Genomic DNA, 144,179 nt, shown 5'->3' with positions numbered 1-144,179 from the left:
GACTGAAAAACTAATAGCTTATATTTATAACACCCTACTAAACAACGAGGTACCACCGACCGAACCATATAGATACAAATGGGAAAATGAAATAGGTCATCCTATCACGAAAGATATGTGGGACGAAAGTTTACAACAAATACATCAATGTTCATTAAATGCCAGACATACTTTAATACAATTCAAGGTCTTACATAGACTACACTTCTCTAAAATAAAACTAAATAGAATCTTCCCACAAATCTCTCCTATTTGTGATAAATGTCTACATTTAGAGGCTAATTTAACACATACGTTTGCAAACTGTATAAAACTTAAACATTTCTGGACTGATATTTTTGAAATAACTTCAGAAGTTATTAATACAAAACTGGACCCAGACACAAAATTAATAATACTTGGAATATCAGAACAAAGCTTAACACTCACAACAAACCAAAGAAATTTCCTCAACTACAGTATAATAACCGGAAAAAAATTAATATTAAAATTTTGGAAAGGCCCTACAACCCCCACAATTAAAATGTGGATTACGGAAATGTCGGAGACCCTATACTTAGAAAGAATTAGACTTGTCTTAATGGACAAACAAGATCTTTTCCATAAAATGTGAGCTCCATTCATTAACTATCTGAAGGGATAGATTGGCACAGCACGAGGACCCAACTGAAACTTGAACTCAGGAATAGATGAAAAGCTATACTTTATAACCTACGAACCTATCTCCATTGATGTATTACAGGTAACCCATTCCACCTCCCTTGTTTTTCTGTTGTGTTTTTTTTTGCTTTCTTTTTTATTTGTAACTTTCTACCCTCTCTTTTTCCCTCTTTCTATAAAAAATAAAAACACTAGAAGCAGAAATTATTGATAATGGAAAATTTTAATAATGTATGACTGATGTATATGAAAAGTTTTTTTACTATAATATGTAACTACATTTTATAATATGTCTACTTCTAATAAATTTAAAAAAAAAAAAAAAAAAAAAAAAAAAGATTGGTCCATTAACATACCACCATCTATGTAAAAAAAAAAAGCCCTGTCTCGGGTATCTAGTAAATATTTCCCCCCTCACCTTAAATCTGTGGTTCTACTTGATTTCGAAACTCTGGGTAAAAATACTCTGCATTCACCTGGGTCAATGCCCCTAATAATGTCCATATAATATTATAATCATGTCCATATAACATCCACTTTCAATTACCTTGCACCTTTAGCAGAGCAAAACAGTCCAAACGTTTTTCAGTACATTTGGGGGGGGGGGGGGGGGGGGGGGGTATGATCGCAGAACTTAATTTTAAGGTTTTAATCTGCCAACACATCAGCAGGGTTAGTTTTTTTGTGTCTATCTTCGGTTTAAACCAGCATCTGCAGTTCCTTCTTACACAAATATCATATCCATTTACATCTGAAGAAAGGTCTCGACCTGAAACGTCGCCCATTCCTTTTCTTCAAAGATGCTGCCTCACCTACTGAGTTGCTCCAGCATTTTGTGTCTACCATCCATTTACTTCTGTTCTGTACTGCACGTGATACCATGTAGACCTTTAGTGCCATCTAGAGGTGCACACATTCAAAATGTTTATCCCTTTGAAAAATATGAATTTTACTTTAGAAGCATGGCCATGTTTCTAATGTAAAATTTATATTTTTCAAAGGGATAACCATTTTGAATGTGTGCACCTCTAGATGGCACTAAAGGTTTATGCAGTATCACATGCAGTACAGAACAGAAGTAAATGGATAAGAAAGAACTGCAGATGCTGGAAAATCGAAGGTAGACAAAAATGCTGGAGAAACTCAGCGGGTGCAGCAGCATCTATGGAGCGAAGGAAATAGGCAACTTCTTAATACATTTGGGATATGACAAATTGATTAGCATATCTATCTATATACTTTTAAAACTCTGAGTGGGTGTGTGTGTGTCATTTAGCATGCGAAACGTATCTCGTCGAAAACCATATACCGAAACAGGAAAATGTTTACTTATTTCAGTAGAGATTTTCTTTGTGAATTTAGAAATCCACTTCTCTGTACATTTGGCACATTATTTTCCTGACTTTTAAATTAAAATTGTTGACCAATATGACCGCTGCCCATCTGCTGATGTTACAATAACAGTGAAATCTTTACATCTTCTGGTAGAAATTTTCCTTATGATTTCAAAAATCCAATCCTCTATTGATTTGGTCAATTATTTCCCAAGATATTTACTAAAATTTATAACCAAACTGACATTAAAAAAAATATTAAGGTTGCCCAGCTGCTGACCTCACAATGCCTTTGCACCTGGCCCAACTGCCTCCTGGCCCCGCCTGGGGCTCTCCCTCTCCCCCCTTCCCTCTCCCCCCTTCCCTCTCCCCCCTTCCCTCTCCCCCCTTCCCTCCCCCCCCTTCCCTCTCCCCCCTTCCCTCTCCCCCCTTCCCTCTCCCCCCGTCCCTCTCCCCCTTCCCTCTCCCCCTTCCCTCTCCCCCTTCCCTCTCCCCCTTCCCTCTCCCCCTTCCCTCTCCCCCTTCCCTCTCCCCCTTCCCTCTCCCCCTTCCCTCTCCCCCTTCCCTCTCCCCCTTCCCTCTCCCCCTTCCCTCTCCCCCTTCCCTCTCCCCCTTCCCTCTCCCCCTTCCCTCTCCCCCTTCCCTCCCCCCTTCCCTCCCCCTTCCCTCTCCCCCTTCCCTCTCCCCCTTCCCTCTCCCCCTTCCCTCTCCCCCTTCCCTCTCCCCCTTCCCTCTCCCCCTTCCCTCTCCCCCTTCCCTCTCCCCCGTCCCTCTGCAACCCCTGTCCCTTCTCCCCCTTCCCTCTCCCCCGGTCCCCTCCCCCCTCCGCTCCCCCGTCTCTTCGCCCCCTGCTCCTCTCCCCCTGCGCCTCGCCCCCCCCCTCTCTCGCTCCCCCGCCTCTCTCTCGCCCCCCCCCCGCGCTCGCGCCCCCCCGCCTCTCTTCATCTTCCCCCCCTCTCTCTCGTCCCCTCCTCTCTCTCTGCCCCTCCCCCCCCTCTCTCTCCCCCCGCTCTCTTCCCCCCCTCTCCGCCCCCCCCTCTCTCCCCCCCCCCTCTCTCTCCCCCCATCTCTCCTCCCCCCTCTCTCTCGTCCCCCCATCTCGTCTCGCCCCCCGCTCTCTCTCCCCCCTCGCTCTCTCCCCCCCTCTCTCTCTCTCACCCCCCTCGCTCTCTCTCCTCCCCCTCTCTCTCTCCTCCCCCCTTCTCTCTCTCCCCCACTCTCTCTCTCTCCCCCCCCCTCTCTCCCTCCTCCCTCGCCTCCCCCCTCTCTCTCTCTCTCCCCCCTCTCTCTCTCTCCCCCCCCTCTCTCTCTCTCCCCCCCCCTCTCTCCTCTCCCCCCCTCTCTCTCTCTCCCCTCCTCCCCTCCTCTCTCTCTCTCCCCCCTCTCTCTCTCTCTCCCCCCCCTCTCTCTCTCTCCCCCCCCTCTCTCTCTCTCTCCCCCCCCCTCTCTCTCTCTCCCCCCCCTCTCTCTCTCCCCCCCCCCTCTCTCTCCCCCCCCTCTCTCTCCCCCTCCTCCTCTCTCCCCCCCCCCCTCTCTCCCTCCCCCCCTTCTCCCTCCCTCTCCCTCTCTCTCCCTCTCTCTCTCCCTCTCTCTACCTTCCCCCCCCCTCTCCCCCCCCCCTTCCCTCTTCCTCCCCCCCCCCTTCTCTCTCTCTCCCCCCACTCTCTCTCCTCTCTCTCCCCTTCTCTCTCTCTCCCCCTCCTCTCTCATCCCTCTCTCGCCCTCTCTCTCTCTCTCTCTCTCTCCCCCCCTATCTCCCTCCCTCTCTCTCTCTCTCTCTCTCTCTCTCTCTCTCTCTCTCTCCCCCCTTCCTCTCACCCACCCCCCTGCCCTCCCCCGCCCTCCTTCCCCTAAACCCCCTTCCCTCCACCCCATCCTCTCCAGCATTTTTGTGTACCGTGGAACTTTACTTGTTTGTTGCTTGTAAAACAAGGGAAAATTCACTCAATTTGACCAATTAAATAAACATTTTGAACCATTATTTGAAATGTATTGCTAAAGATTACTCTTTGAAGAATTTTACCGAAGTACAGAATCAATGTGGGAAGTCAAAGGAAAGAGAAGTTTGTTCATCAGTTGAGTAAAGAAAGCATGGAAATTGCTCATTTTATTCTATTGTTGTGTTAACAGTGAATCTCTAAAATTTACACTTTCTGTTTGTAGGGTTTTATTTAAAAATGAAGATAGAAACTGGGAAGAAATAGAATGCAAAATGCGTTCTGAAAGTGAAATTCCTATCCTGAAAACTTCAAATAAGGTGGGAAAGGTGATAACCCATAACATTTTTTAGATTGATAATTGCTAACTTGATAGCTTCTATCTTTTCTATAAGTCAATATTACAGCCGCTAAGTTAATTTTAAATCAAGAAAGGGAGGTAGAAATTTAAATTAAACTACAGTAACTTTGTAATAGACAGAAAACATGGAAACAGGACATTAGGTCCACCACCTTCCTGTTTATCAGTGGACACATCTATATTAATCCTATTTTCCAATATTCATGATTGTTAATTAGTTTTGAAGCCTTGTGGGTTTACCAATTATTCATGTGTAGTGGCCTGCAGATGAAGTTCTAATCATCTACCTGAAGGAATGAAGTGCTGAACAGTACTTAAGGAGGAAAGGATTAAAAGTTTTGTTTTTAAGTTGGGATGCAGTATGAATGCATTTTGAGTAGAATCTGGTGCTGCTTTGCATATGATCTCTTAACAATAACCTATTCTCTCAATGTCAACAATAAATGACATACTAATAAGTGAGCATGAGTTGACCATTTGTTCCACTTGAATCTCCTCCACCATTTAATAAGACCATGATCTTTACATCTGCTTTGAAAATATTTAAAAGTTTCTGATTCCATTGTCATTTGAGGAATAAGGTCCAGAAGACTTGTGACCCTCAGTAAAAATTTCATTGGCAAATGTCTCTCGGCTTCAGTGATCCAGGTTAAGCTCTGATCTCTGGTGCTGTCTGTGTGGAGTTTGTACATTCTTCCTGTGACTGGATATTTCCTCTCATATCCAAGGATAGGTTAGTCAGAAGGCTAATAGGCTACAGTTGCTGTTGCCTACTCCTGTATGTGGGTGTGTGAGAATTGAGGGGTATTAATAGGTCAATGTGAAGATTAAATTACAGAGAAACACTTCTGGGAATGGGACTGACAATAGACAATAGGTACAGGAGTGGGCCATTCGAGCCAGCACCGCCATTCAATGTGATCATGGCTGATCATCCCCAATCAGTACCCCGTTCCTGCCTTCTCCCCATATCCCCTGACTCCACTATTTTTAAGAGCCCTATCTAGCTCTCTCTTGAAAGTATCCAGAGAACCAGCTTCCACCACCCTCTGAGGCAGAGAATTCCACAGATTCACAACTCTCTGAGAAAAAGTGTTTCCTCGTCTCTGTTCTAAATGGTTTACCCCTTATTCTTAAACTGTGGCATCTGGTTCTGGACTCCCACAACATCGGGAACATGTTTCCTGCCTCTAGTGTGTCCAAACCCTTAATAATCTTATATGCTTCAATAAGATGCCCTCTCATCCTTCTAAACTCCAGTATACAAGCCCAGCCGCTCCATTCTCTCAACATATGACAGTCCCGCCATCCTGGGAATTTACCTTGTAAACCTACGCTGTACTCCCTCAATAGCAAGAATGTCCTTCCTCAAATTAGGGGACCAAAACTGCACACAATACTCCAGGTGTGGTCTCACTAGGGCCCTGCACAACTGCAGAAGGACCTCTTGTCTCCTATACTCAACTCCACTTGTTATAAAGGCCAACATGCCATTCGCTTTCTTCACTGCCTGTTGTACCTGCATGCTTACTTTCATTGACTGATGAACAAGGACCCCCGGATCCCGTTGTACTTCCCCATTTCCCAACTTGACACCATTTATATAGTAATCTGCCTTCCTGTTTTTGCTACCAAAGTGGATAACCTCACATTTATCCACATTAAACTGCATCTGCCATGCATCTGCCCACTCACCCAACCTGTCCAAGTCACCCTGCATTCTCATAACATCCTCCTCACAGTTTACACTGCCACCCAGCTTTGTGTCATCTGCAAATTTGCTAAAGTTACTTTGAATCCCTTCATCTAAATCATTGATGTATATTGTAAATAGCTGCGGTCACAGCACTGAGCCTTGCGGTACCCCACTAGTCACTGCCTGCCATTCTGAAAGGGACCCGTTAAAGGACTGATCTGATTACTATGAGACTGATCTGATTACTATGAGAATGGCATAGATTTAATGGGCCAAATGGCTGGGCTCGTCTGTTGTACGAGAAACAATAAGAAGTTCGCATTGAATGGACCAGGCTGTTTACTTAAATGTCAGCACTTTTTCTCCACTTCCCACTTCATGTTGTAATGGCAACACAAAGCTTTACTGAACTCTCTAATTAGTGCAATTACAATATCGTGATTCTTAAAGGTACTTTAATGTTACTGTTAATATCTTGTTATTTATAAGATGTGTTAATTAGGTTGTCATTCCAAGGCCCATCTCGTTACCCAGAACTAAATCCATAAGTGCTCCCTTTCACTTTTGAACAGAAATGTACCAATCAATGGAATACTCCTGAACACTTACAAAATTATAACCGCCTTATGACTATTAATATCCAGTAGATGATAAGATCATTGAAGACTCCCATAATCACTACTCTGTTGTTCTTGTATCTCTCTGTAATTTGAATGCAAATTTGCTCTTTGCTATGACATTTGAAGAAGTATTACAAAATTTTAGGGAAGGTGCACGGATCATTTAAAAAAAATGTCTTTGGGTATTATAGACAATGCTCTAAGTAGTTATAGAGCCATATAGCATGGAAACGGGCCCCTCAGCCCAACTAATCCATGCTGACCAAGATGCCCCATCTAAACTAGTCCCATGTGGCTGTGTTTGGCCCGTTTCTCTCTAAACCTTTTTTATCCATGTGACTAGCCAAGTGTCTTTTAAATACTGTAATTGGACCTGCCTTAATTACCTGCTCTGGCAGTTCATTCCATATACCCACCACCCTCTGCGTGAAAAGGTTGCCTCTTGGGTTCACCTCTCATATCCAACCTATGTCCTTGATTCCTCTACCTTGGGTAAATGACACTGTACATACACCCTATCTATTCCACTCATGATATTATACACCTGCATCGGATCACGTCTCAGACTCCTATGCTACTAGGAATAAAATCCTAACCTGCCCAACCCCTCCCTGCAGCTCAGGCCCACTAGTCCTGGCAACATCCTTGTAAATCTTCTCTGCACTCTTCTCAGCTTACTGAAAACCTTCTTAAAGCAGGGTGACCAAAAAGGAACATGAAATTCCAAATTTTTCCTCCTCAATGTCTTGTACAACTGTAACATAACGTCACGATTTCTATACTCAATGCCCTGACTGATGAAGCCTAATGTACCAAATTATTTTCTTACCACCCCATCTATCTGTTGCACCATTTTCAGGGAATGATGTACCTGAGCTCCCAGATCCCTCTGATCTACAAACCTCGCTGAGAAGATCCTGTCATGGTTTAACTTCCCAAAATGCATCACTTTGCATGTACCTACATTAAACTCCATTAGCTATTCCTTGGCCCACATGTCTAACTGATATAGTTTTAGAAAATTATTTTTACTCTGTACAATACCACCTACTCTACTGTCATCTACAAGTTTACTAAACATGTCTTGTACATTTTTATCCAAGTCATTGACATAAACATAAACTGCAAACACAGCATCGATTCCCTGAGGCACACCACAAATCACAGTGCTCCAGTCCGAAAAACACCTTCCACACCAGCCTCTGCTTCCTTTTACTAAGCCAATTCTGTATCCAGTCAGAATGCTCTCCCATGAGTCCTATGCAATTCCAGAGCTGCCTGCCATGTGGAACCTCATCAAAGGCCTTGTTAAAGTCCATAAAGACAATGTATATGGACTTGCCCTTGTCAACCTTCTTGGTTACTACTTTTAAAAACAATCACATTTGTGAGACACGATTTCCCATGTACAAAAATCCCATGTATAAAATCATGCTGGCCCCTGTTTATCGAAATGAATCTATATCTTATCCCTCAGAATCCTCTCCATAATTTACAGATTTTAGGCTCGATGCTCTATAGTTCCCAGGCTTATCCTTTTAACTCTTCTTAAATAGAGGCACAACAATAGCCATCCTCCAGCCATCTGTCACCTCACCTGTGTCTATCGATGATTCGTACGTATCTGCCAATTTCTTCTGTAGCTTCCCACAATGTCGTCTGATATATCTGATCAGTCCCAGGAGATATATCTACCTTCATATGTCTTGGGACATCCAGCTCCTCCTTGATCATAATATAAACTGTCTTGAAAACATCTTCAGTATCTGTCCTAAGTTCCCAAGTCTTCACGTCTTTCTCCAAGGTAAAAATAGAAATACTCGTTAAGGACCTTGCCAATCTCCTGCGGCTCCACTGGTTTCTGAGGAGCCCTATTCTCTCCTAGTTACCCTCTTCATATTAATGTATTTAGTAAATATCTTTGTATTCTCCGCATTCTTATCTGCCAGAGCTATCTCTTGCCCCCATCTGCACTCCTGATTTCCTCCTTAAGTATGCATCTCCCCCTAACCTCCTCCAGGACTTTTCTTCACACTGGGGATGGACAAGACAACATTTTGAGTCGGGATCCTTCATCAGACTTTTCAGAAGGTCTTCAGAAGGTTCCTGACCTTAAACCATTACCTTCCACAGATGCTTCCTAGTATTCGTTGAATTGGACCACTTTATTGTTTAAACCTCCACATCCTATAAAGAACAAATAGCCTGTGGCGGCACCTGATAGCAACCCAAGGTCACGATGAATCATCCGCTCTAGAGGGAGGCGTCTGAGTAGTTATTTAAGACCGGGCAAAGCCCGTATCAGGTGAGGAGTAGGGAGCTGTATTGCAGAAAAATAAACACGTCTAGTGCACACAACTTGTGTCCGACTAGTTTTTGGCTGGACTCCTGCCAGTCCCCGCCACAAGCCTGTCATTAAAGCAGTAATTCCTAGCTTAGTACTGTTTGTACTGTTAAGGTATCTTATCTTGCCTTATAAAGTCTGAAAGTGATTCTTATTTCTGAATCGGATACTGCAGATTTTCTATTCACCAATAATGAGCCCAAGATAATCTTAAATTATAATTTCATGATTCCTGTTTGTCTCTCTCAAGTATAAAGTGTTTGCAATCTTTTCCAAAATTATGTTGTAATTGATCTTGCAATTTTTCAGCAAGAAGTATCTTGTAAATATTAAAATATTTAATTTATTCCATTTGATTTTGAAAACTGGTCTTAACCCATAATTTCATTTTTCCACAAAGGAGATTTCACTGATCTTGCAGGAGTTAAAGAGGATAGAGAAACAACTCCAAGGTAAGCAGCACTTTCGTTTTAAATGTTTGCAATCCCACGATAATTCTGCCAACTATTAATTATGGTCAATCTTTGGCCCAACATAATATAATTCAATCATTTCTAAATTAGCTGTTTGGGTTCCCCTGGTCCAAGATCGCAGGCTAACCAACCTTCAGAAAGGTTAATAAAGCATTACCATTGGGATGTTGCAAGTTTCCTTGCTGATAAGGCTTGCATGGGAGATAACATTTATTGAAACCGACAGAATTAAAACAGCCAAAGTATATTACAGTTATTCTATAACAAACATGTTTCTGTTTTGTTTTTAATCTCTCCTGTATAATTTGAGTTTGCACACAATTGAACTGACTGTTTATCTTTAAAATTACTGCAAATAAGTAAAACCTCTTAAAACCTTTTCTTCCCTTCAGTTCTCCCAGGTATTTTGCAAGCAGTTTGTACTTGGACATGTGATTAGCCTATAAAATAAATAATTCATTTTATTCATTCTCAACTTAAGAGTTTTTTTAATACTTTAAGTGGGTAGATTTTAGAGAATCTTGGCAATTTGATACAAAACTAAAAATGGAGTGCGTTGAATAGCAATCCTCTCCAAAAATAACTAACATTGTATGAAATAATAATTGAGAAGTCTGACAATTTTATTATTATAATTGAAATCGTACCTCTCTAACAGTTCCTATATATTTTTTATTTTAGCCATCAATGTGATGATTGATCCAGATGGTGCACTGGATTCAGCATGTGGTTTGAAAATACCATGTTCCAGTTTGCCTGGGCAGCCCAAACAGAAGAGTAGTCCAACACGCCATTCTCGTATCTCCACCTCCAACTCTGACTACAGCAACCATTTAAGCCAGTATAAACAGAATGGAGGAGATAAAGATGATTCTTTGCATGAGTAGCATTGTCTCGTAGTCTCTTTAAAGTGGCAAACTATATACCAACAGACCACATTATTGATTTGGCCTGTATTGATGAGAACATTTGCTTGCCATTTAATTATCTAGCCTCAAGGTGTTTTCTTGCTTTCCGTGGTTCTTTTGTCACCACGTTACTCTTGCTAGAGCTGTAAGCTTTGCATCCATCCAGTAATGGAACATTACGGTAGGAGTTGAAGGGGGGGAGGGGAAGGGGGGGAGGGGGGGGGGGGGGGGGGGGTTAGATGAGATGGGGAAAGGACACAGTGGTGTGCAGTGAAATGTGAATCACATTGACAGATTCATGAGTCATCTTCAAAATGAAATGGAGAAGCAAATTGGCATTATTACTGAAACTGGAATAAAAGTACAATGTAAAATGGGTTAATTTATAGGCAATACAAGCCAAGAATATTGGAAAAAACATTAGTACCAAACTGCTTAGGTATGTTGGTCAGTTGAAGCACATGTTGAATCAAGGACTAATGTTTTTGTTATTTATGTGTGTTTAACATGTAAACCACAGATTCTGCATAAGATATTCCTTAACTGTATAAAGTAGAAAACATATTCACCGATTATTGTAATATGACAAAAATCTGTGCTTTACGCTCTGGTCAGAAGTAGGTCATGTTGTAAAGTCCTGTTGATTGCACCATTGTTACCTTACATTTTTGCACTATTGGCAACAACGTGAGCTGCAGGATGGGAGTATTGCATTGATGGGATTTCATTTTTGTTTCTTGTCTTAGTCCATCACATTTAAACAAAACTACAAACCAGCAAAAAGAACAAATGGTGCATTAACTTTATAGAATTTAAGTGGAAGGATTACGTGATTTGGTTCTTAAGAGAAATTGAATGTTTTCAGTTCTGTGGTAGTAAAGTGATTAATTGATCAAGATAAGTGCTCATAATCAATGGCTCCTATGGAAATCTGTTAGCTAACAGGTGATATTACATTAGTGTGAATAGTATAGATCATTTTTTAAACAAACCTTTGAATAAGGCAGGCACAGACAGCACACATTCACATATCTGGTATACTTTTGTTTCCACACCAAGAGCAACGATTCCTCGCAAACATCTCCTTTAATGTTGTTGAGCATTCTCCAGACTATTTTTTGGCAGAGGCTAACAAAATTTTAAATGATCAATTCAGAACATTCTAGCAGTGCAGCATGGGTAGAAAGGAAATCGTACTGAGATCCTACTGGAGTACTCAGCTTTATTCTATATTTGACTCTACTGTACCAGATCTGAGTGTTTACGGCTCACTCGGCATATGTTCCGCTTACCACCAATGATCTCCCTCTTTCCAACAAGATTTGTTTGTAACAATAACTATTTTCCGTCCATCTGACAAAAAATCATTTTGGAAAATTTCTCACTTTGTTCCCAAGTAGAAATAACTTGGTACTACTTTATTTGTTTCCAAATGGTTGTAAAGTCATAATGCAGAATGTTTTGTTATTCAGCTTTATTTTGAAATTACATTTGGAGAGGCCATAAAATGCATGCAATGAAAAATGGAAACCATTTGATACAAATAGAATAAGTATTTCTGAGAATGCATTTAAGATATTAAGATATCGTTTGGGACATGGTGGAGAGATATCTATAAAATCTTCCCTCGGAACATTTGCTCTGGGTATCATAGGCCTGTGTGGTATTCTCCACCACTTGTGTTATTTATATTCCCCAGCATTATCAACGGTGAAATCCATTCATTTTTAAGGGAAACTAATTTTAACCTAATTGATGTTTAATCACAGAACATATAACCATTTAGTTAAGTCTTGACTAGATCAACTTAATGTTTGTGTTTTGGTAAGTGAACACTTGTAGTTTCTTACTGCCTACCTGAATCAAGTATTTATTGTGCTCATGAAATATTCATAACACAATTTAGGCCTTAAACTAATATTACTGTGTCTTTGCCACCTGGAAGCAAAAGTATAGTCACTCCTCTCCCTTTTACTTTTAAGAACAAAGCTGGAATTGAACCTGACAGCTATGTATCAAATTTGCATCACACTCTCTAAGTTGCTTTTAAGCTGTACAGTAAATGACACAGGTGGGCTGTATCTATCAATTTTGCTTGTCTTGAGTGGTGATAGCTCTCTGGTACAAGTTAACCTACAAAAATGTAGATCAGCCGCCTTAGAAATATATTGTGTCCCTATCATTCATCCCTTGCTTCATTACTCTTTGCCACACAGACTGCTTTTTCTGCATTACTGACTTCATGGTTTAACTTTGGAGGAAAAGGAGTGCTGCATTACCAAGCATCATCTGTGTAGTGATTCAAAAGAGAGACTTTGGGGAGAGGGAAGAGAGCAAGGACAATAGTTTGTTTCACATATGATCATATCATTTGTAAGTGTGAATAATCCAAAGATATTTTTAAATTGTGGTATCTTCATTTCAGTTTTTACTTTTGTATATTAACATTATCAAAATAATGGTAAAAGGAATAACTCTGCCTATTTTGTTATTGACAAGTGAATTGCCTTTGCTTTTGTATATAAACAAGATGCATTTCTGACATATCTTCAGTTCATTGTTAATATGGATTCTACTGGGCTATGCAATGGTCCAAGTTATCCCACTAACTGACAATTTTCTCTGGAATAGTTATTGAAAACAGATGAATAAACTAAGCAATAGTTAACATATGTTATTGCGAAATGTTTGCATTGAAACATTTACAAGTTTCTGTTCAAGTATCCCATTGTATTATAAAGTGCCTGTGCAGGTGTGAATATGACATTTAAGTTTTATTTACTTTTCACCACAATTTTGATACACTGAATTATCAGGGCATTCTCACTAATTTGTGATGTGAATTCAACTCTAATATTAAGCCAAATTTATTTTTGGTAATTTGAAATGGGAAATTTATTAGATTGGCAATGTAGAATTGCTCCAAACTAACTTTTGAACATTGGGTGGTTTGGGTCTAATTTTGTTTTCCCCCTCTAAACTGTGAGATGACCAAATATTGCCTGTATTTTCTTTCTCTCTTTTCCCACTCTCCACCTGGCAGGTATTTATTACAACAGCATCAGAACAATTTTACCCCATGGATGGAAATGTGATTAACAGTTGTACTATGCTTTACAAGTAAATAGCAATGGAGTGAATTTTCCAATTTCTAAATATGCTAGCTAACCACTTCACTTTATTGTGTTGGTTTTATGTGTTTACACATTTGTGTTATAACTTGTAATATCTTTGTTTTACAGTTACATGGTTTTCTCCTGATTTTGTATGAACTCTTGTTATCTCTATTTATTTTTATTTGGTTATATATGTTCATTTGTATTTTTACATTTCTATTGTTTCAAATAAAAGTTTCCCCCTCCGATCTTTGCCACAGAATATATGTTAGAAAACTAAAAGACCTGTGAAGAGTTGGTTTAAATCTGAGACATGTTAGGAGTGATCAAATTCACTCCATCCTCATATTCTTGGATGTAAGTGGGAAGCACTGAAGAGAGCAGAGGTTCACTGGTGCGTCGATATTTATGCAGGCTGATATGGACATTGCACTATCCAGCATATGATGGATCAAGCCCATCACCCCTAGTCACCACCATCTCAAATAATGGGAGCAATAAAATGAGAACACACAAAATTGCAGATGCTACAATGTTGAGCAAAAAGATAAACTGCTAGAGGAACGGAGATGGGCTGCATTAGTAAAAGCAGTGTCTGCAGTAGGGCCCTGACCCAAGATGTTTCTGTCCATTTCCGTCCACAGCTGCTGCCTCACCTGCTGATTTCCTCCAGCAGTTTGTATTTAGCTCAAAAAAAGGCAAGCTTCTCACACAGTGGCTGTATGGAACAAGTCTGAGGAAGAGGCAGAGGCCGATACAATTACAATGTCTCGAAGGCATTTGGACAGGTACTTGGATAGGAAAGGAGTAGAGGGACATGGACTCAATGCAGGGAAATGAGATTACCAAAGATGGGCGTCGTGGGGCCAGATGGACAAATTGTGCTGTACAACTCTAGACTCAAATGGAAAGGGTGACGAATTGTGTTACACCTTCCTCACCACACCCCCCCCCCCCCCGCTGCTTCCTGTAGCTGCACCTGAGAGGCATCCTACAATGCAAGGCCAGCTCTAAGGAACGAGACTACATGCAGACTGTCAAAATGTTTTTATTGCTTTTAATTGTCTCTCATAGATCTAAAAAATCATCAAATAACTGAATAATCAAAAGACGAATAATCAACAGGACTTATGTTTGGGAGGTGAGTGTGAAGAGTGGAGCAGTAGATTGGCAGGGGGAGGGGGAGAGAATCTATCTGGCCCCACTCTTCAACTCATCTACAGTGGAGCAGAGCATCTTTAGTGGAGCAGAGCATATGGCTAAATGCAGTGATATCTGAATAGATCTCATCCTTAGTTTTTATAAATGGGCACATGCAGTAATTTGAAATACACATGAATGGCCAATTCCTAACATTTCCTGACTGATCAGCCAGGTATTATTTGTTTCAATTGTTAAGTGGTGTTGTTTTGGTTGGACTTGGGGGGTTTGAGATGTACCTAATGATGCCAATCCATTAATTAATTCCTCTCTTCTAGTCTCCGGGTTGCTCAGTTCCCAGTGATAGCCACAGGTGTATTGAAAATCTCAAATCAGATTGAAGGCATTATCCGTGTGGAGTAAAAAGTGAATCAGAATCTGAATGTTTTATTGTCATTGCATGTGTCACATACAATGAGATTACTGTGTCTCTCCATTTAAAAGAACTTCAAACATTCACATACTCATACTTTTTACACTCCCTCCATCCCCAAACCCACCCATGGATTCACATTTACATAAATTAACACTCTTCCACCCCCCCTCCTTCCCCATAACCCGCTCCTGAGACAGAGTTCAGTTCCAAGATTGCTGATGGGTAAAAGCTGTTCTTGAGTCTGGCAGTGCGTGACTTTAGCGACCTGTACCTTTTTCCTGAGGGCAGCAGTGTGAAAAGGTGGTGACAAGGATGTGTAATGTCTTTCACGATATTACAGGTCCTGCTGCGGCACCTGGAGTGGTAAATGTCCTCCAGAGGGGGCAGGGGGAGTCCAATGATACCCTGGGCAGTTTTTATCACCCTCTGGAGAGCTGCTCTGTCACCTGCTGAACAGTTCCCAAACCAGGCAGTTATGCAGTAAGTCAGTATGCTTTCTACTGAACAGCAGTAGAAAGACTCCAGCAGTTTAGCAGACAGATGGGCCTTCCTCAGTGTTCTGAGGAACTAAAGTCTCTGATGCGCCTTTTTTACAACTACAGCAGAGTTCACAGACCATTTAAGATCCTCACTGATATTGATCCCCAGAAATTTAAAACTAGGCACCCTCTCCACCTCCTCGCCCCCTGTCTCCAGTGGCTCCGCTCTATGTCACCTGAAATCAGTTATGATCTCCTTTGTCTTTTTAGTGTTTCTGCTTTCTATAGGCGACCTCGTTCCCATTTGAGATGAGCCCCACCACGGTTGTATCGTCCGCAAATTTTATGATCCTATTTGCGGGGTGATGGGGCAAGCAGTCGTGTGTTTATAGGGCGTAGAGGAGCGGACTGAGCACACAGCCCTGCGGTGCTCCTGTGCTGAGGGTCGGGGATGTCGAGGTGTAGGGTCCAAGTCTCACCGTCTGTGGGCGTTCACTGAGAAAGTCCAATATCCACCGACACAGTTGACTGCTGAGGCCAAGGTCTAGCATTTTTGTGATCAGCTTGCTGGGTATGATTGTATTAAAAGCTGAGCTGTAATCAGCAAAAAGCATCCTGACATATGACCCCTTCTCCTCTAGGTGTTGTAGTGCAGCATGGAGGACAGTGTTTATGGCATCCTCTGTAGATCTATTAGCCCTATATGCATACTGGTGTGGGTCGAGTGAGGGGGGGAGAGATAATTTAAGGTGACCTAGGACCAGCCTTTCAAAGCACTTGGAGACTACAGATGTAAGAGCAACGGGCCTGTAGTCATTGAGGGAGTTGATGTTTGTCTGCTTGGGCACCGGGATGATAGTGGTGGTTTTCAGGCACGCTGGCACGGAGGAGTGTGCTAGGGAAAGGTTAAAAATGTCTGTGAATACCCCAGCGAGCTGGTGAGCACAGTCCCGGAGCACCCTGCCTGGGATCTCATCCGGGCCAGCAGCCTTACTAGCATTAACAGTTCTCAGGGCCCGCTTTACCTCCTCTAACTGGAGGGTAAGTGGCTGGTCAGCAGGGTCCAGTTGGAGAGAGGTTCTTTCATTCGGATCTCTCTCGAAACGGGCAAAAAAGTGGTAGAGCTCCTCTGCCAGCGATGTATTTGCAGCTGTCGGTGGGTCCCTGCTGCCCCTGAGGTTTGTTAGGTGATGTATTCCCTGCCACATGCGTGCTGTATCCCTGGAGGTGAAATGGTCCTCGATCTTCTCCTTGTAGGACATTTTAGCTGATTTAATGCCCCGCTTAAGGTTGTGTCTGGCAGCGCTGTACAGTTCTTTGTTGCCAGATTTGTGGGCCAAGTCCCGCTCCTTCAGAAGACGCTGGACCTCCGTAGTCATCCATGGTTTCCTGTTCGGAAAGACACGGATGCACTTGTTGATGGTGACACATTCCACACAACATCTGATGTAGAAGAGTACTGCTGCGGCGTACTCTTCTAGGTCCTGGTTATAAAATAGACTCCAGTCTGTGCTCTGAAAGCAGTCCTGCAGTTGTAAGGTTGCATCCTCTGGCCAAGTTTTAATGATCCTGGTAGTGGGTTTCTGCTTTCTACTGATGGGGATGTAGGCTGGGATTAACAACAATGACTGGTGGTCTGACTGTCCAAGGGGGGGGGAGGGGTAAGGTTCTGTGACCTTTAGGAATGTTAGAATAAACACAGTCGTGTGTTTTCCCCTCGAGTTGGGCATTTAACATGTTGCCCAAACCGTTGCACAAACGCAGTACTTTCTTTAAGTTGGTGTGATTAAAGTCACCAGCCACGATAAAAACCCCATCAGGATTTGAGTTCTGTTGTTTGTTGATCGCATTTAGCAGGTAGCCCAGTGCTACATTAGCTTTAGCCTCCGGAGCTAAGTACACGGCTGTAATAAAAACCACAGAAAACTCTTGGGAGATGGTAGGGTCTGCATTTAACTACCATCATTTCTAGGTCTGGTGAGCAATGTCTCTCAGTAACAGTAGCATCCGTAGTCCAGTTATTGTTCGTAAAAACAACCTGGCCCCCCCCCCCCCCGCATTGTTTACCTGAGGCTTCGGTTCTGTCGCTGCGGTGAGTAGCCCGGCCTGCTAGCTTGATAGCAGCATCAGGTACTCCAGGATGGAGCCAGGTCTCACTGATTATCAGAACACAACTATCCTGGATAGCTGATTGTGATGATAAACAGAGTCTTAGTTCGTCCATCTTAACCATATAACAATTACAGCACGGAAACAGGCTATCTCGGCCCTACAAGTCCGTGCCGAACAACTTTTTTCCCTTAGTCCCACCTGCCTGCACTCATACCATAACCCTCCATTCCCCGCAGCCACCACTTCCACTGGAAGCTCATTCCACACCGCTACCACTCTCTGAGTAAAGAAGTTCCCCCTCATGTTACCCCTAAACTTCTGTCCCTTAATTCTGAAGTCATGTCCTCTTGTTTGAATCTTCCCTATTCTCAAAGGGAAAAGCTTGATCACATCAACTCTGTCTATCCCTCTCATCATTTTAAAGACCTCTATCAAGTCCCCCCTTAACCTTCTGCTCTCCAGTGAATAAAGACCTAACTTATTCAACCTATCTCTGTAACTTAGTTGTTGAAACCCAGGCAACATTCTAGTAAATCTCCTCTGTACTCTCTCTATTTTGTTGACATCCTTCCTATAATTGGGCGACCAAAATTGTACACCATACTCCAGATTTGGTCTCACCAATGCCTTGTACAATTTTAACATTACATCCCAGCTTCTATACTCAATGCTCTGATTTATAAAGGCTAGCATACCAAAAGCTTTCTTTACCACCCTATCTATATGAGATTCCACCTTCAAGGAACTATGCACGGTTATTCCCAGATCCCTCTGTTCAACTGTATTCTTCAATTCCCTACCATTTATCATGTACGTCCTATTTTGATTTGTCCTGCCAAGGTGTAACACCTCACATTTATCAGCATTAAACTCCATCTGCCATCTTTCAGCCCATTTTTCCAAATGGCCTAAATCACTCTGTAGACTTTGGAAATCCTCTTGTTGTTAAGAGACCTGGCATTGGAGACAAAGAGGCTGGGGAGTGGTGGTCTGTGCGGATTCCTCTTTAGCCGAGTTAGCACGCCGGCTCTACGCCCTCGCTTCCGTTTGCGGTCCCTCCGTCTCCTGCGGTGACTGTTGGGGGAGTTATCCATGGGGTCCCCGGTGCTCTGCTGATCTCTGCTGGAATCTCGTGTGTATGTTGGAAAGTACACGAAACCCCCAGTTGCATCGTTCCAATAAAAGTTAGCGATTCTCGGGTGAAGTGAATCGTGTTTGGTCTACCCTGGCACAATTCCCACCAAACAAACAGAGATAAGACAAAAAAACAGTTCAATCTTGGAGAGCTCACAGCCGCAGCGTCCTGGCGCGCAGCCATCTTGGGGAGATATCGAGTATAATAAATTGAAACCTGATTGTAGGTGAACTATCTCCCCTCTGGATAGTAAATTTTTATAGACAGTTGGTTACGATTAAAGAGAGAAATAATATTTGTCGCCTGTGGACGTATTCAAACCCTTTACTCAGTACTTTGAGGCACCTTTGGCAGCGATTACAGCCTCAAGTCTTCTTGGGTATGAAGCTACGAGCTTGGCACACCTGTATTTGGGTAATTTCTCCCATTCTTCTCTGCAGGTCTTCAAGCTCTGTCAGGTTGGATGGGGAGCGTCGATGCACAGCTATTTTCAGATCCCTCCAGAGATGTTCGATCGGGTTCAAGTCTGGGCTCTAGCTGGGCCACTCAAGGACATTCACAGACTTGTCACGAAGCCACTCCTGCGTTGTCTCGGCTGTGTGCTTGGGGTGTTTGTCCTGTTGGATGGTGAACCTCCGCCCTGGTCTGAGGTCCAGAACGCTCTGGAGCAGGTTTTCATCAAGGATCTCTCTATACTTTGTGTTCAAAAGGTCTGAAGAAGGGTTTTGGCCCGAAACGTCGCCTATTTCCTTCGCTCCATAGATGCTGCTGCACCCGCTGAGTTTCCCCAGCAATTTTGTGTACCCTCTCTCTATACTTTGCTCCGTTCATCTTTCCCTCGATCCTGACTAGTCTCCCTGTTCCTGCCGCTGAAAAACATCTCAACAGCATGATGCTGCCACCACCATGCTTCACCGTAGGTATGGTATTGGTCAGGTGATGAGGCTGGTTTCCTCCAGATGTGACGCTTGGCATTCAGGCTAAAGAGTTCAATCTTGGTTTCATCAGACCAGAGAATCTTGTTTCTCATGCCTTTTGGCAAACTCCAAGTGGGCTGTCATGTGCCTTTTACTGAGGAGTAGCTTCCATCTGGCCACTCTACCATAAAGGCCTGATTGATGGAGTGCTGCTAATATAGTTGTCCTTCTGGAAGGTTCTCCCATCTCCACAGAGGAAATCTGGAGCTCTATCAGAGTGACCATCGGGTTCTTGGTCACCTCCCTGATCAAGACCCTTCTCCCCCGATTGCTCAGTTTTGCCAGGCGGACACCTCTATGAAGAGTCCTGGTGGTTCCATTTAAGAATGACAGAGGCACTTCCTGACCTGCAATGCTGCAGAAATTGTTTTATACCCTTCCCCAGATCTGTGTCTTGGAAGTCTACGGACAATTCCTTCATCTTCATGGCTTGGTTTTTGCTCTGACATGCACTCTCAACTGTGGGGCCTTATATAGACAGGTGTGTGCCTTTCCAAATCATGTCAAATCAATTTAATTTACCACTGTGGACTCCAATGAAGCTGTAGAAACATCTCAAGGATAATCAATGGAAACAGGATGAACCTAAGCTCAATTTTGAGTGTCATAGCAAAGAGGTCTAAATACTTATGTAATGTGATATTTCTTTTTAATTACTTCGCAAAAAATTTCTATATACATGTTTTTGCTTCATTCTGGGGTATTGTGTGTAGATTGATGATAAAAAAAAATGAATTTAATCCATTATAAAATAAGGCTGTAACGTAACAAAATGTGGAAAACGTGAAGGGGTCTGAATATTTTCTGAATGTACTATATGGCATGAGCATCACAAGTAATGCCAATGGACATATCATCTAGTTCTCTTACAGAGATATTTAGCTATTTTGTTGAACAGTAGAGATCACTAGAAAATTTATGCTTGGTGACACAGCCTCTGGAGTGAAATTGCCAAATTAAGCGACGTTATTATTTATCAGAGACCATACTGTGAGGAAATGTAGGCAACATGTTCATTTTTTTAATGTAACTCCGCATATCTTTGGTTTTACATATTTCTATCTATGCCTTTACTATGCCTGTTGTTTTCTTTTTGTGTTATGCTATTATGTAAAACATCTGTGGAGAAGCAGGTCACTGACAAGAACAGGGTTTCTGTGTTTAACTCCATATCAGACATAGAAAGGATGAAAGATTTCAGTTGCAGGCTTGATTTCTTCTCCATGATGTAACGGAAGTTGAAAGGAGATGTGATAGAGGTGTACAAGATCATGACTGGTTTTGATATGTATCAAAAAATATGTTAGCCCCAGTAGCACATGGGCCAGATGATGAATTTAAGATAATACAAAAAAACTGCAGTTGCTGGTTTACCAAAAAAGACAAAGACTGAAATAACTCAGTGGATCAGGCAGCATCTCTCGAGAACATGGGTAGGTAACGTTTTGGATCGGGTCCCTTTTTCAGACTAATTATGGTGAGGGTCAGAGGAACTACAAAGCTGGAAGAGAGAAGGAGCAGGAAAAAGCCTGGCAAGTGAGAGGTGGAAACAGGTGAGCGGGATATTTTGATTGGCAGTTGGATGAACAGAGATGAAAAGTCAAAAGGTATGAGATAAGGATGAATTGTGAAGCCAGTGGAAGGAATATAGATAGAAGTGGAGGAGGAAGAGGAGAAATGATTGTGAGTCCAGAGGGCGAGGGGCTTGTTTCTAGGTTATATAAAATTGGAGAGTTCAAATTTATATTGTACGGTTGTAAGCTGCCCAAATGGAATGTGAGGTGCTGTTCACATATGGCCAGTTTACGTGTGGTCTCACTCTGGCAATGGAGGAGACCCATGCCATAAAGGCCAGCATGGGAAAGGGAGTTAAAATGGTGCATGTGAACCTCCTCTAATGTGAATTTATAGTGGTGAATCAAAAGTAAGGGTGGAGGTTGTAGCAGGTGCCAGGAGGGTGCATATTCCTGAAGCTGTTTCATTTCTCAATGTAGTACTTATAAATGTTTCACTATCACAACTGCAAATCTTAAGCCATGCTTTCAAATATTGGTTTTATGCTGTGTTGAACCTCCTACCGCTCAAGGTATCAACTGACATACCGAATAAAGAGACTCCAAATCAAGGTTTAGTAAGATTAAATATTAATTTGCTCTCGTTATTTAAACATGAATGCATGCCACTGACTTCCAATAACTTAACATTTAATTTAAGGTATAGAAGTCTGAAAACAGCTTCAAGGAAAGCTTCTTCCCAATGACCGTTACGTTCTCAAACACTAAAACACCTGCTGTACTGTAAACTTTTGTTATTATGGATCCTTATACCTGATTGTGGTTATAGCGGACTTATAGTAACAAGAAGCATCTATTTCTTGTCTGATAGAATCTAATTGCTTGATCTTGAAGGTACTTTAATGACGTAACCGAAGATGGACAGAAAAAGCTGGAGCAACTCAGTGGGACAGGGAACATTTCAGGAGAGAAGGAATGGGTGACATTTCAGGACGAGACCCTTCTTCAGACTTGCACGTAACCACCCTGTTATCAATACAAGCATGTGTTTCTTTTAATCCTTTAAAATTTCTGCTGGCACCACTTCACAGATACCTCAAGAATGTGGTTCCTTAATCATCAGAGCTATGTAATTCATCAAACTGCTTCTCTCTCAGGATGGTAGTTTCCAAAACATTTTTATTGCTTGTTTTGTGCTCAGTCAGCTCTGAATTGCTCTGGTCTCGTATTTATCATATGACATTCCTTCACTGTGTTGTTCCTTTTTGTTTTAAAGTGCCCAGCATACGATACGATAGAACTTTATTTATCCCAGGACAGGAGGGAATTTGGCATGAATCTAGTTAGGGTGCCCTGCAAAACCTGATGGGACATTTGACGTATTGTCTCCAGCTATAGTTGAGATGCATCTTGTCCTTTTCACAGAACTATTTTTTTTTTTTTTAATTTTTTTTTTAAAATTTTTATTAGAAGTACAATAAGTTGCAGTAATACACACCACATATATCTCATTACATTTGTTGTACCCCTTCATTTTTTGAACTTTAAAAAAGATAGAAATAAAAGAAGTAAGGAAAGTGAGAAAGAGTCGTGAAGGTGCAGGAAAGTGTTGGGAAAAGAAAGCCCATTAGAAAAGGAGTTGGAGAAGAAAGTTAAGAAATAGACCCTAGAAAAGAAAGAAAGAAAAAGTAACAATCGCTCTATTATAAAAAAAAATTTTAATTCCGCAAAAAGGGATATACCAACCGTATTTTTCACCCCCCATTACCAGATCCTGGCACCATTTATTTTTTAAATTACTATTGCACCTTATGCTTGTAATAAGTCCATAAATGCAGACCACGTCTTTTGGAAGTGGTCTGCTTTGCCTGCTAGGAGGAGTCTCATCTATTTCTATTTTAATAAATTAATTATATATTTACTTTTTACGTTTTATTCTGTATGAAATTGCCAAGTGATTTGCAACCTGGTTCACTGTTTCTCCTATATTCACGCCTTGGACCTTGGTAGTCAAATTCACACACAATTGGTTTTATTCGGGAGCTCTGATTGTTACTTTCCACGTGTTTACCCAATTCCCTTATGAAAGCCCTGAATGGCTTTGTTCCACCACATCTACAGCCAGTGAGTTTCAGATTATAACCTTTCCCATCATTAACAAGGATCAGAATTGCAGCTGAACTAGTGTATTTTAAAAGTTCCATGTAACCACCCTTCTTTGTACTGAATGCTTCTATTTATGAAACGTGGGTTATTTTAATCTTCATCTACCACTCACTCAACATGCCCTGTCACTAGGAAGTTCTGCACATCATCCATCTGGGCCATTCTGTTCCTGAATATCCTTTGGGACTTTACCATTCAGTCTATATTGTCTCTCTTTATCCAGTCTGCCTACATATATCACTTTACAATGCCCTGTAGAAAATTTCATCTGCAATTTTGTCTATCTGTTTTATGACCTCTTCTATGTTTCCCACACTTCCCAGGTACCACAAATATCCTTTCATTCCTGAGCACGTTGCAGCCTTCCGGTCCTGTAATTAATTTTACAACTTATAGTAAAGCACTTATTCCACCTATATCAGAATTGGATATTTCAACTGGAAGTCATCCATTTCAGATGTGATTCAGTTTTTTTCCCTCCATCAGCATATCCTGACCTGCATGGCAAATCCCTTAGCCCTGCAGCAGCTCTGCGCTGACCACGTTCCCTTTGTCGTATCCATCCCCAACCTCTCAATCTCCACCCCCCAACAATTTCTCTGCAATTTCAAACCAACTTGTTTTCTTATTTTGCCTGTTCTGACAAATGGTCTTTGACTCAAAGACCTGAAATACTAACTCTCTGTCTTTCCACAGATGCTATCTGACCTACAGAGCATTTCTTGCACTTTCTACTTATTTCAGATATGCAATATCTGCATTTTTTTTTTCACCTGAACTACAGTATCCACTGATCTGAAAATTCCCACACCAGTGGCCATTCTCAACCACAACATGCTTTTAAAAATGTAGGCTGGCACTGTATTCTAGAATCTAGACAATGAAGTTTGTAATAATGAATTATAGCAGTATCTTGATCAGATGGACAAATGGGCTGGGGAATGGCTAATGGTAATTAAGTGTGAGGTGTTGCACTATAAAAATCAAACCCGGCCAGGACCTTCACAATGGTCATGGGGCGTGTTGTAAAGCATTGGGATCTAGGACTACAAGTATATTGTTCTCAGAAAATGGGGCTGTTGGTAGATAGGGATGATGACAAAGACTTTTGGTTGCTCAACTTCATCAGTCAGGGAATTGAGTATAGAAATTGAGACATTTTGTTACTGTTGTGCAAGATGTAGGTGAGACCGCACATGGAATATTGTGTTTAGTTCTGATCACCCTGCTATAGGAAAGATGACGCAGATGGGACATCTTGGTCGGCATAGGCAAGTTGGCCTGAAGGACATGTTTCCATGCTGTATGATTCTATGAATTTCTCCATGGCCCTAATTGCAGAAAACAGGTGACTTGGGTGAAGGATTCATTCACAACACCACGTTTACTAAAGAAAGAGGTCATCTGGATGTCTTAGAATGGAAAGCCTCATCTTGGGAGTTATCTCAGTGTCTGTAACAATATTTACTCTTTAATTAACATGACTAAAATGGATTATCTGGTCATTATTACATTGCTGATTCTGGAATCTTGGTGGCAGCAAACAGCACAAGATGTCAATTTCTAATAGATCTGCATCCAGACCAAATTGCCCACCAGTCCAATTAATTATTACAGCAGAGCTGCGAGTGTTCCCTTCAGTAGGCCAGGCTTGCCCGTTGGGGATGTCAGACCCGCCTGTAGGTCTGGCTCGCCTGACGCGAACGTCGGACCCACCCAGTAAGCCCGGCTTGTCTGCCGCGGATGTTGGCGGGCCCCGCGCCGCATGAGCAAGGAGGGACCCGTGAGCAACTGCTGAGATGAGAGAAATGTGCCTTCGAGGAGCAAGAGAGGTTGTCGATGAATGAGGAAGGCCGTTGTGGAGTGAGGAATGCCGTCGGAAAGGGAGCAAAGCCATTAGAAGCTCCCAGCCATTAGAGTGCCACGGAGCCATCCAAGAGAGGACCCAGCCACTGACAGCCAAGGACGAGCCCACGGTGAGTGCCAGACGTCAGATGAGCCTACGGTGGGTGTCAGATGTTGGATGGGTCCCCGGTGGGTGTTGGATGTCAGACAGGCCGCATGGATTCCAGAGGTTGATCGAGGTCGTGTCACTGAGAGTAAAGAGGGACTCGGCATGGAGGGGGATCCTGTAGACACCATGGATTGGAGGCAACTGCAGGTTAGTGATAGACCCTTGGGGAAGAACTGTGAAGATTGATCATTATTGGCAAGCGTGATGATACAGAGAAAAGCAGCAGGAATAGATACGGGCTAGTCTGGGGGTTAGCTAGGAGAGGAAGCTGCTCCTATCCTGTTAAGTGGTGCTGAAAAGTTGCAAAAAGGAAAAATATTGAAGATGCTAGAAATCTGTAATAAAATAGAAAATTCTAGAATTATTCAGCAGGTCAGGCCACATCTGTGGAGAGAGAAAAATAGAGATAACATTTTAGATGTTGACCAGAGAAAGAATAATCTGAAACATTAACTGTTTCTCTCTACATAGATGCTGCCTATCCTCTGAATATATTCAGTATATTGTTATTCTTTCAGAACAAGTTCACAACAGCAAACCTGCTTCCCCAGGCGTATTTCCTGAGATCTGAAAAATCTGAATAGTGTTAAATCCATAAACTTGCTGAAACCAAAGCCACAATGCTCATTAACAAACTTAAATGAGTTGTATACTCTGAAGAGGAGATGAGTTACCTAATCTCCTAGCCTCCTGTATTAAGATTGGGCTTCAGTATGGTTAGGAGCTGATCAAGTCTTTCAAATGTTTCCACCTCCTTTAAAACCATCTCCCATCTCACGCCCCCATAGATTTGGTGTGAGTGTGGTTAAAATCTCTTCTCCATATTGGGTTGAACATCCAAAAGGAAAAAAATCAACTGTGTGAGTGTATGAAACCCTGGGAGGGATTAATGTGGGGGTGAGGTTGGGGAGGTTAGTATTGTGCATGTGGATCAGAGATATATTCATCTTGTGTGAGTGAGTCAAGAGATGGATGACAAAAAGTAGTAATGTTAACACAGTATGTGATGCACATATTTCACGAAAAGGCTTAGACTGCGATATTACAGCTGTACTTAGATTTGTAATGTTTGGGTCATTTGTCATCTGGCTAAGTAGGCTTTCACATATCACAGTTTCCTTTTAAAATAAATACTCCCATCCGCTCCCCCTCCCATCTCCTTTCCCCCTCCCATCTCCCTTCCCCCTCCCGTACCCCCTTCCCTGCCTCTCCCCCTCCCTCCTCCTCTCTCCCTGTCCCCCTGCCCCCTCCCTCCCCCTCCCTGGTGTCACAGTGATTAAACTATTAGTCTAGTAATTTAGTATCCGGAGTTCAAACACCACCATGGCAGCTGTGCAATTTAAATCTGCTTAATAATTTAAGATGTTTTGGAGATTTCTTTAGCTTTTCTATGTGAGGGAGGGGAGTAGGGTAAGGGGGAAACCGTTTCCCAGTCAATTCCTGGCGAGGACGTGACTATTCTCAGAGTCGTGTCCTCACCCCCCCCCCCCCCTCCTCGCGGCCTACCCCCTGGATTGGAGCGGCCTTTCCTGCCGGGGACCCGGACCAGAGCTTCAGCAGCGGTGGAACAGTGTTGGATACATCACGCAGCGGGCGATGCCTTACCTGGATCGCCGTTCAAGCTCCGGAGTGTTGGGCCTGCTGCTTCAACATCGGAGCTGTGGTTCGTAGGGCGGGCGGCGCTGACTTCAACATCGCGGAGTCCTGTGGCCCTTTGCCGAGGGCCGCCAGTGTGAATCTCCGCCCAGCACGGCCTGTGGACTTCTGGAGCCGCAGACTCCGGTAGGAGGTGGCTGATTCGGATGTCCAAGCCGCTGAGGATGTCCTCCAGTCCCGACATCGGACTTCCAACACCCCAGCGAGCGGGCCTGAACATTGGGCCGCACGTAGCGGCGACAGCGGGGGATTCGGGAGCCCCCCTGACCAAGGGAAGCCAACAGAGGAGGATGACTGAATTTTGGAGCCTTCCCTCACATTGGGAAACTTTGATCCCGCTGTGTGGGGATGTCTGTGTTAAAGACTATTGTGTTCTGTGCTCTTTATTATTGTATGGCTGTATGGCGACCACACATTTCACTGGACCAATTGGTACATGTGACAAATAAATGTATCTTGTATCTTAAATCCTCCAGTTTGTTTCAGGATATTGTTCTTGCTTATATTAAATGGTTGTTAATCCAGCTTCAGATGTGGATGAGTGTGTAAATCTTTGCCTCAATCAGTACCTGACTGCTTCCCGAGATCCTTGAATCTCATTATTATACTTTGCTCTACATTGCTTCAGTTTGAAATTAACTTCAAAGCAATTGCATCATGTGCGGCAAAAGATTTTGATCTCAGAATCATACTGAACCTACAAGGAAATGATCCATTCCTCCATACAATTATGCTCTGAATATGCAATTACCATCCTCAACAATGTTGGGAGATTGAAACCTTAAGATTTGATGTGCATTTTTCATTGAGTTAGGACCGGTGGAAAGTGCTGAGGGCTATAATTACTCAACTGGGCCAAATTCCTGGGACCCTTCTTTATCTCACTATGGAAGGATTTTCACTCTTGAACTACAGTGGTTCAGAATACAACTCACCATCACATTGCTAAGGCCAACTAGTAGTGAGGAATAAATGGCACCATTCTGAGAATGAATATTAAAATATTAAATGGTCATTAGCAGCTTAAACCAGAATGGAGGAAATCATATTCCCTGCTCCTGTTGCCCATCTGATCTCTCTTGGATTAGATCTGAAAGAGATAGTAAAAAATAGATTGAAAATGGTCAATGTAATTACCAATTTAAGAAATAAATGATCATTTGAAAACACAATATGAATAGGTTTTAATTTTAATGAGAGTCCTTGTCGTATAGCATATGACACATTAGTAAAACATTTGACGAAACCCTTTATGGTAGGATGATCCAAAAGATTAAGAAGCATGTGATTCACTTGTTAGTTTGGATTCAGAACTGTTTTACTTAGAAGATAGTGGTGGCAGTATGTTATTCTGGCTGGTGGTCTGTGACCAGTGGTGTTCCACAGGGATCAGTACTAAGTTGGGGCTCTTTTGTTGGTAATGTCAATTAATGAATTAGATGAAAATATAGATGGGTTGGGAAGTATGTTTGCAGATGACACAAGTTGTGGAGTTGCAGATGGTAAAGAAGGCTGTTAAAGGACACTTTGAGATATATAGATCAGCTACAGATCTGGGCTGAGAAATGGCAGATGAAGTTTAATCCGAGCAAGTGTGAGGTGTTTCTCTTTGGGACGAAATAATGTGAGGGGAAAGTATGTAGTTGATACCAGGATCTTAAACAGTTATACAGAGGGATCTTCGGGTCCAAGACACAGCTCCCTGAAAGTAGATAGAATGGTAAAGAGGTATATGGTATATTCATTTATCCTTTTGTTTTTATTTTTTGTTCAGTATTTATAATTAGCAGTAATAGATTATTAACAGATGATTCAAACCACAGGTGGAACTCTGAGAAACATTAACTTTGATCTTTGAATGCATCTTACAGTTTGGACCTTATTCTTGTGTGGGCTGATGAGATTCTGATAGATTTTTCAGGATGCTGTGGTTGCACTGCTATTCATTATCAAAATGAGTAATGCCAGTGTGTGTATCTTATAACAACATAATAATGTTACTTGCGTCTAACACAATTAAATAGAAATGAGATGCGTAAACAGATAATCAGTTTATGAAGAAGTAAATCAGATTAAACAACAATAAATAGGGTAGCCTTTTGATCAAAATATAAGCAATTCATTGATTGCTGTTGGAGACAGGACGGGTCTCAACGTAGTGCGCAGCTTGGATATAAATACGGGCAACATGTACATCATCTGTTGGAAAAGAGCCAACCTTAACATCATTAAGGAAATAGTGACAGAGATAGAGAAATAAACTAGTCAAGCCTGTTTTAACATTAATCTAGATCACGCCGGATCTAGACCACATTTCCATTTAGATCGTTTTGCCACATATGCCTTAATACTCTTGCCTAATCAATCTCTACCTTGAAAGCTTCATTTCCACTGTTAGCATTTAGCAATTTTCTGACTTGGTGGGGATAGAACTGCCCATAAGGTTGAGAAGTGTGAGAAAATATATTTGGGGGAGGCAAACGAGATAGTAATCAGAATATGCAGAGGAATAAAGGGGGCTTGGCGTAAATGTCCCTGAGAGATGCGGAACAGGAAGATAAGGTGATAAAGAAAGATTATGGAAGATACAGTATAACCATGTCTTTTCCATAAAAGGCAGCAATAGTGATGCTATAACAGAATTGTACAAAACAGCAATTAAGCCCCATTTGGTCAGTGGACTACAGAAGGCATCTGATAGTGCTGCAGAGGGATTTACAATGATTGGAAACATTTTTTAATGAGGACAGATTGGCTAGGTTGCGGTTAATTTTAATGAACCAAACAATAAGTATTACACCTGTACAAGATGTTGGTGAGCTCACATCTGAAACTGTGCAGTTCTGGAGACTATGCTGTAGGATGTGATTAAGCTAGCGAGGATGCCAAAATGATTCACAGGGATGTTGATTGATTGATTGATTGATTGATTATACCTTTAATAATCCTTTACAGGAAATTACAGTGCCACGACAGCTTCAAGAGACATAACACCACACATTTCCTCAAATAGCTTCCATACTTAACAAGTTAAAATACAAGTTAAAATACAATTAATGAAAAAAAGTGCAGTTATTTATGCGCATTATATAACCTTATAGCAGCTGGTAAACAGGACTTCCTATGTCTCTCAGTTTTGCACATTGGTGCAATCAGTCTCTGACTGAAGATGCTGCTCTTGATCACCTTCAGGGCATGGAGTGGGTGAGTGGGGTTGGTCATTATTGATAGTACTGGAGTCTTGAGTTACATAGAGAGACTGGATAGGCTGGGATTATAGCCTGGAGCAAAATAGGCTGAGGGGTGACCTTATGGTGGTTTATAAAAAACATGAAGTGCATAGATAATGTGGATGTTCACATAGAGGACATAGGTTTAAAGTATGAAGGTAGTCCGCTGACCAAATGGGGCTTAATTGCTGTTTTGTACAATTCTGTTATAGCTTCACTTGCTACCTTTTTTGGAAAAGACATGGTTATACAAGTGCATAACCTTTTATCCGAAAGCCTTGGGACCAGACATTTTTCATAATTCTGAATTTTTCGGCCTTCGGAATGGAAGATTTTTAGCGTAGATTTTAACGGCTGGCTCAGTGGTAGAGTGCTCGGCTCATATCCGCAAGGTTGCGAGTTTGCGCCTCGATCCCGGCAGTTACTCGGTCGCGAGTTTGAGTCTTCAATGTAGTTTTTTCTTGCAGAATAAATGTTTGTATGAAATGCAGTGTAGGAGAGGTGTACTGACTGTGTGGGCAGAACTTTGGAAGTGATTGCCCACCATTCTCAAAAGCCGCTGTGTCTCCCTGTCCCTGGGACAGCAGGGGGCGATCAAACAGCACAATACCCCCCTCCCCCTCCAACTCCAGAGGAATCCGCTCCCCGATGGGCCGCTACGGCGACAAGTGGCAGTTCGCCCACAGCCCGAGCTGCGCCACCCCAAGAACAAGACGTACCTTGCACACCATCAGCTTCTGCCCCTACGGGGAGCGTGCTCCTCTGGAGTTGGAGCGGGGCTGGGCTGGAGTTGCTGATCTGGGATCTCCGTGCTTGCAGTGGGCCTCGGGGTTGGTGTCCCGATGAGGGGGCGCAGCTCAGGCTGTGGGCGAACTGCCACTTGTCGCCGTAGCGGCCCATCGGGGAACGGCTTCTGGTGGTCCTGACGTCTCCGGCCAGTTTGCAGTTTTCTTCTGGAGTTGGAACGGGGCTGGGCTGCTGCTGGCTGTGGGTCTCTGGGATCTCCGTGCTTGCAGTGGGCCTGGGGGTCAGTGTCCCGTTAGTCCTGACATCTCCGGTGACTGGCACTGACCTGCTGGCATCGCCGACGTGGGGACAGTGCAAAGCCCCCGCGCCGGTGCAATGGGCGGGGAGCTGGAGAGGGGAGGGAAGGAGTCACACACATGGCCGGGAAGCAGTGGGGTGAAACTGAAGGGAGCGACAATCTGCTGCTGCCAGCCCGCTGAGTTAAAAAGTTCCCACGCAAGACTCACGATGCACTGTGTATTGTGAGTCTACCGTGGGAACTTTTTAACTCAGCGGGCAGGCAGCAGCAGATTGTCAATTATTAACCCTCCCGCACAATATACCCTCACCTTCTCTTTTATGAATGGGGATTTAGTTCCCCTTTCTTCGAGGACCGACCGGACGTTCCGCTGTCACCTCTGCGGGCCGCCCTCGGTGAACGTCTTCAAGGACCTTTCTTCAAGAACAGAAAAAATGTCCGCTATTCGGCGCTTTTCATTATTTGGAACTTCGGATAAAAGGTTGTGCACCTGTACTGTGTCTTCCATAATCTTTCTTTATCACCTTATCTTCCTGTTCCGCATCTCTCAGGAACATTTACTCAAAGCCCCCTTTATTCCTCTGCATATTCTGATTACTATCTTGTTTGCCTTCCCCAAATATATTTTCTCACACTTCTCAACCTTATGGGCTGTTCTATCCCCACCAAGTTAGAAAATTGCTGAATGGAACAGTGGAAATGAAGTGGGGGGGATGGGGAGAGAGAGCAGTGTTACGGGGTATTGAAGAGACCCTGGTGAGAGCCTCATCTATAGTAGGAGAGGGGAACCCCCCGTTCCCTGAAGAATGAGAACATTTCCAATGCCCTGGTGTGGAACACCTCATCCTGGGAGCAGATGCAGCGTAGACGGAGGAATTGAGAGTAGGGGATGGAGTCCTTACAGGAAGCAGGGTGGGAAGAAGTGTAGTCTAGATAGCCATGGGAGTCAGTGGGTTTATAGTGGATGTCAGTCAGAAGTCTATCACCTGCGATGGAGATAGAGAGGTCAAGAAATGGTAGGGAAGTGTTGGAAATGGTCCAGGTGTATTTGAGTGCCGGATGGAAGTTAGTGGTGAAGCGGATGAAGTCTGTCAGTTGTGTGTGCGTGCAGGAGGTAGCACCAATGCAATCGTCGATGTAGCGGAGGTAGAGGTCGGGGATGGTACGTCTCGTTTGATTCACTTTGATTGTTGCAAACTGCTGCTGCAGAAACAAATATGTTTTCAACATTCTGTCATTAACTGAATCTCCCATAAATGTACAATTTTTTTTAATGCTGTTACTTCCTCTTTTAGCATTTAATTTTCACGGTTTAAAAACCTTGGGTGTCAAAAGAACCAATTTATTCAGTCATCCTATATTGTCCCTCTTGCCTTCATAATGTTGGCGATGTCCTGGCCTTCACTTAGTCATTTAATTTTAAAATATTCTGGATTTCACAGCCCAACTGTCACCATTTCGACTCATGGATAGTGATTGGAATGCTTTTCTTGGAAATGCTGTTACAATATTTAAAAGTTTTGAACAAGATGGAGTGGGCAAAGGAAATAAGATATTATGTTTTCAGTTTATCTTCTGCAATGGCAACCTATATTTTCTTGTTATCCTGCATTACCAACATAGGAAAAAGTGTGCGGTGCAAACCATGACACCAACTCTATAATCATCCAGAAAATATCGATAAGGTGCGGTTGTGGGCACACAAGCGCCAGATTGTGCTGTAGCATGAAGTAACATGAAAATTATCCTCAAAAGACTATTGAATTTAAATTACTGTGTGCATTTGAAATAAAATGTGAAGTAATCTACAACGCTTTCTCCAATTTCCTGATTGCTTGCTTATGCACTCAGTCCTCACAGGGCCCCAACCATCTCACCAAACACTCACCTACCCACCCACACCAGACATAAATTACGCACACAGATATGTTACTTCTGACACAATGAACTGCAGATTCTGGATTATTGAGTAAAACCCATAGAGTGTTGGGTTTTGTTGGGTTACTGTTGGAGTAACTCAGCAGTTTAGGCAGTAAATTAGGGAATAAATGAGGGATGCAATTAAACCATAAATGATACGATTTAAACTGAGAATTATAATAAACTACAAATTCAAATCAAATGATTAATTGTCTTTGTAAATTACAGAACACATGAGCAATCAAAGAGAAAATGAAATAAGGGGAAGGAGTTCCTTACATAAATTAAGGCAAATCTTGGGACTCTGGATTCATATCAATATTTTGTTTACTCAACATTAAATAAAATAAACCTAGAACAGGAGGTTCTGTCTCACAAATTTGACAGAGTTTTCTGAGGAAGTTGATTGACGATGCAGGGCTGTGAATGTGGGCTGTGTGAACTTCCGGAAGTCATTAGACAAGGTTCCTTCTGGTCGACTAGTCGGGAAGATTAAATCACATCCATGGCACTTTGTAAATTTACTCAAATATTGGCTTGGTCATTGGCACTGGCTTGTGGCAATCATTGGCATCTATCACTAGCTTGGTAGTTTTGGATAGTGAGGAAGAGATATCAAAGTTTACCGCAGGATATAGATCAGTTTAAAATTAGTCCGAGAAATGGCAGGTGGAATTTAATCCAGACAAGTGTGAGGTGTTGCATTTTGGGAGAACAAATGCAAGCAAAAGAGCTCCCTGAAAGAGGCAACATAACTAGAATGAAGAAGGGCCAGACCCAAAAGGTCATCTGACTAGTTCTCTCCACAGATGTTGACTGACCTGCTGAGGTTCATCAGCTGTTTTTTTTTTTTTTTTGCATGTAGACAGGGTAATAAAAAATATGTCCGATATACTTGCCTTCATCAGTCGGAACATCTCTCTATAACTAAAAGTCTTCATCTTGTTTGTGCCCACGATGTGTCAATCTGCTTTTCCTATCTCCTTCCAAACGCTAGGCCACAGCCTTCCCATTTTCACACATCATAGAAACATAGAAAGTAGGTGCGAGAGTAGACCACCAGGTCCGTCGAGCCCGCACCGCCATTCGCTCATGGCTGAACACTAAACAGACACACTTACCCACAAACAGTAGACACAAGACACAGAACACAAGACACTACCCTCCCCTTTATACCGCTATCACCCCTCTCCACCCCAAGAACCTCGTGATCTCCTGGGGGAGGCAAAAAACCGGATAAAAACCCAGGTCCAATTCGGGAAAAAAATCCGGGAAATTCCTCTCCGACCCCAATCCAGGCGATCGACACTTGTCCAGGAGATCACTCAGGTCTTACTATACTAACCATACCTAGGTCCATATCCCTGCCCTCTCCCCGTAGCCCCTTATCCCCTTGGCAGCTAAAAAACCATCTATTTTAGTCTTAAATATATTTAAAGTTTCTGCTTCCACTGCTCCCTGGGGCAGTGAATTCCATAAATTAACCACCCTCTGGGTGAAGAAGTTCTTCCTCATCTCAGTTTTAAAAGAGCCCCCCCTTATTCTGCAACTATGTCCTCTAGTTCTAGTTTCCCCGATCATTGGGAACATCCTCGGTGCATCCACCCGATCAAGGCCCCTCACGATCTTATATGTTTCAATGAGATCGCCTCTCATTCTTCTAAACTCCAAAGAGTAGAGTTCCAGCCTACTTAACCTTTCCTCATATGTCAATCCCCTCATTGCAGGAATTAATCTTGTAAACCTTCGCTGCACTGCCTCCAGGGCTAGTACATCCTTTCTTAAGTATGGACCCCAGAACTGTACACAGTATTCCAAATGTGGTCTCACTAATACTGTGTACAGCTGCAGCAAGACCTCCGTGTTTTTATACTCAATCCCCCTAGCAATAAAGGCCAAAACTCCATTGGCCTTCCTGATTGCTTGCTGCACCTGCATACTAACTTTTAGTGATTCATGTACTAATACCCCTAGATCCCTTTGCGTTGCATTACAACGCAGCTCCTCCTCATTTAGAAAATAACTTGCCCTATCATTTTTTTTCCCAAAGTGAATGACTTCACATTTATTAGTATTAAATTTCATCTGCCAAGTTGTTGCCCACTCACCTAGCTTATCTATATCCTTTTGCAGACTCTTCCTATCCTCCTCATCCCCTACTTTTCCTCCCATTTTTGTATCGTCCGCAAATTTTGATATATTACACTTGGTTCCCTCCTCCAAATCATTTATATAAATTGTGAACAACTGGGGTCCCAGCACCGACCCTTGCGGAACCCCGCTAGTTACCGGTTGCCATCCCGAGTATGAACCATTTATCCCCACTCTCTGCTTCCTATTTGTTAGCCAATCCTCTACCCATGCTAATATATTACCCCCAATCCCATAATTTTTTATTTTTAGCAATAGTCTCTTATGTGGCACCTTGTCAAAAGCCTTTTGGAAGTCCAAGTATACCACATCCTACTCACATTTTTCCCGTCGTGGCGATAAACATCTTCCCGTCGCATTCCCACCTATGTTTCCGAAGTTATTAATCCTTGACATCTTAAAAACAGCCCCAAAAACTCACCCATTTCGGGAAAAAAAATCCGAGTGATGTCACAATGCAATCGCAAGGCAGAATGGGACACTCTGGGAGGAAGGAGCACTCCAGCGCATGGCTGCCGACGCCGAACAGCTACCCAGTAGCTGGTGGGGAGGGTGGTGCCGCGGGCTGAGCCTGGGAACTGGGCTTGGGCTGGAGCCGAGCCTGGGGCTGGAGCTGGAGTGAGGATCGAGCCCGGGGCTTGGGATGAGGCCATGACACGTGCCGAGAAAGAAGCCGCCGCTGAAATCAAGGACGAGCCTGGGTCCGGGGTCAGGGACGAGCCCGGAGATGAAGTCGGGGCCTGGACTGGAGCCCAGGCGGCGGCCAGATGGAAGGAAGGATGCAGAAGCTTTGGAGAGGATGCAAAAGAAATTACTATGATGCTGCTTGGATTAGAGGGTATTAGCTATAAGGAGAGGCTGGACCAACTTGAATAGTTTTCACTGGAGTTTTGGAGGCTGAAGGGAGACCTGATAGAAGTATATAAAATGATGAGAGGCATAAATAAGGCGTCTTTCTCCCATGGTGGAACATCATATACATAGATAGCAGCATAGATTCAAGGCAAGAGGCGGAAATGTTACTTTAGTTAGTTTACAGATACTATGACACCAATGAAACTGTGGTGCTTCCTTCTCCTGGAAAAGATTGTCAACCAGTTTCCTGGAGTTCCATATACTTATTTCTGAGAAGAATGACCCTCATATGTGTGACTCTTTGGAGACCCAACTACTTGCATGAGCAGGTCGAGGCCAGAAAGAAGCTTGGAGACATGATTACCAATCTGACAAATTAGCAATTTACATTTCAATATTATCTTCAAAGTTAACAAATTATATTGGATTTTATTTGTTTGTGTTTCTATGGCTCTTTACTTATTTATTTTTTGGATAATGCCATCACTGTTTAATAAAGTTTAATCTAATCTAATCACTGTTAAATATTTATCACCCATCCCTAATTGACACTGCAAAGGTACTGATAAGCCACCTTCTTGGACCAATATGGTATTTCTGGTGAAGCTACTTCTCCAGGCTGTGATGGAGGCAATTAGACTCAACAGTGATGAATGAACAGCTGTGTGCAGGTCTTTCTCGGCTGCCGAACGGGTTAGGTTCCCTAAGAAAATGTTGTTATGCAAACATTCATAATGTAGGACCTGCAGTATATCCTTATCTGGTTGCTATGGCTGTCACAGTAAGAAGTCAGAAGCTAGTCAATCTCCTCTGAGTAAGTATGCAGAAAATCAAAAACAAACCATGCTTGACAAGCCAAATCATACAAGATGAAACATACAGGTCCAATGGCCATGAGTGCAGGTGCGTAAGATTATTTTTGTTCCTAATTTTAAGTATCTCAAAACAGGGTCCTTCCTGATCAAAATGACATTGAAGATTACTAGTTTCCATTGACTTCTGTGTAAAAGACAGTCTCCAGATGTGTTCCCTACTTTTTGTTGTAACGAACAAAACCCTGATTGACAGATTAAATTAAACTTTATTATAGAGAAGATTCATTAAGTGAATGCTTGCTAATTGTACTTTCGTGAAAGGCTGGTGTGTGACATGAAGGGGAATCTGTGTTCCCAACTGCCTGGCAAGTTGGCCTTCATGGCCTTACCAATCATTGCTTAAATATTGTCCAGGCCCAGCAGCATTGGCTGAGGATTCGCAAATCATCTGCAGACATTCACACATTTGACCTTATGATGGAAGAAAGGTAATTAATGTAGCAGCTGAAGAAGGTTGAGCTGAGAACCTACAAACATATGAATGAAGTAAAGGAATGGATGGGCTGCTCAGTTCGTTAAGTCAGCTCCATCATTTAGTAAGTTGTTTACTGATCTGCATGTAACCTCAACTCCATATTCCTATCTATCCATAGTAACATATTATTTCATTGGTGATCAAGATTTATCTACCACTTGCAAATAATTAATGTAGTAATATATGTAATTGAAATATAGTGGCTCTGTTATGCATCATTTCACCATGAATTGGATAGAATGTGACTGACGAATTAAGGAACACTATTTGTATTACATGGGCTGAATTGGTTATAACGTGATTTAGAACAGGAACTAGTTAGAAGTTTCTTCGGGAATTGGCAAGAAAAAAAAAGCTGTCTTGCAAATAAAATAGTTCAGGGAAAAAAATGCTTCCATTTAACCTCCTCTGCAGTAATTAGACACCATTAGCTGTCGGTTTCACTAGGTGAAATTGTTAGATATGAAGGGGCAGTGGTTAAGTTCCAGGTTTTTGTAACTTAATCCACTGCCCTACCATCATATTCAAGATACATCATAGGTTTTCCAAACTGCTTTTCTGAACAACCAATTAAATACTTTTGAAGAGCAGATTTCACTGTACTGTAGGAAGCACACTAGTCGGTTCAAATAAATTAGATTGGTTACCATTGTCATTGTTGGTTGTAAGAGAAATGCTGGCCAGGACCCAAAGAGGCATTTGTGGCACTGTATCTGTCTGACACAATATTTCACAGTTGTACTATTTTTAATTTTGTTTCCTAAATTTGGCCAATCCAGTTTTTTGCCCAGATTGTTAAATAATAGTCATCCACGTGGCACTCAGTTACTTGTAAAATGATACTGGTTTATTATTGTCATGTGAACCAAGATACAATGAAAAATGCATTTATGGTATGGCAGTGCAAAATAGAAAATAAACAGAGTGCAGAATATGGTGTTGCGGCTACAGAGAAAGTGCAGATAAATAAAAACTCCAAGGGCTGCAAACAGGTGGATTGAAAGAATAGGAATTTACCCTTAGCATTCCATATTAGTGGTCAGTTCAAGATCTGATAACAGTGGGGAAGAAGCTGTTTTTGAATCTGGTGGTATATGCTTTCAAGCCTTTGTATCTTCTTGCTGACAGAAGACGAAAGAATGACAAGAGTGTGAGTGGTCCTTCATTATGTTGGCTATTTTCCCAAGGCAGCGAGAAGTACAGAGGGATTTGACGGGGATATAGAAACAAAGAAACGTAGAAAATAGGTGCAGGAGTAGGCCATTCGCCCATTCAAACCAGCACCGCCATTCAATATGATTATGGCTGATCATCAAAAACCCCTTTCTTGCTTTTTCCTCATATCCCTTGATTCCTTTAACCCTAAGAGCTAAATCTAACTCTCTCTTGAAAACATCCCGTGAATTGGCCTCCTCTGCCTTCTATGGCAGAGAATTCCACCGATTCACAACTCCCTGGGTGAAAAAGGTTTTCCTCACCTCAGTCCTTAATGACCACCTACCCCTTATTCTTAAACTGTGACCCCTGGTTCTGGACTCCACCAACATCTAGACATTTTCCCTGCATCTAGTTTGTCTAATCTTTTAAGAATTTTATATGTTTCTGTAAGATCCCATCTCATCTTTCTAAATTCCAATGAATACAAGCCCAGTCGACCCATTCTTTCATCATATGTCTGTCCCACCATCCCAGGAATTAACTTGGTGAACCTACGCTGCATTCCCTTAATAGCAATAATGTCCATCCTCAAATTAGGATACCAAAACTGCACACAATACTCCAGTTGCGGTCTCACCAGGGCCCTGTTCAACTGCAGTAGGACCTCCTTGCTCTTAAACTCAAATCCTCTCGCAATGAAGGCCAACTTGCCATTAGCTACAACATGCCATCAGATTATCTGCTCTTTATAACTTATTTGGGAGGATCTAGCTGTTTTGGTTCTAAAGCTACAGTAATAACTGCCATTAAAGTACAAAATGACTAAAGAGCTTCAGGACTGTAGCCAGGAAAGACCAATATAAATGCAAATCTTTCTTTCATAAATATTGTATGCTTAATTAGAAAATGTAAATTTAGCTTAATTGCCATTGATTACATTTAGATTGGAAAAATAAATGTTCTGGTCATAACTGTAAGGAGAACTGTAAGGAGAGGCACAATTCATCTAACATCGATCATGTTGCTGTTATAGAAATCATTACTTCTGTGACATAGTGAGGCAACGTTTCGTCAAGTCAAGTTTATTCGTCACATACACATACGAGATGTACACAGACTTTAAATGCAATACAAAATTGCCATTGGTTTGGGGATAATCTTTTTATCCTTAACCAATTTCAAGAACAGATTTGTGAAAATGGAAATAAAACAGCATCGATCATACAGTGACAGCTGCAGCTCTGTGGGTAACAAGCTTACCCCTGAGAAAGCAGGTTGAAAACAAATCACTCACAGGAAACAGGTACCGTTCTAAAGCAATATTTGAGTATTATTGAGGAGTTGTGTTATTTTCCAACAAGACCTTAATGTCTACAAGTACATATGAAGGATACCAAGTCAATATTGGAAGGACAGAAAATGAGTTCTTGCAATTATGATGTGCAATATTTATCCCTCTATTAACATCACAACAAATACTTATTTGGTTATTATCTTGGTACTGTTTCTGGGATCTTGCTGCCTTGCATTCTACATTAAAACAGTGGCCATACTTAAGAATTACTTATTTGGCTGTAATGCATTTTAGTATGTCAGAAAAAGGCTGCCAACTAAACTGTTTATTTGTTGGTATTTTGGGAAACTTTCAATTTTGCGTTTTATTCTAAGATAAACACAAAATGCTGGAGTAACTCAGCGGGACAGGCAGCATCTCTGGAGAGAAGGAATGGGTGACATTTGAATGAATGAATGAATGAATAAGTTTATTGGCCAAGCAGGGGCGGAAATCGCTGTCAAAAAATGGGGGGGTAAACAATTTTTTTCCACCGCACGCGCATGCACACACGCACGCACACGCGGCTTCAGCTGTGGGCCCTGTGGACAATAACATCGGGAGCTGACCTGGTTGGTGACCGACTCCGAACTCCAGCAACAACAGCTTCGTCCGCCCCGAATCGTGGGGCTTCATCGCCCGGCGGGCTTCAACATTGGGAGCCTCGACACAGCAATTTGACTGCGGGGCGATGGAAGATCCCGCGACCGATTTTAAGCCGCGCCAGGCCGGGTGATGAAACGCCCCGTGAACGGGTCGATTCAAGCTCCGCTCCATGATCTTTGCTCCACCAGAACATCTCCCTCCTCCAATCATTGCACTGAATCATCATGTCCTGTACCCCCACTGCCTGCGCCCTCCCTCGATCATCAGTCACACCCCCACTGTCTCGCGGAAAGCAGAGATTTTTAATAGATTTTTTTTCACCGAATTTCAAAATCCAGTTACAAAACACGGAGGGGGGGGGGATTGTCCCCCACCTCTCAAAACATGGAGGGAACGTGTGTGTCCCCCGCCCCCCCCCCCCCCCGGGATTTCCGCCCATGTGGCCAAGAAAGTTCACATGCAAGGAATTTGCCTTGGTGCATGGCCCGCAAGTGACAACATGACATACAATTAGGAATGACACATAAAACATTAAACATTAATAATAAAACATTATTGATTAAACATGTGAATTAAATAAAATACCAGAGCAAAAGGAGGCTACAGATTTTTGGTTATTGCGTAGAGCTATTACTCGTGGAAAAAAGCTGTTTTTGTGTCTGGCTGTGGCAGCTTTGACAGTCCGGAGTCGCCTTCCAGCGGGGAGTGATTCAAAGAGTTTGTGGCCAGGGTGAGAGGGGTCAGAGAGAAACTCATATGTCAGGCTGTTCATTGACTGCAGCTCGGCCTTTAACACCATCATCCCCTCCAAGCTGGTTACCAAGCTCTCAAATCTGGGTCTCTGCGCATCCCTCTGCAATTGACTCCTCGTCTTCCTCATCTACAGTCTGGCCGTATTGGTGGAAATGTGTCATCCTCGATAACAATCACCATGGGAGCACCTCAAGGCTGCATGCTCGGAACCCCTGCTGTACTCACTCTATACTCATGACTGTGTAGCTGGACATAGTGCGAACTCCATCATCAAGTTCGCAGACGACACCACTGTTGTGGGACGAATCACTGATGGGGACGAGTCAGAATATAGAACTTAGAGCGACCGATTGACCAAATGGTGCCAGCACAATAACCTGGCTCTCAACACCAGCAAAAGCAAATAACTGATTGTGGACTTTGGAAGGGGTAGGATAGGGATCCACAATCCCGTTTATATCAACGCGACGGTGGTGGAAAGGGTCAAGAACTTCAAATTCCTGGGCGTGCATATTTCTGAAGATCTTTCCTGGTCCAGCACAATGATGCAATTATAAAGAAAGCACATCAGCGCCTCTACTTCCTGAGAAGATTACGGAGAGTCGGTATGTCAAAGAGGACTCTCTCGAACTTCTACAGGTGCACAGTAGAGAGCATACTGATTGGTTGCATCGTGGCTTGGTTCGGCAACTTGAGCGTCCAGGAGCGGAAAAGAATGCAGAAAATTGTGACCACTGCCCAGTCCATCATCGGCTCTGACCTCCCCACCATTGAAGGGATCTATCGCAGTTGCCGCCTCAAAAAGGCTGCCAACATCATCAAGGACCCACACCATCCTGGCCACACACTAATCTCTCTGCTGCCATCAGGTAGAAGGTACAGGAGCCTGAAATCTGGTACATCCAGGTTCAGGAATAGCTACATCCCCACAGCCATCAGGCTATTAAACACAACTTCAAACAAACTCTGAACTATAACAGCCTATTGCACTTTATCTGTTTATTTATGTGTGTACATATATATGGTCTATGCTATATAGACACATTGAACTTCTGTATTTATGCTTACAATACTCTGTTGTGCTGCAGCAAGCAAGAATTTCATTGTCCTATCTGGGACACATGACAAACTCACTTGACTTGACTTACCCGCTCGCTTGCAGTATACAGATCGTCAATGGAGGAAAGGTTGCAGCCAATAACCTTCTCAGCTGATCGGACGATTCGCTGCAGCCTCCGGATGTCATGCTTGGTCGCTGAGCCAAACCAGACCATGATGGAGAAGGTGAGGACAGACTCTACGATGGCCGTATAGAATAGTTTCAGGTCGAGACCCTTCAGATTTATGTCGGGGTAGTGGGAGGTACATAGATTGTGTTTTATTCTGATTGTCATCATGGGTTAATATCCCATGTCACTCATTATTGCTTCTGGTGCAGTTTATTTCTGCTATGTTAATTGAATTGGAAGGTAAGGTTAAGAATATTTTATTTATCAGAGATGAATATGTGAAACGCCTCCTTGTACGAGTAGGGTTTGTAAAGTTTGAAGAGCCTGTGACAAATTATGACTTAACAGATGCCAGACAATGGGAGAGACACTGTCGAGAGTAAAGATAGTAGAGAACCTGAGTGTTATCCGTACACATGTAGGAGCTGACTCAATTTGAATCGATGATAGTAATAGAGAGATGTAGCACAGAAACAGTCCCTTCAGCCCATCATGTCTACACTGACCATCACTCATCCATTTTACACTAATAGCATACATTCCATTTTTCTATTCACCCCCCACCCCAGGGTTCCACCAATCATCTGCCACAAGCTGTCAGAGCAAGCTGTAGAAGCAGATACAATTATGACTTTCACAAGACATTTGGACAGATATATCTTTTGAAAGGATTTAGAGAGCTATTGGCCAGTGCAGGCAAATGGGTCTAGCCCAGAAAAGCAATCTGGTCGGCATGGACAGGTTTAGTTTAGTTTATTATATTACTGTAATGTGTACCAAGGTACAATGCAAAGAGTATTTTTGGTGCGTGCTACCCAGCCAGCGAAAAGACTATACATGATTACAATCAAGCCATCCACAGTCAGTGGCGGACTGGGTCTAAAAATATTGGTTGCCAGGAGAAAAAGGGGGCCCACCCACAACTACAATGCTATCATTTAACAAGGGCCCACTTGCCATCACTTGCTATCACTTCATCAGGGGCCCACTTGCCATCGGGCATGCTGACACCCTGGCCAGTCCGCCACTGTCCACAGTGTACAGGATGCCGGATAAAATGAATAACCACACAGGAAAGTGACCAGTCATCATTTCTTGGTGTGTTCTATGACTGTTGGCAGACCAATTTTCCACCTGGGATAAATAAAGTTCTCTCATATCAAATGGCCTCCTCCTGCAAATGTAGGTCCCTTGCAGTCAGAAACAGGTGAGTTGATCATGGGGAACAAGGATATGGCAGACCAATTGAATAACTACTTTGGTTCCGTCTTCACTAAGGAAGACATAAATAATCTGCCGGAAATGGCAGGGGACCGCGGGTCAAAGGAGTTGGAGGAATTGAGTGAAATCCAGGTTAGTCGGGAAGTGGTGTTGGGTAAATTGAATGGATTAAAGGCCGATAAATCCCCAGGGCCAGATAGGCTGCATCCCAGAGTACTTAAGGAAGTAGCTCCAGAAATAGTGGATGCATTAGTAATAATCTTTCAAAACTCTTTAGATTCTGGAGTAGTTCCTGAGGATTGGCGGGTAGCAAACGTAACCCCACTTTTTAAGAAGGGAGGGAGAGAGAAAACGGGGAATTACAGACCAGTTAGTCTAACATCGGTAGTGGGGAAACTGCTAGAGTCAGTTATTAAAGATGGGATAGCAGCACATTTGGAAAGTGGTGAAATCATTGGACAAAGTCAGCATGGATTTACGAAAGGTAAATCATGTCTGACGAATCTTATAGAATTTTTCGAGGATGTAACTAGTAGCGTGGATAGGGGAGAACCAGTGGATGTGGTGTATCTAGACTTCCAGAAGGCTTTCGACAAGGTCCCACATAAGAGATTAGTATACAAACTTAAAGCACAAGGCATTGGGGGTTCAGTATTGATGTGGATAGAGAACTGGCTGGCAAACAGGAAGCAAAGAGTAGGAGTAAACGGGTCCTTTTCACAATGGCGGACAGTGACTAGTGGGATACCGCAAGGCTCAGTGCTGGGACCCCAGCTATTTACAATATATATTAATGATCTGGATGAGGGAATTGAAGGCAATATCTCCAAGTTTGCGGATGACACTAAGCTGGGGGGCAGTGTTAGCTGTGAGGAGGATGCTAGGTGACTTGGATAGGCTGGGTGAGTGCGCAAATGTTTGGCAGATGCAGTATAATGTGGATAAATGTGAGGTTATCCATTTTGGTGGCAAAAACAGGAAAGCAGACTGTTATCTAAATGGTGGCCGATTAGGAAAAGGGGAGATGCAGCGAGACCTGGGCGTCATGGTACACCAGTCATTGAAAGTAGGCATGCAGGTGCAGCAGGCAGTGAAGAAAGCGAATGGTATGTTAGCTTTCATAGCAAAAGGATTTGAGTATAGGAGCAGGGAGGTTCTACTGCAGTTGTACAGGGTCTTGGTGAGACCACACCTGGAGTATTGCGTACAGTTTTGGTCTCCAAATCTGAGGAAGGACATTATTGCCATAGAGTGAGTGCAGAGAAGGTTCACCAGACTGATTCCTGGGATGTCAGGACTGTCTTATGAAGAAAGACTGGATAGACTTGGTTTCTACTCTCTAGAATTTAGGAGATTGAGAGGGGATCTTATAGAAACTTACAAAATTCTTAAGGGGTTGGACAGGCTAGATGCAGGAAGATTGTTCCCGATGTTGGGGAAGTCCAGGACAAGGGGTCACAGCTTAAGGATAAGGGGGAAATCCTTTAAAACCGAGATGAGAAAAACTTTTTTCACACAGAGAGTGATGAATCTCTGGAACTCTCTGCCACAGAGGGTAGTTGAGGCCAGTTCATTGGCTATATTTAAGAGGGAGTTAGATGTGGCCCTTGTGGCTAAGGGGATCAGAGGGTATGGAGAGAAGGCAGGTACAGGACACTGAGTTGGATGATCAGCCATGATCATATTGAATGGCGGTGCAGGCTCGAAGGGCCGAATGGCCTACTCCTGCACCTCATTTCTATGTTTCTATCTATTTTCTGTTTCTATAGACAATAGACAATAGGTGCAGGAGTAGGCCATTCGACCCTTCGAGCCAGCCATTCAATGTGGTCATGGCTGATCATCCCCAATCAGTACCCCGTTCCTACCATCTCCCCATATCACCTGACTCTGCTATTTTTAAGAGCCCTATCTAGCTCTCTCTTGAAAGCATCCAGAGAACTTGCCTCCACCGCCCTCTGAGGCAGAGAATTCCACACTCACCACTCTCTGTGAGAAAAAGTGTTTCCTCGTCTCCATTCTAAATGGCTTACTCCTTATTCTTAAACTGTGGCCCCTAGTTCTGGACTCCCCCAACATCGGGAACATGTTTCCTGCCTCTAGCATGTGCAAACCCTTAACAATCTTATATGTTTCAATGAGATCCCATCTCATCCTTCTAAACTCCAGAGTGTACAAGCACAGCTGCTCCATTCTATCAGCATACGACAGTCCCGCCATCCCGGGAATTAACCTTGTAAACCTACGCTGCACTCCCTCAATAGCAAGAATGTCCTTCCTCAAATTAGGGGACCAAAACTGTACACAATACTCCAGGTGTGGTCTCACTAGGGCTCTGTACAACTGCAGAAGGACCTCTTTGCTCCTATATTTGATTCATCTTGTTATAAAGGCCAACAAGCCATTCGCTTTCTTCGCTGCCTGCTGTACTTGCACGCTTACCTTCATAGGCTGATGTACAAGGACCCCCAGATCCCGTTGTACTTCCCCTTTTCCCAGCATGACGCCATTTAGATAGTAATCTGCCTTCCTGTTTTTGGTACCAAAGTGGATAACCTCACATTTATCCGCATTAAACTTCATCTGCCATGCATCTTCCCACTCCCCCAACCTGTCCAAGTCACCCTGCATTCTCATAGCATCCTCCTCACAGTTCACACTGCCACCCAGCTTTGTGTCATCTGCAAATTTGCTAACGTTACTTTGAATCCCTTTATCCAAATAATTGATGTATATTGTAAATAGCTGTGCAACATTAGTGCAACATAAAGTCAGGTTAAAGATAACTCAAAGATCTCCAATGAGGTAGATGGGATGTCAGGACAACTCTCTGGTTGGTGAGAAGATGCTTTAGTTGCCTAATAACAGCTGGGAAGTAACTGTCCCTGAATCTGGAGGTATATATTTTCAAACTTCTGTACCTCTTGCCTGATAGGAGAGAGAAGATGGAGTGATCGGGGTGAGACTGATCCTTGATTATGCTGGTGGACTTGCCGAGGCAGCATGGAGTGGAGATGGAGTAAATGGAAGGGAGGTTGGTTTGCGTGATGGACTGGGGTGCGTCTACAATTCTCTGCAATTTCTTGTGGTCTTGGATGGAGCTGTTCCCAAATCATGCTGTAATGTATCCCGATAAAAATGCTTTCTACAGTGCATCTGTTGGTGAGAGTTGTTGGGCACATGCTGAACTTCCTAAACCTTCTAAGGAAGTAAAGGTGTTAGTGTGCTTTCCTGGTCATTGCTTTGATATGACTGGTCTGGGACAAGTTGCTGGTGATATTTACTCCTGGGAATTTCAAGCTTTCAAGCATCTCTGCTTTGGTGCCGTCAATGTATGTGTACAGCTTTGCTTCCTGAGGTCGATCAATATCTCCTTTGTCTTGCAGACATTGAGGGCAGTTTCACTGAGCTGGATAACAGAGGAATGTTAGGGGAGGATGCTGTGACTGATCACATCAACGTTGTGCAAGTTTGCAGTGCGGGATATAATTGGAGACCTTTCAACAAAATCAATGTTGTTGTGCTTGATCATGTTAAATACATGTTTCATATTTAGAGTCCCTAGTCAAACATCTATTTTTCCAATACAAGCCTGTTGGTATTTGCAGAAAAGCCGGTGATTCATTAACATGTGCCTATTGTATATAGAAGAGATGCTATGTTTGGACATTTGCCTCCAAATTCACCAAGTCATTCGCAGGATGTGGGAATTTTTTGGTATGGTCAGCTTTATAGAGCAGAGAATTGTAACAGCAACAGCACAGAAAGGGATATTTGGACAATAGGAGTCTATGCCAGAACCTAGTCAAGCAATTTCCTCATTCCCATTCCTCTGCACATTATTGTCCCTCAGTGCTTATCCATATCCCCTCCGAATGGGTAGATTCATGTTGTTTTCACTCACCATAAATGGTATCTAGTTTTACTGCCCATCGAATGGACCAGTCTACTGGGGCATCCAAGAGGGCTATTGAAAATCAGTCACAGTTTGTGTAATAGAATAAATACAAAAAATGCTGGAAGACACTCGTCAGGTGGCATTTGTGGAGACAGAAACAGTAAAGTCTCAGGTTGAAGACCCTACTACTGGACTGGGGAAGAAAGAAAACTAGTTATTTTTAAGTTGCAGAGCGGGTGAGAAGGGGATGGATAGGACAAAGGGACTTTGGGACAAGGGGTCTCGGATAGGGTGAGGGGAGGTTGCCTAAGTGATGTTTATGGTGCCATCTGGTTAATAGATTAATGAGGGAAGCTAACGATCAGAAATATTCCCTATGTCTTATCCATCCTTCCCCACCATCTCTCTCCTTATGTTAACTTATTCCCCACATCCCCAGTTTTCACGAAGGATCTTTGACTAGAAACGTTGTCTATTATTCGTTCCGGAGATGCTGAGTGTTTCCAGCATCTTTTTTTATTTCAGATTTTCAGCATTTTAATTTTCTCTGTTGGAAATGGAACAAGTAATAGGCCAGATCAGTCAAGGCAGCAGATTTCTTCCTAAATTGGGTTGTGACAACCATGTATTGATTCCACGGGCAAAATTCCCAAATTTCTAGATAGACACAACATGCTGGAGTAACTCAGCGGGCCAGACAGCATCTCTGGAGAGAAGGAATGGGTAACGTTTCGGGGTCGAGACCCGAGTTCTAGATGTCAGATTCACCTAATGAATGTAAATTCCCAGGTACTGTGCGGGGATTCGAACCTGTTATTTATGAATTACCAGTCAAGCTGTTAGTATAATCAGCCAAATACTCCGTCGTAACTTCAGCGACAACCCGGGGAGAGGATTTAACGGCTCCCTGCTTGATAGGAAACCGCTTTTGGAAGCCGATTTTACAAACATCAGAAGATATACATAACAAGCTGGAGTAACTCACCGGGACAGACAGCATCTCTGGAGTGAACGAATGGGTGACGTTTCGGGTCGAGACCCTTTACACACAACTAATCACTCGCTAATAAGATGGCATGTTCCCTTTTTCTAAATAAAATATTTTTAAATTGGTGACCCGGTGACTGCGTGAGGATGCTGATTTTGACTGAGTTTTACGCTTTCCAGGAGCATGCAGCTGCTGATGTTGTCTGTCCGCCTGTGCATCAGCACCGAGCCGATCTCCCCATTCCCAGAACTTCACCACGCCGCCCCTTACAACAGGCAGCCCGGACTCCCCCCTCCTTTCTGCAGCTCACTGCACCATACGCAGATATAAGTGTGCCCCTCCCACTAGGCAGTCCTTGGCATTTCGCTCGGTGCTGTTGCTGCATCTGCCCAGCCAGCATGAACTGCAGCTGACAGAGTGCCAGTGGCACCTGAGTTGTCTGCTGAGCCCCGGCACATCTCCTCTCGCCTTTCTCAGCCCAGCCCCCCCCCCCTTTTTTCCCCCCCCAGGGGTGTGGAGCTCGGAAATGACCGACTGGAACAAAAATATGGAAGTTAAACACGACCGCCTGCCGGAGGAGCCTTACGATCAGCTGAAACTGAAAACCGGAGCCAAGGAAGCTACCCCGAGCCCTCCCCGGGCGGCGAGCAACTTGTACAGCGCTGCCAAGAAGAAGGATTACACCGTGTCCGTCTACCTCGATAACAAGTCGAAAAGCGAGCATGTGAGCTAATTCATCACATCTTAAATCTACCTTTCGATTTTCGCATGGTGGGAGAGATTTTAGGAGTTCTTTCTAGCGGGATGTGATAATTGAACCATCAATTGTTAAATAATGTATATGCTTCTAATGCACACGCTCTGGAATTGGCCATGGTAACGGCACCAAGCATCATTCCAATCTTATTGACTGCAAAGTTTAGATTATCTTATTTTTTCCTTGAAATGGCGCCTAAATATATTCGGGGTAGTGGAATGCTTTTGAATTAGTTATTTCCACCGTAGAACTTTCGGCGCTGACTAGACCTCGGACAGTAGCCGGGCCAGAGCACGGTCGCGGAGAGTCCCGGCGATGCAGCGGCTAAATGTGGGGAATTGCTGTGACTGACTCTTACCCTCACAGACCCAGAGCAGCGATTCCTCAACCACCGTAATACCAACAGACTCCTGGAAAATGTACCGGAGCGAATGGCACGTTTTGGATGAGGGAGTGGTTGGTCCAGATACTAATAAATTCCCCGCTTGCAAATATCAAATCCTCGCCAGCGGCCGGTGAATTAATCCTGGCGCGGTGGCTTTAATTGATTTTAAATGGAATCACATTCGTAAGTGGCAGGTCACTTTACTTTCTAATGTATAAACACCAACGAGGTTGGTCATTCACTGGGTTAACTAATATTCAAGACCACAATAAAAAAAACAGAAGACACAAGGAACTGCAGATGCTGGAATCTCGAGCAAAACACAAAGTGCTGGAGTAACTCCGCGGGTCTGGCAGCATCTGTGGAGTGGAGGGAATACACGTCGGCGTTCTGTCCACTCCATTTACAGACGCTACCTGACACAAACCCTGTTTCTCTTCCCGTCTGACTTGCTGAGTATTTTCACCATTTTATATGTCGATGAACTGTGGTTCAATTCTGGCTCTGATTAAACCTGAATCACTGTCTGCTATGGGGCCTGTCACCACTCCTTGATATCAAGGAGTCTTTATGAATCTTCTCCCTGGAGAAGGGGGGAGATCAGGGAGTATCGCCCTCGTGGCTTCTGGGCAACAGAGAAGGTTAGAGGAGATTCATGGGATCGAAAGGCAAATATAAAAAATAATTTGGATTGCTGAGGCTCTTGTAAAGTTCTACAGATACTTTGTGACACAGTCTCATTGAGCTACTGCCTCACATCGCCAGAGAACCCGGTTTGATCCTGACCTCGGGTGCTGTCTGTGTGTAGTTTTTACATTCTCCCTATGACTGTGTGGATTTCCTCCAGGTACTTCAGTTTCTTCCACGTCCTAAAGTCGTGCGGGTCTGTAACTTGATCGGCCTCTGTAAAATTGGCCCTTGTGTGTCGGGAGTAGATGAGAAAGTGGGATAACATAGAAAAAGTCTGATTGGGTCATCGATGGTCAGTGTGGACTTGGTGGGCCGAAGGGTTTGTTTCCATGCTGTATCTCTGAACTAAACTAAACTTTGCAATGACAAAGATGGAAAACGCATAGAGCAAAGAGATATATTAGAAGAAATGTCTAATCCTGACCAAAGAGATGGTTGAAAGGTGTTGGTTTAAAGTTGTGGTGTCACCTTTTCAGATGGCAGGGTGAGAGGGATATATACAGGTGCCAGGGTCAGAGAGTGGTAAAGATGGAGGAGCTGCAGAACTGGAGAAAGTTACAGAAATAGGGAGAGCAAGGTGACAGAGGGGCTTAGTTTAAATATGACAACTGGAGGATTATTGCAGGAAATGCAGGATTATTGGCTGGGGGAAAAAAATAATTTAGATCTAAACTAGACTAAGTGGGACCCGTTGGGTCCCTGTCACAGTGACGTGCGGTGAAGTCAATGGCTGGGGAGGCACTGGCTAGTATCAGTTGCCCGGCTCTCCCTGTATTGATCACCGCGTCTCCCCGAGGAGAGAGAGGGGTGGAGCCGTGGCTGGGAGGGACGGAGAGAGAAGAGAAGGGAGAGAGAGAGAGAGAGAGAGAGAGAGAGAAGGGAGGGGGTAGAGAGAGAGAGAGAGAGAGAAGGAGGAGAGAGAGCGAAGGGGAGAGAGAGAGATGGGGAGAGAGAGAAGGGAGAGAGGAACAATGGCACGCTATAACCCGCAGCAGTCCCATTCTGACCGCCGCCGAACCCCCCCACCGCACCATTGTTCACGGCGGCCCAGTGATGTCTCGGCTCTGACAATTCGAGGGATCTAACCGGTAACAACATTAAGAGCAGCCCCGGGCCGTCGCCTTCCCCGACTCCAACCTGGGCTTGAAAAATCTTGTGGTGGGCCTGATGTGTCCCGCGGGCCATATTTTGGAGACTCCTGCCTTACATGAACTAAACAAAAATGTGCAGAAGTACAAAAATTGATGACTTCATTATTGTGATAAGTATAGATCTATAAAAAAAAATCTAATAACTTTCTAATGTACCGACAAAGTCTACCTTCCCAATGACTGTTTTTTGGCTGAGTGGCGTATCTTGTTCCACTCCATGATCTTTGGTCTGCGCCGCCGCTGCTGAAGCTTGCTAACGTGGAGGGAGAGTGAGGCCCCGTCAGTTATGTAAGCCTACGTAATTGATGCTTGCTCTTCCTCCACTGGGCTCAAGGCACTCCCCCTTGTGAGGCAGATGTGATCGCTGCCTCCCCTGGAGCTTTTTCAATGCAGTTTTATGTGAGACGAGCAAGCACAAATTTAATATCTTTACATGTGAAATAAGTTACCTGGACTATGGAAGGTGAGGACATGTAATGAAGGGGTTTACACACATTACATTGGTGACATACATAGAGATAGTAACAGGCACACGCTTATTGCCCGCGCTCCATTCAGTTTCTGAGGGGTTGCGCAATCAGAGGGGAGCCTCAGCTCTTTGCTGCCTCACCTCTCATCTCTTCATGTATTTGCCACGAAAATGTGGCGATTTTTACTAAAAACAATGATTAGATTCATATAGAATGACATTTATAACACAGATCAGTGGAAAAATCTTTATATTTATTTTATTATAATTTTTCTTGACTTTTCTTAACAGCTATGCCTCCCCTGACCGCACGTCCCTGCCCTGGCACATGGGAGGCCTGGTCCCCCAACGCAACCCGTTCCCCCAACGCAATATTCCACCACTCACCCACAGCCCCCAACTGGGCAGGTGCGGCTCATTTACCCACATCCCCCAGCAGTTCATCCCCCTCCTCTTCATCCTCTCTCATTTCCCCTCCCTCACCTCTCCCTCCCTCTCCTTTCCCCTCCCCTCAGTCACTCCCTCCCTCCCTCCATAACCTCTCCCCTCCCTATCCCCCTCCTATCCCTCAACTCCCCCACTCCTCACCTTCCCGACCTCCCCTCCCACTATCCCTCCTGGCCTCCCCCACTGCCTTCCTTTCCCTCTGTTCCCCAGTCCCTACCTCCCCTCTCTATTCCCCCTCCTCCCCCACTCCCCCTCCTCACCTCCCCGACCTTCCGCCTCCCTACTCCCTCCTCTCTCTCAATCCCCCCACTCACCTCCCCAGGACGGCGATGAAATTGTACTTGAGGCGGGGGCTGTCGGGGGGTGGGGGTCGAGCGTCCTGTAGTCGGGGGAGGGCTTGAGGCGGGGGCTGTCAAGGGGGGGGGGGGGCTTGAGGTGGGGAACCCCAGCCCAGCGCCCGGGAGGGGGGGGGGGGGCAGAAATGAAAAATAGAAGGGAATTATACCCGTGGAGCCGTCGGTTCGCCGTTGTGGGAAATAAAATGGTGATAAAAATTATGGAAAGGCCCCCAACTGTGCAGGCGCGGCTGAGGACCCGTCACACACTAACCCCCCCTCACACACTAACCCCCCCCTCACACACTAACCCCCCCTCACACACTAACCCCCATCACACACTAACCCCCCCCACCACACTAACCACCCCTCTAACCCCCCCCCCCCCACTCACACACTAACCCCCCGCCCACACACACTAACCCCCCCACGCACACTAACCCCCCCCTCACACACTAACCCCCCATCACACACTAACCCCCCTCACACACTAACCACGCCCTCACGACCCATAACCCCCCCCTCACACACTAACCCCCCCGTCCACACTAACCCCCACGTCACACACTAACCCCCACCTCACGACACTACCCCCCGTCACACCCTAACCCCTCCCCCCCTCACACCCTAACCCCCCCTCACACACTAACCCCCACCCCTTACACACTAACCCCCCCTTCACACACTAACCCCCCCTTCACACACTAATCCCCCTCCCCCCACACACTAACCCCCCTCCCCCACACACTAACCCCCCCCTCCCCCACACACTAACCCCCCTCCCACACACACTAACCCCCCCCCCCACACACACACACACTAACCCCCCCTACACACTAACCCCATATCTCTATCTCCATATCTGTCTCTCTGTCACCTCTATCTCCCACTCCTTTTCTCTACCCCCAGTCACTGTCAGGTGGCAGCTGAGATCCCATTGTCGGGTGGCGGAATGTTCACGGCAGCGTATGTAAATGAGATCCCATTGTGATTGGAGGACTGTGAGATGCCATTGTGACGTCATCGCTGTAAGCTGCCAGAAAACTGTCACAGCAGTCACAGTTATTTGTTTCAAAGTGGGCTTTTTTACATGTTTAAATATCAATAACTTGTGAAACATAACATAAAATCTGAAGGAAAATTTATAGGAATGCAAACGGGACAACGGTGTAATATGTGTAATACTTTATATGTGTAAAGATTGGATGGGCTGGAATGTCCATTGGAGTTTAGGAGAGGCAACTGGATTGAAACATAAGATGCTGGGTCTTCACAAAGTACATGTAAAGAGTTTGGGAACTAGGAGATGCTTCTTCAAGAAAGATTATATTACTTTTTTCTCTCAGAATCATTGGAACACAATTCTTAAAGGATTGGGCAGGCTAGATGCAGGAAAAATGTTCCCGGTGTCGGGGGAGTCCAGAACCAGGGGTCACAGTTTAAGAATAAGGAGTAGGCCATTTAGGACTGAGATGAAAAAAAACTTCTTCACCCCAAGAGTTGTGAATCTGAGGAATTCTCTGCCACAGAAGGCAGTGGAGGCCAATTCACTGGATGTTTTCAAGAGAGAGTTAGATTTAGCTCTTAGGGCTAAAGAAATCAAAGGATATGGGGAAAAAGCAGGAACGGGTATTTTAGGTTATCAGCCATGATCATATTGAATGGTGGTGCAGGCTCGAAGGGCCGAATGGCCTACTCGTGCACCTCTTTTTCTATGTTTCCTCAAAAGGAAATGAATGGAAGCAGAATGTCTGAACATTTTTAGGACATAGATTTTCTGATGAGCAAGAGTTGAAAACCTACCAGGGGTTGGTGGAAGTGCAAAGCTGAGGTTAAGATCAAGTCAGCCATGATCTTGAGGAACAGTGCAGGCTGTGTGGCCTCTCCCTGGCCCAATTTACATACTTGTATGTTCACATGTACATTATGGAAAGGAGATAAGCATAGAAGCACAACCTGTGTACAAATGTTAGACTGATTGAAGATAGTGTCATTTTCTTCAGGGCAGTGGTCAACAAGGTTGTTCAACTCATTGGCATGTCTTGGAGAGAATGTTAGGTTGAGAATGTTAGTTCCAATATTCTCTGTTTAGCTGGAATCCAGAATTTGGGCCATATTGAGCCATAAATACTGGAGAGGTAGAGCTGGGATTATCCAGTTGGTATAAAAAGCTGATCTGATATTTGAGGATGATATCACCAAGGGAGAGCATTTAAATTATGAATGTGATGATCTAAAAATAGATTGTGTGGTTCTCAAGGATCCCATGTTTTTCTTTGTGATAAAAGCTGCAAGTTTGTAATGCATTGTTGCAGAAGAACAAGCAATTGTAGTGCATTTACTACATGGTCAGCATCCCAGCCTCTGTTCTCAGCCTCCAAATATATTTTAACTGTTGTTATTGTCATACCTCAATTATTTCCTTTGGCAGCTCATTCTATTTACCCACCACCTTCTGTGTGGAAAAAGATGTCCCCTATTAAATCTTTCTTTTCTCAATTGCCCTCTAGTTCTTGATTCCATTATCCTGGGGAAAAAGACTATGTGCTTTCACTTGGCCCCTCATAATTTTGATACATCTCCATAAGATCACCTCTCAGTCTCCTATGATCCAACCTAGCTTGCCCAACCTCTCCATTTAGCTCAGGCCTTCGAGTTTTGGCAACATCCTCATAAACCTTCTCTACACTCTTTCCAGTGTCATGTCATCTCTTCTAGAACAGGAATTTAATACAATACAGTGTGGCATCAGATTGTTGTGCAACTGTATCATAATGCCCCAGCTTCTGGACTCAATTCCCTGACTGATGAAGGTCAGAGTTCCAACAGTCATCTTCACCACCCTGTCTATCTCCTACACCAATTTCAGCGATTTAGCATTTGTACTCCTAGATTCCTCTGCTCTACAACACTCCCCAGGCTCCTACCGCTCACTGTGAAAGTAAAAACCTGGTTTGATTTCCCAAAATGCAACAACACATACATATAACTGTTCTAAGATTATTATTGAACATTTCAGGAGATATAAACATGCATTTGGAAGTAGATTACATGATTACAGGGGTTTTGGAGAGGAAAGGGAAGTTGCATTGCTTTTAAGTGGGTTCATTTTCATTGAAGATGCATCATTGTGGATGGAAATTTACAAAATGCTGGAGTAACTCAGCTGGTCAGGCAGCATCCCTGGAGAACATGGATAGGTGTTGTTTCGTGTCGGGACCCTTCTTCAGACTGTTCAGACCCGTAACCTCACCTATCCATGTTCTCCAGGGATCCACTGCCTGATCCACTGAGTTACTCCAGAATTTTGTGTCTTTCCTTGGTAACCAGCATCTGCAGTTCCTTGTTTCTACATCATAGTGGAAGTTTTGAATTGGAAAGAAAAGGGCTTGAAGAGAGATTTGCAATGCCAGCTCCAACCGGGACTGGAAGGTGGTTGACTGATCAGGTATTCATTGGGCATGGATGTGCGAGAACAGGACTTGAGTTTCCTGGAAGTCAGTTATGCGAAGGCACTGAACAAGGTGGGGAACTGGGAAATTATACAAGATGTGAGCTGGTGTTAATGAACAGGGAGAGGTTTGGATGACTGAGTAGAAAGATTGGGTGGAAGCACAATAATTTAAAATAAGCTGTCTTTATCATGATAGTGTGGGAATCCATGCACATGTTACAGCTGTTGAGTGTATATGGAGAAGGCAAGATGCAGAGATTTAGAGAGGTAAATTTTTTTAAAGTACAAAATATTTCTGCATGAAATCAGTTATTATCCGTGTTAGGCTATGCAAAGCTGACAAAGGACATGTGAATAAAGAGATTACTAGAAAGTCATGACGGTAAACTGTGTTCGCTGGTAGTTTAGATGACACCAAGTTTGTAATTATCATTTTTTTTTAGCATGTATTTAAGACTTGGTATTGGCCCAATTTAAGCAGGAATGCAGCCAATAGCCATGGGATTTTGAGCCTATATATTATTTTATATGTGTCAGATGCTGTGACTAACACTGTTGCTTCAAAGCCAGAAGGTTGTGAAATGCAGGGCAACTGGTGAGACTTAATCTGGGAAGTTGCTCCATGCTGAGGATGTGCTAATTGGTCCTTCAGAAGAAACTATAAACCAAGACTTTGTCCATTTCCTTGTGTAGACTAAAATAGTTTATAATGGTTTAAATCATAAAATGCTAGAAACACTCAGCGGGTCAGGCAGCATCTGTGAAAAGAAACAGTGAACTTTTCAGATGGTAAAACATTCATCAGAACTAATTCCATTATTCTCTATTCTTATTTCCAATTTCCAACACCTGCATTATTTTGCTTTAGAAGACATCTTGTTTCTCTTTCCATCGATACTACCCGAATTGCTGAGTGTTTAGAGCATTTTCAGGCAGATTATGAGCTCATCCCAAGCCTAGAGCTTAGACCTCTTAGAAGTGATAATGTCACCTTTGAACCAAGGCTGGCAACTTAAATGCAACACAAAGAGTGGCCACAGGTATGTTCTCATAAAACATGTAACAGTACAGCACAAGAACAGGCACATCAGCCACTGATGTCTATGTTGACCAAGATGCCAATTTAAACTGCACATCTGCCCGCACGTGGTCTATATCCCTCTATTCCCTGCCTGTTGATGTATCTGTGTAAAATGCCTTTTAAACATTGCTATCGTATCAGTTAAATAATGCTATTGCATTTGCTGGCAATATCCTTAAGGGAACGAAATTGTCCATCTATGTGTAGTCTGGCCACTGTGTAACTATAACCCCACATCAACATGGTTAATTGTTAACAGTTCTCTGAAGTAAACTAACATCTCACTCAATTTTATCCTGCTGCTCCAATTAAAATGATCTGTAATGTTCTTCTCAGAAAAAAGAATTGCCAATGACGATGGTCTCCTTGAAGACAGCTGCATTTCGAGAATTACTTCTTAAAACTATAAATGGAAGGCTAGTTATCTAACATCTGTCATTCAGAAATACCACAATCCATTATTAAGGAGGTAATGGTTGGATGGTTAGAAAAGCATATGGCAATCAAGCAGATTCAATGTAGTTTTATGAAAGGGAAATTATATTTGATAAATTTATAGAGTTCTTTGAGGATGTGAAAAAAGGGGTGATTCAGGCAAACAAGTAATGTTGTATACTTAGATAGTCATAGAGTGAAACAGGCCCTTCAGTCCAACTTGACCACACCGGCAAACATGTCCCAGCTACACTAGTCCCATCTGCCTGTGTTTGGTCCATATCCCCCCTACTTGGATTTCCAAAAGGCATTAGACGAGGTGCCATGTAAAAGATAACTGCAAAATGGGTTGGGGGTAACATATTGCCAAGGATAACGAGGTTGTAATTCTTTGGTGTTCTCTACCCCAGAGTCACATTGACAATATTGAAGGCAGCAAGTGACAGACTATTGAACAACAAATGAGTCCAAGTGTTGCGAAGGAGTGGGAAAGTGGTATTGAGACCCAGATTGAAAAGTCCATGATCTTATCAAATGAAAAAGTAGGTTAGAGAGGAGTGCCTACTCCTGCTTCAGTTTTTTTAAAATCATTTAACTTGTTTAGGAAGCCTAGGATCAGTGATTGTTTTTCAATTCAGCACTGCTCCTAAAAACTTGGCCAACTCGAGATCAGAGAATGCATTGGACTTGTCCAATTAGTAAGGGATGATACCAAACTGTGGTCTGTTTATACCATGGTCAAAGACATTAGTTGATTCAGCTTGCTGTTCTCTGGTATTTTTAGTACACTGGATAATGTCTGTTAAATTCTTGTCAAATGTATTTTAATAGAATAGGGTAACACTTTAAAAATAAACTGGTTCATGACTGCCATAGAATAGTTTATTAACAGTTTGCCTAAGTTCCATCACAGGAAACACATCTCCTGACATTTTCACTATCCCCTATTTATAAGGATGCTACAACTGCACTTGTTATACTCACTTTAATGCCCTAGTGGAAATATTGAACAGCAGAGCACTTCCCTCAAAGTGCAAGCTGTGGGAACCAGACTGAACGGCAGACTAAACTCTGGCCATTTTGTTCTCAGTGCAGATACTCTTTTTTTCTGATTGGGTTTCTAGGTAAGTATCTAAAACACTTCCAGTGTTTCTACATCGAAAATGCAGGCCTTTCAGACCAAGCTAACCATCGACTACCCATTCATACTAATCTTATTTACCAGGGCTTGGTCCAAGGTCTTCCACACTTTTGTTATTCAAGTGCTTATCTAGCAATTTAAATGTTGTGCGAGTCTCTGCCTCCACCACTCTCTCAGGCAGTGCATTCTAAACTAACCATCTTCTGGTTCAAAGGAAACATACTACATTGCTTCTAAACCTCTTACTCCTTCCCTTAAGCCTAAGGCTTTTGGTTATAGACACCTTTGACATGCCCTGTTCTATAAAATTAGTAAATGTTTGGTTGCTTAGGAGTGTTGATCTACAATGAGAAATTGGAGTGCAAGTTGAAAGCACCGTAAAAGTGCATAGATGGAATGAAAGAGCATTTGGTATCTTTGTGTGGGAAGGATCTGCAGATGCTGGTTTATATCGAAGATAGACACACAATGCTGGAGTAACTCAACGGGTCAGGCAGCATCTCTGGGTCCCGTTTCTACAGAGATGCCAACTGACTTGCTGAGTTACTGCAGGATTTTGTGTCTATCATTTGGTTTCTGTGCCTTCATAAGCAAATATTGTGTACAATTCTAGTTGCCATGCTGCAGGAAGGATGTGGTAGCAAAAGGAAAATGCAGAAAATATTCACCTGGAATGCAGGGCTGTGGTCATAAGGAGAGATTGAATAGGTTGGTCTTAATCTCACTAGTACAGATGGTGAGATCTGAGGGGTACGTTTTTCACATACATGCTGGTGAATATTTGGAATGAGCTCCAGAGAAGGTGGTAGGGGCAGAAATAATGACAACATTTAAAAGGCACTTGGACAGGAACTTGGATAGGGAAGGAGTAGAAGGTCTTGTACATTTCTAAGATGATTGGACGGGCTAGTGTTTTGTAAAGCTTAACGTTTATTTGGTTAAAGGTGTAAAGAGGAGTGATTACAAACAAGAAGGAAGTAATTGATCTTTTTACTTTACAATGAGTCAATCCAATAGATCCCTATAGAATGCTGTGGTTTGAGAGTTATATTGCTGGCAGGATGAAGATTTTTATATGAGTAAATTCCCTTTCAGTTAATGGATATAAGAAAGTCTCTGAGGTGTTATAAAGTATCAATTTGCATCTTTACTGTATAACCACTGGACGAACATACATCATTGCTTCATTTAATTCTAAAGCACAGTGGAGGATATTGTAATATACTTGAAAATCTTTCCATAACTGATAAATGGGGAATACATTGGAATTTTACTCCATATGAGAAGTTCATAGTTAATCGTTTCTCAATAAGTATCAGAATGGTCATTCTCTCCAAGTTACAGAGCATTGGGGATTGGAGTAAGAGGGGAAAGCACTTTATAGAAGTGGACTTTATACCCCATGTATAACGAAAACTCTCATCTTGTTATCTTCCGGTTTGTGTTGTTTTTACATTTGCGCAAAATAGTTACGTGATAGTGCTACGATTTTTCGCCACCTTACTCACCGTTGTCCTGTGCTGCAAATGCACCAAGTTTTGTTCCTCCACTGTAACTCACCGGTTGCAGCCCGCCACCCTGCTGGCGCCCACCTTCCTGCTGGCGCGGCCCGCATACCTGTCTGTCAACACCCGCCGCCTGCCTGCCTGCCGGCGCAGTGTTCCTGCCGGGGATACCAAGGCCTGGGCGCTGAGCCTGGCTCTGAAGGCGTCGACGGCTGATGCTCCGGGGCACGCAAGAAGGGAGAAGAGCGGCAACCTCAAGATCCTGGGGAGGTGAGGCCGGAGAGTGGGGGGATTGAAGGAGAAGAGGGAGTGGAGAGGGAGGGGAAAATGGGGGAGGTTAGGAGGGAGAGTGGGGGAGGAAGGGGAATAGAGGGAGAGGAGGGGGGAGTGGGGGAGGTAGGGAGTGGGGAATAGAGGGAGAGGAGGGCAGTGGGGGATGTGAGGAGGGACAGTGGGGGGGATAGGGGGAGGTGGGGGATAGAGGGATAGGATGATGGTAGGGAGGGGAGAGGAGTTATGGAGGGAGGGAGAGAGGGAGTGACTGAGGATAAGGGGAAGGGGAGGGAGAGGTGATTGGGGAGGGGAGGAGGAGAGGGGAAAGAAGAGGGGGGATGGAGTGCTGGGGGATGAGGGGAAATGAGCGTCATTTGGGGCTAGGGGTGAGTGGTGGAATATTTCGTTGGGGTAAGGATTATGTCGGGGGACCAGGCCTCCCGTGTGACAGGGACCCAACTGGTCCCACTTAGTCTAGTATTTAAATAAAAACAGGCCTTTTGTGCTCCTGACCAAGGAAAAAGGACCATTTAGTTTTTGGTAGAACAGTACCTCAAACATGTGCAGAATTGATAGATTTCAGAGAAACAATAAATCATTTTTAAGCAGCTGATATCTACTCCAGTTGGTATATCTGATACTCAAGAGAATCAGACGGACAATTTACAGTCTGGCTCTTTGGCAATATCAGTATGAAATGTTAAAATTGAGAAAAAGTAGAATCAAAAATGGTACTGACAAACAGTAAAATACTGTAGGCACAAGAAACTGCAGATGCTAGAATCTGGAGCAAAAAAAACTGTTGGAGGAACTCAGCAGTCAGAGAGTATCTGTGGAGGCAATGGACAGATGATATGTTGGGTCATGAAGACTTCAGTGTCTGAAAAAAGAGCCCTGTCCTCATCTGTCCATTTTGCCCAAAGATGCTGCCTGATTCACTAGGTTTCTCCAGCAGTTTGTTATTCAAGTAAAATACTGCATGTTGCAATTAAATTATACAACTCGAGACACAAAGTACTGGAGTAACTCAGCGGGTCAGGCAGCATGACTGGCTGAGTTACTCTAGCACTTTGTAACTTCTTTTGTAAACTAGCTTCAGCAGATCCTTGTTTCTAAAGTGTGTAATTCAATTGTTTCGTATAGCTACAACAGTGAAATAAAATAATAAGAGCGGTAAAAGGTTTTGTTACAGAGAATGTAAGCATTACTAGCAAGGGCAGCATTTATTAACCATCTCTAATTGCCACTGAGAGATTGGTGGGGGACATCATGAGCTTTGCATTCTATATGGTAAAGAAAGTCTAGTTTTGTTAGGTAGGGATTTCCAGGATTTTACCCAGTGATACTTTAGCAACAGTGTTATATATAACAGTAGGAAGTTTTGGGTTCCTGGCCAAAATTACATCATGTGTCTTTGCAGAAGCAATCAACGAGGATGCCTTTGTCCGTTGGATGAGCTGCTAGTTGAGCAATCACTTGAGTCAATGATTTCAGGGCAAAGAGTTCGATAAATTAGCCTGTGGTGACATACTATCAGAATTGTCTCTTTCTTTCCCTAATAGTTATTATTTCTAATTAATTAGAATGTTTGGAAAATTCCCATTAATAATATCTTTTAAAATCTAAAATATGCTTACTGTTAATTGGTTGCTATTAATGATTTTGCTACATTGAATTCATTGGCTATGGAACATTTTAAAGATTACGAGGTTATGAAATGTGCTATATAAATGTTAGTTCTTTCTTTTGAATTAGGTTGGTCTTGCACACTGTACGTTGAATCAGCCTGTATGTCAATGGTTGCTTTATTTGCACACGAGTGAGTTTCAATGCATTTTAGTAGGACAAGTTAACATGATGGCTACATTTACTATTTTCCTATCTGCATCTCTGCTTTTGTGTCAAAGCTCGGCTTTCTACTGCTCTGTGACTCGAGCATCATGATGAATTCAGTGACCCAAAGGCATACAACAGAATAATAAATAAGATCAAAGATGAGATACTCTTTTCCTGTTCCTTGGGGCTTTGATGTGTTTTGCAACAAAATGTTTTCTTTGGGGTGACTTGAATGCATTGTTATTTATCCCTGCTCCTGCACGAAGCCTGCTTCAAGAAGATTGATTTGCTGTCGGGCTGCCAACCACTCTGAACGTTAAAACTTCAAGGTCGACAATAAAAATGTATTTCGAAGAGTTAGTGAGGACCTCCTCCTCAAAGATCTCAGGATTATTAAAAAAAAGACATGTAATTTACAAGCAGGTGACCCCGCATTGCAAGAAAACAGCCTTTATCATAATTTTATACATTCATAACTATGTCATTTGCGCATGCATCAAGAAATGCAACTTGAATAAAATAAAATTTTGGGCTAATTTCATTTTTTACACTTAAATTCCGTGAAAGGCTATTCCGTATCTCAAATTTTTGGGTAGTGGTTTGTGAAATCTGTAAGGGTGAATTACTGTTACCTGAATGTGGGATTCACCTGTAATCGCCTTTCAAAATGTCCCAAAATATTTCTTTTTGTCTTTTTTGTAGAGTAGTCAGTGTTATAAAGTAGAAAATTACACAGCTAATTTACATACAACAAATTCCTGTGAACAACAATGTGATATTGTCCAAATAATCTATAATTAATAGTATTGGTGAAGAGAGAAATATTAATGAGAATTCTGAAGGTTATGATGATAACTGTTCTGTTTTGTGTCCACTCGGGAGAGCAAATACGGATTAGGCTTTACTCCTCATTTGAAGGACACCATCATTACATGAGGATACCACCCCAAATGACAACATAGATTTTTATGCTTGAGTTTTAGAAGAATGTGCCGGGTACTTTTACATTTTCCAGGAAATTATCACTGGTGAGGGAAGTTGAAGATATAAGTGCATAATGAGCAATTTTAGTAAACCCCCCACCCCTTGTCAAGTAATCGATGCAACCAAACCCAACATCCTATCTGATTCTACTCTCTGTTGAACAACATTTGTCAGAATAAAACATTGGTGCCACATTCATATATTCACATGGGCTTTGTGTCGAGAATATGAAATTAAAACTACCCTAGCGGTCTAGAACATTACAAGGGGCACAACCTTATTAAATGAGTTGGGCCACTCAAGAACAAAATCAAAAATACATGAAATCTGGGATACAGTCCATAACAAGGCAGTAACATTTAGGCCTTCAAGGTGGAATTTTGTTCAGTAAGGTTCATTTTGGACTGCGCTGTCCTCCGACACTCTGCTAGAGGGGTAGACCTCAGGGCCCTCAACAACAGCACATTGAACTGGCTACAGTGCCTGGAGGGTGTTATATAACCTCTGCTGCCTCAAACGCAAGAAGATGTGAGGTACCAAGAGGCATGGAGCATTGAATGGGAATGCATTGCAGATTGGGAGTAGTTTTATTGAATTGAAGAGTCATAGCAAAGAGTCATGGCTAACTGCCTTCGATTCCTGATGTTGCTATGTGGACGTAAGAATGGACCCATAAAGAATACATGTTTTAAGTTTTGACTATTCTTCCCTGAAGCCAATGGACTAGTTGCAAAAGTTCCATGCATGTCACTGCTTCCATTTTGGGAAATTTATTAAAAAACTTCGATATCCTGCCATTTTTCCACTGAGCACAGCCTTCTCCTTGAAGCAAAGGATTGGTTTTCATACTGGATCTTAGATGATAATTAATGACATTGTTTGAGAGAGGCACAGATAGATGTGTTGGCATGGGCCAGAGATACAGCATGGACATTTGATTAGGGAGGGCCTGCCATTTTAACACCTGCCTTAAAGAAACTATTACAAGCTATTATTTCAAAGGTCTTTTATTGTCACGTGTACCAATTAAGGTACAGTGATATGCGAATGTGATTTTTAAAGATGTTATTAGTAGACCCCTGAGGAAACCCAGGTAATCAAGCATAATCAATGTTGTTTTGGCACTAACGCCTGTGGTGATGAAGTGCTTTGAGAGGTTGATCATGGCGCAAATCAACTCCTACCTCAACAAAAACCTGGACCCACTGCAGTTCGCTTACCGCCACAACAGATCAACGGCGGATGCGATCTCGCTGGCTCTCCACTCCGCTCTGGACCACTTGGACAACAAAAACTCATATGCCAGGCTGTTATTCATTGATTACAGCTCGGCATTTAATACAATCATCCCCTTCAAGCTGGTTACCAAACTCGCAGAACTGGGTCTCTGCGCATCCCTCTGCAATTGGATCCTCAACTTCCTCATTCACAAACCACAGTCTGTTCGTATTGGTGGAAATGTGTCAGACTGGATAACAATCAGCACGGGAGCACCTCAAGGCTGCGTGCTCAGCCCCCTGCCGTACTCACTCTACTCATGACTGCGTAGCCGGTCATAGTGCGAACTCCATCATCAAGTTTGCTGACAACACCACTGTTGTGGGACGTATCACTGATGGGGATGAGTCAGAGTATAGAAGAGAGATTGAGCGACTGTCCATATGGTGCCAGCACAATAACCTGGCCCTCAACACCAGCAAAACCAAGGAACTGATTGTGGACTTTGGAAGGAGTAGGTTGGGGACCCACAGTCCCGTTTATATCAACGGGTCGATGGTTGAAAGGGTCAAGAGCTTCAAATTCCTGGGCGTGCACAGCTCTGAAGATCTTTCTTGGTCCGAGAACACTGATGCAATTATTAAGAAAGCACATCAGCGCCTCTACTTCCTGAGAAGATTACGGAGAGTCAGTTTGTCAAGGAGGACTCTCTCTAACTTCTACAGGTGCACAGTAGAGAGCATGCTGACCGGTTGCATCGTGGCTTGGTTCGGCAACTTGAGCGCCCTGGAGCGGAAAAGACTACAAAAAGTAGTAAACACTGCCCAGTCCATCACCGGCTCTGACCTCCCTTCCATCGAGGGGATCTATCGCAGTCGCTGCCTCAAAAAGGCTGGCAGTATCATCAAGGACCCACACCATCCTGGCCACACACTCATCTCCCTTCAGGTAGAAGGTACAGGAGCCTGAAGACTGCAACGACCAGGTTCAGGAAATCTACTTCCCCACAGCCATCAGGCTATTAAACTTGGCTCGAACAAAACTCTGAACATTAATAGCCCATTATCTGTTTATTTGCACTCTATCAGTTTATTTATTCATGTGTGTATATATTTATATAATGGTATATGGACACACTGATCTGTTCTGTAGTCAATGCCTACTATGTTCTGTTGTGCTGAAGCAAAGCAAGAATCTCATTGTCCTATCAGGGACACATGACAATAAACTCTCTTGAATCTTGAATTTTGATTTGATTATTTGCTGGCACCCACAAGAGATGCAACACATGAACTTACACCACTTTCCTTCCACCATCCAGGAACCCAAACAGTCCTTCAAGTGAGGTACCAATTCATTTTCACTCCTTCCAGTGTTGGACAAAGTAGTAAAAGCAAAAAACTGGAACGTTGTGTTAAACTAAAATAAATTGACAGTTTGGCCTAAACTGAAGTAATGTATCCAATTCAGTGCTATACAAAATTATTAGGACACAAATGAAGGTTTCCGCTCATTGAGGCTATGCTGACTTTGGAAGGAGCATGCAATGGGTTTATCGGAACTGATTTAGGGCTGCAGGATTCCACTAATGTGGACAGATTAGGGAACCTCGGATTTTTCTCTTTGGAGCAGAGAAGGTGAAAAGCGGAATTGACAAGTCCTGAATCATGAAGAGTTTAAATACACTAAAAAAAATTAATTAGTCCCATTGGTTTAAGAGTTCATGGCGAAAGGTCACAGATTTAAAGTGACGTAAAAAGGAGTAACAAGAGGAAAATCTTTTTGATACCACGTGGTTATATTTTGGATTTGCTGCTTAATTTCCATTGCTTCTTCAAAATAGAGAATTAAGAAATGATGGAAAGAAGGGGGAAATGCAGGATAATGGAGAAAGAGCGAGGGTGCGGACTAGTGGGATGTCTTTCTAATGAGTTGTAGATCAAAGGATCAAATGGGCTTCTCCTGTACTTGGATTCTTAATTTTATAATGCAACTATCCAAGACTAAATAGTGGGAGCAGGAGGATCAAGAATCCAGATTCCTTTTGGATTATTTATGTTATGGATATTTAATTGTCATGGTTAAGTGCATATGGTAGGAGAATCTTTGAGCTCAGTGAACTAATGTATTCTATGTTTGTCATTGCTCTGACAGAGCCAATATTTATTTGTTTCTGTTATGTTTGCCCCACTTTAGTCACAACAGAAGTGCATCGTAGGCTTTGCCCTGGTGTGCTGTTTTGCCATTTCTGTTGCACTGATATTTTCAGCTGTGGATATTCCAGGTAGGAGCAGCAACGCAGAAGACATTACAGAGGACAACTGCAATAGGAATTGCCGGTAAGAGACAACAAAATAATTCGTTTCTTGAGGCATATCTATGGATATGTTGATCCTAATTTATGTTCTCTTATTTCACCTTTTTACTGAATTGGTTCACAGTGCAGCCATTATCAGACTGGGCTCCACACATCCTGGCTCTACACTTTTCCTTCATGCTAGGTATCTCAGTGGAGCCCAGTCCACTATAAAAAAAATGCTCACAACTGATGCTGGGATCTTGGATCAGTGTCGGGACATTTGCTTATTTTGCACCTTCAGATGCATTAAGATTGTTTGTAGCCCAACCAACACTGTCCCAACTAAGATTGATTTGCAGAATGCGGACTAATACTTACAATTGCACCTTTTTCTAACTGCGGGACATGGCAGCTCACCAGGCAATATAGAGTGGTAACAGTACCTGGTCTACCACATTGTGTATGGTCATATTTATCAAAATAAATACACTGAAATCCTTTTTCAAATTTTCTTGCCATTGAGGCAGGTTCGATTGTGTAAGGCTTTTGTCAACTGCTTATGATCTGTTTGATTAGTTGACATGACATTTTTGAGATTCAATGTTTCCTTTCCATGTGCTAAGCTCTTTCTTGACCTTATTGATTTGTTAAACTTGGTTATCGTTGACATTTATACAAGGCATTTAACAACTCATTTCTTATACATTTATTTCATAAAATCCAGACTTCAGCCACATTTGCTTAAGTGCTGGGAGTGAACTAACAGTGGTACTTAGAACAATATAAATGGTAGTTAGAAGCTGGCTGTTCTAAGTAGTGGTAGTGTCAAGATATCAAATGACATTTATTGTCATATTCATGAGTACATTGAGGTACAGGTCCAATGAAAATCCTGGATGCAGCAGTATCACAAACATGTCGACTCTGACAGCACAAAGAACATAAAATTAAACATAAATTATACAAGATAATGAAAAGTAAAAGATTGTGCAAAACAAGGCATTAATGCAAAAACACAATTAGAAGCAAGTTAATGGTAGTGACAAGACCAGGTCTGTAGTGTTCTGTTGCTGAGGTAGGATTGGGATCATTCAGATTAGCTCAATAACCTGATGGTTGTAGGAGATTAACTGTCCCTGAAAGTGGTAGTGTGGGACTTCAGGGTTCTGTGACTCATGCTTGATGGTAACAGTGAAAAGAGGGCATGGCGAAGATCCTTTGTCTTCTTGAGCCAGTGGCTCATGTAGATGCTTTTGATGGTGGGGAGGTCTGTGCTTGTGATGGACCAGGCTGACTCCAGCACTCTCTGCAGTCTCTTGCATTCCTATGCCGAACCAAGCCAAGATGTCTCCAGTCCGGATACTTTCTACAGTGCATCTGTCAACGTTTGTTGGAGTATTCGGGGACATGACAAATCTTTTTGAACTTCTAAGAAAGTAGAGGCACAGGCATGCCTTCTTTATGATTATATCTATGTGTTGGGTCTAGGACAGGTCATCCAAGATGTTAACGCCCAGGAATTTGAACTCTGTGCGAATTCTTTCCACTACCGACCCACCAGTGAAAACTGGCAGGTACACAAAATTGCTGGAGGAACTCAGCGGGTGCAGCAGCATCTATGGAGCGAAGAAAATAGGCGACGTTTCGGGCCGAAACCCTTCTTCAGACTGATAGGGGGTGGGGAAGGAAAGAAGGACAAAGGGAGGAGGAGGAGGAGCCCGAGGGCGGGCGGATGGGAGGAGACAGCTAGAGGGTGAAGGAAGGGGAGGGGGGGAGGGGACAGCACGGGCTAGCCAAATTGGGAGAATTCAATGTTGATGCCAAGGGGACGCAAGGACCCCAGACGGAATATGAGGTGCTGTTCCTCCAATTTCCGCTGTTGCTCACTCTGGCAATGGAGGAGACCCAGGACAGAGAGGTCGGATTGGGAATGGGAGGGGGAGTTGAAGTGCTGAGCCACCGGGAGGTCAGGTAGGTTATTGCGGACTGAGCGGAGGTGTTCGGCGAAACGGTCGCCCAACCTACGCTTGGTCTCACCGATGTAAATCAGCTGACATCTAGAGCAGCGGATGCAGTAGATGAGGTTGGAGGAGATACAGGTGAACCTTTGTCGCACCTGGAACGACTGCTTGGGACCTTGAATGGAGTCGAGGGGGGAGGTGAAGGGACAGGTGTTGCATTTCTTGCGGTTGCAACGGAAAGTGCCCGGGGAGGGGGTGGTGCGGGAGGGAAGTGAAGAATTGACGAGGGAGTTGCGGAGGGAGCGGTCTTTGCGGAAGGCAGACATGGGGGGAGATGGGAAGATGTGGCGAGTGGTGGGGTCACGTTGGAGGTGGCGGAAATGGCGGAGGATTATGTGTTGTATTTGCCGGCTGGTGGGGTGAAAGGTGAGGACCAGAGGGACTCTGCCCTTGTTGCGTGTGCGGGGATGGGGAGAGAGAGCAGTGTTACGGGGTATGGATGAGACCCTGGTGTGAGCCTCATCTATGGTGGCGGAGGGGAATCCCCGTTCCCTGAAGAACGAGGACATTTCCGATGCCCTAGTATGAAATGTCTCATCCTGGGAACAGATGCGGCGTAGGCGGAGGAATTGGGAGTAGGGGATGGAGTCTTTACAGGGGGCAGGGTGGGAAGACGTGTAGTCCAGATAGCCATGTGAGTCAGTGGGTTTATAATGTATGTCGGTCAGGAGTCTGTCCCCTGCGATGGAGATGGTGAGGTCAAGGAATGGTAGGGAAGTGTCTGAAATCGTCCAGGTGTATTGGAGTGCCGGATGGAAGTTGGTGGTGAAGTGGATGAAGTCAGTCAGTTGTGTGTGGGTGCAGGAGGTGGCACCAAAGCAGTCGTCAATGTAGCGGAGGTAGAGGTCGGGGATGGGGCCCTGGTACGCATTGAACAAGGATTGTTCAACGTACCCGACAAAGAGGCAGGCGTAGCTGGGGCCCATGCGTGTGCCCATAGCTACGCCTTGGGTTTGGAGGAAATGGGAGGAGTCAAATGTAAAGTTATTGAGGGTGAGGACCAACTCCGCTAAGCGGAGGAGAGTGTCAGTGGCTGGGTATAGGTTGCTCCTCTGGTCGAGGAAGAACCGGAGGGCTCTGAGGCCATCCTGGTGGGGGATGGAGGTGTAGAGTGACCGGACATCCATGGTGAAGATGAGGGGGTGAGGGCCCAGAGAGTGGAATGCGTTGAGGCGGCGGAGAGTGTCTGAGGTGTCTAGAACATAGGTGGGGAGGGATTTGACCAAGGGGGATAGGATGGAGTCAAGGTATGTGGAGATGAGTTCGGTGGGGCACGAACGAGCAGAGACAATGGGTCTGCCGGGAGAGCCGGGTTTGTGGATTTTGGGGAGAAGGTAAAAACGGGCCGTGCGGGGCTGGGGAACGATGAGTTTGGAGGCTTGGTCAGGTAGGGCGTGGGAATTGATGAAGTCGGTGATGGTGCTAGAAATGGTGGCCTGGTGCTCGTCAGTGGGGTCATGGTCCAAGGGTAAGTAGGAGGAGGTGTCCGAGAGTTGGCGCGTGGCCTCAGCTTTGTAGAGATCGACGCGCCAGACTACCACGGCAACTGGCATATGGACAAATTACCATGGAAACCAAGGAAGATTTAGAGCATATCTAACGACAGGGGTTGCAGTGAGATAGAATGCACTCCCTGGTTCAGAATATGAGATAGAAACTGTTGACTTCAAGGTTAGTTGTGGCTTGTGATAGTTTTCCCTTCCCTTCCCATCACCTTGCACATATATTCTCCAAATGATATAGCATCGCAGGGCATAGAAATTGAATAAGGCTCTTCAGCCCGTCTAATTTGTACATCCATTCAGTGAAAATGTATAGGCTCTATCTGCATTTTAACAACTGCTTGCTTGGCTCAATATCTCTTTATAGCTGCAAAAAAAAAAATCTGCTAGTCTCCAATTTAAACCTGGAGCAACTTTGCGATATCCACTTCGAGTTATTTTGCAGATCTTATCACAGTCTTGGTCCAAACGCAGACAGAGGTGAGGTGAAAATGACTCTCCTAGAAATCTAGGTAGCCTAGAGAGTGTGACATCAAGGAGCCCTGACAAAACTCAAGCCTCAATGGGCATCAATGGATTGAATTATGTGAGGTAAGGGAAACAAGTAGAGTAGCTATGGAAACTATGAGATTCAAAGAAGAGGAAGTACTGACACTTTTGAGAAATATAAAAGTGGATAAGTCTCCAGGTCCGGACAGGATATTCCCTAGGACATTGAGGGAAGTTAGTGTAGAAATAGCAGGGGCTATGACAGAAATATTTCAAATGTCATTAGAAACGGGAATAGTGCCGGAGGATTGGCGTACTGCGCATGTTGTTCCATTGTTTAAAAAGGGGTCTAAGAGTAAACCTAGCAATTATAGACATGTTAGTTTGACGTCAGTGGTGGGCAAATTAATGGAAAGGATACTTAGAGATAATATATATAAGCATCTGGATAAACAGGGTCTGATTAGGAACAGTCAACATGGATTTGTGCCTGGAAGGTCATGTTTGACTAATCTTCTTGAATTTTTTGAAGAGGTTACTCGGGAAATTGATGAGGGTAAAGCAGTGGATGTTGTATATATGGACTTCAGTAAGCCCTTTGACAAAGTTCCTCATGGAAGGTTGGTTAAGAAGGTTCAATTGTTGGGTATTAATGGTGGAGTAGCAAGATGGGTTCAACAGTGGCTGAATGGGAGATGCCAGAGAGTAATGGTGGATGGTTGTTTGTCAGGTTGGAGGCCAGTGACTAGTGGGGTGCCACAGGGATCCTGTTGTTTGTCATGTACATCAATGATCTGGATGATGGTGTGGTAAATTGGATTAGTAAGTATGCAGATGATACTAAGATAGGTGGGGTTGTGGATAATGAAGTAGATTTTCAAAGTCTACAGAGAGATGTATGCCAGTTGGAAGAGTGGGCTGAAAGATGGCAGATGGAGTTTAATGCTGATAAGTGTGAGGTGCTACATCTTGGCAGGACAAATCAAAATAGGACGTACATGGTAAATGGTAGGGAATTGAAGAATGCAGGTGAACAGAGGGATCTGGGAATAACTGTGCACAGTTCCCTGAAAGTGGAATCTCATGTAGATAGGGTGGTAAAGAAAGCTTTTGGTGTGCTGGCCTTTATAAATCAGAGCATTGAATAAAGAAGTTGGGATGTAATGTTAAAATTGTACAAGGCATTGGTGAGGCCAATTCTGGAGTATGGTGTACAATTTTGGTCGCCTAATTATAGGAAGGATGTCAACAAAATAGAGAGAGTACAGAGGAGATTTACTAGAATGTTGCCTGGGTTTCAGCAACTAAGTTACAGAGAGAGGTTGAACAAGTTAGGGCTTTATTCTTTGGAGCGCAGAAGGTTAAGGGGGGACTTGATAGAGGTCTTTAAAATGATGAGAGGGATAGACAGAGTTGACGTGGATAAGCTTTTCCCACTGAGAGTAGGGAAGATTCAAACAAGGGGACATGACTTGAGAATTAAGGGACAGAAGTTTAGGGGTAACATGAGGGGGAACTTCTTTACTCAGAGAGTGGTGGCTGTGTGGAATGAGCTTCCAGTGAAGGAGGTGGAGGCAGGTTCGTTTTTATTATTTAAAAATAAATTGGATAGTTGTATGGACGGGAAAGGAATGGAGGGTTATGGTCGGAGCGCAGGTATATGGGACTAGGGGAGAATACGTGTTCGGCACGGACTAGAAGGGTCGAGATGGCCTGTTTCCATGCTGTAATTGTTATATGGTTATATGGTTATAAGGGGAAAACACACCAGTGGCTGGAATGAATCATTGCAGAAAGACACTGTGGTTGTTGGAGATGCTATTATCCCAGCTCCAGTACATTGCTGCTGAAGTTCCTCTGGGCAGTGTTTTCACAATTTAACTGATTTTAGATGCTTCTTCAGACCATCATGAGGGCTGAACTGGGGATGTCCCTGATTGCATAGTTCCATTCCATTTGCAACCTCTCAGCAAATGAAACAGCTCATGCCTGAATGCAGCAAAACTTGGACTAATTGCAGACGTGGGCTGATAAGTTGTAAGTGACATCCACGTCACAAAAATGTCAAGCAACGGCCATCAGCAAAGAGAGAATAACCATCTGCCCTTGACATTCAAGGACATTACAATGGCCGAGTCTCCCATGGTCAATATCCTGTGGATCACCCTTGACCAGAAACTTATTTGGACCAGCTGCATAAACACTGTGGCTACCAGAGCAGGCAAGGACTGGGTATCTTGTGTTAAGCAGCTCACTTTTTAACACCACAAGACCTATACATCATCTACAGGAATATATTAGACACATATGAAAGGACGAGTGCTGAATTAACAAGAAGCTTGATACCTTCCAGGAAAGAATAGTTGTGTATGTTCTCCGGAAATGCTGCCTGACCCACTGAGTTACTCCAGCAGTTTATGTTTTGTTTTTTTAAGGAAAATAGCCATTTTGATTCATATGCAGATAACACTAAAGTGGGTGACATTGTAGATCGCGATGATGGCTGTCGAAAATTGCAGCAGGATCTTGATCTGTTAGGCAGGTGGGCTGATGAATGGCTGATGGAATTTTATACAGAAAAGTGCGAGGTGTTGCATTATGGGAACTCTAAGCAGGGCAGGACCTATACAATGAATGGCACGGCTCTGGGGAATGTGTAGAGCAGAGTAAATATACGCAGAGTACAAGAGTGCAAGTACATATTTCGTTGAAAGTGGTATCACAGGTAGATAGGATGTCAAGAAGGCTTTTGGCACATTAGCCTGCATCATTCAAGGTATTGAGTATAGAAGGTACACAAAAATGCTGGAGAAACTCAGCGGGTGCAGCAGCATCTGTGGAGCGAAGGAAATAGGCAACGTTTCGGGCCGAAACCCCAAGGGTTTCGGCCCAAAACTTCCCTATTTCCTTCGCTCCATAGATGCTGCTGCACCCGCTGAGTTTCTCCAGCATTTTTGTGTACCTTTGATTTTCCAGCATCTGCAGTTCCTTCTTAAACATATTGAGTACAGAAGTTGGGAGGTCATGTTAAGGTTGTACAGGACATTGGGGAGGCCACATTTGGATTATTGTGTTCAGTTATGGCCACCCTGTTATAGGAAAGATGTTGTCAAGTTTGAAAGGGTACAGAGAAGATTTAAGAAGATGTTGCCAGGACTCGAGTGTCTGAGTGACAGTGAGAGGTTGAACAGACTGAGTGGGTTGGGTTACCATTGACCCTGATTTTCACATTCCAGCAATGACAACATCCGTTCCCTAAAACACAACCCTTGACAGGGACTTAGAATCTCCAAACATTTTCCTTGGCTGTCCTTCAGTTCCTATTTTGCAATTCTAGTCCTGGCCTTTAATCTACTCACAGGAGCATAGTTCTGAACAATACATGGTTATTGCACTGAATATTGGATGCTCAATATTTCATGAGTGCATATTTTTCATTTGTGTGTAGCAAACGCAGGCTATTTAAAAATTGGTGCTCTCTGTTCTGATTAAGAATATTCTAATGGGACTATTTTGCATTTTTGTGTGAGCGAAAGGAAAGCATTTGAAAAAAATAAAGAATTTAAAAAAAAAATCTTGAGCAATTCTGCATTTCTCTCTAGGGTCCATCTTGTGGAAAACATTCCAGATGGCCTGGACGACATTAACAATGCTACTAGGCGCATCCCATTGTTTCAAGGATGGATAGATTTGCTGGATGCTGCTTTGTACAGTGTTGACATTGTCTCTTCCAATTGGGCTCTGAGGAATGGGAAACTGGACCACAACCATTCCTTGTCCCACAGGGTAAGTGGCACAACTGATCCAGCTATTCGAGGAAGAAACTGCAGTTTAAAAAATGCAATCAGATGCCAATATCATGACCATAGGTGCATTGTTATCAGCAAAGCCTGAATACTGCAGCATTGGTGTTTGCTGCAAAACATGACATTTTTAAAGAAAGGTGCGATATAATCTCATTAGTCTCTGAAAAAAATGAGTCTTCACAGAAAAGCTGACAGGCACTGACCTGGAGAGAAAGCTGGCTAATAATTGGCGATCTTCTGGGATTTAATTTTTACACTTTAAAGACAGCAGACTGGAGAGTGAATGCTGCAGCTGCAGTAAGACCCAGATGGGCATTTGCTCGTTTTCTGCAGTACATTCATTCTAGTCTCTGTACTGAAGTATCCAGAGTGACATTGACTCCTTGGACTCGAGGCTTCGGTGTGAAGGCTGAGCAATGGAAAGATATGGCAAATTCTCTCCGATTTTCCTCTTTAGTCTTATTGTGATCTGGATGGCAGTTTGGGTTTCTCCCACATCCTGCAGGAGATCATTGAGAGCAACAGTAGCTGCATGACTGTGGCACCACGAATGGGCAGCAGGGAACGATGGAGACAGGGAGAACTTGTAGGATACTTGATAGTAAGGGGGACAAACAGGATATTCTGTGGTCACATAATAGATACCAGGATGGTATGTTGCCTCCTGGGTGCCAGGATCAAGGATATCTCTAAGCAGGTGCAGAACATTCTGAAGGGAATGGTAACCAGCAGAGTTTGTTGTACATATTATTACCAATGACATGGGGTAGAACAGGAGATGACGTCTTGCAGAGTGAATATAGGGAGGAAAAGAGCAGTACCCACAAGGGTAGTAATCTCTGGAATACTTCCGGTGCCACGTGTAGGGGTAGGAATAAAAGGAGAGGGCTGATGAATGTATGGCTGAGGAGTTGGTGCAGTGGGCAAGGGCTCAGGATTTTGGGGCATTCGGATCTCTTCAAAGCCAGAGGTGACCTGCACAAGAGGGCTGGGTTGAAGCTGTCCTGGAGGGGGGACCAATATCCTGGCAGGAAAATTTGTGAGAACTATTCAGCTGGTTTTAAACTAGAATGACGGGGAAGTGGTAAAGCAGTAGTGAAGCAGAGGAGAAGTAGGGGAGTCCTAAAGTCCGAAGGAAATAGGTAATGTTTCGGGCCGAAACCCTTCTCCAGCTTCCATCAGTCTGAAGAAGGGGTTCGGCCCGAAACGTTACCTATTTCCTTCGCTCCATAGATGCTGCTGCACCCGCTGAGTTTCTCCAGCATTTTTGTGTACCTTCGATTTTCCAGCATCTGCAGTTCCTTCTTGAACATATTCCCTATGTTGGGGGAGTCCAGAACCAGGGCCATAGTTTGAGAATAAGGTGTAGGCTATTTAGAACGGAGGTGAGGAAAAACCTTTTCACCCAGAGTTTTGAATCTGTGGAATTATCTGCCTCAGAAGGCGGTGGAGGCTGATTCACTGGATGCTTTCAAGAGAGAGTTAGATAGAGCTCTTAAAGATAGCGGAGTCAAGGGATATGGGGAGAAGGCAGGAACGGGGTACTGATTGTGGATGATCAGCCATGATCACAGTGAATGGCGGTGCTGTCTCGAAGGGCCAAATTGCCTACTCCTGCACCTATTGTCTATTGTGAGTGGGGAAAGATTTAAAAGGGACCCGAAGGGCATCTTTTTCACATAGATGGTGGTGCACACATCGAATAAGCTGCCAGAGGGTGTGGTGGAGTTGGGTACAATTGCAACACTTGAAAGACACTTCGACATGTACATGGATAGGAAAGGATTGGAGGGATATGGGCCAAGTCCTAGCAAGGGGAATTAGCTTGGTTAGACAACTTGGTCAACATAGAGCAGTTGGCCCAAAGACTCTTTTCATACTGTATGATTATTTGATACTAATTTAGATATATCATGCCACTTTCATTGAACTGTGGGCATGAATGCCAAAGTCTCTCTGTTTATCAGCATTCCTTTGCACCCTATTTACTCGATATGTCCAACCTCTACATGACTTAATGAAATGCATCACCTTGCCCTTGCAGGGAATAAAATCATTTTGCCAATGTTCCACTGAACTTTCCATTTGATGAACATGATGAATGACACGTTGTCTGATGAGCGTACCATCCAGAACTCATTGCCTGTAGGGATTGTGGATGCAGAAGCAAACCGGCCTTTCAAAAAGGCTACGCATACTTGTTTTGTATACCATTCAAAAATCTTGCTTAACGAACTGTAGGTTTGATTATGATTTGGACGAGGGAATTGAATGCAACATCTCCAAGTTTGCAGATGACACGAAGCTGGGGGGCAGTGTTAGCTGTGAGGAGGATGCTAGGAGGCTGCAAGGTGACTTGAATAGGCTGGGTGAGTGGACAAATGCATGGCAGATGCAGTATAATGTGGATAAATGTGAGGTTATCCACTTTGGTGGCAAAAATAGGAAAGTAGACTATTATCTGAATGGTGGCCGATTAGGAAAAGGGGAGATGCAACGAGACCTGGGTGTCATGGTACACCAGTCATTGAAAGTAGGCATGCTGGTGCAACAGACAGTGAAGAAAGCAAATGGTATGTCAGCATTCATAGCAAAAGGATTTGAGTATAGGAGCAGGGAGGTTCTACTGCAGTTGTACAGGGTCTTGGTGAGACCACACCTGGAGTATTGCGTACAGTTTTGGTCTCCCAATCTGAGGAAGGACATTCTTGCCATAGAGGGAGTACAGAGAAGGTTCACCAGACTGATTCCTGGGATGTCAGGACTTTCATATGAAGAAAGACTGGATAGATTTGGCTTGTACTCGCTGGAATTTAGAAGATTGAGGGGGGATCTTATAGAAACTTACAAAATTCTTAAAGGGTTGGACAGGCTAGATGCAGGAAGATTGTTCCCGATGTTGGGGAAGTCCAGAACAAGGGGCCACAGTTTAAGGATAAGGGGGAAATCTTTTAGGACCGAGATGAGAAAAACATTTTTCACACAGAGAGTGGTATTCTCTGCCACAAAATGTAGTTGAGGCCAGTTCACTGGCTTTTTTTTTAAAGAGGGAGTTAGATGTGGCCCTTGTGGCTAAATCGATCAGGGGGTATGGAGAGAAGGCAGGTACAGGATACTGAGTTGGATGATCAGCCATGATCATATTGGATGACGGTGCAGGCTCCAAGGGCCGAATGGCCTACTCCTGCACCTATTTTCTATGTTTCTATTAGTGGGAACATCCATCACATTTATATTCCTATTCCCTGTTGCAAGGTCTAATTTAGAGCCTATTTGCAAAAACTCACAATTAAGTAGTTTGTTGACTACTCAAACAGCATGAGAATGTAAATGCTTCAAAAAGTGCACTCTGCTGCTGGGCAACATAAAGCACAACTACATCTGCAGGGAACTCAAAGGATTGATAGCATAATTCAATTTCCATTATGATGAATCTGATTTGCATGAGCTCCCACTCGGCAGAAAATGAACAACTGCAAATAATTCATAACAATGAAACGAAATATAAATAACATAAAAATGGGATAAATTCAAGAACAATGCATCAGCATAAATAAGGCATATTGAAATTACACTGTAATATATTTTGAGATTTGGAAATTCACTTTTTCTGATTTAAAATTGTCTTTACCAGGGTGAAAAGATATTTGAGAAGCTACTTCAGCTGCAGTCTCGTAACATTGCGCTGCGAGTCCCAGTCAATAAATTCCAGTATGGGTCCCAGGACACAAAAGAACTGAAAGCCAATGGTAAGTGGAAAATCGTCTTTGGTCCCATGGCACAGCTTTTCTTGAGGCTGCTCTATAATGCATCAGTTAGCAATAGATTCCACCCACAACTCCTTGAATAATAGTAACTCTCCAAATGCCCAATATGACCCAAAAATAACATGGGATAGAAGCCCACTCTGCTTCTCAGTTAGCGACATCTTTATATGCTTTTTTTTGCATATAGGTAACAGTCCGATTTAACTGAGAGGTAGTTTAAAATCCTAACTGGGAGAGGTGATTTTAGTTTAATTCTCATTTTTTTCCAATGTGGTAACCTCTACCTTGGGAATCAGGGATTGGCGTACCTCAGTCAGGGAACTGAGGAATTGTTTGTGTTTGTGGAGTGCTCTGTGGATGAAATATTTACATCGAGTAAATAATAATAATAATACATTTTATTTATGGGCGCCTTTCAAGAGTCTCAAGGACACCTTACAAAAATTGAGCATGTAGAGGAAAAACATGTAAGGGGAATGAAATAAATAGTAGAGACATGACTAGTACACAAAGTAAAGACAGAATTCAATACAAAGATTGTGTGTAAAGATTGTGTGTAAATAAATCCAGTGGCAGAATTAGATTTATTTATTTAATCTCTATGGAAATGACACTAGAATGTGCATTTAAATGTTTTGATCTCAACTATTTTGTAATGAACACAGTAATGGAAGTTTCAGAATCTGTTGGAACTGATAACTTACATTATCATTGGGAGATCATGATACCCGATAATCACCAATATTCATGCCCTTTACTCTTTCTCAAGAACAAGTCTCTAAACAGTTAAATAAAGAACTTCATTAGAAAAAGTCCTCAATGTCCCAAAGCACTTTCCAACAATAGCTTATGGTGTAGGCTTTATTGTAGTACAACAAATATGGTAGACTATTTGCTTACAGCAAGCATGAGATATGGCACCATATCAAACAAATAGCTTCACTTGCTCCATGGTACTTGAGATAGCTTGAGATGTGTGTAAATGTGCATTCATTTTTTTTCTTCAGATTCACTCAGATGCCTAAAACAAGCAAGTTGTCAATTCAAGCAACCACAAACATTGTCAAACCTGCATTTCCATTTGGAACACCTGCTATAAATGATCCACATCAACAGCAAACTTCAGTAATTATGATCAGGAGTAGTTGCATTATAATCTCTTTAGTCATCCATACTTGCAGCTGGCTCATAATTCTCTCAGTCGGCTTACATCTGCACTTGTGCACTGGGTTTCAGTCATAGCTGTAATTACGCTAGCAGTGTTAACCCTTGTTGGAGTAATTTTTGTCACCAAATAATGCCTCATCTGCACTACAACTGACTACAAAAATGTTTTTTCTTAAGTTCAAAAGCACCTATCTTAATTGCTTATTGCATGAGAAACTCGCTTGTCTGAAAGTGCCTAAAGATAGGTATGCCTTGGAACTAAATGAACTTTCTTCCGGCAATATTCTAAACAAGGGAAATTATGTCATTAAATTCGCTTCCAATTGCAAACATTTCGCTGGTGAAACTCGATTTGCAATTAGAATTGTCCCATTGGATTTCCTGTGTGGTGCAATTTAACTCAGAAATAATTGAAATCATATTCACCTCCAGAAATAATCAATTTTTATCCAGGAAGTATTGACTAAAGCTACGCCATGTGCATTAATTAGATGTTCCTGGTTTTTTGAAATTCTAGAGTTTAATAAACTATGTTGACACAGGTGCTTTTGTGAAATACATCAATATGGCTCCCATTATCGGCGGAAAGCTTCATTCGTCTTTCTGGGTGGTGGACAGAAAGCACATTTACATTGGCAGTGCGCACATGGACTGGCGCTCTCTAACTCAGGTAATTTTTGTCTGATAGCCAGACCAATGGATAATTGCATGCAGTTTAACATTTGAATATGGTCAAATTTCCATGGACAACTAGTCCAAGCCAGTTTACAAGTGCAATGGATAGAGGAATATTGAACAAGAGATTTTGAATAACACGCATACATACTTGATGAAAAATAATGTGGAATAGATATGTGTTGGTAAAAACTAACTGAAAAGCAAAAATAAGTTGCTATGACTGGCTCAGTGATAGGATAAATGTAGGTTGAGTTGCTTTAGACTGGCTTATCTGACTATTGCTGGGAAATAATGCTATGGCTTAATGAGGTTGAACAAATGGTTAACAAATAAATCTTGGTTGATTTGTTCAGCCTCATTACCTCTCAGTAAAATTTGGTAAAATTAAGAAGCTCAACACCATTCAGGAGAAAATGGCCAGTGTGATTGGCATTCCATCTAGTATCCTAAACATTCTTTCCCTCCACCAATGTATCATGTTGCTGCTTTAAGTACTACTTACAAAATCCATCTCACTTTTTTTCCTAGCCTACTCTGACACAGCCTCCAAAGTACAGTGCCCCTATGCCAAAGGAACAAGGGCAGCAGACTTAAGGGAATATTACTAACTGCAGGTTCCCCACCACTCCTCCCCCAAGTTAGTCAGAGAGGAGTTAATCTGTGGAACTCATTGCCACAGAGGGCTGTGGAGGCCAGGTCAGTGGATATTTTTAAGGCAGAGATAACCAAATTCTTGATTAGAACGGGTGTCAAGGGAGAGATACAATACAATACAATTCAATTTATTTGTCATTTGGACCCCTTGAGGTCCAAACGAAATGTCGTTTCTGCAGCCATACATTACAAAACAAAAAAACCCGAGACACAACACCGTTTACACAAACATCCATCACATCGTTGTGATGGAAGGCAAAAAAAACTTATCTCTCCACTGCACTCTCCCCCCCGATGTCAGAGCCAGAGTCAAAGTCAAAGCCCCCGGCTGGCGATGGCGATTGTCCCGCGGCCATTAAAGCCACGCCGGGTGATGCAAGGTCGCGCACCGGGTCTAGTTGTTAGAGCCCCCGGCGCGCGCTCGCAAAGTCCCGCGGCCATTCCAAGCCGCGCGGGGCGGTGCTGTAAGGCCCCGCTCCAGGTGCTCTTCAACCCCGCAACTCGGGCGGGAGAAGCCGCCGTTGCGGAAGCCCCGAAAAGCGGTCTCCCAGCAGGGACCCGCGGGCTCCCGGTGCCGCCGTCCGCCAAACTCGCAGTTGCAGCCTCCGAATCTCCGTGGGTCGGGTCGCAGCAGCGCTCCACCACAGCTCCACCCGCTCCGGACTCGGCCAGCCCCGTGACGGTGAGTAGTCGGCAGCTCCGCAGCTGGAACCCCAGGTCGTTCCTGCTGGAGGCCGCTCCACGTTGCAGCCCCAACGACAACGGAGACCCGACAAAGAAAAGGTCGGGTCTCCCGTGCAGGGAAAGATTTTAAAGTTACCCCCCCCCACCCCCACCCCCACACACACATACCCCAACAAAAAAAATAATAAAAACTAATAAAATAAAAAAATAATAAAAACATCAGCCATGATTGAATGGCAGAGTACACTTGATGGGCCGAATGGCCTTATGCTACTCCTATAACTTGTGAAGTTAGACACCATCCACACATGAAACAATGTCATTCCTTCATCATCAATAGATTTGAATTCTGCAGCTCACTATTCATCAGAAAGACTCCAAGAATTCAAGAAATGAGTTCACCACCACCTTCTCAAAGGCAATTAGAGATGAGAAATAAATGCTTGCGTCACTCGTATCCTGAAAAATGATTAAATGAAAAGAAACTTTGACTGATTTCTCATATAATGGAAGGCCAAAACAAGATAATATCTATGATAATTAGTAGTATTATTCCTTGTGAAGGCTGTGCATTAAAGATTCTTATTCTCTTAAATATTTTGTATTTTCATCACAATGCTCAGGGTTAGGTGGCAGCAATAAATCCAGATCAGTTTATTGAAAGACAGCTGAATGAAAGCTGCTGTTTGTTCACCTTGGGGAAAATACTTATTGCAGTGGGGAATAAAACTCTTGACACTTTTACAGTTTGGCTGGGGACAGGAGAATAATTCAAGTTCAAGATTCGAGTGAGTTTATTGTCATGTGTCCCTGATGGGACAATGAAATTCTTGCTTTGCTTCAGCACAACAGAACATAGAAGGCATGACTACAGAACAGATCAGTGTGTCCATATACCATTATATAAATATATACACACATGAATAAATAAACCGATAAAGTGCAAATAACAGATAATGGGTTATTAATGTTCAGAGTTTTGTCCGAGCCAGGTTTAATAGCCTGATGGCTGTGGGGAAGTAGCTATTCCTGAACCTGGTCGTTGCAGTCTTCAGGCTCCAGTACCTTCTACCTGAAGGTAGCAGGGAGATGAGTGTGTGGCCAGGATGATGTGGGTCTTTGATGATACTGCCAGCCTTTTTGAGGCAGCGACTGCGATAAATCCCCTCGATGGAAGGAAGGTCAGAGCTGATGATGGACTGGGCAGTGTTTACTACTTTTTGTAGTCTTTTCCTCTCCAGGGCGCTCAAGTTGCCGAACCAAGCCACGATGCAACCAGTCAGCATGCTCTCTACTGTGCACCTGTAGAAGTTAGAGAGAGTTCCCCTTGACAAACAGACTCTCCGTAATCTTCTCAGGAAGTAGAGGCGCTGATGTGCTTTCTTAATAATTGCATCAGTGTTCTCGGACCAGGAAAGATCTTCAGAGATGTGCATGCCCAGGAATTTGAAGCTCTTGACTCTTTGATATAAACGGGACTGTGGGTCCCCATCCTACTCCTTCCAAAGTCCACAATCAGTTCCTTGGTTTTTCTGGTGTTGAGGGCCAGGTTATTGTGCTGGCACCATATGGACAGTTGCTCGATCTCTCTTCTATGCTCTGACTCATCCCCATCAGTGATACGTCCCACGACAGTGGTGTCGTCAGCACACTTGATGATGGAGTTCGCACTATGACCGGCTAAGCAGTCATGAGTATAGAGTGAGTACAGCAGGGGGCTGAGCATGCAGCCTTGAGGTGCTCCCGTGCTGATTGTTATCGAGTCTGACACATTTCCACCAATACGAACAGACTGTGGTCTGTGAATGAGGAAGTCGAGGATCCAATTGTAGAGGGATGCGCAGAGACCCAGTTCTGCGAGTTTGGTAACCAGCTTGGAGGAGATGATAGCATTAAATGCCGAGCTGTAATCAATGAATAACAGCCTGACATATGAGTTTTTGTTGTCCAAGTAGTCCAGAGCGGAGTGGAGAGCCAGCGAGATCGCATCCACCATTGTTCTATTGTGGCGGTAAGCGAACTGCAGTGGGTCCAGGTTTTTGTCGAGGTAGGAGTTGATTTGCGCCATGATCAACCTCTCAAAGCACTTCATCACCACAGGCGTTAGTGCCACAGGTCGATAGTCATTGAGGCACGTCACCTTACTCTTCTTGGGCACTGGTATAATTGATGCCCTTTTGAAGCAGGTGGGAACCTCAGACCTCAGAAGTGAGAGGTTGAAAATGTCTGTAAAAACTCCAGCCAGTTGGTCCGCACAGGTTTTTAGAACACGACCGGGTATACCATCAGGTCCAGGTCCTTTTCGAGGGTTCACCCCTCTGAAGGATTTCCTGACGTCGGCCTCTGTGACTGAAACTGAAATACTATCACAGCGAATGGGACATCTGTGTTCTCCCTATCAAAGCATGTGTAAAACGCATTGAGCTCATCAGGGAGTGATGTTTCGCTGACATTTCGAGCTGCCTCCTGATTTTGCCTTGTAGGAGGTGATTGCATTCAGGCCATGCCACAGCTGCCGAACATCTGTCTCATCCTCCAGCTTGGAGCAGAAGTCCCTTTTGGCCTTTTTGATGGCCTTACCAAGGTCGTATCTGGACTTCTTGTAGATCACTGTATCATCAGACTGGGTTTCCACCATTGTGGTCGCAACGAAAAAAAACAAGGAGGAGAAGCGGATTTGTACCGCACACGTGCTGGACGGGTTAGCAGGCCACCCATTAGATACGGTGATTTTGTGTAACTATCTAAACTTTCCCATATGCGTTATTAACGTTCCAGTTCCTATATTACTTAGCCACCATGTTCCCACGTATCTATGCTTTATTTTGTTTCTACAAGGAAAGATGTAGATTGGTTATTTCCTACTAACCAATTGTAATGCTTGTTAGTAGTTGCTCCGCCTAATATGTGATTCATATTACCAAGAGCTTGCCTAAGCCATTCAGCCTGAATAGCTGCTAGGAACTGTAATGTCCTGCAGACCGATGCTGTAAGTGGACTTTAATAAACATGTGTTGTATCTTGATGTGTGTTTGACTCGACTCATAACACTCAGTACCTGTACATTGTATCTCAGTTGCAACATAAACCTAAACTAGTGTGAATGCGTAATCAAGAGTCAAGAGAAACAAGAGTGTTTTTATTGTCATATGTCCCGAAATAGAACAATGAAATTCTTACTTACAGCAACACAACAGATATAAAAAGATAGTACTCTGTAAAACTCACAATAAAAAACAAAAAAAACTTCAATATATATATAAAAAATACAAACTGACAAATAAACAAACAATAATAGTGCAAAATCAAAAAAGAATAATGCCCCCAAGTCTATATAGTTCAGAGCCTATTTGGAGGTTGCAGTGTTGATGGTTTAGGGTTGATGGTTAGCATTAATCAACTTGCTGGGCTGAATGGTCTGTTTCCATTCTGTATCAATTAATCAATCGTCACTCTCGTTGTTTTCTCCAGTATTTCCTAGTGTCTTTGATATTACAATGTATTCCACAACTATGTTAATTGTTGTCCCTGTTTATTGATCTATATTTTTTCCTTTAAATATATATGATTTGCTCCTCAAAGTAAGTTTTGGTGCTCCTCAGTGGCATTTGAACAGCTGTGGTTGAGGTAAAGGCGCTACACTTCAAAAGCTGAAGACTTTCCACTTCACTGTGAATTAGCTGGCATAGGTGTGTGATTTCCAGTTGCTGAAGTGCACATTGTGGGAGAGGGTAAGATTGAAACTTCCTCATGTGGATTAAGCAGTTGTCACTTCACATCCACAGATGAAGGAGCTGGGAATTATTATGTACAATTGTAGCTGCCTGGCTCTGGATCTGCACAGAGTCTTCTCAGTGTACTGGCAGCTGGAGTTCCGAGACTCAGTGCCTGAAATCTGGTCGAAGAAACTGTTTGCCATCTCCAGTGAACATTCGCCTCTCAAGTTACAGCTGAACGAGGTTGAAGCTGAGGTCTACCTGGCCGTGAGTAGAATTTTGGTTCTTGTTATTGTGACAGAGCATCCATGAGTAGTTGTAGAACAATGTATTTGATTTTCTCCTTAAACTGCAAGTCTTGGTGCACCTCAGTGGTGCGTGAACAGCTATGGTTGAAGTAAAGGGCCCACATTTCACAGGTTGTAGGCCAGCAGCATAATCAAGGATGAGTCTCACCCTCTCACACTCTCTCTTCTCCCCTCGCCATCAGACAGGTACAGAAATGTGAAAACTCACACCTCCAGATTCAGGGACAGTTTTTTCCCAGCTGTAATCAGGCAACGGAACCATTCCATCAACAACTGGAGAGTGGCACTGAGCTACTAACTATCTCATTAGAGAATCTCAGATTATCTTTAATCAAACTTTACTGGACTTTATCTTGTACTAAATGTAATTCCCTTTATCATGTATCTACATTGTGGATGGCTTGGTTGTAATCATGTATTGTCTTTCCACTGATTGGTTAGCGAACAACAAAAGCTTAAAGGGCCTGTCCCACTATGGCAACCTTATTTGCGAGTTTAGGAGAGTGTCATGGTCTTGTTGTGTCGCCGAAAATTTGGCATCCTTCGACTAAGTAGAAGACCTCCTTCGACTATGTAGAGAACCTCCTACGATGATGTTGAAGACTAGTTTCTACTATCTACGATTTAATCGGCGATGCTCTCGGGATAATTGGACACCCCATAGTGGAGACTGAAGACGACCACCTTCGACTTCAGACGACTACACGGAAATCAAACTATGACAAGCTACGAGTGGCTACAGCTCAAATGATCATCTAAAAAAAAATGATGTCATGTTTACAATGTTATTTCACTATAAAATGGCTTGCAGGGTGTTGTTTACAATCATCCGGAGCCATGTGTGCAAGGGAGGAATTTGTGAAGAAAATGCTTGCAATATAAATACAATCCTGCTGCTTGCAGCAGCCTTTCTGCTTGTACAGCCGAAAGGCAGACGCACAAGAACAAGAGGTGAAGAGGAAGCCCAAGAAGAGGTCTCAGTGGGTGAAGCCCCTCTTCTAAAGGAGATTCAGGTTGGGACAGTCTGAAAACCTGATAAATGTGCTGCACGAAGAAGATTTGGCTGCTTTTAAAAACTTTTTTTCCTCAACGAGCCATTGAAACGAGCAAAGGCGATATACTAACACTACGACTATCTCGACTACCTTCGATTACCTACGATAACATGCCGACCTATTACGACCTACGTCGACTAAACCTACGACTAAAAGTAGCGATTTTCTCCATGCCGACCAATTTTTGCTCGCAGAAAAATTTTCAGCATGTTGAGACATTTTACGCGACCAAACTGAGGCCGCGAGTAGTAGCCACTATCCTCTTGACCATGAAGGAGACTTACCAGTAACCACCTACGACCATGTGTCGACCATGCTGCGAGCTTGTGGCGAGCGCAGACTCTCCTAAACTCGCCAATAAGGTCGCCATAGTTTATACTGTACCTCGGTACACGTAACAATAAACTAAACTAAAATAAACTAAATTAGTTTGTGAAATTACGCATTGAACATTATGAGCATTGTACACTGAGAGTGCAGTTGGAAGTGAGTTTTTCATGTTCAAGGCAGGGCAGTACTGACCTATACAGAGGAAGCCTGAAATCCCAGCCCAGCACTGTCCTGCAAAGCCAATCACTAACTGACGTGCACTTGCATTGTTCCTGAGAGCCGTCCACATCTGAGTCAGTAGAAACTTCTTGTGGGTGATTTCTTTAAATGTGGAGTATCTGTTGAGCACTTGATTGATTCCACACTTGATCCCAGGTCAGGACTTGGTCATGTGGCAGAGGAGTCCAAGGGCAATGATTGCAGATTCTGTTGGGGAGGACAAATGTACACATAAATATGTACAAAGTCACAGACACCTACTGGCCCTCCTGTAGTGGAATTCAAATAACGTTGAGATGGAATACAGGAAGGAGATAGAAAATTAGTAGCATTGTGTCAAGATAGAACCTGGCCGTGAATGCCAGCAAAATGAAGGAGCTGGCTATTGACTTCAGGAAGCGGAGTGGAGAACATGCCCTTGTTTGTATCAGTGGATCTAAAGTGGAGATGGTCTCTTCTCCACTCTCCCGTTGAGCAGAAGATACAAAAGCCAGAAATCCTAACCAGAAGATTCAAGAGCAGCTTCTTTCCTACTGCTATCAGACTCTTGAAGAGATCTCTCATATGCTAAGGATGAATTTCAAGATCCCACTGCTCAAATTATGCCTGGTCAAGTTCATTTACCACTTCAAGGCTAAAGCTGGTGTTGGAAATTGCAGGTGAGTGTAGGCTTCAAGGGAAACTGCTGAATGTGAATTAGAAGCTGAGCATTGTCAAAGTTAATGTATGATCTACTTCCAGGTACACCCACTGCAATGGGTGACAGAAGACATGAGGCACCTGGAAGGCCTGCATCTCTGGTGTGAGAAATTCAAATTGGTTCACTATGCTAGAAGGTCTGAGATGATTAGCTAAAAATAGTACAAAACAGACCCAAGTTCACATGGCATCCAATAGTTTCCCCCCTATTTGGGGCTGGTGACCAGCTGTTAATCTCAGCCTACTCACACTAGCTGTGGGCTAAATTGAAATAAAATTATGAATCCTAGACCTTGCGATTATCAGCATTTGACATTGACTAAGTCGCATTTTCTTTTCCAATAGACCTCTCCGGCCCTTCTGTGCCCCAATGGCCGTACCAGTGACATCGATGCTGTTCTCAGGGTTATTGCCAGTGCCAGGAGATTTATACACGTAGCTGTCATGGATTTTCTGCCTCTTATCAACAACACCAATGTTCTGAGGTTAGTTAGTCTTGCATGCTTTCAATGATAATTTAGATAATTTATAGTTGGTAGTACTTAAATTGCAAACTCTCTATACATTTGCATTGGCTCTAATGTCACTGTAGACGGCTTGCTAAACCATGAACTAAACCATGAGGTTCTAAATTTCATTCCTGTTTCATGGTGAACTAGGATTAAGTAGTGCTTGAATTCACATCAATTGGCAATCTGGGAAAGTAAATGGAGGGAAAGTAGGGTCTCAACTCCTAACTTATTCCATGCAAGAATTACCTCAAACGTATCTGATTTGGATTTGATAGTTTCATAGTTTGTTGCTGGTCACAAGTAAAGAGATGGGAACTTGGGTGATGTGATGGCATTTTATAGGCAAACCCCAGCATCAGGTAATCTTTTCAAAAGAGGGATAAAGGTACAGTGGGTGGCTGGGGTTGCAAAATACATTTTACAAACTGTAGAAACAAGGAACTGCAGACGTTGGTTATACCGAAGATAGACACAAAGTGCTGGGGAAACTCAGTAGGTCAGGCAGCATCTCTGCCTGAAAAGGATAGGTGACGTTTTGGGTTGGGACCCTTCCTCAGAGTCTGCGGAAGGGCCCTGACCCAAAACATCACCTATCCTTTGTCTCCAGAGATGTTGCCTCACCCGCTGGGTTGCTCCAACACTTTGTGTCAATCACACTTTACAAACTGGCTGGGGTAAATCTCACACCAGTGCTTTGTATCTTTATTTCTTTATGCACCTAACGCAGTTTAGAAATTTGGCAACATGTAACCAGATACTGTTTATATTCCAGACACAACAAATCAATGCAATTTATGCACTTGGCAGCTTATAGATGCTCCATGATATTGTCAACAAATTAATTCTCATAATAGTACACAGAACATCAAGACAAAAGTTGAATTGCTTACTTAATTGCTAATCAGCACCACTTAGAATGTAATTTACTGGGTTATTATTCCAAGTTTGGAGGGTTTGCTGACATTAGCCTAGGAATCTTTGGTCCATATCTCAAAGGTATGATATTCGCCATTTTTTAAATTGAGTGTTTAGCTTTCTCACAGAACGTTGAGACCCAGTTGAAACTTAGTTTTTTCAATGATATGTATTGGCTGCAGTATCCAGTCACAGGTCATATCACCAGGATGATCTGGTTCCAGACTTTATTCACTCCTCAGGGTGGAGAGCAATCTTTATAATATAATGGAATATTTTCCACAATCTGAATGGTTTGATTCTCATTAAATGCAGAGAAGGTAATTATCACTTTACCACCTGTTTATCTGAGAACCTTTTCTATACGTTTAGCTGTGAGACTACATCTCCACCCCCACCCCACCAGTAAAAACCTAATCATTAAACATCCGAGGAAGTTCTGATTACTTTGTACAAAATATTGATCCAGGTCTCCATTATATCTTTTTTTACTCGCTCGAGATATTTCAGAGAAACATAAAGAACGGAATTGAGTTGATAATTAGTTGAATACCTGTGCTGCATCTTTTAATTAGATTTGTGTCCAGTCCAAATTCAATTTGTGTGTGGCTTGATGTATTGTTATTTGTTGACAGCCCCATGTATGGGATGAGACTTTTTTCACCCTGTATGTGCGATTTATCCACTCCTGCAGATGTTTGGATGTGATTTGTTTACAGCCCGATTCCCTGGGATTAGATTTATCGATAATCCTTTGTATAGTATGTATACATCTGGACTCTAGGTTTAAAGTTGTACATAGACCAGTTTATGTAGATTTAATCACAAATGTTCAGACATAGAAGGAATTGTTGTTGAAGTCTTCTTTTTCTTTTCGTGTCTTTGAAGCTGGTTGACTATATGACAGTTTCCCATTCCTTTACACAGTCCTTTGCGTTTTTGTTGAACACTGCAAGATCCTTTGAGCTGCACTGGTTGGGTAGTAAGGGGCAGACAAGGCAGTGCTGCATTGTATGGTCCTCTTCTCCACATTCACAGGTGGTTTGGCCAGTTTCATAGCCCCATCTGGCCATGGCAGCTTTTGATCGCCCTGTTCCTGTTCTCAGGCGGTTGAGCGTCTTCCACTGGACCCATGGTGCTTCTGAGCCCGGAGGGAGGGCTTCAGAAGGAGGGATACCCATGTCAGTAGGGGGGGGGTCGTCCTCAAGCCTTTTTGTCCATAGGTGGAGTCTGGTTTCTTCCCGTGATGTTATTAGGGGCTGGACATGGCTGAGAAAGCTTCTCCTGGACTTCAGCCGTTGGGCCGGGGGTACACGTCCATAGAGGAGGTGGCGTTCATCACTGGTGGCCTTGGTCATCTCTACTCGGCTGGCGACTTCCCGTCTCACATCAGCAGGGGCAATGCCAGCGAGGAGGTGCAGGTTGTTTATGTTGGTGGGCTTCAAGCAGCCAGTGATTGAGCGGCAGGTGTTATTCAACGCTGGGTCTAATTTCTTGGCATGGGATGATCTCTCCCAAACAGGACACGCATACTCCGCAGAGGAGTAGCACAGGGCCAGAGCAGTAGATCTTAATGTGTGTGCTGTGGCTCCCCATTTGGAGTTGGTCAGCTTCCGGAGGATGTTATTTCGGGAGTTAACTTTCAGTTTGGTGTTTTTGACGTGTTCCTTATAGGAGAGAGTGCGATCCAGTGTTACACCGAGGTAGACAGGGTTGGTGCAGTGCCCAAGAGGTGTTCCAGACCATGTGATGTTAAGGGGTCTGTTTGCTTCCCGGTTCCTGAGATGGAACGAGCAGGCTTGGGTCTTCGCAGGGTTTGCGTGTAGGTGGTTGCGCTCGTAGTAGAGGTGTAGCTCATCTAGGGCTGAGGTGAGATTCGCTTCTACAGCTTCAAACGTACTCTCTTGGGATGTTACACAGAGGTCGTTGGCGTAGATGAACCGCTCAGTGTTCTGGTCCATTGGCTGGTCATTGGTGTAGATGTTATATAGTAGTGGAGCCAGCACACTACCTTGAGGCAAGCCATTCCATTGTCGTCGCCAGCGACTTTGCTTGTTGTTAAAGACAACATAGAAGCGCCTATCTTTCAGGAGGCTCCGATGAGGTCCGTGAGTGCCAGGTCTTTGGTATTCTCCAAGATCTTTTTTAGGAGGAGGCGGTGGTTCACAGTGTCATACGCGGCAGACAGATCAACAAAGACGGCTCCTGTCACCAGTCCTTTCTGGAACCCGTCTTCAATGTGCTGTGTGAGTTGTTGAAGTGAAGATCACTCAAGTGGTGCACCAAGTGATTAAATAAAATATTGGAAGGATAGATAGGAAAAGAGATGGCATAGGCACAATGGGGTAAATGGCCTTTCTCTGCACATCAATGTGAGTCGAGGAGAACCTGTAGTGAACGTAACTGTTGGGCTGCTTTACTCTGCCTGGACACCATATCTGAAGTATTGTGTACAATTTTGGTTTCTTTTTTTGAAGATATACTTGCCTCAGAGGGATTGCAGCAAAGGTTCTCCTGTGGTGGCAAATCTGGCACGTAATGAGAGGGTCTCAACCCGAACCGTCACCTATTCCTTTTCTCCAGAGATATTGTCTGATCCGCTGAGTTAAGAGCCTGTCCCACTTACGTGTCCTTGGCACGCAACTTACGCGACCTCGTGGTCGCGTTGAGGTGCACGGGCATCGTATGGCCACGCGTAGCCGGTCCCACTGAGAAGCGAGGAGGGGTATGGAGTTGTGCGCGTCATCGCGCGGGGCTCCGAAATCTTTGTAGCGAACGAAATCTTTGCGCGCCAACAGCCTGTCGCGGAACTGACAGCCAAAGTGGGACAGGCCCAAGACCCTGGCATGACGCAACGTCTCACCTCTAACAGCAGCAGAAGCAGGCAAACGATCGCCGAGCTCAGCCTGGGGCTCACGGCCGTTGCGGTCCGGATCCGCCCCCACTTCTACTCCCAGAGCGGGGCTAAGAAAATTGAAGATAGACACAAAATGCGGGAGTAACTCAGCAGGACCGGCAGCATCTCTGGAGAGAAGGAATGGGTGACGTTTCGGCTCGACCTGAAACATCACACATTCCTTCTCTCCAGAGATGCTGCCTGTCCCGCTGAGTTACTCCAGCTTTTGTGTCTAATCAAGAATTTGTCTATCTCTGCCTTAAAAATATCCACTGACTTGGCCTTCACAGCCCTCTGTGGTAATGAGTTCCACAGATCAACTACACTTTAACTTTTGATCCTGTGAGTATTTTATCGGGTTATAAATACTAACTCTTATTGGTGCCACTGCAAAAGGGCACAAATAAATAATCTAAAGAATAAGACAACTAGGTTGTTCTTAAAAAAAGGAGGTGCAAGAGACTGCAAATGCTGGAATCAGCAGCAATAAAAGAAGTGCTGCTGGACTATGCATTGGCCTCAACCGATGCTGCCCAACCAGTTTAGTTCCTCCAACAGCTCTCCTTTATTGGCACATTCTCAAAAGAGGTTTGCATTTGAAGCACGCCATCTTTTCCCCCTGTTTCCCCCTATACAGTGATGCTGGAAAGCAGAACAGAGTTAGCTGGAATCCCATAGGATCAGGTTCGACACATTGGTTTTTATTCCACCACGTCGACTCTGTTTGCATTTCTAGAGCACCTTTCATGAGCCAGGGAAAGATGAGAGCTCGCTGCTCATGAAGTAACTTTTGCACAGTAATCGCTGTTGTAATGGAGGAAACCCAGCAGCTGATCGGCCACAGTCAGTCCTGTTGACTCCCGCCGGATTTTCCCACTCACCTACACACCAGGGCAATTTACAGCAGCCAATGAAGCTACCGACACACAAACACATCATTGACAACAAAAAGGAGAGCCACTGGGACAATCAATGGGCCAGACAGCATCTGTGGAGGAAAATGGGATGTTGATGGTTCATTTCCTCCACAGATGCTGTATGACTTGCTGAGTTTCACCAGCAGCTCTGCTTTTTTTGCCACAGATTCCAGCAGTTGCAGTCTCTTAGAGTCATACAGCGTGGAAACAGGCCCTTCAGCCCAACTTGCCCGCACTCAGCCAACATGTCCAATCTACACTAGTCTCACCTGCCTGCATTTAGCCCATATGCCTCCAAACCTGTCCTATCCATGTTACTATTTAAATGTTTCTTAAACATTGCGATAGTACCTGCCTCAACTACCTCCTCTGGCAGCTCGTTCCATACAACCACTACTCTTTGTGTGGAAAAAGTTACCCCTTAAGTTCCTATTAAATCTTTCCCTCCTCTTGTGCCTCTGCGCTCGCTGTTGAGATATGAAAGGAAAATGGAACGCTTGGAGGAAGCCCGTGCAGAGGCGTGAAAACATGCAAGCTCCACACGGATAGCACCAGAGGTCAGGATCAGATCAAGGTAACTGGAGCTGTGTGATAGCAGGGCTACAAGCTGTGCCAATGTATTGTTCACCCACAGCCACCACCTCAGATACTGGCACCATATGTGTTTTAAAAGGCAGCTCTGAGTGGGACTGGCACATAGTGTAACACTGCAGAGAAGAGGGTTGCTGCCAGAGCAGAGGGTGTTGATATTGGTTTCTTATTGTCACGTGTACCGAGAATTTGTTTTGCCTGCTTTCCAGGCAAATCCAATCATACACGAGTACAATCAAGTCATACACAGGCATAGCAGGAGGGTGCAGAGCATGGGGGAGGTGAGGTAGCACATGCATTTTCCTGCAGATGAGCCCTTCCCTGGGGCAAGGAAGGAAGTTGGAAGTACACATGATGAAATGCATGCAGCATTGGCGAGTCCTGCTCAATGCATCCATTTAACATTGCTGACAAATCAGGCATCAGCATGATGCATGACTTTTTTCAGAATTTAATGAGGGCTGCACTGTGGTGCAGCGGTAGAGTTGCTGCCTTCCAGCGCCAGAGATCCGTCTTTGCTCCTGACTACAGGTGCTGCTTGTATGGAGTTTGTACGTTCTCCCTATGATCACATGGGTTTTCTCTGGGTGAAACATAGTAACATAGAAAATAGGTGCAGGAGTAGGCCATTCGGCCCTTCGATCCAGCACCGCCATTCAACATGATCATGGCTGATGTACCACGTTCCAGCTTTTTCCCCATATCCCTTGATTCCGTTAGCCCTAAGAGCTAAATCTAACTATATCTTGAAACCATCCAGTGAATATGTTGCTCCGGTTTTTTCCCACACTACAAAAACTTGTAGGTTAATTGGCTTCTGTAATTTGTAACTTGTCCCTAGTGTGTAGGATAGTGCTAGAGTATGGAGTGATCGCTGATTGCCGTGGACTCGGAGGGCCAAAAGGCCTATTTCCACACTGTATCTCCAATGTCTAAAATAAAGTCTTTCCTTTCCAACATCCAACTCATTCAGGAACGTAGAAAGTTGAAGCACTGAAGAACAGTTTGGAGCGGTTGAGTTTACTTTCACTTCTCAGCTCTGATTCCATAGACCTTCATTGGTCCCTACCAGTGGCCAAGTTGGGATATCATATTACAACTGTACAAGACATTGGTGTGACCAGAATTGTAGTACTGTATACATTTCTGGTTGTTACAGAAGGATATGATAAAGCTAGAGAGGGTGCAGAAAAGAGTTAAGGGCATGACCCACGAGCATGCGACTGCATGCGGCAAGCGCGGCCTAACGTGGTCGCTTGAGCCGTAGGGCCTCGCGGGGCCGGTCCCACTTCGATCGCCGGAGCCGTATGGAGTTGTGCGGAGTTGGTCCCAACATCGCGCAGGGCTACGAAAAACTGACACTGTCCAAAAATTCAACGCGGCAACGGCCTGCCGGTCCGCAGCCGCATTGAAGCCGTACGCACCGTCTCGACGCCATACGCAGCGTCTTGATGCCGTACGTCACGCGCTAACTTCCCGTGGACTTCGCTCGAACTTCACGTCAACTCGTACGGGATCACTCGACCTCTGCGCGGCCCCCGCTTCCGGTTTGGTCGCGTTTGCTGCATGCAGTCGCATGCTCGTGGGACAGGCCCTTTACTGGAGGGCTTGAGTTAAAAGGAGAGTCTGAATACACTGGGACCAATTTTCCTGGAGTAAAGGAGGTTGAGAGGTGAGCTTATAGTATTTTTTAAATGTTGAAAAGATAAGGTGGATGGTGATAGTCTTTTTCCCAGGAAAGAAAATTCTAAAACTGGGGCCTAGGTTTAAGGAAGAGTTAAAGGGGATCTGAGGGGCAGGTTTTTCACACAGAGGATGAAGGGATATATGGAACTAACTACCGTAGGAAGTTGTAGAAGCAGTTATAATTACAACATGTAAAAGACATTTGGACAGGTTCATCGATGGGAAAAGCTCAGATGGATAAGGGCCGAAATGTAAACAAGGCATGGGGGAAGGCATCTTAGTCAGTATTAATGATTTGGGCTAAGGGCCTATTTCTACATAAAGACTTCATATAAGACAAATAAGTTCATTCTGGCTGGATGAAATTACTATTTTGCTCTCTTTTCCTGGTGATTGCAGTCCAGAGTACCATTAAATCCATTGATTAACCTGTTGAAATCACTACCCATGGAATGCTATAGCTGAGAAATTGGCTAAGGCTGGAAACCAAGGCCACTGGAACAAATAGGCTGCATTTGTTTCACTCAGGGAAAGCAATAATTGTGTTTTTTATTCCCAGGTACTGGCCTCTGATAGAAAACGGGTTGCGGGAAGCTCTCTTTCTGCGGAATGTGAAGGTGCGACTGTTGGTCAGCTGCTGGAAGGAAACGTATGCGCCAATGCTCAATTTTCTGTGGTCTCTCAAAATGTTCTGCATTAAACCCATCAACTGCAGCTTTGACGTGGTGAGTGTAGCTGGCGGCACCAGTTCCCATCCCCTCGTGCATGCCTAATGATTGGCGCTCCACAACTGACAACCATAACAGCACCTGCCTCAGCCCTATGCTCTGCAGTTGCTGCCGTGGGTTTAGGACGTGGGGGAATAGTTATCTGGCTTGCAGCACTAGATTACCATTGCACTGGTTGGATCTAATTAATGGCACTTGAATGATCTACAAATGGGTGGCACAGAGACAATTGCCCATAAAGGAACCATGTACATTTGAAATACTCCACCAAACAAGTGGAGAGAAAAGTAGGGGTGAGTGTGGCACAATTAATTCAAAATGGGTGCAATATTGGCATAAGTTATACTCTTGAATGGATTCTGATAGACTGTTTTCAGTAATCCAAAGTCACGAGGTATAGAATATCTAAAGATGTACCTAGCAATAGATAAATTGCTAAACAAAGTCCAAAATCTCTCTTGGAATTGACATATTGTAACAATGGATTTGTTAACCAATTATGGCAATCAATCTCAATGTGGGTAAGTTACTGGCCAGGCATCCAGAGGCTTGGAGATTTCAAACAGCAGCCGGAGAATTTTTGCTCAGGCAGTTAAACCATAGTGTCCACCAATGTCTGAAGAAATTACATCAGGCCTATCAAAGTGGTTCAATCTGAAATGGCCTTGCAAGATGCTCAGTTCAGACGCAATTAGGGGAGTACATATTAAAATAAGAAAACAACAAGGGTGTAAGACTTTGGGAACTATGAACCCAAGTCATCTCCCCCAACCTATTGTCCTATGCCATGCTTCAAAGGACTTATACTGTATCCTAATAGAAAGAAGTATGTATTATCTGCATTTGGAAAGTTAACACTCTCTATTTGATCTATAGATTCACAGTGCGTTGTATCCACATTGTTTTCTCCAGACAGAAAATTACATCCTCCCTACAATCATCCCCACCTCCTACATACAGCATGAGTTCCTCAGTACCACAGCTAGACTACTTCAGAAAGGGAACAATGTCACTATTGAAGGCTTCCTAATGGATTACCATCATGAAATCACTGTTTATTAATTGATTACCTTGAGAAAATTGTAAACATGCCATAGGCCTGACAAAATCACAATAAAATAAATTGGAAATTAGAATTTAAAAATGTCTATTTGCCAGGAGAGCAAACCTCATTGCACTCTGCTGCAAGTTTACATTCATAATTTAATTGAGAAGGAATTGATTTCAATAACTCACACTGTCCATTAATGATGTCACGATCTCCCTGTCACAAAATTTCCCAAATAGTTTCTTGTTAAGTTTTATTGTAAGGAGATAAATGGAATCTTTTCTATTGATTGTAATTCTGCAGTGGGAGGATTTGGACGATCTTGTTAAAAAAGCACATAAAAACATTAAAGCTTCAGCCTTTGCTCATTGATGAATTCCTGTCTTTGAGACAGAAGGTTGAGACCTATTCTGAAGCCTTGAACTCGTAATCCACTGAGTGCTACATCATTGGAGGTGCCATTTTTACGTGCTTTTAAAGTTCTCTGCCCTCTCAAATGGAATTAAAATAACTTTGTGGTGTCATTTAAAAACAATAAGAGAGTCTTTGCCTAAAGATGGCCTTAAGCCAAATCCATTGAATAAAAAATAAAGGAAATTAGCACTATTTCATTGCTTATTAAAAATTGTTATTGGTAAATTGACAATTGATCTCCCTTACTTTATTAGCCATGATTACTTTTCAAAAGTATGGCTTTAAAGTATTTGGGATCATGACATAAATCCAATACTTTTTTGCTCGACTGAGATAAGATCATATCAAAATATACATAGGCTCTAAATGTGTAGAATGTATTTAATTTCCCCCTTTGTTTCTCCATTTGTGAGTTTTAATAATTCTGGAACTTGGTTCAGTAGTGTGTTTGATGCTGATACTTGAACAGATTTAATTACAGGATCCACTCACTTACGTAGAAACCAGGAACTGCAGATGTTGGTTATCCCAAGGAAAGAAGGATCTTGAAGTAGGGTTCTGACCCAAAACATCACCTATCCATGCTCTCCAGAGATGCTGCTTGACCCGTTGAGTTACTCCAGCATGTTGTGTCTTTCCACTAACTTATTTCTTGACATTCAACATTGGATTGTCGCGAGTTAGACTTTGCAACAATGTTAGGCTCACCACTATCCAATTTCCTTATTTGCAACTGCAAGTGATATTTGTGTGGAAATTCATCCCCGGTCGATGTGTTAAATGATCTGATAGGCATGAAATGCCAGCCTACTACTCTTTTAAAATTACATTATTTCAGCAACCTAACATCTTGGAGGTTTCATCCAGCGAGGCCATTTGGTTAGAGGTCAGGAATAAGAAAGGTGCGAACATTATGATGGGGTTATATTATAGGTCTCCCAATAGCCATGGGAGCTGGATGAACAGACATGAAGACAAATCATAGAAAATTATCTAAACAATGGTGTTGTTGTCGTTTCACTTGTTTAACTTCCCCAATATTGACTGGGAAGTATTAAGTACCAGGGTCTTCGACGGGGCAGTATTGTTCAGTGCGTCCAGGAAGGTTTCTTGAAACAATATGTTGATAGTTCAACTGGGGATGGGGTCATACTGGATCTTTTATTAGGAATTTCCCAGGCCAAGTAATGGAAGCTTAATTGGGGAAGCATTAGGTAAACCGTAATGACATTTTGGAAGGTTTAAGATACTTATGGAAAAGGCTGTGGTGGCCAAGTCAACGGATATTTTTAAGGCAGAGATAGATAGATTCTTGATTCTGCTTTTATCACATGAACTGATGAACATGAATTTATGAAAAGGATAGGACTGATCCTCAGATGAAAATGCAGAATCGAGGAAAAAGCATGTTGCAATAGTATCATGGAGGAATGGAAAGAAACACATTGGGCGACCCACAGGTGAGGTACCGGAAGACTGGAGGGTGGCTAATGCTGTGCATTTATTTAAGAAGCAAGGATGAGCCAGGGAATTGCAGGGCGGCAAGCATAACATCAGGAATGGGAAAGTTACTGGAGGAGATGCTGAGAGACAAGATCTATTTATATTTGGAAAGACAACTACTGATTATGAATAGTCAGCATGGCTTTGTGCATGTGAAATCATGGCTCATGAATTTGATTGAGTTTTTAGAAACGGTGACCAAGATGATTGATGGGAGAATGCGGTAGACATTGTCTACAAGGACTTTAGCAAGGGTTTTGACAAGGCTAATACGGAAGTTGAGATCACATGGGATCCAAGGTAAGCTATCCATTACTTGTTAGCTTGGTGGAGGGAACCAGTGGGTGGTAGTGAGTGGTTGTTATTCTGGTTGCAGCCTGTGTGGCACAGGAATCTGTGCTGGGTATCCTTTTGTTTGTCATTTATGTTAACGATTTGGATAAGAATATAGGTGGCATAGTTAATAATTTTGCAGATAAGGTCAAAATGGCTGATGTAATGGACAGTGAGCGAGGTTGTCTAAGATTGCAACATGATCTTGAAAAGTGGGCAAAGGAATGGGAGATGGAATTTAACTCGTGCAAGTGTGAAGTGATACATTTATGGAGATTAACCAGGGCAGGACATGTACCGTGAAGACAGGAGCCTGGGGAGTGGTGCAGAATAGAGAGACTTTGGGTTACAAGTGCATAGTTCTCTGAATGCGAAGACAGGTAGGCAGGGTGGAGAGCAAAGTGCATATTCACCTATGGGACACTGAGTACAATTGGGACGTCATGTTGCAGTTGTACATGATGTTGGAGAGATCACACCTGGAATATTGTGTGCAGTTCTGCTCGCCATATTACAGGAAGGATGTAATTAAGTCAGAGAGGCTGCAAAAAAAGATTCCCAAAGATGTTGTTTGGACTGGAGGGCGTGATTTTATATGAAGACACTGGATAGGCTAAGTGCTTTCCCTGGTACAAAGGAGGCTGAGGGGTAATCTTACAGGGATTTATAAAATCATGAGCGGCATAGATAAGGATAGTCAGTCTTTTTCCCAGGGTAGAAGAGTCTAAAACTAGCAATATACTTGTACTGAATCTGAGATGCTTATCTTATATGTATCTAAGTACTTATGCATTCATAAGATCATAATTGATAGAAGCAGAATTAGGCCATTCGGCCCATCAAGTCTACTCCGCTATTCAATCATGGCTAATCTATCTCCCCAGCTCCATTCTCCTGCCTTCACCCCATAATCTATGACACCCCTTACTAATCTAGAATCTATCTATCTAGACTAAGCGGAGGTTGGGCGATCGTTTCGCCGAACACCTCCGCTCAGTCCGCAATAACCTACCTGAACTCCCGGTGGCTCAGCACTTCAACTCCCCCTCCCATTCCCAATCCGACCTCTCTGTCCTGGGTCTCCTCCATTGCCAGAGTGAGCAACACCGGAAATTGGAGGAACAGCACCTCATATTCCGCCTGGGTTGCTTGCGTCCGGATGGCATGAACATTGAATTCTCCCAATTTTGCTAGCCCTTGCTGTCTCCTCCCCTTCCTTAACCCTCGAGCTGTCTCCTCCCATCCCCCCGCCTTCGGGCTCCTCCTCCTCCCTTTTTCATTCCTTCTCCCCCCCCACCCCCCATCAGTCTGAAGAAGGGTTTCGGCCCGAAACGTCGCCTATTTCCTTCGCTCCATAGATGCTGCTGCACCTGCTGAGTTTCTCCAGCATTTTTGTGTACCCAAGAATCTATCTATCTCTGTCTTAAATATATCCAGACTTAGCCTCTGCAGTCTTCTGTGGCAAAGAATTCCACAGATTCATCACCCTCTGACTAACAAAATTCCTCCTCATCTCCTTCCTAAAAGAACGTCCTTTAATTCTGAGGCTATGACCTCTGGTCCTAGATTCTTCCATTGTGATACTTGTATTGAACTGTATACAAAAATGATTTTTAGTGTACATCGGTACAGGTGACAAATAAACACCATACCATACCAAACTAGAGTGCATCGGTTTAAGGTGAGTGAGGAAAGATTTAAAAGGGAGCTGAGGGGCAATCTTTTCACACAAAAGATGGTGAGTATAAGGAATGAGCTGCCAGAGGAGCTGGTAAAGGCGAGTACAGTTACATTTGGGCAGGTTCATAAATTGGAAAGAGATAAGGACTAAATGCAGACAAATGAGACAAGTTAAGGGAGACGGTACCCGGACGTGGCGTCGAAGGATGAGAAGCCGAAGCGAAGAAGTGGAAGCCAAATAACCACATGGAAACGACACCGAAAAGCCAAATAACCGAAAGGGAACAACACCGAAAAGCCAAATAACGGACATGATGTCGCCGGGCGGCGGGACTTGTCAGCGATTGGTCTAGTCCTCGCGTCCATTACAACACTGGCCGGGGAGATGGGGAGGTGGGAGTCATTTTCCCCACACAAGACCGCCCGGGACTGGAAGGTGACTGGGCACTCTGAACCTGAGCACCAAGGTGTAAGCGGCCAAAGGAGCGCATCCCTCGGGACAGCCCCCACTCTCCCCCCGGGGTCAGCGCTGTCCGCCCACAACCTCCATCCGCCTTGTCTCCCCCGTGCAGCCGCACTGTGACAGGCTGTGGGTCGGCAGCGCGCACACACACACAGACACGGGGCCGGGTGGAGCAGGGCCGCAGCTCCAGGCAGCGGACAGATGGGAACGAAAACCCGACAACGCCCCTGTCAGCTGCAGCAGAGTTGGGGACAGTCTGGTCCCTCCGCCCACCCAGAGTCATTGACCATGATGCACCGCCACTGGCACCCGACCCCCACACCAGGGTGATTCACTCCCCCCCCCCCCCCCCCCCCGGCACCCAAACCGGGTGATTTCCCCCCCCACGCTCATGTCATGAGATTGATTTCAAGATGCTCAGGCTTCTAATGCAGTCATTGATCCGAGCGCCAAATCCCTTCATCTGCACCTGCAACTGAAGCTATGGGTGGATTAATAGACCTTGAAGAGGCATTGACACGTTGTTTTTATGTAGAGGGGTAATAGAGGTAAGGTATGTGATTTGAGAGTATCGTCTGCGGTGGAAAGAAAGTTAATACTTACTCGACACCGCTGCTAAAATGGCACTGTTAAATGCGCAAAGTGGGGGGTGGGGGGTGAATCACCCAGTGTAGGTGTCGGGGGGGTGAATCTCGCCGTTGGGGGGGGGGAGTGGGGGAGTGGGGGAGTGAATCACCCCATGCGTGGGTTGGTGTCCGGGGGACGTGGGGGTGAATCACCCTGGTGTGGGGGTCGGGTGCCGATGGCAGTGTCACGGTCAGTGACTCTGGGTGGGCGGAGGGACCGGACTGTCTCCAACACTGCTGCAGCTGACGGGTTTTCATTCCCACGAGTCCGCTGCCCGGAGCCGCGGCCCTGCTCCACCCAGCCCCGTGTGTGTGCGCGCTGCTGACTCACAGCCCATCACAGTGTGGCTGCACAGGGGAGACGAGGCGGAGGGAGGCCATGGCTGGACAGCGCTGACCCCGTGGGAGAGTGGGGGCTGTCCCAAGGGATACGCTCTTCGGCCGCTTACACCTCGGTGCTCTGGGTTCAGAGCGGCCAGTCACCCTCCAGCCCCGGGCGGTCTTGTGTGGGAAAATGAACCCCACCCTCCCGTCTCCCCTGGACCAATCACTGACAAGTCCCGCCCCCCAGCAACATCATGTCCGTTATTTGGCTTTTCGGCGTTGCGCCCTTTCGGTTATTTGGCTTTTCGGTGTTGTTTCCATTTGGTTATTTGGCTTCCACTTCTTCGCTACGGCATCTCATCCTTCGACGCCACGTCCACACACGAAGGGAGACACTTTGGTAAGTTGTGCCTAGGGCCAGCTTCGGTATCATATCACTCTATAATCCTACGTGGAAGTCTTTTAAAGGCTGGCTGGTCAAAGCTCAGGGCCAGCACATTCCCAGGAGAATGAAAGATAACGATGCCAAAGTTAAAGAACCTTTGATGACAAGGGATATTATAAGTTTAGTAAAATAAAAGCATATTAAAGGATTAGGAAGCTGAAATCAGACAAGGTCCTTGAGGAATATAAAGGTGAGAGGGGGAAAGTTTAAAGGGGATGTGCAGGGCAAGTTTTTTATATAGAGTGGTAGGTGCCTGTAATGCCTTGCCAGGGGAGGTGGTGTAAGCCTATACGATAGCGATGTTTCAGAGGTAATCATGAGGGGGTGGGCTATAGAGGGATGCGGATCATCCACAGGTAGATGGCATTTTGGTCAGACATAGTAGAATGAAGAGCTGGTTCCTATGTTGCACTGTTCTAAGATCTGTGAATTTTGGGAGCCAAGCTGATACTATATATGGTGCTTTCAGCTCGAGTAACCAGGGAGGATTTTCTCAGCAATTACACGTGCACCTGGCATAGACTCTTGATAGCTGTTTGGCTCTCTTCAAGAATATGATGAAAGATAATTTAAACACTTAAGGGTGCTTGAATGAAAAGTCGAAATGAATGCAAAATAAGGTCACTACATATGCAAAGTGACATATGTCAGCAGGTGAATTGACAAAGAACTTTCAATTTAGCAGAAGTAAATTTTTTCTCCGTTTCCATTTTCCCAGTATTCTGCGACTAATGAAACTGTGAGAGAACTGGAGAATCTTTACAGAACATCCAGCCATATACATAATTGTCAGAAATGGAAGCTTTAGCGATAGACATGCACTGTAATGGGGAGCTCCTGTACAAGAGTGTACATTTTGAAGAATCCAGTTGCTTTTTCATGACATTGTCTTCCTCATGACAAAGTGGAATCATTTTGCAATATCATTGTGCATTCTACAATGTTATTTAAATAATTTACTGATTGCATGGCAGCAGAGGATTCACTTGTGAATAAAGAGCATTTGTGTCAATCATTTGCTGTCCTGCCTACCATTGTGCAGCATTTTTTTATAATGTTAATAACAAAACCTTTCATAAAGGACATGAAAAATGACTTGCTAGATATTTTGATGCTGATACTTGGGAATACTTCATTATCTTAACCTCTTTTCTGACTTACAAAGATATGGAAAACGTGCTTGTATTGATGGTTCATCCAAGGTTTATTTTCTATCTTCGTCTCTTTCAGAAATATTTTGTTATTCCGACTTCAGAAGGAGAAGAGGACATGTTTTCTAGCGTAAATCGCAACAAGTACATGGTGACGGATAAAGCAGTGTATATCAGTAAGTGAACAGTGATGCCTTTCCTTTCTGAAGTCACTCTAGTCAAATTTCTGGAGTACAATTTACAGCTGTTAGGTTAGTTTAGTTTAGAGACACAGCGTGGAAGCAGGCTCTTTGGTCCACCAATCCCGCACTGACCGGCAATCCCTGCACATTAACACTATCCTACACATGCTAGGGACAATTTACACTTAGCCCAAGGCAATTAACCTACATACCTGTACATCTTTGGAGTGTGGTAGGAAACCGAAGATCTTGGAGAAAACCCACGCAGGTCACGGGGACAACGTACAAACTCCGTACAGACAGCCCCCGTAGTCGGGATCGAACCCGGGTCTTCGGCGCTGTAAGGCAGCAACTACTGCTGCACCACCGTGCCGCCCGTACATGTGGCAACTAGCTGTTGATAAATTGGTCATTTAGTGTTGGTGAATAAGAATACATTTCTATCTACTAGTGTTAATTTCTTTTTTACTCTGAAAGAATTTTCAAATATAATTGCCTACCAAATATATAGCAAACTTCTGACCCAAAACTCACATGTCCATGTTCTCTAGACATGCTGCCTGACCCACTCCAGCACGATGCCTATTTTTGTAACCTATATTTGCCATTTCTAGTGATTTTCTGTCAGGTTTTATCTTTGAAACTTAACTGAAATACTCCTAAAAAGTACACAGAAATATTTTCTATGACTGAGATGTATTTCCCACTTTGACTATGCACTCTTTAAGCCAAAAAATCATTTAATCCTTCTCCAAAGTCTCTGTTCAAATGAGCTTAATTTGAAGCTCTAAAAATATAGTTAAATCTTCTTCATAATAGAGAAAGTGCTGCACATTAAGAACAAGACCCTGTGAGAATGGTCTTAAATTTATTATTTTTTTTTAAAGTCAGCCAGATTTCCTGCAGGTTAACAATCCTCAGACTTGTGCACAATGTGGAATATTTGGTTGAAGCAAAACTTGATAAACTGAGTCTGAATAACATTATTTGATATTAGTTTATTGTTACGTTTAATGTGATACTGTGAAAAACATTGTGCTGCTATCCAGGCAGATCATACCACAAATGAGCGCAATCATGCTCTAAATGAGTATATTAGACAGTGTAAAAAATAAAATAAACAGAGTGCAGAATATGGTGCTGCAGCTACAGAGGAAGTGCAGATAAAACAATGCAAAGGGCAGCAACGAGCTGGACTGGGAGATTCATCCACACGAGAGGTCCATTCAAGAGTCTGATTGTAGCACGAAAGAAGTGGTTCTTATGTCTGATGGCATGTGTTTTCAAGCTTTTGTATCTTCTGCCTGACAAGAGGAGAGAAGAGAGGGTGCGATTGGTCCTTGATAATGTTGGCTGTCTTCACAAGGCAATATGAAGTGTAAATAATGGGATGCTTTTGTTCAGCTGTGCCAAGGATTTAATGTGTTCAGCAAGCTTTTAATGATACCCAGAGCCTGTGAAATGCGATGACACATTGTCAAGGTATTTAAGAACTTTTTATGCTAGATGACTTAATGAGGAAATGCACCAGGAGACAGTCATAGTAAGGATATTACATTACCAGTATGGCCGTGATGGGATCCTGACAATTTGTATCATCTGCTAATGGACATTATGTGAGTTGACAACCTAGGATTAATAAGGGAAGTATCTAAATGCCTCCACTTAAGAGAGGTGAGGAAATAGCGCAGAGAATATTGCAGAAAGGAGGGGCTGGGTGAATGTTGATAGTTGAAATTTTGTATAATCTTTCTGGATCAGAGTAAAACATTGAGGCACTGCTGCAGTGGGTCTTTGGATTCTGATACAATTGAGAAAAATTGTCCAGAAACATTTGTATGAGGCTGACAAATGCGTCCTCTTTCACCTCCATCAAACTGCAGAGGGTGAATTCTGAAGAACTCCCTCGATAGGCATGATTGGGACAGGCTGGATTGTGATTGAAGAGCAGAAGATGTGTGGCCATCCATTTGTACAAGCTTTATTAAAAACAGTGAAGTAGCAAATTATTAGAGCTGCACCCAACCGTTCTTAATATTCCCATCTTCCTATGAGCTGCTCCAGTTCTCTTGCTTCATTCACTTGCTGCGATGGTGCCCGTCTGTGAACACCAGGCCAAGGAATCATATGTTCATAAGTTAATTAACTGGGAAATTCTACAGTACAGAAAGGCAGGAACGGGGTACTGATTGTGGATGATCAGCCATAATCACATTGAATGGCGGTGCTGGCTCGAAGAGCCGAATGGCCTACTCCTGCGTCTATTGAGGCCATGGCCCATCTAACTTGTGTGAGTAAAATGATTTACTTACTTTTGAACTGTTAGTAAATTTGGTTTAAGTCAATTTATGCATGAACTGAAAAGGGTGCAGAAATGGTTTACAGTAATGTTACTGGGTTTGAAAGGTTTGAGTGTAAGGTGAGGCTGGATAGGCTGGGATGTAGGAGGCCAGGGGGTAACCTTGTAGAAGTATCTGCAATCATTAAGGGCATGGGTAAGGGGAATAGATTTTTTCTGAGGTGGGGGGGACTCTAAAACTAAAAACCATCCAGAAAACTAGAAATACTGCATTTTCACAAGAGCTGACTTTTGGATGGGAATCTTATTCATTTATATATTCAGATTTCCTTATGATATAGAAGGAGGCTGTTCAGCGCATCTTTGCCCTTTTCATCATGTGGCTGTCCCCTCCAGCTCCATTTGATGTATATGTAGTTTGCGTGTGACTTCACTAGATCACATCACTGAAGATGTGTCCCAGCGCATCTAGAAGATATATATTTTTCACACTGAAGTCGGGCTCAGCCAGTGGCACCTATGAATAGATTGGGTGACAACCAAGAATAGTTTGGTGACTACTGGAGAGACAGTTGACGGCACGGAAAGACGGCACGGAAAGACTGGGTTAGCACCCCAGTCTGTGTCTTTCGTGAGAAAGATACCCAATAAAGCTACGGAAAGGCCTAATGAACCACCATGGCCTAAAAATCCATCAGGTGAGAATGAAATGCTCGGAGAAGGAGAAAGAGGTGCAGCACACAGGCTTTGAACCCGGTGAGACGCAGGAGGAGCCCGGCCAGGGCTCACCCCACAGAGCCCAGTCCCTCCATGCACTAGAGTCTCCCAACCCCTGCAGAGTAGTTATTAAGATGGCTGATCCGTGGGCGGTTGCTACTGGGACGCAAGTCGGGGCCTGATCAACCCCGGCTGGGTCGCCTGGGCGAGGATGTCTGATGTTGTGAGACCCGAAACACCCGATGACCCCAGATCACATCACTGAGGATGCCTCCCAGCGCATCTAGAAGATGTATATTTTTCACACTGTAGCAAGGCATCAGAGTAAATCTTCACCTATGCTGCATGGACTGTAAATTGGTGGTCGGTTATTAAAATGGCTGATTATACTTCTATATTTCTGCATCAGATCAACACCGATTATGAAGATGAAAATTTGCATTTTGCAATTTGCTAAAGTATTTTTATCTGAACTAATCATCATGCTGGATATCAAATTCATGGGCTCATAAAAGCGTTCTGTGATCCATCTTGTGTTCTGCTCAAATATTCAATGAAGCATTAGTAAAAGTGATGGACTGGAGCAAATCTGTCCCCCTGCCTGCTGCTGATACAATATTGATAAGATATCTGGATACCGTCCAACTCTAAACAGTTTTGCAATATAAGTGGTGCATCAATTGCTTGATTGCTTGGTACAGCCTGTCGAACCAAGTAATTATGCAACCAAACTTACTGGTATCTTACATCATCTTACTTCATCTGAGTGTAACAATTACTGTAACCTAGGAACTCCTTTCAACTCATCATTAAATAATTCTTAATATTATTTGATTATTTGAAGGACAGAGTAATCATTAGATAATCAGAGTGAACTAACAAGGACAAATTCTAAGAGTTAAAATATTTTCTAGTGAACCTATCACACCATGGGGATATGGGGAGAAGGCAGGAATGGGGTACTGATTGGGGATGATCAGCCATGATCACATGGAATGGCGGTGCTGCCTCAAAGGGCCAAATGGCCTACTCCTGCACCTATTGTCTCTTGTCTATTGACCATCATTCTTCACCCATTACACAAATTTGCTATTCAAATTGTAATAGGAACAGCATTCTGACATTCCCAATATGAATGGAGCAGAATAGTTTTATTCTGCCAATATATTGCTTGTAAGTCAATAAGTCATCCCATGCAGTAGAGAGCATAGAACATGAAAGAGTACAGCACAAGAACAGGCTCTTCAGCCCACAATGTCTGTGCCAAATCATGCCAAGACCATCACTTATCTGCCTGCACATATTCCACATCCCTAGATTCCCAGTACCTGTATATCCATAATCTTATCTAAAAGCCTCTTAAATACCACTATCATATCTGCCTCAACCACCATCCCAGACAGCGCGTTCCAGGCACTCACCACCCTCTGTGTAAAAGAAAACTTGCCCCGTACATCTCCTTTAAACGTTGCCCCTCTTACCTTAAAGCTAAGCTTTTAGTATTTGATATTTCCATCCTTGGGGGGAAAAAGGTTCTTACTGTCTATCCTATCTATGCCTCTCGTCATTTTATATGCTTCCATCATGTCTCCCTGCAACTTCCGATGTTCCAGAGAAAACAATCCAAGTCTATCCAACCTGTCCCAGTAGTTAAACCCCCCTAATCAAGGCATCATTCTGGTAAACCTCCTCAACATTCTTTCCAAAGTCTCCACATCTTTCCTGTAATGGGGCGATCAGAAATGCATGCAATACTCAAAATGCGGCCTATCCAAAGCCCAAAAAGATGCATCATGACTTCCCAAGTCTCATACCCAATGCCCCAACCTATGAAAGCACTTTGACCCCAAGACCCCTCTGTACATCAGTGCTGTTAAAGGTTTCTATTATTGTATATGTTCCCTTTATATTTCACCTCCCACAGTACAACACCTCGCACTTGCTTGGATTAAAAGGCATCTGTCATTTCTCTGCCCATTTCTATAGCTGATCTGCATCCCGCTGTGCACTTTGACAGGCTTTGTTAGAGTCCGCAACCCCAGCAATCTTGGTGTCATCTGCAAATTTACTAACCAACCCATCTACGTTTACATCCAAGTCATTTATATCACATTCAATATCTGATAACTTGCAGGCATTGTAAAGATGTCTGAATTAATAACCATATATTGAGAGTATTCCGATAATCTTGCAAATCTTTCACAACTCCATTCACGCTTCTCCTTTCACAACTATGAGATGATGTGTAGGCGAACTGAATACTTAAAACATTCAGAAATATGTAGGACAGGACATCTAAGCCAATGTTTTCATATTCCCATTACTTAACATTAGCATGGCATTAGCAAACTTAAAGTAAACGGTGCATGGTGTTCTAATACAGATGGTAACTGATTTACATAGATTGGTCTTTACCCTGTGGGTGCTTGCACTTATTGCATTCAGCTTTAGTGTGTCGTGTAGCACATTGTTCTGGTCAGTCATATATAGCACCCTGTTCTGGAATATCAGTGTTTTTGACATATTGGGGGCATGTTTCACACTTAGTGGTTTCCAAGCAGCAGTTGATATTTGTGTCTGTGTGTGTGTGTGTGTATGTGTGTGTGTGTATTTGGGAACAGCAAAGAATCCTTGATATGCGGCGGCTGTTTCTGACAAGCCTCAATAAATACCTCCATTATCTCTTCCCAGATCTTTCTGGAAAAGACTCATTCCCAAAAGATAAAGGCGATAGGCTCTTTTCCAGTGCAGCCATTACAAGATGCTGTTTTTTTTGCAGACTGCAGACTAATTAATTGATATCTAAGGTGTTTTTGTGGATAAAGTGTTCTGTTGGACGGCTGGCACAGCCATGGCTCTACAATACCAGGGCAATAGAAAGTATCTCAGCGCAAGGTGGCACTTGGTGTTTGTGTACCTGTAGAAAATGCATAGCTTCACGTACAAGAGCCACTATAAGGATGATGGACACATTGAGTCAATTTTCGCCCTTTTTCTGTAGATTTATACACTGACGTTCCACAGATTCACTCAATTCTTTGATCTTCAGATAATGGAAACTGCCATGCAAGGATCCTTGGACCAGCTGCAAATAAAGTGTCCTTGCTTTTACTCCTGCTGACCAGATGTGTATTAATCTGTGGACTGTCAATGAGTCTGAAAGCAGTGACTTTGTCCAGATATAGAAAGGCTTTGACTTGAGGATCTCCACATTCTGGAATCATCACCCCCCCTCCTCTCCCCTTATTCCCATGTCCTTCCCAATGGACTTGACAAAGGGATCTATACAGTTAACAAGACCAAGGAGAGGGCATTTTGCCTAATTTTGGATTTGATTTGGAAGCTTTGCTGAAGCAAAGCAAGAATTTCATTGTCCTATCAGAGACACATGACAATAAACTCACTTGAACTTGAAGCTTTTTGATTAGGACCGTGCTACAGAAGTTTTTGTAAATTACTCAAAACTATTTATAGATTTCCTCCCTAAAACCCATTTTGGAGACCCGCATCATTATGCATGTGGAATTTTGTCAAAGGCGTTCTCCTGGTCTAAGCTGACTATGTAGGTGTCCACCCTCTCTCCTGTGTGCAGGTGGACCCTGAGCAGCGGTAGCCTGTGAAAGGTTTTCCTCACAGGTGCAGCGCATGTGTGGTCTGGGTGAATCACCTGGCCAATCACCATCAGCCTTCACTCTACTGGTGATGATGATGCACAGCACCTGCAGTGCACATTTAATAGTGAGATTGGTCGACAATATCTTAATTCCTCCTCCCCCTTCAATTGTAGATGCAAGTGGATGATGGATTTTGAAAGTTGCCAACAGGATTAGGAGTCTTGTACGTTTTCAACGGGTCCATTAAAGACAGAAGTATTTATAAAAACAGCTGTCCTTCCAATGGTGTTGGGAGAGGGGCAGGTGCAAGACCTGGCGATCTGTCTTCCAAGTCTCATTTACATAACATCAGTAATTTGCTGTAGAATCACCAAGCCTCCTTAAATAGCCTTGGTGATTCTCCAGTGATAGCCGTCTCACATAAATAATGTTGATAATCCTACACCGATGGACAGCCACGTTGGAATAATGGTGATTCTCCACTGTTGGGCAATATTAACGGCCATCTCACTGAATGCAGAGAAGGCAGGAGGAGGAAAACTCCTGCTGTGTCCACCTAAGCCTGGACCAGGGCAGGACGGGAGGAAACTTTTGAAGAGGAAATGAAAGGATCTGTACCAGAAGGCAAGATATTTTTGCAGCTTAGTGGGGGTGTTAAAATGTTTCCTCATCGGTAGCAGTGGATAGGTCACTTCATCCAATAACCATTGGGACTTGATAGTCATAACTAGGTCCTATGTCCGTTGATTATCCACCCAATCATAAGTTTTAATTCTTTCACTGTTTTTGCCCCTCACTTTTATAAAATTAACCCTAATCATCCGAAGAAGGTATTGCCACTCTGAAATGGAGGACTACAGATGAGCAGAATATTTATCTGATCAGGATTGGGACTGCTGGTACAGGGGTCTGCAGATGGTGAGTTTGGGAACTCTGGAACCAGACTGAGCTGCAGACAGTCAACAGGAAATAATGTGAGATGTGGACTTCCGGCTTTTCTCTGTGTTAACATTGTGCTAATTGATGGTTTAAGGTTGGCTGGGGAGATTTGATCATATAATCCAAACTGAGAGTTTAAATTACAACATTGAGGTTAAAACAGAGGGGCATAGGATCTGTTTCATGTAAAGGGCCTGTCCCACCAGCATGCGGCTAGCGCGACCTAACGTGGTCGCTTGAGCCGTACGGCCTCGCGGGGCATGTCCCACTTCGATCGCCGGAACCTTATGGAGTTGTGCGGGGCTAATCCCGACATCGCGCGGGGCTCCGAAAAACTGACACTGTCTAAAATTTCCGCGCGACAACGGCCTGTCGGCCCGCAGCCGCATTGAAGCCGTACGCAGCGCCTCGACGGGCGTGCGCCGCGTCTCGATGCCGTACGCAGCGTCTTGACGGCGTAAGCCTAGCGGGTGGTGTTGCGCTATGACGTCACCGCCCGGCATGCAGTTGCGTGATGACGTAACAGCCCGACGCCGTGCGACGTCCAAATTCAGTCGGCCCGCCTCCTGCCCAGCTGATTGGTGAGTATGATGTCGGGACCAGCCCCGCACAACTCCAGACGGCTCCGTGGTTGGAAGTGGGACCAGGCCCCGCGAGGCCGTACTCCTCAAGCCACCACTGTTTGGTCGCGCTAGACGCATGCAATCGCATGCTGGTGGGACGGGCCCTTAAGGGTGGTGACTTCCTGGAATTCTCTGTCCCAGAGACCTTTAAAGCAAGATCATCAGAGCGATTTAATGATGAAGTAAATGCATGTTTGAAAGGTCAGGGAATTGAGAGCTTTGGGGAACTGACACTGAAGAATAGATGAGGAGCAGATCAGCCATGATCATATTGAACGGCAGGACAGGTTTGGGCCGAGTGGCCTATTCCTGCTCCTATTTTGTTCTTGTGTTCAGTGAAGTGACATAGGAGTGCGGGATTGGTGGTGGAGTATGAGGCTAGAATTTGTTTCTCCGGGCCTTATCCTGAAACAATTGTACACAATATTTAGATTGGACCTGTCACAAGGAAGTCCCATCTATCCTGGCCCAAAGCATCAATTATTGCTGCCCTCTTTCTCGAGCCAAGACACAGATCATTGCTGAGGTAGTTTCATGTATTCTGGCTCCTTCCCAGCACCTGGTGCTGCTGATACTAAACAGGATTGAATACATTAAATCATTGAATGCACAGTGCTGGGACCTCCCAGGCTACTGATTCCAACACCAATAGCAGGAATCACTGTCATGCCTTGTTTGTAATTTCCTGCCAGTTTATTTAAAAAATCTTTTATTTGTGATTTTATCCTGGCATTGTTCCGTTTTCTTGAAAATAAATTACAAACCGCTTTTGCCATTTTTCAGAAGATTATGGTTATAATGTGCCCACAGTGGCTTAGTAGGTGACACAGCTGGAAGAGCCAGTGTTTGAGACTCGGGTTCAACCCTGGTCTCAGGTGCTATCAATTCTCCCTGTGATCACGTAGGTTTCCTCAAGGTCCTCTCATTTTCTCTCACATTCCAAAGATGTGTAGATTGGGAGGTTAACTGGCCGTGCTTTGTGTGTATGTGAGCAGTATAATCTGGGGGGAGATAAGAAAGTGGTGAAAATGAAAATAAATGGGATGAATAAAGGATCAATGCAAATGTGTGCTCGATAGTCAGCACGTTCTCGGAGGGGCGGAAGGGCCTATTTCTGCACTGCATGTCTTTATGATTCTAGATCCTACTACTGCTGTAGGTAGAGAAATAATAGTTTCATTTTACCAGATACAGTTTTGGGGAGAAAATAATTAGTATTTCGATTGTGCCTGCACTATCACACTGCTTTACAGCAGTAAGTATATCTGAAATATCTCTAATATGGAATACCACATGGTAGGTCCAATGTCCCGTTAACATCAATGACCAACAGAAGGGTCTGTGTCGAGAGCAGATGATTAAAGGTATTGTAGCTATTCAGAGATACCACCAACCCCATTCAGGTGTGTTAGAACTTTTCCATGACTGTTTTGGTCATTTGCACCCTGCTGGGGTGAAAGCATCGGAGCTCCGGATGGCTACTGGCCTGACCCAGTCTGAGAAAGTAGGAATGTTGGCAGGTTAGTGGTGGGGAAGGATTGCTACTTGGGAGTTGGGGGGAAGAAACAGCGTTTCCAATGCTGGAAACAACAATGCCAGGATGGGAAGGTTGGTGCTGAGCAACTTGAGGAGGAGGAGGAGGAGGAGGAGGAGCAGGAAGTGTATCTCATAGACATGCTTGAAGAAGGCATGAGGGGAACTTATAAGAAGATAGCAGATTAGGAGCTCTCAGTTAAAACCTAGGCATTGCACCCCGTATTCTGCTTGGATAATTTACAACCCAATGGTCTGGACATTGAATCTTCCTATTTTAATTAACTAATCCACAACAGCCTACTTCCAAGAACACCCCCTTTCTTCCCCCTCCCCACCCCCCGGCAGGTAAAGGTTAACGTACACAACCAGGAAAAGGAGGTGAATCCATCAATAACCAACACATGCGAGTAAATTAGATTTAGTGTAGGTAGGTACATTGAGCAGCAAGGATATGATGGCTGAAGTTCCTTTCTACCTGCTGAACGACTGATTCTACAATCGGTTTGTGCGTGATCTTGTTCAATGGTGGAGCAGACTCAAAAGGCTGTCTTGCACATCTGCTCAAACTTGTTATATTCTTACAGGTGGATGGCCTCCATTTTGCTGCAATAAAGATGTTTATGAGCTTTTTGCTGGAAGTGAAAGTGGAGTGAACAGGGGGAGAGGGTTTATGAAGAAAGTTTGCAGTGGAGAAATGAAACTGCAGTGGTCCCAATTTTCACTTCCAGCAAGATCGTGGGACAGGACGTCATGATGCACCTTGCAGTCTTTAAAACAGTATTGGCTACAGGCTTTTTATAAATACCTATTTAAATGGCATTAAATATTCCTGGAACTGTTTCTAAAGATAAGAATATTTTGGTACCCTGGACATCACTCCATATTTAAAGAATTCATCTGCAAATTCCTGTGAGGCAATGTTCAATTAAATCTGATAGGAGCCTGGAAGAGATTCTGATGCATCGTCTGAAACGCAGCCAAACTACCAATGGAATTTAATTAGGTCTCTTACACAGTATTTGTTAAACTACAGAATTATTCTAGTGCTGAAACAGCCATTCAGCCCATCAGGATTGTACTCTTTATAACACAATCCTATCAGCTTCATTCCCTATGTCATTCCTGTGTCATGGCTGGTATCCTACAAATTTTCCCTCATGCTTTCCCTCATCATTTTGAATTTGTGATCTCAGGTCCATGAACCAACCCTCTGTATTGGGAACAACTATTTTAAAGTAATCTCATTGAGCTACTGAGTTAGATTAAGAGGATATGATTAGCCTGATGAATCTAGAGCTGCAGGGCACGTCAGCCATTTAAAACTGAGATGAGAATTTTTTTGGTCAGAGGCTGTGAGCAATTGGAATTCCTTCTCCCAAGGGGTTGAGATACTCTGTCACTAAATGCACTTGAAACTAAGAGCAATGGAGAGGGGATCAGGTTATGAGGTTAGAAAACCATGATATGTAACAGCAGAGCAGGCTGCAAGATCAGTGGACTTGTGTTATTTCTTATGTTCTGCAAGCACTGGGTCTGAGGGTGAGTGAGACTTTAAACGTAACAACTTTTAGAGTACAAATGTGATATGTGTGCAATGTGGGAGATTGTTGAGTGAGGTGCACCTTGGCACCTGCTGCCCTTCCTTTGAGCATGTCCCACTTCTGGTGTACACTTTCAATATTAGGTGCCTTCACACTAATGCTGGAGCACAAGTGATTGAACGATCCTTCCTTTATCCAGTGCAGATGCTTGACCTATGTGATCTTTAACTCACATTTGCCCCAGCAATAGACAATTCAAAGAACTAATCACAATGTTGACCTGAGAATGGTCAGGGAAAGGAAGGCTTGCATTTAAATCAATATCAAAAGTCATTCCAAACTATTTCTGAAGTGGAACAGCAATTGTTGATGACTTGTTAATCTATTTGTCTGAGGCTGGTTGAAGCATTAGTATTGGCCTGCTGCCAACCTCATAACCCGATTCCCAGTTAATTCCCCAGCTCTTCTAATATCTTCAAGGATATTTTACATCCACTCAGGAGGGCAAATGATTTCAGTTTAATATCTCATCTTACAAAACTCTGATAGCATAGCTCTCCTTCAGTACTGAAGTCTAGATTTGCGTAGAGTCTTACAGCATACATAGAAGAACACTCCCTTCAACCAAAACGTATGCCCACTGTTGTGCCATACAAGTCCTATATCCTGTTTTAGGTCCATGGGCTTCGATGCTTTGTGAGTTCAAGTGCTGTCTAGATGCTTCTTCAATGCTGTAAGAGTATCTTCCTCTATCACTCTACCTGCACTCTGCAAGAAAAAAGTTCACTCTCGGATCCCTTCTATTTATCCTACCTCTCATCTAACATATACTCGTTTGGCTTAGACTCACCCAGCATGGGAAATATATTCTTATTATCTCATTCTCTGGAAAGCGACCTGAATCCTAAAGCTTCTGACTCAGGGGCATGAATACCCTTCATTGAACCATGGCTAATGCCTAGGTATAATTTTTGATGAAGGTGCCGGAGGAGTGAGGTACAGGGAGTGGGTTAAAATATGCTTTCCTGGGGTGCTTTAAGTTATCTGAGGGCCATTTTTTTAAAATGTTCACGGCAGCTGAATGTTGTAATCACAAAGGCATTGAGCCACAGCCTATTTCTTTGAGATCAAGATTTGTTTATAAGGCAGCACACTTAAACTATTTACATGCTGAATCTGTAAATTGTTGGCAACTACTAAATATTTCAGACTGTCCATGCCAATGTAATGCTGCAAAGTAGACAGATCATGTCCAATAGGTTCACAATATGAACATACACATAGATACAAACACAAATATGCTTTAAGGTGCACTACAGTTTATGAAACTGTTTGAAGAAAATGATTTAAAAATATATATACTATGTTTTATATTGAGGTATTACAGGGACTTCAGAAACCTACCCCAGGCTGTAGCTGTGTTGGACTGGTGCCAGGTTAAAACTGCTAATTGTATACTTTAATTTTGAAAAGTTATGTTTCTTTAAACTGCTACAAAATTGTTCCGTCAAAGAGCAGTTTAAATGATAGATGAGTGTTGGCTGCCAACTTCATTACTCATTCCAATCAGCTGCAAACTCAGGCAAAGTTTGTTTTTATTTCCACCAAATCTCGACCATTTGAAGGATTAAATGTTTATTACATTAGAGGAGCAAAGGGTATGGAGTTTTCAACGTCATAATACAGGATGATGAATAATATTTCAACTGTTCTTTGACATTGTAAATGAGATTCAGATGATTTCTTCAAAACATTTGCTGTTCCATTTTTATCAAGGCTATTAAGATGCAGGAACATTCTAGAAATTAATTTCCTACCAAGTTTAATTGTCTGATCATATACTGTTTCATATCCCTCATAATATTCAAATTGCAATTTAGTTACCTTAAGGCATTTATCTGGATGTTGAGCTACTGTTTAAGATGGCACACCATTCTAGAGACCTAGGATCAATCCTGACGCCGGGTGCTGTCTGTGTGGCATGTCTACATTCTTCCTGTGACCATATGGGTTTCCTCCAGATGCTGCTGTTTACCCATATCCCAAAGAAATGCGAGCAGATAGGTTAAATGACCATTGTAAATTGCTCTTAATATGGATGGGAGTGGTACAATTTGGGAGAGGGGAGTTGATGAGAATTATGGGGAAGATAAACACATGGGATTAATTCAATATTTAATATTCATTGGTATGAATGGTTGGTTGATGATCGACTCACACTCAATGGAATGATGGGTCTGTTTTTGTGTCGTATTTCTGACTTCAAATTTGGTGAATTCATTGCTGCAATATTTCATGGAACATGCTACAAATTACAGAGTAGAATTGGAATCCCCAATGTTTTTGTTAATTTAGCATGAAATTGGCACATTCCTGCTCCTGTTACACTTCTGATCCAAAATTTCTAAGAACCATACATCTCAATTATGCAAATTCTCAAACACAAAGTTGCTTCACACACTGCTGAATGTTTGAATGATAGAAGCGTCGTCGGATGGAATGTAATCCCAACAGGTGCAAGGGATGCATTTTGGAATTACATATGCAGTAAATAGTAGGACACTAAGGGATGTTGATGAGCATAGGGACCTTAAAGTTCAAGTACATAGATTTCCTGAAAGTGGCAATACAGGTACATAGTGAAGAAGGCATATGGAATTCTTGTGTTCATAGGTCAGGACATAGAGCACAAAAGGTATGTTGCAACCCTACGAACTACTGGTTAGGTCACTCTTGGAATATTGTGGGCAGTCCTGGTCGCTACACTCCTCCAGGATGGATGGGGTTGGACTGGATAGAGTGCAAAGGAGATTCAGCAGGATGTTGCCTGGATTGGAGGACTTTTGTCAAGATGAGATTTTGGATGGGCTAGACTTCTTCTCCCTGGAGCAAAGGAGGCTGATGAGTGACACGATAGAGATACATAAAGTTAAACGAGACATAGTTAGGGTAGATAGAATTTGTTCCCTATGGTAGGGCTATCAAAAGCCAGACAGAAGAGAAGAATGAGTTTTAAAGGAGATTTGAGGGAACGTTTTTATAGAGAACTAGACCAAGTGCAGACCCGTTGGGTCTGTTTCCCCAACGGCGTTTTGCAGGGGGGGGGGGGAGGGGGGGCTGCGGCATCAAACTCATATTAACCAACCCCCAAACACACAGGGGGGTGGAGGGAGGGGGGATGTGAAGAGGGGAGGGAGGGGAGAGGAGGTGGAGGAAATGGGACAGATTTGGGAGGGAAAGGAGAGCGGGGTTGGGGGTGAGAGAGGGGGATGGGGAGATAGATGTGGTGGAGGGGGAGGATGGGGAGGTAGGGAAGGAGGGAGGGAGGGGGAGAGGGGTGGGGGAGAGAGGGGAAAGAGTGGAGAGGGAGGTGGAGAGGGGTAGGGGGAGTGATGGAAGAGGGACAGAGGGGTAGGAGGAAGGGGGGTGGCGTAGAGAGGGAAGGGGGGTGGGGGAGAGAGGGATGGGTGGGAGAGGGGTTTCGGAGAGGGAAACATAGAACCATTGAAATTAAGTGCAGGAGTAGGCCATTCGGCCCTTCGAGCCTGCACCACCATTCAATATGATCGTGGCTGATCATCCAACTCAGTATCCTGTACCTGCCTTCTCTCCATACCCCCTGATCCCTTTAGCCACAAGGACCACATCTAACTCCCTCTTAAATACAGCCAATGAACAGGCCTCAACTACCTTCTGTGCCAGTGAATTCCAGAGATTCACCACTCTCTGTGTTAAAAATGTTTTTCTCATCTCGGTCCTAAAAGATTTACCCCTTATCCTTAAACTGTGACCCCTTGTTCTGGACTTCCCCAACATCTGGAACAATCTTCCTGCATCTAGCCTGTCCAACCCCTTAAGAATTTTGTAAGTTTCTATAAGATACCCCCTCAATCTTTTAAATTCTAGCATGTACAAGCCGAGTCTATCCAGTCTTTCGTCATATGAAAGTCCTGACATCCCAGGAATCAGTCTGGTGAACCTTCTCTGTACTCCCTCTATGGCAACGATGTATTTGAACATTGGGCATTGTGACATCACACGATGGAACGTTCACCAGGGGCTGGGGCTGGTGCTGCTTCTATGGGTGAGAAGCCAGTTTAGTTGTGAAATATTGGGGGGGGGGGGGGGGTGGGTTAGGATTTGATTAAAAACGTGCACTTAAACACGACGACCAATGGCAAACCCGTTGGGTCTGATCCCCCAACGCATCCGTTCCCTACCCGTAGCCCCCACTGGGGGGGGGGTGGGGGGCGGGCGCCTCACACACACTAACCACCCCCACACACAGAGTTGGAAAAGTGCATAAAGACCGTTCCCTACCTGTAGCCCCCAGGGGAGATTTGGTCGTCGAAGTCGGGTCCCTGCCGTCTTAAAATATCGTATCTTGAAGTCGTCGAAGTCGGGTCCGTCTCGGCAACGCGTGGGGGGGGTGGTGGGGGGGTTAGCGGTGCGGCATCACACACACGAAGCTTCGACACACACAGAGCCTTAAAAGTGTAAATGCCCGACCTCTTTTCCGTTTTTCTCTAATTTAATTAAGATGTGCAGGTGGTGTTCTTATCGAGGTTCAGGGGTGAATGACGTAAATATTTTCACACAATATGGGAACATCTCATGTTGTCTTGAAGGCTCCTCGGCCCACATCTGACTCTCTGTACTGTCACTATGGCAACGATGTCTATGAGCACTGGGCATTGTGACATCACACGATGGAACGTTCACCATTGGCTGGGGCTCCTGCATAGGCATATGTAAATGAATCCATTCCGATTGGACATATGTGAAGATTGGGCATTGTGACATCACACGATGGAACGCTCAGCAGGGGCTGGGGCTGGTGAAGGTTCTGTGGGTGTGAAGCCAGTTTAGTTTTGAAATATTGGGGGGGGGGGGGGGTTAGGATTTGATTAAAAACGTACACTTAAACACGTCGAAATGTAATGAGGAACGGATACTTAGAAAGAAAAGAGAAATCTCTACCAAAATGGAAAAGATGTCGGCGATTCAGCGTTCCCCCTTATCCTTAAACTTTGACCCCTTGTTCTGGTCTTCCCCAACATCCGGAACAATCTTCCTGCATCTAGCCTGTCCAACCCCTTAAGAATTTTAAACGTCTCTATAAGATACCCCCTCAATCTTCTAAAATCTAGCGATTACAAGGCGAGTCTATCCAGTCTTTCTTCATATGAAAGTTCTGACATAACAGGAATCAGCCTGGTGAACCTTCTCTGTACTCCCTCTCTATGGCAACGATGTCTTTGAGCATTGGGCATTGTGACATCACACGATGGAACGTTCACCATTGGCTGGGGCTCCTGCATAGGCATATGTAAATGGATCCATTCCGATTGGACATATGTGAAGATTGGGCATTGTGACATCACACGATGGAACGTTCAGCAGGGGCTGGGGCTGGAGAAGGTTCTGTGGGTGTGAAGCCAGTTCAGTTTTGAAATATTGGGGGGGGGGGGGTGAAGGATTTGATTAAAAACGTGTACCTAAACACGACGGAATGTAATGAGGAGCGGATACGTAGAAAGAAAAGCGAAATCTCTTCCGAAATGGAAAAGACGCGGGCGGTCCTGCGTCCAGTTTCGGAGTTGCAGGGAATCAATGGAAGAAATGTGACAGCCGGACGGAGTTCCGTTTCGGAATTTTGGGCGAGAGTTTTATATATTATATGATGGTTGATACCTGCTAAAGAAAGTGGCGTAATTGGATGTTCCTGCATTGTAATAGCCTTGACAATTGCAACATTTAAGAGACATGGATGAAGTGGGCTCATTTCTGTATTGTACAACTCTATAACTATGAACTCATTCTCACAATCTTATTATGTAGAACTAATGATGCAAAAAATGTCTGATTACAATCTTTTTGAACAGAACAAAATTGAAGAAACTGCTTTATGTTTGCTTTCAACATACATAATTCCCAATCTACCAAGCATGAAGAATTCCTGCTTGAAGCATGAAAAGATCATGAGTCAGAAACCTCGCTCTAGCCCTTGCTGGAATACAAGGATCTGGTTGGGCACAGGCAATTGGTTATTACTTCTGAATTTGCCTGTGTCTCTACGGATATATTTTAAGTGGGAATCTTAGCACTGGATATATAATATTTAATGTTTATTCATGATGGGGAGGGGGCAGATAATCTAACTGCAACCCCCCAAAAAATGCAGGCTTACTGGGAATAAAAATAAAAAAGGTTTTGCACATTTCACAATCCTAAATTACAAGAGTACCTGTGATAACATGTCCTTACAACATTTAGAGTCCTATGTAGCAGTGAGAGCCATGCAGCAGGGAAACAGGCCCTTCACCCCAATTCGTCCAAGTGTACCAAGTTGCCTGTGCCTGATCCAATATCCCCCCAACCTTTCCTGTCCATGTATCTATCCAAGTGTCTTTTAAATATCACAATTGAACATGGCGGTGCAGTGGTAGAGTTGCTGCCTAACTGCGCCAGAGACCTGGGTTCGATCCTGACTACGGGCGGTGTCTGTATGGAGTTTGTACATTCTCCCAGTGACCCATGTGGGTTTTCTCCGAGATTTTCAGTTTCCGCCCACACTCCAAAGACGTACAGGTGTGTAGGTTAATTGGCTTGGTATAAATGTAAATTGTCCCTAGTGTGTGTGGGATAGTGTTAATAGTGTTAATAGTGCAGGGATTGCTGGTCATTACGGACTCGGTATGGTATAGGACCTGTTTCCACGCTGCATCTCTAAACTGAAGTATTGAATTGAATTGAATACCTTTATTGTCATTCAGACCTTACGGTCTGAACGAAATTTCATGCCTGCAGTCATACATACAATAAAAAACAACAATAAACACAAATTAACACCACCACAGTGTATCCTCCAAGCACCTCCTCACTGTGGTGGAGGCAAAAATCTTAGGGTTACTGTCTCTTCCCTCCTCTTCTCCTTCTGCGCTGAGGCGATTCCCCACCGGGCGATGGCACAAACAGTCCCGCGGCTCACCGAACCCCGCGAACGGGCCGGTTCAAACACCACGGCCCGGGGTGGTCGAAGCTGCCTCCCTCCAGTCCAGCGGACGCAGCCGCTGGCCCGTGGCTGAACCCAGGACTCAGGTCGCCGCCGCCAGAACGCCGTCCCAGCCACCGGAGCACCGTTCCAGCCCCGAGCCGGATCGCCCTCACGTGAGTGCCGCTCCTCCCTTGAGCTGGGCCACTCCGACGGGAGTGCCGTTCCTCCCTCGAGCTGGGCCACTCCGACGGGAGTGCCGTTCCACCTCGAGCTGGGCCACTCCGACGGGAGTGCCGTTCCTCCCTTGAGCTGGGCCACTCCGACGGGAGTGCCGTTCCACCCTCGGGCTGGGCCACTCCGACGGGAGTGCCGTTCCACCTCGGGCTGGGCCACTCCGACGGGAGTGCCGTTCCACCTCGGGCTGGGCCACTCCGACGGGAGTGCCGTTCCACCTCGGGCTGGGCCACTCCGACGGGAGTGCCGTTCCACCTCGAGCTGGGCCACTCCGACGGGAGTGCCGTTCCACCTCGAGCTGGGCCACTCCGACGGGAGCGTCACAGCCCCTCACGAGAGAGTCTCAGCCCCTCGTCAGGCCGCCCTCACGGGAGCGAGCCCAGGGCGAGTCCTGACAGGCTCTGCCTCCGGAGCCTCGAGGTCGCCAGCTCCACCATTAGGCCACAGCGCAGACGGAGGCAGAGAAGGGGGATAACGACAAAAAGTCGTATTCCCCCAAAGGGAGACAGCAAGCCCCGTTTCAACCCCCCACCCCCACCCACACATAAACACAGCTTAAAAACCAAAAACGTAACAACACAAAACAAAAAAAACAACACAAAAAAGTAAAGACAAACGGACTGCAGGCGAGCCGCAGCCGCAGCCGTTCCCAGCACCGCTATAACTTTCTGTGACAGCTCATTCCATATACGCAACTCCCTCTGTGTGAAAGAGTCTTTCAAGTCATGACCGTAACCCAATGCCAAGGTGGGACCCACATTGGTCAGCATAGTGAATTGTCAAGAGTGTTTTATTGTCATGTCCCAGATAGAACAATCATATTCTTACTTGCAGCAGCACAACAGAATATGTAAACAATTGTTTTCCTCTGAAGAATGGGCAGAACCAATGGGAATTGTGCTGTTGAAGATTCTTCCCTCCATCTTTGTCTTTCCCCTGTGGTGGTCAGTGAGCGAGACATGCAGTTTCTGAATGGCAGTGTCAAAAGCTGCTGTAAGATATCTGTGTGGATACCTCTCGAACATACCAAAATTGCCCGTTTGAATGAGGAGCTGCCTGAATTCTCAATCCAAATCTACAGCAAAATCGATGCATTTAATAGTGTGGTCGACATTCATTAAAACATAATGGAGCCTTGATTTGTTTTCTGATATTTGGACCGAATTGCTTCTTCAGCCAAGGGCTGGTAAAATTCATTCATCGTAATGCAACATACATGCACCATTGGATTCACTGATAATTAGATTCCCATGAAACATGAGCTGCACTTTAACCTGTGCATTAGATACTAAACATTTTTAATCAGTTATGAGTTACTATAAATTTATGATGTTAAGCCCAATTTCAAAGTTACTGATCAATGTGTTTATTATTCAACAAAATGTCTTCAGATACACAGATGTAAAGCCATAAATTATCACGTATGATTCAGTTTCAGATATAAAACGCACTGTCACTTATGGCATTTGAACTGGCAAAATATATTATTTGGCTGTGAATCCTGACAGAGCTTGTGTGCAGCAGAGGGGTACATATGGTTGTGTGAGTGGCATGTGGATGTGGGAATTTAACATAATCCTAAAAAAATACATAAAATATAACTCAACGGGTCAGGCAGCATCCCTGGAGAACATGGATAGGCATTGTTTCAACTGAAGATAGACACAAAAAGCTGGAGTAACTCAGCATGACAGGCAGCATCCCTGGAGAGAAGGAATGGGTGACGTTTTGGGTCGAGACCCTTCTTCAGGCCGGAACCCTTTCTTCGGGCAACCCTCTTCAGTTAATTCACACATTCCACGTAGGGTGGCTTTCACTGCTGCTAATTCCATTTTGATTTTGGTGCAATATGGGAATTTTATAGACACAGGGAGGATGATCCTGATAACAGGGAGTCACAACCTCAAGATACAGGGCATGCCATTTAGAATCAAGATACAGTAAGCGTTAAATGTATTCACCCAGCTAAGAACGTTAGATTGGGAAGTGACCTGTTAAATAGGAATGTAGACAAAAATGCTGGAGAAACTCAGCAGGTGAGGCAGCATCTATGGAGCGAAGGAAATAGGCAACGTTTCGAGTCGAAACCCTTCTTCAGAATTTTGACTTGGTGAATTAATTATGCATTGACAATACTGGATTGGAATCTGATTTATTAACCAAAAGCATCGCATTGATGAATGATAATAACTGAACAGTTGGGAAGGATATAATTATAAACCTATATTGATTGTGGAATTAGTAAATACTGGGTTCTGTATTTGTAAATGTGGTGATTAACCAAGACTTCTTTTGTGCTATTTCACAGGTTCCTCTGACTGGGTTGGGGATGACTATGTGGAAAACACAGGGGTGAGCCTGGTCATTGAACACAAACGGAGCAGATGGCTAAAGGACACGGCATCAGTTCACCAGGAACTACAAGCAGTGTTTGAGAGAGACTGGAATTCCAAATATGCCCGAAGCTTAGAAATAAATACCTTTTTAGAGTGCTTGAACCATAGGAAATATCGACGCAACACACCTTAATTTAGCCTGGAGAAAATAAAGCCTGTTTACTTGAAGTAGGGGCAGTAGAGTAGCAGGTGTACAGGAGATAGACGGGGGGGAAACAGGAGTACAGGATTTTGTGACTTAAGAATTGGGTTCAGTCGAAGCATTTTATCAAATCTACTAGATTACATGAAGCAACTAAGGACAATGATAATTCAGCAGGCTTCGAATGTTGATGGTTCCACACTCACATTTCCTGGATATAATCCCTATTAATACTCTAACATGCTTTTAAGTGACTTTGTTAGGTTCAACACAGTATTGAATAAATATTCTAGTGATCACTGTAAGTTTAAAGGGTGCCAGGAACTGTTGCCCCATGAGCTTCAGGAGACCTCCACCTGTGAAGGAAACTTCACCTGTGAGCCTGATGCCAAATTATCGGGATTTCTGAATAGTTGGATAGTGGATTATCGGAGCTTTACTGTAATGATATAAATGTAGATTTTCCATGGTCGTACAATAGTCCCAATAACCTCTCCATGTATCCAGAGAGCAGTGACTTATCTGCATGGGTTAGAAATTGTATACATTTAGAGAGTTGAAACTTTATTGAACAATTGACATAAGGCATTGCGGTTTTTATAACTGAGCACTTGTTTTCATCAGATTTAAATGGTGTAATTAACATTACACACTATTACCAAAGATCCTATAGCAAGCAAGATAGACCGCTCCTGCTAAATGCAATGGGCTGACGTGTAGTACGCAACGGAGCGGAACGTGGGCCTTTTTTTCATCCATTACAGTAACCCGACCCGACTCGCAGTGTAATCAATGTTGCGGGGGAACAGTTTGTGTTAATAAATTATAATTCTGAAAATGAGGAGAAGATTTTTCCCAAATAACTTTTATTTTTACGAGGATATTTCCGTAACTGGCTTCCGTCTCCGCACTGGTATCCTATGGGATCTTTGGTGTGGAGACGGAAGCCGGTTACGGAAATGGGGCCGAAAATTACCCATGAATCTGCCCATGACCGTACTACGTCTTTTTCGTCGAATGATCTATCTTGCTTGCTATAGGATCTTTGCTATTACAACCCAAATGGAGCTGATTTAAAGCTCTCTGGATTTAATTTATTTGTGAATTGTCTCTCTGTGTAGACAGATACCCATCTACTTTTTTTCTCTCTGTTTTCTATACTGACATGTCTGGTTGTGATGTAATATTTGCAGCTGATACTCCTGCAGTGGGCTGGCTATAAAGTAGAATAATGTCCCAAATACTAGGCATCATTACAGGTTAAAACTTCCAGTTACAACCCAAGCTAAACATCACTTCAGTAAAATACCTCCAAATAGTATAGCAGCCCAACACAACATCAACCCATTTCATAATGCATTCAAGCTTCATCCTTCTATTAAGCACAAGAGATATGAAGATTATTCTGCATCTCGACCCACTCCTCACAGCAGAAAGGACAGCTCCCAGTATTTAGATCTAAGATCTAAGATCTAAATCCTCCATCTGCCCCAAACTCTCCCCACCCCACCACTCTCTGCCGAATGGTGTCCATGCAGTTGGCACATATCACCAATCACTGCTTCCTCTTCTCCCCTGTACTTCAATAAAGGCAAATTAAGGCGGTGAGTAGACTGTATTTTTCCAACAACCAGAGCACAATTGAAATAACAGCCAACAATGCAGCTTTGTTGAAATTAGGATCCAATTAAATTGTGTAAGGTCTCCTTCCCTGTCATACGTAGGTGAATTCTGAGTTCATGATCATGATCAACTGATGTTATATAAGTTGGCCCCAAGTTTCATATAAATATAGTCAAGGCTGAGAGATGTTCAGTAGAATCAGGCCGGAAACCCTCTTCAGTTAATTCACACATTCCACGTAGGGTGGCTTTCACTGCTGCTAATTCCATTTTGATGAGCTGAGGACAAGTTCCGATGAACCCTAACCTTGTTGAATGATAGTGGAGGCTTAAGGACCAGAGTGACCTGCTCCTGCTCCTAATTCTGATGAAGACACAAGAGACTTCAGATGCTGTGGTATGGACCAAAAGACAAACTGCTTGAGGAACTCAGCTTTTCAAGCAGCATCTGGAATAGTCAACATTTTGGTTGAGATCTTGCATCAGGACTCACATTCTATCGTTTGCCTCCACGGATGCTGTTGGACCTTCTGAATTCTTCCAGCAGTTTGTGTTTTGCTACTATGGGTTGCATTAACCCTCATTGAAACTCCAATGTGACTCATGAGCCACAATTGTGGCTGCAACCAACTGATGATTAAAAAATAGTATTGGACATTATTTTTGCTGGATGCAAACTGCATATGGCTTGAATTTCTTGGTTTTTATTAATAGTTCTGTTTGGGGGGTTTAGTTTTTAATAAAGTGGAAAATCTGGGATATCAAAATAATTTTTAGCCAGATGCATCAATTTTCAGTTTGAATTGTAAATCACTACAAAATTACTAATGATAATAACTAATATCAAACTCTTCATGCCTGTCCATGTATTTACTAAACATTTGGTTTTCTCACTTTGGTAATCTCCCATCACATTGACCACCAGTATATTCCATTTAATGAGCATAAACAAGTATATATTCATTGGCCAGTAGTCCATACATTAAAAGGCACATTGTTAAAAGCAAAATGCATGGCCGATGTTGCAAATTATATTGCCAATATAGAGTTATATTACTGTAAACAAAAATAAAAATTGATATTTTTAAGTTTGTTTTGTGGGTTGTTTTTTTGGTTATTGTTAAAAAACCAAAAGATTCAAGCCCGTAGCATCTAAATATTCATGTGAAAAATCATCTTTTGAACATTCCATACTCTTCTGGCTCGAGTTCCAGTTTTTAATATTTTAGAAACAGCTATTTATCAGGCTGCCATCAAGGCGGGAACAATTGAATCATAGAATTGTTATGACGCAGAAGGTGGCCTTTGGACCTCTCACTTTTTCTGTTCCATTCTCTGCAGCCCTGCATATTATTCTCTTTCAGATTTCAACCCAATTCCATTTTGAAAGCACTAAATTACTTATGCTTAGTGAATTCCATATCATAACTACAGAGGAGATAAAAAATAAAGTTTCAATAGACAATAGGTGCAGGAGTAGGCCATTCGGCCCTTCGAGCCAACACCGCCATTCATGGCTGATCATCCACAATCAGTACCCTGTTCCTGCCTTCTCCCCTTATCCCCTGACTCCGCTATCTTTAAGAGCCCTATCTAGCTCTCTCTTGAAAGTATCCATTCATTTCTTCGACCCATTTTCACTTCAGATCCTGATGAATCTTTTGTGCAAAATATTCAGCATGTGCATCATGATCCACATACCATCTGCTTACAACAACAGGTTCTTGTATATACCCTGTTCTAAATTAGTCCTGAAAATTAGAGTGGTGCTGGCCAATTTCCAAGAGGGGTCCTAAACCACCAAATTGTAGAGTCAAAATGTGTAGGAAAGAACTGCAGATGTTGGTTTAAATCAAAGACAAACACAAAATGTTGGAGTAACTCAACAGGACAGGTAGCATCGCTGGAGAGAAGGATACATCACATACAGCATATAACCTGCCAACATTTTCACCACCTCCAACGGGATCCCACTACTGGCCACATCTTCCCATTTCCAACCTGTTCTGCTTTCAGCAGAGAACGTTCCCTCTGCAACTCCCTGGTCAACCCGTCCCTTCCCACCGCATGGGAAGAATCCCCACAGCATGATGCTGCCATTACCATGCTTCACCGTAGGTATGGTATTGGCCAGATGATGAGCGGTGCCTGGTTTCCTCCAGATGTAACGCCTGGCAGAGTGGCCAGACGGAAGTCACTCCTCAGTAAAAGGCACATGACAGCCCGCTTGGAGTTTGCCAAAAGGCACCTCAAGGACTCTCAGACCATGAGAAACAAAATTCTCTGGTCTGATGAAACCAAGATTGAACTCTTTGGCCTGAATGCCAAGTGTCACGTCTGGAGGAAACCATGGTGGTGGCAGCATCATGCTGTGGGGATGTTTTTCAGCGGCAGGAACTGGGAAACTAGTCAGGATCGAGGGAAAGATGAATGGAGCAAAGTACAGAGAGATCCTAGATGAAAATCTGCTCCAGAGCGTTCTGGACATCAGACTGGGGCGGAGGTTCAACTTCCAACAGGACAACGACCCTAAGCACACAGCCAAGACAATGCAAGAGTGGCTTCGTGACAAGTCTGTGAATGTCCTCGATCGGCCCAGCCACAGCCCGGACTTGAACTCGATCGAACATCTCTGGAGGGACCTGAAAATAGCTGTGCATTGACGCTCCCCATCCAACCTGGCAGAGATTGAGAGGATCTGCAAAGAATGGGAAAATTACCCAAATACAGGTGTGCCAAGCTTGTAGCGTCATACCCAAGATGATTTGAGGCTGTAACCGCTGCCAAAGGTGCCTCAACAATGTACTGAGTAAAGGGTATGAATACTTATGTAAATGTGATATTTAAAGTTGAAGAAAAGTTATTTCTTTTTATTTACTTTGCAAAAAATTCTATACACCTGTTTTTGCTTTTTTATTATGGGGTATTGTGTGTAGATTGATGATAAAAAAATGATTTTAATCAATTTTAGAATAAGGCTGTGACATAACAAAATGTGGTAAAAGTGAAGGGATCTGAATACTTTCTGAATGCATTGTATATGCTTGAAGAATATTGGAGGAAGCCACTTTTACTTTACTATAGTAGATACTGTTATAAGCATAAAGGAAAAGTAAGACCTGTAAGTTTGCTTGAAAGAAGACAGGTTGAGGCCAGCATAGAACAGCCATAATCGTTCTGAATGGTGAGGTAGGCTCGAGGGGCTTGTTTACCTTCTCCCTCCATCGTGTCCTTCTGGAGAGAGCACCAGATGGTGGTGGTGGAAGTAGCGAGGGCTTTCTCCAGCAGTGTTCTTCTCCTAGCAAATTGCTTGCAGCACGGTCTTGTCACAAAGAGCACCCTGTTTCTTCTAAACTAATGGAAAACCTTTCAATCTTTGGTCTTTACACTCCAGAACTAAGGTTACCCGAACCTCAGTAGTCATGCTTGCCATTTGCATGTGCTCAGAGGCAGAGGTCCAAGCTATTGTTAGCTTGTTAACAGAGGCACACAAGAGGATTATGTTATAATGAATATCTCACTACAAAGGCCTTTTACCAACTGCCCCCACTGCCCTGGAACATTAAAAGTCATGGCAAAGCCCTGGCAATGTGAACAACTTCCCCAGCCTTGGGAACAACTTCTTGGTGAATGTGAACATCGATGATCACACATTTAAAGGACATGTGGATTGCATTGGTTAATTAGCCCCTGTGAATTGCCCCTAGTGTGAGGGATGATGGTGGGGATAGAATCTGGGGGAGATGATGAAAAATGGGGTGAATTAAAACAAGGATTAGCGTAAATAGCTGTTGGTAGTTCTGCTATCACACGATAGTTACGTTCTATCTAGATTTAAACAAGTTTTCCTGATCACAATTGCACTGTAACTAATATGGCCCACATAATGCAAACAGTGTTCCCTAATCCATCAATCACATCATTGTGGAAAGACACATTGTAGCAGGATTTCCTGTACTCAATGGTTGGCATGTACTCAGTGGGTTCACGGGCTTCTTTTGTGCAGCATACTTTATGGCAGACCATTGCCACCATGCTATGATTCACAGAACTACATGTACACACAACCCAGGGGAAAAGCTGATGGGGAGAACCTCTGAGGTTCTCTCTGTTGTGTCAGTAAACAGAAAGAAACTCTGTTTACCCCTATTTTCCTTTTCAGAACGTTGCCATTCATGCCTCTTAAACTAAATCCCTTGGACAATTGCTAAAGCATTAAACTGGGTTTTTTATTATTGTTTTGAATATTTAAAGATGAGCACTGGTATTTTTTTCATACTATTTCATTTTGATATTTGGAGGGAACAGCGATGTTTTGGAAAAGAGCAAGGTAATTAACAAAGAAGTCATACCCATATATATGAAGGTACACAAAAATGCTGGAGAAACTCAGCGGGTGCAGCAGCATCTATGGAGCGAAGGAAATAGGTGGCGTTCGCTTCCTTCGCTCCATAGATGCTGCTGCACCCGCTGAGTTTCTCCAGCATTTTTGTGTACCTTCGATTTTCCAGCACCTGCAGTTCCTTCTTGAACCCCATATATATGAAAACAGCTTTGGTTTATTGTCATGTACAGCGAAAAGCTTTTGTTGCATGCTAACCAGTCAGAGTAAAGACAATACATGGTTAACATCGAGCCATTCACAGTGCACAGATGCATGATAAGGGAATAATGTTTAGTGCAAGATAAAGGCAGTAAAGTCCGATCAAAGATAGCCAAGGGTCACCAATGAGGTACATAGTAGTTCAGGACCGCTCTCTAGTTGCATTAGGATGGTTCAGTTGCCTGATAACAGCTGGGCAGAAACTGTCCCTGAATCTGGAGGTGTGCGTTTTCACACTTCTATACCTTTTGCCCGATGGGAGAGGGAAGAAGAGGGAGTGGCCAGAGTGCGACTCATCCTTGATTATGCTGGTGGCCTTGCCGAGGCAGCGTGAGATGTAACTGGCATCAATGGAAAGGAGGTTGGTTTGTGTGATGGTCTGGGCAACGTCCACAATTCACTGCAATTTCTTGCAGTTTTGGGTGGAGCGGTTCCCAAACCAAGCTGTGATGCATCCTGATAAAATACTTTATGTCTGAAATATTATGCACAGAATCTACACATATTTGGAGAATTGAAAAATGCTCTTAGATTCATTGAGTTATACAACAATGAAACCGGCTTTCCACCTAATTTGTCCATGCCGACCAAGTACCTGTCCACACAAATTATATTTCCATATCCCTCTGAACCTTTCCAAACCATTCTGTGACCTGCGAGCTCCCGACGATGCTTGCCTTCATCTGATGAGGCATTAAGTAGAGAAGTTGGTACGTTATGTTACATTTGTGCAAATCATTGGTTACGCTAAATATTGTGTGCAGTTCTGGCCGCCACACAATAAGAATGAAGTGATTAAGCTAGCGAGGATGCAGAAAAGATTCACGGGAATCTTGTCTGGACTGGATGGCTTCAGACACTAATAGACAATAGGTGCAGAAGTAGGCCATTCGGCCCTTCGAGCCAGCACCCCCATTCAATGTGATCATGGCTGATTATCCCCAATCAGTACCCCATTCCTGCCTTTTGTCCTGTTTTAGTTAATTTTTGGTTTTTAGGTTGTGTATGTGTGTGGGTGGGGGGGAGAAACATGTTTTTGGTCTCTTCCTTCGGGGGGATGCGACTTCTCTTGTCGTATCCCCCGTCTCCGTCTCCGCCTGCGCCGAGGCCTAATAGTGGAGCTGGCGGCCTCGGAGCTGGGGCAGTGTTCCAGCGGCAGCGGTCCGACTCCGGAGCTGTGGTGTTCCGACAGCAGCGGCGACCCGGCCTCGGAGCTGGGGCAGCGGTAGCGGTGACCCGGCCTCGGAGCTGGGCCAGCGGCGACCAGACCTCGGAGCTGGGGCAGCGGCAGCGGCGACCCGGCCTCGGTGCTGGAGCAGCAGCAGCGGCGACCCGGCCTCGGAGCTGGGGCAGTGTTCCGGCGGGCCCAGTGGACGACATCGTCGGGAGCTCGCAGGTCACAGGTTGGTGACCTGTTCTCCGGAGCTCCCGCAACAACAGCTGCGTCCGCTGGACTGGAGGGCCGCAGCTTCGGCAGCTTCGACCACCCCGGGCTGCGGAGTTGAACCGGCCCGTTCGCGGAGCTCGGATTCAGCCACGGGACTGATATTATTTACCATCGCCCGGCGGGGTCACAACATCTGAAGCCTGGATCGCCTCGGCGCAGAGGGAGAATAAGAAGGGATGAGACAAAGACTTAAGACTTTTGCCTTCCATCACAGTGAGGAGGTGCCTGGTGAACTCACTGTGGTGGATGTTAATTTGTGTTTATTGTGTGTTTTTGCCATTTTTACTATATGTAGGACTGCAAGGCAACAAAATTACGTTCAGACCGCAAGGTCTGAATGACAATAAAGGCTACTTTGATTTTCTCCCCATATCCCCTGACTCCAGTATCTTTAAGAGCCCCATCTTGCTCTCTCTTGAAAGTATCCAGAGAACCGGCCCCCACCGCCCTCTGAGGCAGAGAATTCCACAGACTCACAACTCTCTATGAGAAAAAATGTTTCCTCGTCTCCGTTCTAAATGGCTTACCCTTTATTCTTAAACTGTGGCCCCAGGTTCTGGACTCCCCCAGCATCTGGAACATGTTTCCTGCCTCTAGCGTCCAAACCCTTAATAATCTTATATATTTCTATAAGATCCCCTCTCATCCTTTTAAACTCCAGAGTATACAAGCCCAGCCGCTCCATTCTCTCAGTATTTGACAGTCCCGCCATCCCGGGAATTAATCTTGTTAATCTACGCTGCACTCCCTCAATAGCAAGAATGTCCTTCCTCAAATTAGGGGACCAAAACTGCACACAATACTCCAGGTGTGGTCTCACTAGGGCTCTGTACAACTGCAGAAGGACCTCTTTGCTCCTATACTCAACTCCTCTTGTCATAAAGACCAACATGCCATTCACTTTCTTCACTGCCTGCTGTACCTGCATGCTTACTTTCAGTGAATGATGAACAAGGACACCCAGATCATGTTGTACTTCCTCTTTTCCTAACAAGGCACATTTCAGATAATAATCTGCCTTCCTGTTCTTGACACCAAAGTGGATGACCTCACATTTATCCACATTAAACTGCATCTGCCATGCATCTGCCCACTCACCCAACCTGTCCAAGTCACCATGCATCATCACAGCATCCTCCTCACAGTTTACACTGCCACCCAGCTTTGTTTCATCTGCATATTTGCCAATGTTACTCTTAAGCCCTTCATCTAAATCATTAATGTATATTGTAAATAGCTGCAGTCCCAGCACCGAGCCTTATGGTACTCCACTAGTCACTGCCTGCCATTCTGAAAGGCACCCTTTAATCCCTACCCTTTGTTTCCAGTCTGCCAACCAATTTTCTATCCACGACAGCATTCTACCCCCAATACCATGTGCCCTAATTTTGCCCACTAATCTCCCATGTGGGACCTTATCAAATAAGTATAAATTAGATAGGCCGAGACTGTTTTACTGGAGTGAAGGAAGCTGAGGCGTGACCGTATAAAGGCTCAGAAAGTCATGACTGGTGCGGTGGTGCAGCAGTAGAGTTGCTGCTTACCTCACTTCGCAAATTCGGCACTAACTCAAGGTTTCAAGGTCAGTTTATTGTCACATGTACCAATTAAGGTACAGTGAAATTTGAGTTACCACACAGCCATACTAAGTGAAAAGCAACAAGACACACAATCACATAAAAGTTAACATAAACATCCGCCACAGTGGATTCCACATTCCTCACTGTGATGGAATGCAGTAAAGTTCAATCTTACTCTTTGACAAGTCTCCAAGTTTGACAATTATACCACTCTGGTGCGCTACAAACAATGACAAGACAGAGCACAGGATGGAGAAAAAGAACTTAGTAAACGTGGTGTCAGGACAACAACCTCTCCCTCAATGGCAGCAAGACAGTGGAGCTAGTTATCGGTCAGGAAACATGGTGGAGTACACATCCAGTCAGCATCTCTGGTGCCAAAGTGGAAATGATTGACGGATTCAAATTCCTTGACGATAATATTACCAACAATCTGCTGTGGACCAAGCAATGGCTAAGAAAGCACACCAATGCCTCTACTTCCTAAAGAGACTGAGGAAATTCAGCATGTCTCCAATTACTCCTTCATACATACAGAAAACATGCTGTCAGATTGCATCACAGCTTGGTTAGGAAACAGATTAGCCCAAGACTGCAAGAAATTGCAGAGGGTTGTAGATGTAGCCTCGTAGCTTCAGCCTAGTAGCTTGTAAGTGTACACCACCCGACTCAGGATCAGCTTCTTCCATTAGCTAAGGTACTGGCCGATTTACCTTTACCCTAATCGGACATTGGGCTCTGTCTATTGAACTGTTTCGCTACAATGCTGGGAACATAATTCTGCATTCTGTATCTTCCCCTTTGCACCACCTATTGTACTTGAGTTTGACTATATAGTATTATCTGATTAAATGGGATAGCACGTAAAACAAAGCTTTACGCTGTACGTCAGTACATGTGACAATATAAACCTAAACCTAAATCACCCACTCTCTCCCTCATTAACTTTAGCACTTCATATACATAGAATCTTATGGGACTCTCCTTTACGTTGTTTACCAGGGATATGCCATGTCTTCCTGTTTTCCTTTTAAAATGTACTCCTACATCCCATATGCCCCTGTCCCACTTAGGAAACCTGAAATGAAACCTCTGGAGACTTTGCGCCCCACCCAAGGTTTCTGTGCGGTTCCCGGAGGTTGCAGGTAGTGGAAGCAGGTAGGGAGACTGACAAAAACCTCCGGGAACCGCACGGAAACCTTGGGTGGGGCGCAAAGTCTCCAGAGGTTTCCGTTCAGGTTTCCTAAGTGGGACGGGGCCTTATACTCTTGCGTGTGTCCCAATGGAAAAGGAGCAGGAGCTGAGCGTGAGGGTTAATATTTCCCCACAGTAAGGAAAGTGCACCCTCTAGTGGCCAAATTTAAATTAAACTCAACAGTGATTGCAATTGACCCCTTGGGCCAATAATAGTGGAGAAAATTAGTACAAGGGAAAATTAGATAACTTTTGTTTCATAAATTGGAGACCAGAAGAAATTTTATTTTTCATGTGCGCTGCTAAATACATAGGGAACATGAAATAAGAACAAAAAATTTGGAAATGGTCAGCGGCGGTGGAAAGCATCTTGTCCGGGAACATTACCATCTGGTTTGGGAATTGCTCTGCCAAGGAGAAGAAGGCTCTGCAGAGAGTAGTGCGTTCGGCCAAACGCACTATGGGAACTTCACTTGCCCCCCTGCAGGAACTATACATCAGGAGGTGCAACTCCAGAGCCAACAATATCATGAGAGACCCCTTCCACCCCTGCAACGGACTGTTCCTGCTGCTACGGTCAGGCAAACGCCTCCGTTGCCATGTGGTGAGAACGGAGAGGTTGAGAAGGAGTTTCTTCCCAGAGGCCATTCGGACTGTAAACGCCTATCTCACCAGGGACTAACTCTACTGAACGTTTTTCCTTCCATTATTTATTATGTAAAATAATATGTGTGTTATGATTGTGTTTATAGTTTGTTTGGTTGTTTGTCTTTTGCACAAAAGTCCGCGAGCATTGCCACTTTCATTTCACTGCACATCTCGTATGTGTATGTGACAAATAAACTTGACTTGACTTGACTTGACTTGACTTGACTTGGAAGTAAGGAAGCGTAGAAACATAGACAATAGGTGCAGGAGTAGGCCATTCGGCCCTTCGAGCCAGCACTACCATTCAATATGATCATGGCTGATCGTCCAAAATCAGTACCCCGCTCCTGCCTTCTCCTCATAATCCTTTGAATCCGTTAGCCCAAAGAGCTATATCTAACTCTCTCTTGAAAACATCCAGTGAATTGGCCTCCACTGCCTTCTGTGGCAGAGAATTCCACAAATTCACAACTCTCTGGGTGAAAAGGTTTTTCCTCATCTCAGTCCTAATTGGTCTACCCCTTATTCTTAAACTGTGACCCCTGGTTCTGGACTCCCCCAACATCGGGAACATTTTTCCTGAATCTAGCCTGTCCAACCCCTTAAGAATTTTATATGTTTCTATAAGATACCCTCTCATCCTTCTAAATTTCAGTGAATATAAGTCCATTCGATCCATTCTTTCATCATATGTCAGTCTCGCCATCTTGGGGAATTAACCTGGTTAATTTGTGATAGGAGAAGCAGAGTTAAAGTTTCAGCTTGAAGACGCTCAAACAGAACTGAAACATTAACTTTGTTTCTCTTTCCACAGATGCTGCCTGGCCTGCTGAATGTTTCCAGTATTTTCTGTTGTTTTTAATTTAAAGTTTTCAGTATTTGCAGAGTTTTGATTGTTGTTTACCTTGGGAGCAATACTGACCCTTTATAAGAGAGCAACGCAGACAGTAGTAAATCAGAAATCCACGTTGCACCTTCTATCCCACTGGATTTCACAAGGGGGAAGTGGAGGGAGTAATGTGTTGTTCATTGCTGAGCTTGCTTGTGTGAGTCAGGCGACTGATGACGTGGCTAAGAAGTGTCACGACCCGCAACGTTACACATTCCTTCTCTCGAGAGATGCTGCCTGGCCCACTGAGTTACTCCAGCATTTTGTGTCTACCTAATAATTTCAACATCTGTCAAGAGGGAAAGCAGAAAGTTGCTGGATAGTGACACCAGAGAAGATGGGCAGCCTGTTCAACACATTCACACTAATTCATATTCAGTTACTCAAGCTCACAAATGCATCAATCGCTTAAATATTCCTTTACTCACGCTCACTGAATCGCAAAAAAATTAACTCAATGACACATTCCTTCCCTGGGATGAGTGTGTGGGGGTGGGGAGGGGGGTGATAGCATAGTAGTCAAGTCAAGTCAAGTCACATTTATTTATATAGCACATTTAAAAAACAACTCTCGTTGGCCAAAGTGCTTTACATTTGTTATAAGAATAGTATAAACAAACAAACTACATACATATATACATATAACCCTCGCTCAGTGGATGTCAGGAAAGGCTTGGGAGAATAGATAAGATTTTAGTCTTGACTTAAAGGAGTCGATGGAGGGGGCAGTTCTGATGGGAAGGGGGATGCTGTTCCACAGTCAAAGGCGCGGTCGCCCCTAAGCTTATGCCTAGACCGCGGGATATTCAGCAGCCCCAAGTCGGCCGATCTGAGGGACCTGGAGGTGGAGTGGTGGGTGAGAAGACTTTTAATATAGGAGGGGGCAAGCCCATTGAGGGCTTTGTAGACATAGAGGAGGGTCTTGAAATGTATACGAAACTGCACAGGGAGCCAGTGGAGAGAGGCCAGGATCAAGAATGTCCTTCCTCAAATTAGGGGACCAAAACTGCACACAATTCTCCAGGTGTGGTCTCACTAGGGCTCTGTACAACTGCCGAAGGACCTCTTTGCTCCTATACTCGACTCCTTTTGTTATAAAGGCCAACATGCCATTCGCTTTCTTCACTGCCTGCTGTACCTGCATGTTTACTTTCATAGACTGATGAACAAGGACCCCCAGATCCCGTTGTACTTTCCCTTTTCCCAACTTGACGCCATTTAGATAGTAATCTGCCTTCCTGTTTTTGATACCAAAGTGGATAACATCACATTTATCCACATTAAACTTCATCTGCCATGCATCTGCCCACTCCCCCAACCTGTCCAAGTCACCCTGCATTTTCATAGCATCCTCCTCACAGTTCACACTGCCACCCAGCTTTGTGTCATCTGCAAATTTGCTAATGTTACTTCGAATCCCTTCATCCAAATCATTGATGTATATTGTAAATAGCTGCGGTCCCAGCACCGAGCCTTGCGGTACCCCACTAGTCACTGCCTGCCATTCTGAAAGGGACCCGTTAATCCCTACTCTTTGTTTCCTGTCTGCCAACCAATTTGCTATCCATGTCAGCACTCTATCCCCAATATCATGTGCCCTAATTTTGCCCACTAATCTCCTATGTGGGACCTTATCAAATGCTTTCTGAAAGTCCAGGTACACTACATCCACTGACTCTCCCTTGTCCATTTTCCTAGTCACATCTTCAAGAAATTCCAGAAGATTAGTCAAGCATGATTTCCCCTTCGTAAATCCATGCAGACTCGGACCGATCCTGTTACTGCTATCCAAATGTGCAGCTATTTCATCTTTTATAATTGACTCCAGCAACTTCCCCACCACCGATGTCAGGCTAACTGGTCTATAATTCCCTGTTTTCTCTCTCCCGCCTTTCTTAAAAAGTGGGATAACATTAGCTACCCTCCAATCCACAGGATCCTGAGTCTATAGAACATTAGAAAATTATCACCAATGCATCCACGATTTCTAGAGCCACTTCCTTAAGTACCCTGGGATGCAGACCCAGGCCCTGGGGATTTATTAGCCTTCAGTCCCATCAGTCTACCCAACACAATTTCCTGCCTAATATGGATTTCCTTCAGTTCCTTCGTCACCCCAGATCCTCTGGCCACTACTATATCAGGAAGATTGTTTGCGTCCTCTTAGTGAAGACAGATCCAAAGTACCTGTTCAACTCATCTGCCATTTCCTTGTTCCCCATAATAAATTCACCTTTTTCGGTCTTCAAGGGTCCAACTTTGGTCTTAACTAATTTTTTCCTCTTCACATACCTAAAGAAGCTTTTACTATCCTGCTTTATATTCTTGGCTAGCTTACCTTCGTACCTCATCTTTTCTCCCCGTATTGTCTTTTTAGTTATCTTCTGTTGCTCTTTAAACATTACCCAATCCTCTTGCTTCCCGCTCATCTTTGCTACGTTGTACTTCTTCTTTTTTATTTTATACTGTCCATGACGTCCCTTGTCAGCCACGGTCGCCCCTTACTCCCCTTGGAATCTTTCTTCCTCCTGCCTTTGTGTGAATCTAAACCCAAGTTGTTTGATTCTCAGCTGCCTCACTTCATTGACAATGAGGGGTGAAAATCAATACCTGTATTCCCAGTGAGCCCTACATCCCGTGAATGAATAAAAATACAGCCTTCAATCACTTGCTCAAATTTCTCAGCTCTACTGCTTACTGATTTCTTTTTTTTCATAGGTAGACAAAAATGCTGGAGAAACTCAGCAGGTGAGGCAGCATCTATGGAACGAAGGAATGGGTGACGTTTCAGGTCGAGACCCTTCTTCAGAACATTTTTCATTCTCACTCAGAGGTTCTCAGTAGCTGGTAGCCTATGGAACTCACATCATCAGATGGCACATCCGATCTTGCTTTATTTGAAAACCTACCGAGCAGCGATTTCATAATGTTCGAGAATTTAATGTTTTTAAGGTAAGAGAGAAAAATCAATTGATGTCAAAGTTCAGGTGTGATCAAGCAGCAGAGGTACCTATTTGAGCTTGATGATGAAAATTATTTTATGGTGAAAAACTTTGACCTGAAACATTAACTTTCTTTCTCTCTACTGCTTAACCTGCTGTGTATTTCCAGCATTTGCTATTTTACTTCAGATTCCAGCAGTGTTTTGGTTTTCCCATTGTCTTATTGATTGACAAAGTGGGTATGTCTCTAGCATATCCCTGCTATTTCTTTTAATTTCATTTACTTCCCTGACTGTCTGGCTCCTGCTGTTAATAGACACAGTTCCATTCACTATAGACTGCTCACAAGAATTACTCATTCTGAACTAACAACAGAAAATGCTGGATGTACTGGATGTACTGAGCAGGTCAGACAGCTTATGTTGAGAGTGAGAATCAAGTACACAGGACAAGATGTTAAGAAGTCCCTTGTGACAATAGGTGGGGAGCATTTCACATTCGTTGAATGTTGAGAGTGGTAGACGCTCAACATCGGTGGGGGGCGGGGGGGGATACGTATATCTTGGCCTGGGTAACCTTCAGGACAGTTGGGCACAGGACACATCATCAGTAGTGTACCCTTGCATCACTGGGTGTTTCGGCCTTTTAACACTATACACCCTCCACAAGGGTGGCCCGCTGCAGGATGATCAGCCCTCAGCGCGTGTCCCGTGTCAAACCGTCCCAAAGATTCACCCTGACGTACTTGGGGCCAAGCATGGGTCTTTCCGCTTGAGCCAAATCCACCGGCTGCTTCTTTCAGCCGCCTCTGAGAGTGATCTTATGATCTTCCGCAGAGCCTGACCATGGATTCCAAGCTCCTTCAGCAGTCTGATGGTAGATGACGCAACAAACCCTCTGCATCCCACTTCAACTGGATAGACTTTGGTGTTCCAGCCACGCTGCGTTGCCTCTGCTGCAAGCTCTGCGTAGCGCAGCTTCTTACGCTCATAGGCCTCCTCAACAGAGTTCTCCCATGGAACTGTGAGCTCTATGATGTAAGCAGTCTTCTGTGAAAGGGACCAGAACACCAAGTCTGGCCTGAGGTTGGTGGAAGCAATTTCAGGTGGAAAAATTAGTTGTCGGCCGATGTCCGCCAGCATCCTCCAGTCACGGGCCCTGCATAGGTTTCCTTCTTCTGATCTGGTAGAAGGATGTTTAGATGTTTTCTGTCCTTCTCGGACAAAGGTTGTTGCCCTTGGGGGGGGTTGCTTGCTCTCGGAGGCAAGGAGTTGGTCGCACACCGCCTGTTCTCAAGGGCTGATGCCAGGCTTTTTAGTACCTGATTATGCCGCCACATGTATCTCCCTTGCGTGAGGCTGGTCTTGCAGCCTACCATGATGTGTTTGAGGGTCGCTGGAGTTGGGCAGAGGGCACAGGTTGAATCCTCGCCGTACCACTGATGGAGGTTCTTTGGTGATGGAAGCACGTCATAAGTCGCTCTGATGATGAAGCTGATCTTGCTTGCTTCCATTTCCCATAGTTCTTTCCAGCTGATCTTCCTCCACTCCACACCTTCCCACTGCATCCATTGCCCCTGTTTGGCAAGAGAGACCGCCTTTGCACTTCTTGCGGCCTCCTCCTGTCGCCGCACCTCCTCGACCACCAATGTCCTCCGCTCTGATGTTGTGGCCTTTCGCCAAGTTGGTTTACTTGTCGTAAGGCCAAAGCCTCCTCTTCCCTGCTGGACTTGCCCCACGATGTCTTTGTGCCTCAGGGCTGATGAAGCTTGCTGTACTGCATCAGATGGTGTCCACTTCCGGCCAGTTACTAGGGGCGGCGCAACAGCACTGATGGTCTTGTCTCTAGAGTCCCTCAGTGTCATCTGGAGTCTTACTTTAGAACACTTGTATTCCTCTGTTAGACTAGTGAGAGGTAGTTCCAGGACCCCTTTGCCATATAGGCCGATGTTAGTTAGACATCGTGGGACCCCGAGCCATTTCTTCGCGTATGAAGTTATGGTTCGCTCCATCTTCTCCACAGTTGTTATTGGGGCTTCATAAACGGTCAGTGGCCACATTGTCCGAGGAAGGAGTCCAAACTGTAGGCACCAGAGCTTCAGTTTCCCAGGCAGTAGGGTCTGATTGATGTTCTCCAGGCCAGTTGACAATTTCTTGCCTTAGTTGTTGCACCTGCTCTTTGTCCTTGAGACTTGCGTTGTACCATCTGCCCAGGCTTTTAACTGGCTGTTCAGACACTGTTGGTATTGGGTCGTCACCGATGCAGAACCTTGTGTCTCTAAGCACCCCCTTGACTATGGAGATGCTTCGAGATTTACTTGGTTTGATTTTCATTCGGGCCCACTTGATGTTCACCTGCAGCTTTCCAAGTAGCCGCTCGGTGCATGCTGCAGTAGTGGTTAGTGTTGTCATGTCGTCCATGTATGCCCTGATGGGTGGCAGACGGAGCCCAGTCCTGGTTCGTTCACCGCCCACCACCCATTTTGAGGCCCTGATGATGACTTCCATGGCCATTGTAAAGGCCAAGGGTGAGACTGTGCAGCCTGCCATGATGCCTACTTCCAAGCGCTGCCATGTTGTACTGAAGTCAGCTGTTGTGAAGCACAGCTGCAGGTCTTGGAAATAGCTCTTGACCAGTGTGGTGATGAGCTCTGGTACATGGAAAAAGGCAAAAGGTTCCCAAAGGAGTTCATGGGGAACTGAACCAAATGCATTGGCCAGATCGAGGAAGATCACATGTAGGTCTCTCTTGTCCTTCTTAGCTGCTTGGATCTGGTGCCAGATCATGCTTGTATGCTCCAAGCAGCCTGAAAATCCTGGAATTCCTGCTTTCTGTACAGATGTATCAATGTACTTGTTTGTTACCAGATAGGTGGACAGCCTTTGTGATACAATGCTGAAAAAGATTTTTCCCTCGACGTTGAGGAGACATATTGGCCGGAATTGGCTGATGTCTGACGCATCCTTTTCTTTAGGTATTAGCACGCAGCCGGCCCTTCGCCACGCCTTAGGTATTGTTTGCTTCTTCCACACCACCCTCATGAGCTTCCATAGAAAGCGTAACACATCCAGTGCGTTCTTGTAGAGCTTGTATGGTACTCTGTTTGGCCCCGGAGTTGATGCTACTCTTGCTCGCCGGACAGTGTTCTCTACCTCTTTCCATCTTGGAGGGCTGGTGTCCAGGTTGAATTCAGGTGGTTGAATAGGCGGGATGTCATGTGGGATGACTAACTGCTCATGCCTTTTCGTGTCTTGGTGTGCCTTTTCCAGGTGTTCCTCCAATTCCCGTTTTGATGTTTTCAAAGTTCCACTTTTTTCCTTTGCGAAGAGGTCTTTGATGAACTTGAAAGGGTCTTTGTAGAACCGTGTTCTTGTGTGTTCTTTCTTCTTGCGAAGTTTCCTTAAGTTCTCTGCTTTTCGCAAGGTTGCCAAT

At 43.9% G+C, this 144,179-nt stretch overlaps 2 protein-coding genes across 5 annotated transcripts in view; both read left to right on the top strand.

The window, feature by feature from the left end:
- The window catches only part of cep170 (centrosomal protein 170), a 78,228-nt gene extending 64,531 nt beyond the window's left edge, over positions 1–13,697 (top strand). For all 4 annotated transcript variants that reach the window (XM_033025846.1, XM_033025844.1, XM_033025845.1 and 1 more), the window contains 3 exons: positions 4,158–4,260; positions 9,353–9,404; positions 10,107–13,697. In XM_033025846.1, the coding sequence (XP_032881737.1) occupies positions 4,158–4,260; positions 9,353–9,404; positions 10,107–10,312 (361 nt within the window). In that variant the 3' untranslated portion in view covers positions 10,313–13,697. The remainder of the gene's footprint in view (positions 1–4,157; positions 4,261–9,352; positions 9,405–10,106) is intronic.
- Positions 13,698–49,192: 35,495 nt separating this feature from the next.
- On the top strand, positions 49,193–126,569 carry pld5 (phospholipase D family member 5). Its single transcript, XM_033025842.1, has 10 exons — positions 49,193–49,539; positions 67,173–67,315; positions 74,890–75,073; positions 78,728–78,842; positions 80,570–80,697; positions 85,829–86,026; positions 88,716–88,855; positions 96,447–96,612; positions 104,682–104,778; positions 125,593–126,569. Exons 1-10 carry the CDS (start codon positions 49,342–49,344, stop codon positions 125,811–125,813), a joined length of 1,590 nt encoding a protein of 529 aa, XP_032881733.1. The 5' UTR covers positions 49,193–49,341; the 3' UTR covers positions 125,814–126,569.
- The last annotated feature ends 17,610 nt before the right edge of the window (positions 126,570–144,179 follow it).

Source organism: Amblyraja radiata, chromosome 8 (genome assembly GCF_010909765.2).
Source record: "Amblyraja radiata isolate CabotCenter1 chromosome 8, sAmbRad1.1.pri, whole genome shotgun sequence".
NCBI lineage: Eukaryota > Metazoa > Chordata > Chondrichthyes > Rajiformes > Rajidae > Amblyraja > Amblyraja radiata.
This window is presented reverse-complemented; position numbering and strand designations above follow the sequence as displayed.

Coding starts and splice junctions, on each gene's coding strand:
- pld5 (XM_033025842.1), top strand. CDS start 49,342: ATGACCGACTGGAACAAAAATATGGAAGTTAAACACGACCGCCTGCCG. Junction 67,316..74,889: donor AACTGCAATAGGAATTGCCG/GTAAGAGACAAC, acceptor ATTTCTCTCTAG/GGTCCATCTTGTGGAAAACA. Junction 86,027..88,715: donor AAGCTGAGGTCTACCTGGCC/GTGAGTAGAATT, acceptor CTTTTCCAATAG/ACCTCTCCGGCCCTTCTGTG.